Below are 138,123 nucleotides of genomic sequence, written 5' to 3'. Positions count from 1 at the left end.
GACAGTGGAACACGATGGAACAAGGTATTTGATGCTTAAGGGAATTAGCCGTACTGGAGATAATCTTTTCAGAGGATGAAAGATTCCCTAAAAGTCTAGATGGTGTCCAGTGCACATCCCAGATGTGGTTAAAATTTGCACGACTTGGGCCAGAAATGTATTCTCACTACCTTGCAACATTGCAGTGGAGAGAGGGAGAGTACAAGGTGGGCGCACTGGTCAGTAAACTCAGGATTTATGAAGACACTGTCACTGCTCCATTACGAGCCCACATCTCAGCTGTGGAAACAAAACTGGCTGAACTGGAAGAGAAGATTAAGGAAGGACTCTTCCATATCTCTCCAGAACAAACAAGAGTCTCCGCCATCAGAAGCAGGCGTCTTCCAGCTAAGGAGAAAGGGTACACTCCACGTGGCAATCTGTGGTTTTACCTCCATGAACATGGAGAAGATATGAGGAAGTGGGATGGGAAACCCACCTCTTCCTTAGCAGCTCGGGTACGTGAATTGCAAAGAGGCACAACTAACACAGGGAATTCTTCAAGGTTGAAGGCTGCTCCGGTCTCTCATAGGCAAGGCTCCAGACAGTATAGGAGTGATGATGTCATGCCCAATCCTCTTGAAGGAACCTCCCAGTCATATTCACAGGGAGAGTGCAGTGAATACCATGACCAGAACTAGGGGGACCCTGCCTCTAGCCAGGTAGAGGAGAGGGACAATCGGGTTTATTGGACTGTGTGGATTCGGTGGCCTGGCTCATCAGACCCACAGAAATACAAAGCTTTAGTGGACACTGGTGCACAATGCACGTTGATGCCATCAGGATACGTTGGGGCAGAATCCATCTCTATTTCTGGGGTGACAGGGGGATCCCAACAGCTGACTGTACTGGAAGCTGAAGTCAGCTTGACAGGGAAGGAATGGCATAGACACTCCATTGTGACTGGTCCAGAAGCCCCATGTATCCTTGGCATAGACTACCTGAGGAATGGGTATTTCAAAGACCCAAAGGGACTGCGTTGGGCCTTTGGCATAGCTGCTGTGCAGACAGAGGAAATCAGACAGCTGAGCACCTTGCCTGGCCTCTCAGAGGACCCTTCTGCTGTGGGACTGCTGAAAGTTGAAGAACAATTGGTACCGCTGGCCACAGCCACAGTGCACCGTCGGCAATACCGCACTGACCGAGACTCTGTGACCCCCATACACAAGATGATTCGTGAGCTGGAGAGCCAAGGGGTGGTCAGCAAGACTCACTCTCCCTTTAATAGCCCCATATGGCCAGTACGAAAGTCCAGTGGAGAGTGGAGGCTGACGGTGGATTACCGTGGTCTCAATGAGGTCACACCCCCCCCTGAGTGCCACTGTGCCGGACATGCTGGAGCTTCAGTATGAGCTGGAGTCCAAGGCAGCCAAGTGGTATGCCACCATCGACATTGCCAATGCCTTTTTCTCCATTCCGTTGGCAGCAGAGTGCAGGCCGCAGTTCGCTTTCACCTGGAAGGGGGTGCAGTACACCTGGAATCGACTGCCCCAGGGGTGGAAACACAGTCCCACCATTTGCCATGGACTGATCCAGACTGCATTGGAAAAGGGCGAGGCTCCAGAACATCTACAGTACATCAATGACATCATTGTATGGGGGAACACAGCAGGGGAGGTTTTTGAGAAAGGAAAGGAGATAATCCAGATTCTCCTAAGAGCTGGTTTTGCCATTAAATGAAGTAAGTTCAAGGGACCTGCTCAGGAAATTCAGTTCCTAGGAGTGAAGTGGCAAGACGGGCGTCACCAGATTCCAACAGAGGAGAGCAACAAAATAGCAGCTATGTCCCCACCGACCAGCAAGAAGGAAACTCAGGCTTTCCTAGGCGCCGTGGGCTTTTGGAGGATGCATATCCCTGAGTACAGTCAGATTATAAGCCCTCTCAACCCTGTGACATGGAAGAAAAATGATTTCCAGTGGGGCCCTGAACAACAACAAGCCTTTGAGCAGATTAAACAGGAGATTACCCATGCAGTAGCCCTTGGGCCAGTCAGGACAGGACAGGATGTGAAGAATGTGTTCTATACTGCAGCCGGGGAGAACGGCCCATCCTGGAGCCTCTGGCAGAAAAAACCTGGGGAGACTCAAGGACGGCTGCTGGGATTCTGGAGTCGGGGATACAAAGGATCTGAGGCCAGCTACACCCTAACTGAGAAAGAGATCCTGGCAGCTTATGAAGGAGTTCGAGCCGCCTCAGAAGTGATTGGCACTGAGGCACAGCTCATCCTGGCACCCCGACTACCAGTGTTGGGATGGATGTTCAAAGGAAAAGCTCCTTCTACCCATCACGCCACTGATGCCACATGGAGTAAGTGGATCGCTCTGATCACGCAGCGAACCCGGATAGGGAATCCTAACCGCCCTGGGATTTTGGAAATCATCACTAACTGGCCGGAAGGTGAGAGTTTCGGATTGTCCTCTGAAGAAGAAGAGAAGGTGACACGAGCTGAGGAGGCCCCACGATATAACCAGCTACCAGAAGAGGAGAAGCAATATGCTCTCTTCACAGATGGCTCCTGCCGCATTGTAGGGACAGGTCGGAAATGGAAAGCAGCTGTATGGAGTCCTACACGTCGAGTTGCAGAAGTGACTGAAGGACAAGGTGGATCAAGTCAGGTTGCAGAGCTGAAAGCTGTTCAGCTGGCCTTGGATATCGCTGAACAAGAGAAGTGGCCAAGACTCTACCTTTACACTGACTCGTGGATGGTGGCCAATGCTCTGTGGGGATGGCTGGAGAAAGGCTGGCTGGGCAGCGCAAAGGGAAACCCATCTGGGCGGCTGAGATGTGGCAGGACATCGCTGCCCGGGTAGAGAAGCTGAGTGTGAAGGTCCGTCACGTAGATGCTCATGTACCCAAGAGCCAGGCTAATGAGGAGCATCATAACAACGAGCAGGTGGATCGAGCTGCCAGGATTGAAGTCTCTCAGGTAGATCTGGATTGGCAGCATAAAGGTGAATTGTTTCTAGCCCAACGGGCCCATGATGCCTCTGGTCATCAGGGCAGAGATGCGACATACAGATGGGCTCGTGACCGAGGGGTGGATCTAACCATGGACAGTGTCTCACAGGTTATCCATGACTGTGACACATGTGCTGCCATCAAGCAGGCCAAGCGGGTGAAGCCTCTATGGTATGGTGGACGGTGGTCAAAATACAGGTATGGGGAGGCCTGGCAAGTTGACTACATCACACTTCCCCAAACACGCCAAGGCAAGCGCTACGTGCTGACCATGGTAGAGGCAACCACTGGATGGCTGGAGACATACCCCGTATCTCACGCCACTGCCCGGAATACCATCCTGGGCCTTGAGAAACAAGTCCTGTGGAGACACGGCACCCCAGAGAGAATAGAGTCTGACAATGGCACCCACTTCAAGAACAGCCTTATAGACACCTGGGCCAGAGAGCACGGCATTGAGTGGGTGTATCATATCCCCTACCATGCTCCAGCTGCCGGGAAAGTTGAGCGATGTAATGGACTGCTGAAAACAACCTTGAAGGCGTTGGGTGGGGGAACTTTCAAACACTGGGAGCTGCATTTGGCAAAGGCCACCTGGTTGGTCAACACTCGGGGCTCCATCAATCGAGCTGGCCCTGCCCAATCAGAACTCTTGAATATTGTAGATGGAGATAAAGTCCCTGTGGTCCATATGAGAGGTATATTAGGAAAGACTGTTTGGGTGAGTCCCACCTCAAACAAAGGCAAACCCATCCGAGGGACTGTTTTTGCTCAAGGACCTGGTTGCACTTGGTGGGTAATGCAAAAAGATGTAGAAACACGTTGTGTACCACAAGGGGACCTAATTTTGAGTGAGAAGAGTTTGTAATGTTTCATTGTATATATGTATATATAGGTAAAAAGGGAATTCAATTTGGGAATGACTAGATAGTGTAGAATAAGGGGTGGATAATGTCCTAGTTGAGCAGGAGGGACCAGTTAACACTGTGTGTGGGGTGATCAAAGCTGTGTATTCTACCCCCTCTATTCATTCCCCAAGGACAATGGGCCATTAGCAGCAGCTGCCCAGGGAGCCATTATCACCTTCACACTCAGCCTGAGGGGGCGGGGCTGCTAATGGGCCATCAACAGTTCAATACCCCCTGGCTCCCAGAGTTAACCACCCACTGTGTGAGTCCCCACCCAGGGGGAGGGACTGGGGGCTCCCTGAGGGTACATAAGTGGTGGGTAAGAAGACTTTGGTAACTTCTCGTCGGATCCAGAGGAGCAGCAGGACCTTGACAGGAGGAGATCACCACTCTCGCCCAGACCACAGCCCTTGACTGCACTAACAGGTTTTTCATTTCCTTTTCCTCTGGACTTGGGGGAGCCACAGGGGTCTCAGCACAAGGGCTAACAAACCCCCTTGGGTTTGTGCCCCAGGACACTGGGTTATACTGCTGGGTTTTTGTGAGTTGAAAGCAATTTCCCTTTTGTGTCAGTGTATTTATTGTAATATTATTATTAAATTTTAGCTCTGACTTATAATCTCTCTCGTGGTGGGTTCATTTTCCCTGCTGGTTCGCCTTTAAACCAGCACACCCCATATATGGGGGTCCCTCAGTTTTGAAGGGGTCCATCAGTTTTTGGGGTCTCCCATTAATTTGGGGGTCCTCCATTTTTGGGGAGGTCCCTCGTTTTTGGGGTCCTGCATTTTTTGGGGGTCCCCCATTAATTTGGGGGATCCCTCATTTTTAGGGAGTTTCCCCCATTTCTGGGGGGTCTCCCATTTTGGGGGGTTTCCCCCATTTTTGGGGGTTGCCCCCCATTAATTTGGGGGAGTCTCAGCTCTGCAGACTTGGGGGGCTCGGAGGGGCCCCTCAATTTCTGTGGGGGGGTCTCAGGACCGTGGAGTTGAGGGGGGGGCAGGGGAGCCACGGGCTGGAACTGGGGGGCTCCGGGGGGCTGGGGGCGGGGGAGACCCCAAAGTGAGGTAGGACACCCCCCAAAGACCCCCAAATTCGTGCCCCCGAGACCCCCAAAGACCCCCTAAATTCAGTGCCCGCCAAAGACCCTCAAAGACCCCCCAAATTCAGTGGCCCCAAAGACCCTCAAAGACCCCCCCAGCTTCAGTGGCTCCCAAAGACCCCCCCAAATTCGGTACCCCCCCAAAGATCCCCCAAATTTGGTGTACCCCAAAGACCCTCCAAATTCCGTGCCCCCCCAAAGAGCCCCCAAATTTGGTTTCCCCACAAAGATCCCCAAACCCCTCTTTATTCGGTGGCCCCCATAACTCAAGGCCACCCAAAGACCCCCCAGGATCCCCCAAACTAACCCCAAATTTGATGCCCTCCATAACACAGAAGCCACCAGGACTCCCAAAGACTACGCAGGACCCCCAAACCCCCCACTTTGGGGGTCCCTCGTCCTCCAGTCAGGGTCTCTTGGTTCGGGGGCGTCTCCCCCTGACTAGGGGGGCTCAGGGAGTGGCAGGAGGTGAGGAGGAGGGACCATGGGGGGAGGCCCCCAGAGAGACCCCCAGAGACCCCTCCCCACTGCTGCAGGGTCTGCTCCAAAAATGAGAGTGTGGGGGGCACAAAGAGACCCCTAAATGGGGACACACCCAGAAACCCGCAGAGAGACCCCATGAGAGACCCCCATAGACCCCCCGAGAGACCCCCCGAGAACCCCAGGCCCCCAGAGACCCCCAAATCACCTCAAAAGCCCCCCAGAGACCCCCCCAAGGACCCCCAAGCCCCCCACTCACATGAGGGCCCTGCCAGGGGGCTGGAGCCTCGGGGAGAACTCGCTGAGCACCTCTGCTGGTTTAAAGATAAACCGACAGGAGAAATGGACCCACCACAAGAGAGATTATAAGCCAGAGTTACAATTTAATGAAAGATATTACCATAAATACACTCACACAATGAGAAATTGCTTTCAACTCACAAACCCTAGCACTATAACCCAGTGTCCTGGGGCACAAACCTAACGGGGTTTGTTGGCCCTTGTGCTGAGACCCACATCATTCCCCCAAGTCCAAAGCAAAAGGAAGTGAAAGAACCTGTTGGTGCAGGTGATGGCTGTAGTCTGGTCGAGAGTGGCGGTCTCCTCCTGTCCAGGTCCTGCTGCTCCTCTGAATTCAACAAGTGGAATCCGAGGTCTTCTTACCCACAACTTCGGTACCCTCAGGGAGCACCCAGTCCCTTCCCCAGAGCTGGGACTCACACAATGGGTGATGAACTCTGGGAGTCATGACCCTCAACTGTTGATGGCCCCTGAGCAGCCTGGCCCCCCAGGCTGGGTGTGAAGGTGTTAACGACTCCCTGGGCAGCTGCTGTTAATGGTCCATTGTCCTTGGGAAATGAATAGAGGGGTAGAATACACAGCTTTGATCACCCCCACACAGTGACAACTGGTCCCACCTGCTGAACCAGGACAGCACCTCCAGAAAGGGCAGGTTGAGGGGAGACTCCTCCCCAAACTGGGGCTGAGGGGCTCCTGGAAGGCAAACTGGATCCCCTCCCTGGGGACGGGGGTGGTCAGACCCCCACAGGGACTCCCAAACCCTCCCAGGGACCCCAAAATCCTCCTGGCACACACCCCCCCCAAAAACCCCGGACCCCCAGAGAGAGTTCAAACCTACCCCAGAGACGCCAGACCCCCCTGGACCCCCCAAACGCCCCCAGGAACCCCCAAACCCCCCAAATTCCCCCACAGAAACCCCAAACCCACTCCAAAATACTCCTGAGAACCCCAAAAACTAACCCAGAGCACCTGAAACCCCCACCCCGAAACAACCTGACACCTCCAAATCACTCCCTGCGCCACTGGAGACCCCCAAATCACCCACAGGGAACCCCAAACCCCCCAAATTCCTCCAGAGAGACCCCAAATCAGTACCAAAATACTTCTGAGAACTCCAAAAAACAACCCAGACCACCTGAACACCCCTCCCCAAACCCCCTGAGACCTCCAAATCAGTCCCTACGCCCCCTGGGACCCCCAAATCACCCACAGGGAGCCCCAAAATCCCCCTGAGACCCCCAAATCACCCCCAGACCCTGCATCTTCCTGATGCCTTGTCCCAGATGCGTGCAGAAAGATCTCCAGCTGTTTCTCCTCCTGCCAGCCCAACAGACCGGCCGGCTCAGCCCTTGCTGCAGCACCCGGGAACGGAGTTACTGCGAAAGCTGCTGTCGCTGTCGAGGCACCGCACAGCGCTCTGCCGCAGAGGGTCTCTGAAGAGATTGTACAGAAAAATACAGCGTGATCTTTTGGTGGAAAATTAGAGTGGCTATAGTAGAATCTTACTTACCTTGACAGTGGTGTTCCTTTCTCTGTTCCCGTGTGTACGGCAATCGCCTTTTGTTACTGCTGTCGGTGGGAATGAGACAGCAGAGGTCACTGCTGATGGCAGAAACCGAAAGTCGTCGCTCTGAGGTTCCCTTCTTCTGAACACTCATCTGTCTTTTCAGAAAAAGGAAATGCTGACATTTTGGAAACAAAATCAACTGGACAAGCTGACAGCCCCTGCGGTGTTCCGTGTTCAAAGATGCTTAAACGCAATTAGATGATGAACATTTGTGAAAAAAGTACTATGATATGTAGTGTTATTTTACCATTTTAGTGAGGACATTTGCATATGGCAGAGACAGGGAGGTTTGTACATAATGGTGTAGCCGAAGGGGTTTTGTTCTGATTTTCACATTTTGTAAATTTTAGGAACACAGTAGTTGTAGATTTTTAGAGGGTTAATATTTCTAACAGTTTAAGTTTAATGCCTTTCTATCACTACCCCTGTCCCAGAACAGGGAGCTCAAATTCCTTTAGTTAATTAATCTTGTTTAGACTCCTTTCCAAGGTAGAGCTGAAGGATATCAGAAGGCCTACAGAATGAAACATAAACACAGGTCAGAGTGACCCAGAAGCCAGAACTGGATGAACTCCAAGAGACCTTTGTGTGCCTGAAGAAGAAGAGCTGATGAAGACAGAGGGTCTTGATGACCCCAGACCCAATTCCAGGGGTTGGACCAGGGGTGGAACTGAGGCCGGACTGAGAAATGTGTAAAGCAATGATTGGAGGGATCTTATTATAAAAGCCATGGAAACAAGAACTGAGACACATGCATGTCATCCTGTATTCCTGTGGGCTGTAGACCCTGTGTTATTAAAGGACCTTTACTTTTTATCTTACCCTACACTAACATGCTCAGAGTCCTGTTTTTGGGGAGGGTAATTCACAGCATCAATGGGAAGCATCACTGAAAAGATGTGGACTAGTCACTTTTGAAAGGTCATTATTCAAAGGAAATTATTTTTCTCTGTTCTTTTGCATACAATTGTTTAGTTTTCGAACTTTCCGAAGGCATTCAGATTTCAGTATGATCACAATGGTGCATTCCATTAACTATAAAAAAGATCATGAAGGACATTTCATCAGGCAAAAGGCATAGCTCGACTGGTGGCTTTCTGGATTTATTTTCAATTAGAATAAAAATGCAGCGATTCTCTGGGTTTGAGTTATGTTCTTTCACAAAGGCAGGCATTTCAGACCATGCAGGTTCTAAGAAAGTTTTAATATTAAATGAAAAATTAATCTATATGAAAAAGTAAGGAGTGTTTAAGAAAGAAATTGAAATTGATTCTGACATCACTAAAAAGATGTAGTGTATTTAAACAAACAAAGCAAACAAAAGCAAACATCTGTTTCTGTTCATTGCTACAACACTTGGCTTTTCTTTGGCAAGATGTTTGCTTCTTTATACCTTTTCTAGGTACATGTGGTATTCAAGTAGAAAAACCCGACCAACAGATACCCTTTCTTAGTGCTGCATCAGAAGATAGGCTTGGTTAAAGTCATAGCACTCTCCATATAGTCTATCGACTGCTCCTAAATTCGAGATTTGGTGAGATGTGGGCTGAGCATTACCATCTTGGCACCTTGGTCTGGATGATCTATCCTTGCAGCCCAGGGTTTCTGTCCAGCAGATGCCCGGCTGGGAAAGGATAGGAGCAGAGAGGGGAAGGAAGGCAGAGGAGACAGGTGTGCACTGAACTCTTTTCACACACCTGGTGAATCACAGCTTCCAGTTTTAGGTTATATTTTCAGAGCAGCAGTTGTTCCCTGTCTGCCCCCAAACCTCTTAGACAACCCTGGGGGTTGGGGTTCTATACGCGGTTAGGCCCAAAGGCCAGAGTCTGTTTAATAAAACTCCTGAATTTGCCTCTGCAATCTAATGTGGTGCAGCCTTGGGGAGGTGCCAGCTGCCAGCAGCAGAGGTGGAACAGGGCAGCGGGTCAGCGGAGGCGGTGAAGTGTTGGGTGTAACCAGTAACAAGGGACTATTGTTGGCGTGAACGAGGCCATCAGCCAGTGATTAAGGGCTGAGCCACAGGCTCTGCGCATGGACCCCCTACCGAAAAGTATCTAAGGGTTGTACACGCATAAATAAACGTCTGCTATGGCTAATTCCCATTGAATCTTCTCTCGCAGTCCTTATCCCGTCTCCCACACCTGGGTCCTTGGAGGATTAGCTGTGGTGGCACAAAGTTCCTTGTTGGCAACAGTTAAAACTTCCTAGATTTTTAGTCTAGAAGCAGCTATCACTGAGCAGAGACATACAAAGGGTTTGGTAATGAGATCCTGCTGGGTCCCCTCAGATTCATCTCATCCACTGTGCAGTCTTATCTCCATTCTCGGCATTCTCTTCCTTATTAAAGAGTTCAGTCAGAAGCACGATCCATTTCTTGATTAGAATAATTTGGGCTAGGTTGTTGCTCCAAGCTTTTCTGGAAGAGAAAGTACAGCCAATCAAAGATGAGAAAAATTATTCCTAAATAAATCTCAGGGAAGCAGTTGTCAAGTTGAATCTTGAGGCACAAAAGTCTCATGTCCTATGACCCACACGACAGCAATGATCCTGTACCTACTGAACATGTTTGACTCAATAGCCCCTGAAAACCATCAGTGCCACTTCAAGGGGCTCTGCTTATTGTCTTTGGCCTTGTGGACATGCAGAGAACAATGAGTGCATTCTGTGACATGGAAAGCAATGTCAGTTAGGTAATACCTGTCACTGTTCCCTAGGTTAATCTTGCAACACACTTAGGTGTTCCTTAGGACAGAATCATTCATCTGAAGTCGTCATTCTTTATCAAATTTCAAGAAATCGGCTGTGATCTATTGTATTTTGCATTCTCCCCTCTGCATGTCATCAGTAGGCTTATTCCTTAGGCAGGATTAAAAACATAGTGTATGCAATCATTTTGAAAAGATTTGTAGAGAAGTTGTTTGGTTAAAGCTACAGGTAAGAATGAATGGACTCCAAAGACCCCTGAAGAGAATTTTCCTGCCTTATGCCAGCCCTTTTGTTCTACCAGTTTGATATTTCCTCTGGTGGCACAGAGCTGGCAGGGCTGGCATGCACTGGGTGGCTCAGTGCCCTGGACTGTGCACTTTGGGACAGACTAAACAGGACAGCTCTGCTCTGTCAAGCCCGTGCTGTCAGACTATCAACACTGTCCTCTAAGGAGAGTCGTGGCCTAGGAGTGGCAATAGTACCAGCTCTTGTCTAGGTGGGAATGCGGTGGAGCTGAAAGTGTTCCACCCAGCTCCTTGCATCCCCACCTGCTCTTCCCAGACAAGAAATTATCTCAAGACACTATTCCCAGTCTGTTGTGCCCTATCTAGGAGATAGAAAGAGGAGTCATTTTACTCCTCACTAAGCCCCCTGCACTTTTTCCCCTCCCATCCACTTTGCCTGCCCTTAGACATGCCTTGTTTTCTGGTGTCACTGACTTTATGCTTCAGATCTTCTAGTCCAAGGGTAGATATGTGTAACGCAAACAAAAAGGCAGCTCAAGCATTTGTATGTTTATTTGTAAAAGTGAGGCATAAAGTGCTGTTACAGCAGCATCCAGTCTTGTGTGCAAGTGTTGAGGCACAGAGGCTTCAGTCCAGACTGAATTCATCATTTTTTCTTCTTCTCATCTTCCTTTCTTTCTTTGTCGAGTTGAACTGGAATTTGAGAATTCTTTAGGCATTCAAGTCCCTGCTTAGAATTTTGAAAATGTGGTTTATTCCTATCATAACATCGAAATTATTTCCTATCCTTGAAATACACGTTTTCTGTATTCCTAACGGTAGGACTCTTACTTAATTCCATATTGTCCTCCATCAAAATGATTCCGCTAATATTACAATTTCTAATTTTGCAATATTTTCATTTATATTTCTATAATTTTGATTTCTACTTACGTACAATTTCCAAACATTCTGAAAACCTTTCCTGCTTTTTCTTTCCCTGTTTTTTTTTCTATTAAAACAGGATGGAAGCACCATTTTTTCCCTCAAAATACCTATTCTTTTGGTGTTTTATTCAGGGATCAATTAGTTATGTTCTACACATGCACACAGACACACAAGGGGTTTAATTACTCGACCCCTTGCAGCTAGTTTGGATATTTGTGCCACATGGGTGATCCATATGGAAAAGCAGAAATGCCATATCTGTCCATATTTCATACAGACAACTGCACACACTAAAAATAAAAAGGAGGATCAAACCCATACCTCTTTTTAAAAATGCAGGAAAATATTACCAAGCACACAAGCCCATTATCTAAATTGCTATGGAAGGACTCGTCAGAATCAGCCAACAAGCACATTGATAACAGTAATCCTAGTCTAGATAAGGATCCCCGCGAGTAACTCCCCATGCCATTAGTTAACAGAAGAAGCAGCTAACTACTACCAATTCCTTCTTGATTGTTTTGGGTGGGGGAGACTGGGGAAAGATGGGGTGGGAAACGGCCTTGGGCCTCCCTCCCCCATGGTGCCGCTGCTCAGTGTTTGGTTTGCGAAGCCAACGCGGCGTCCTGCCCCGGCCACGCCCCCGACCTGCCCCGCTGGGGGTGGGAGGGGAGCCGGGAAGGGGTTTTAGAGGGCAGCGCTGGCCAGAGTGCAGAGCAGTCCGTGGCCATGGACACCTACGTGCTGCACCCGGACGAGCTGCAAGCGGCGCTTATCAAGAGCGAGCCGGGGACAGCGGCGGGCACCGACCCGGGCGAGCGGCAGAGGCCTCCCTACACCTACGTGCCTCTCATCCCCATGGCCATCCGCGACAGCCCCGAGCAGCGCCTGCCCCTGAGAGACACCTGCGCCTACATCCCTGAGCGCTTCCCCCACTACAGCGGCGAGCGGCGCGACGGGCGGCGCGGCTGGATGAACTGCGTGGGCCCCGACCTCGGCATCAACCCCTGCTTCCAGCACCTGCCCGGCGGGGGCTGCCGCTGCGGCGACTGGTGGCTGGATCCCGACTTGCTCCATTTCCTCCGGAACTCCTACCCTCGCCGCCCCCTCCCGGAGGGTCAGTCTCGCCGCCCCCTCCCGGAGGGTCAGTCTCGCCGCCGCCGCCGCCGCCGCCGCCGCCCGTCCGCTCCGCAGCCTCTGCCGGCCGCCCCGGCCCCGGCCCCGGCCCCGCAGCCCCCTGTGTGTACTCCGCCCGCCGTGACCTCGTCGCTACCGCCGCTGCTCCGGTTGCCCCCCAGATGCCCGCACGGGTCCTGGACAGTGAAAGAGCTGCCCCACTTGCTGGAAGCAGCGGGGCTGATGCCCGGCGAGCTATGCAGGGACCCCGCCTCCCTGTGAGCGCCGGGAGCTGCTGCGCCGCCCGGGCTCCCGAACAGGGGCTGGAACCGGCCGAGAAACACCGGGGAAGGGCGGCGTGGAAAGTGCCTGCTGGCTGCCACAGAGATGCGACCCTCAAAGGACACGTGCTACTCCTTGGTTGACGCATCGACATTACTTTTTCGAGTGTCCTTGATTTATTTGGAAGCTTTTCTTCCGAGGTTTATGGAAAAGCCATATATGTATTGGGTTTGGGGGTGGGTTTTTTTTGGTGGTGGGCAATACCTCAAACCAACAACCCCCAAAGATATTTGGATTAATACTGAAAATCTTGAGGGTTTGTATTTGAAGTGAATTTCTATGGGATTTCTCATGCAGGTTTTGTATTGTTGCAGGTTATGTATGTTCGCACACGTTCATCGTTAACATGCTTTTTGTGAACGATGCTGTAGTTACTGTGTAACAACGTTTTCCCTTTGGATTTCAGAGGGAGTAGTATTTTTGCTTTTCTCTCAAAATAAGGATTCGGAGACAAAATATGCTTCCAGTTGTCTTGGTTTGAGATAAGCAACTGCCAACCCCCCCCCCCCAAGCACAGAGAGAAAAACCTCCCTCCTAACACCAGGGAGAGGAAAAGAGAGGGGAAAGGAAAAAAACACTTCAAACCACGTTTATACTAAAACTACATATATTTTTACAGAAAGGAAGAGACAATTAGAAGAGAGTACAAATATACACTCACACAAGTCTGCAACACACAACAAATTCCCCACTTCTTAACGAACACACAAATTCTACTGTCTTAACTACACATTACTTAAGAAAAGACTTATTCCCCAGGGAGACAAACTCAAGCAGGAAGGAGAGACCCAGAACAACACAATTTACTTTCCTGAGATACCCTGTGAGCCAGTGGTGGGCCTGGTCCTCTCCATCCCCCTTGGGACAGCATCGTGCGTCCTCCCAAGAGGAGGGCTGAGAAGCGACTGCCTTAACCACTCCCACACTGGTTCCTACTTTCCTGGAGATGATGTCATAATGTGGTATGGAATACAAAATTACTGGCTAGAAGAGGTCAGCTGTTAGCTCAGCCCAGCTCAAGTCAGCTGACAGCTTCAGCCTAGGCCAGACTTCAGAGCCCAAATTTAAGCCCACATAGGGGAACCCATAACACCAGTAAGAACCATGTTTAAGGGAGAGAAGAGTTCAAACGTTGGTATGTGAGGAGCAGCACTGGTTGTATGTTATCCTAATAAATAGCCTTTTCTGCCATGTTTTTTTTTCATCTCATTTTTCATGTAGTTCCTGATATCTTTAAACACCGAATCACTTGCTGTTCTTTGAGGAACTGTATTTGGACTCTGGTGTAGAATCAGATAGTTCAGTGCTCAAAGGGGAATGCAGGTACCATGAGGATTGTGTTTTGAAGCCTGTAGGTAACTGAAACACATTCTTCTGATATTTTTGTTTTAAATAATGTACGGTTGTGTTCTGCTTGGCAAAGTTGTTAAGTCCCTGCTGCAGTTCAGAGCACATGTGAACAATTCGTATATGTGAAACTACAGCGGCTGAATTTGGGGTAGGAAGTTTGACCTCTGCACTCCCACTAATGCCACAGTGCACAAAATTAGGGAAATAAGAAGAGTTTTTAAAGTCTGACTATCTTTGTGTGAGGGGAAGAGGAACCGGGACAGGAGCTGGGCCGGTGAGAGGGAGAGGGTCTCCTTCCCTCACAGCCGCCCGGGAGGGTCTCCCGCCCCCGCAGCCGCCCGGGAGGGTCTCCTTCCCTCACAGCCGCCCGGGAGGGTCTCCTGCCCCCGACCCGCCCTTCCCTAAGCCCGAGGTCCCTGGCAGGGCTGGCACCCCTGTGCGCCTGCCCAGCACTGTCCCGGGGTGAGGCTGCCGTGACTCAGCCTTCCCGGCAGGGACGCAGCCGGGTAAGGGGTGCCCATTTCTTCCCCCCGTCGTGGCTGGTTTGGGCACTCGCTGCTCTCACGGTGAGTGCGTGAGGGGAGCTCTGCTGTCCAGGGGGCCTCCAATGCAGAGGCAAAGCTGCTTCTGTGCTCCCCTTAAGCCAAGCTCAGCCCTGCCGTGATTATTCCTCTGGAAAAGAGCAGAGGCTGAGGCGAATGTTGGTTTGGAGGCTGACCTGCCCCTGGGGGGCACACCGAGGGGTTCGTTGCCCTGATGTGTCTGTGTGTGGGGGCAGAGGCGCTGCAGGGCGTGGCCCAGGCAGGTGCGCAAAATAAAACCACAAAGCCCTTCTTGGGGATCTGCGGCTTCTGAGAGCAACTAAAGCAGTTCCATCTTGTCTGGATCGTGTGATCCTGCGGGGAGCGAGACAGAGACACTTCAGGCTCTGAGTGGACTTTATTGTTGGGGGGTTGTGGCCTTTTTTTCCCCCTCTTGCTGGTACTTCTTGTTTTAACCTTTAGATGACCTTGGCCTTGGTGTTCGGGACGTCCAGTCTCACACAGGCATGGTGAGCCCAGTGCCAACCATTGACTACGTCTGGGCCAAGGTGTTCCAAACTGAATTTAGGTCCTCAGCCCAGCCATCCTCTGTGCCCTGTCCCTGCCCTGGCACAGCTCCAGCCATTCCCTGGGTACTGTCCCTGCCCTGGCAGGGGGAGATGCCCCACGCCCCACAGCCCATGCACAGGCAGCTCGGACAGCTGCACTCTTGAGGGCTGGACATTGTCGGCTGGAATTTGCGAAAAAAAGGCAGCGCTAAGCCCACGCCGCACCTGAGCGCATCAAGAACTTGCTCGGGGTTCCCTTGTGTCTGACGACGCAGCACGGAGGCATTGAAACTAATGCTCCTTCCCAAAAGACAGACATTGGGATGTTGCATCCGTGGCATTGGCGTGCCCAGCTGCGAGGAGCCGGTGGCGGCCGTCGGGGCGCATCCCCGCGTTGTGGGGGCGGCGGCGCTGGGGGCTCGGCAGGGCGGTGGCGTCACAAAGCGCTCTCCGGGGCTGGGCTATAAATGCGGGTCGGGCAGGCGGCCCCGCATCCAGCCGGCCATGGCGCGGGCCCGGCGGCGCTCCCGCAGGAGCCGCTCCCGCAGGAGCCGCTCCCGCCGCCGAGGCGTGCGGAGGAGCCGCCGCAGCTCCCGCAGGCGCGGGTACCGCCGCCGCCGCCGCAGAGCCGGGAGACGCCGACGGCGCTGCTGAGCCGCTGCCGCTGAGCCGCTCCCGGGCCCGCACGGCTCCGCAATAAAGCATTTGCAGCAAAGCTCAGCCCGCTCTGGGTGTGTCTCTGCCTGCTCCGCCGCGTCTCTCGCCGCCCCCTCTGCCCCGGGGTGCCCCGCGCATCGCGCCGCTCGGGAACCGCGCCCGCATCCCGCCAGAGCGCGGCCAACGCGCCCCGCCGGGCTCAGCGGCTCCGTGGGCCGCGGCAGCGCTGCCCAGCTCGGCCCTCCTGTCCTTCTGGGCCTTGCTCTGGCCACAGCTCAATCGGGAAGGAATGCCAATTGGAGACCTTTCAGGGCTGTCTACCCGCTATTCCTGCTCTGGAGGAAGAGATTTGCCTTGATTCAGCAAATTTTTATTTCCATCAGTTCTTCCACGGATGAGTGTATTTCCATAAGTTATGCCTTATATACAGAAATTCCTCCAGTGAGGAGTTTCTTACATGAATGATGCCCTATTTATTTTCATTCATCCAATGATGAGTTTGTTGCATAAACAATGGCTTATTTACAGAAAGTCATCCAGTGAAGATTTTATGACATAAATTCTGCCTGATGCACATAAATTCACCCAGTGCTGTCCACAGGAAGAAATGCTGAGGGAATACACCCAATACACAGAGGCAAATACTGCAGGACACAGCCCAGCCCAGCCCAGGGTGTGCACGTCCCTGATGTCCCTGCACACTCGGGACACACTCACATTTCTCCACATTCTCAGAAAGCTGCACAGGGAGAGCCTCCCATGCCCCTGAGAGCCCCAAGCTGGAGGGCTCCCCCATGGATTGTGCCCCTCACAGACAGGCCCATATCCCCCCAGTGCGTGGCTTTGATGCCCAGGCCCATCAGGAGGTTTCTCTGGCCTCACTGCACGTGTGGCAGGAGGGACACACAAGCCATGCTTGTGCCAGTTCAGTGTGTGTGGGGCTGTGCAGCCAGTGCTGCTCCTGCCCAAAGCCTTCTGGAGGCAAAAATGGGGCTGGGGGTTGTGGTGAGGGGATGTCAGTAAGTGGGAGCTTGCCCTGAAGTGCCTTCAAGTCCCCAAGTGTCTCCTGTTGAGGTGGTGGGGACCTGAATCCCCAAGTGAAGAGAACAGAGAATCCCAGTCTCACTGAGGTATAAAAAGAGGTGTCAGGTCTTCAATCCAACCATTACTCTGTGACTGCAGCCCCTTGTGGCAGGACAGGGCAGACATTCAGGGAGTTTCTAACCCAGAGTCAGAGTCGAGACTGTCAGGGCAGGGCACGGTACAGCCCTTGGGCTGGGGCAGAGGGCTCAGGCCTCTCAGTGGTGACACGTGCCCAGAGAGCCTTTGGGGACATGCTGGTGCCCCCACTGCCCTGCTCTGTCCCAGCTGCACCTGCTGAGCCCCCTTTCCTCCCACCAGGCCATGTCTTTGCCACGTGTGTTCTCCCTGGCTCTGCTGGCCGTGCAGCCCAGGCTGCAGCACCATCACCACACCCACGTGGACACGGACATACAGATGCATTGAGTCCATTGCAGGAGTGACTCAGGCTCAGCTAATTCAGCCTTGGATTGTGGCATCCACTGAAGGAGCAGGACAAAACTCAGCTTGCACCTTCTCTTATCTTCAAATGCACTTCTCTGCTCATTGGGTCCTGTGTAAGGCTTGGATTAATTTCTTTGGAACTAAATCAGTGATTCCATAGACACATCCATTACATACATGTGCTACTTGGCTGTTCTACATGAGTCTTAAAGAAAAAGGAAAAGAAGGTATAGAAGGCAGGATTTGGTTTTGTGTCTTCCATAGAGCTGGTTACACTGAAATGCTGAGCTGCTGCTTGTGTAAGTGTAACTCAGTCATTTCTTCCACAGAAATCTCCTATTACTGATGAAAGTAAGACACTGTCAGGTGTCTCCTGTTTCAGGAGAAACTGTGTGTTTGATCAGTGCAGAAATAGGAAAGACGGTGTTATTGCACGGAGATGCAGTGCTGCAGCTGGGAAGGAGTGGGCAATGACAGATTCCAAGTGGGACTGAGAGTCAGGAACACCCAGCACTTGAGGGGGCTCAGAGACAGTGAGAGCAGCAGAGTTGTCAGCAGAGATGTTTTCTGCTTTGGAGGAAGCGGTCTGGAAATGGATGTTGATGTGTTAAAGCAGAGAGCCTGTTATGCTGCGGGTGCTCAGCTGCTCCCAGGCTCCAGGCCTCTGCATCACTTGCCTTGGCTTCTTCTTCTCTTCCACGTGTCTCACAAGAACCTAAAGGATGCTGCCTGAGGAGCTGACATTGCTGCTTCCCTCTGTTAGCTGTGTGCTTGGAAAATGCAGCTCCATGGCCACAGAAATGAAGGGGAATCCTGGCTGGCAGCAATCCCTTCATGTTCTTGTGCAACACCAGCACACAGAGCAGGGCTGACCCAGAAGTGCCCTCCAGCTCCAAAGTTACACCTTGTTGCATGAGTTCCTATTCAGGGAAGTCTTAAATAAATCCATGGCTGAAATTCCATGTGCAGAGATTGTTCCTCTGCTGCACTAAACCCAGGAGCTTTTGGAAGAGCCCCATGGCCATGGACACAGCATGCAGAGCCACACCAAAATCTGTAAGTTGAGAACAAGAAATGGTACTTTTCCTCCTGTCACTCTGCACCTGCAGCGGGGAACAACCCACTATGACATCACTGGATGGTGACATCCCAAGAGGCAGATCCATCACCAGCAATGGATTGTGACACCATGTCCCTCACTGCACAGTGGGATGTGGGTTCCGCTCTGCCCAGTTGCCACCAGTTCTGCCAGGGCTGCATCCTGCAGTGGACAAGGAGAGCTGCAGCGTGCCCACTCTGCAGCAGGAACTGTCAGGTTGGCTGGCCATGGAGAACATGATTCTGTGGAGATGGTGATCCCAAGCCCTGAGGAATCACCGGACACCAACAGCTCAGCAGGGAGAACTCCCACCCACCCACCTGAAAACAGCCCCTGTCACCCTGTGGTTTCCCCTCCTCCTCCTCCCCAGAGAACACTGTCCCCATCTGAGCAGGGGGCTGCAAGGCCAGAGCCCGTGGGTGGCATCCTGCCCGAGGTGTGGGCAGGACTGTTCTATCAGCAGCCCCATCTCCTTGATCCTGTGCAGCCCTGCCTATGCCAGAGGCTGGAGGGAATATGCTGAGATGACTGGTGGGTAGGTAGAGTGCTTAGAGAACCTCATCCTCGTTGGCATCTATGGCTATGGGCCAAATGCAGGAGTCTTGAGGGAGGTGCTGCAGCCGATGCTCAATGAGCACACAGCACCGCTGATCCACAGCATCATCAGTGCCATTGTGAGCTGCTGCAGTGGGAGGGCCCAGAGACTGCTGGACTTCCATCAGCCCAGAGACCAGGACATCAGGCCTGTGGGCAGCAACAGCTCCAGCAGCACCACCAGCTTCAGGTCCAGCAGCTCCAGGTCCACCTCCAGCAGTGCCAGATCCAGATCCAGAAGCTCCAGCAGGTCCAGTATCTTCAGCAGCATTGGCAGCTCCAGCTCCAGCTCCAGCAGAAGAAGCAGCTTCAGCAGCACTGGAAGCTCCAGATCCAACTCCAGCAGCTCCAGCAGCTCTCAGCAAGGCACTCCCACAGCAGCCCTGCAGTCTCCAGGGTGGAGGAGGAAGCTGGTACATCACAGACTGGCCTCCAAGGCCAGTCCCAGCTGTTCTCAGCCAGTGCCCAACCCTGCAGAGCAGGAGCAGCCCCAGAAGGAGCCGGAACAGCCCCGGGAGGAGCCGGAGCAGCCGGTGGGGGCAGGTCCCTTTGCCCAGGGCAGCAGCTGCAGCCCCTCGGCTCCCGCACGGGGCAAGAACTGCTCACCTGGAGGGTCTCAGCATCCCCCAAAGAGGAGGGTCTCCAGTCCCCAGGACTCTCCTCCACCCAGCAAGAGGCTGCCTCACCAGCAGCCCTTGCACAGCTGCAGAAGCTCTTCAGTCAGGAAATAAAAGAAGGAAACAGAAGGTTTCTTTCCTCACACTGTCTCTGGCTTCTCTCTCTGCTGCTGCCCTTGTCCTTCCCCTCGTACTCCATTGTGGGAGGCACCCACATGCTGGGGGGCACAGCCTTAGGCCCTGGGACCCCCAGGAAATCACTGGTGACAGACTGGAGCTTTGCCAGCTGTGAAGGTGGCCCAAGGGGAATGGGGCTGGGGGCCAGCTAATGAGAATTATCACTGTTGGCAGATGTGGTACCAGGTGGAAAAAGGACAGCAAAAGATCTGACAAAAATGAGAACAGGAACCACCACCCTGCTCCATCCCAAGCTCTGATGCCCCAGATAAACGTCAGAGCTTGCTGGAAAAATAGCCAGCAAAGCCCTTTCAGGTTAAAATGCCACATGATGCATTTCAGAAGCATTTTACTTGAGTAAGAGGAGAGTGGGAGAGGCAGAAAAGTTCTTGCAAGGGCAAGGGAGTCCAAAGAATATTTTTCTGTGAAGAGTATTTAATTATGCAAAGTAAAAATTCCTTTTATATTTTCAGTATAAAACAGACCTTCTGATAAGATTTGTTGGCTAGACAGGATTGAAGCTGGGGCAGGGCACTCCAGAGAGCCCCACAGTGATATTTCAGATCATGAGAGTGGGAAAAGTTACCCACAGGCCTGTGCTTTTCTCTTGGTTGCTGTGCACAGGGAAGCACAAAGCCCATGGTGTGATGGACAGGCCCTTCAGCCTTCCTGGAGGGCTGTGGAGAGAAGAGGACATGCTTCCACTGCACCATGGAAAGCCCATGGATATGAGTGGCAAAATCAGCTGTGTGGGACAGAATGTGTGTGGGCAGGAGCCATTACAGTGATGCTGTTTCTGTGCTTCTATTCCATGCTGCTTTCCTTCTGGCATTTCTTCCTGTCCAATTCTGGCATTGTTTTCTTCTCTGATTTCATATTTCTGTATTTCTATCATAGAATCAGTTGGGTTGGAAGAGATCTCTGAGATCGTCAAGTCGAACCTTTGATCCAACCCCACTTTGATTACAGATCATGGCACTCAGTGCCACATCCAGTCTCACCTTGAAAACCTCCAGGGTTGAGGAATCCACCACCTCCCTGGGTAGGCCATTCCAATGCCTGAGCACTCTCTCTGGAAAGAACTTCTTCCTGATATCTGTCTTGGGTTGAGCTGGGAAAACGCCAACTGTCCAGGACAGAGTGAAAGGGTTCCTCGTCTCCCCAACCAGCCAAGGGGAAAAGAAGAGGGAGAGGAAAGAAAAACCCTCAAAACCAGGTTTATGCTGAAACTAACTACATGTGTTTATACAGAAAAGAGAAAATTAAGAGGATACTACAATATAACACACACTTACACAAGTTATGTATAACAAGAAATAACTTCCCACTTCCCAGTAAAAACAAATTCTATCATTTTAACTACAAAGCATTCTAGAGAAGTCAATTCTTCAGAGACAAACTTAAGCAGAAAGAAAAGCTAAGAACAAACACTTTACTTCCCTCAGATAACATGATGTTAAGCCGGTGCTCTGGGCTTGGGCCTCCCCATCCCTCCTGGGACAGCAGAGTGTCTTGCTGGCACCACAGCTGTGAAGCAACAGACAAAGTCACACCCACACACCAGCTCCTACCCCTTTTGAGATGATGCAATATGGTATGGAATACAATATTATTGGCTAGAAGATGTCAGGTGTTAGCTAGCTCAGCCCAGCTCAAGCCAGCCGCCAACCCCAGGCCTGATCTGAACTTTAAAGCCTGACTTCTTGGCCTACTTGGCTAAACCCATAACATATTCCACCCCTCATTCCATACCATATTACCTCATGCATATCTTAAATCTATCTATTCCCACGCTTAAACAGTCTTTGTTCTTTCCAGGGCTGTCTTCCACCCCTCCATATTGTAGGCAATAGTCCATTAGGATGGGGTAGGTACTTCAGGCAGGAAAAAACAGTTCATCATTGGACACCAACACCAGTTCAGCTCAGGTCTTCTTCATCTGATGGTTTATGTCCTACAACACAGAACTGAAAATGCAAGTTACCTTTTTCCCCAAGGTTAAATGTCCTTGAGGCACACATTGGGATCATCCCATTCCCTTCTCAGGGGTCACCATACCCTCATTAGGGTCACCATCCCCACACTGGGGTTACTGGCCCCACACTGGGGTCTCCATCCCCTTCTCAGGGGTTTCACAATAGTGGATAACCTGGGAAATAATGTCCATGGTTAAATCCACCCCTCGGCCTCATCCACCTGCAGGAGGCCTGAGGTATCCTGGGCCCATTGAGCCAGGAACAACTCTCCCTTATGCCAGTCCAGGTGTGCTGTTCCTTATTAGCTCAGCCTTTGGGCACGTGAGCATCCACATGATGAATCTCTACAGATTCTACTCAAGCAGCAGTGTCCTGCCACACACCAACAGCCCACACGGGCCTCTCTGTGCTTCAATTGATCTTCTTCCATCGGTCCAGCCACCCTCAGAGGGGCACAGGCTGTCATCTACAAGTCAGTGTAGAGGTACAGTCTTGGCTAGTTTTCTGGTTCAGCAATGTCCAGTAGACTTCGTCGTTCTCCTCCTCCTCTCAGCTGGAGGCAGGGCGGCTTAATTGATGCTCTTGGCTCTGTTCTGGGATCTCTGCTTCAACATGTGGACAGCTTCTTTACCAGCTTTCTTACGTTTTGATTTCCATACCTGAACTTCAAGCACAGAAGTAGATGCACTGTCCCACCTCCTCATGCCTTTCACCTGGTCACACAGTAAGGATGACAGTTCACCATGTGACTCACGCTTGGGGTTTGCTCTCTGTTGAGGTGAGGCAGGAGAGAAAGACAGCTTGCTTTGACTGTAAGGCTTCTCCTTGCAGTGGCTGCATTCACAGCAGGTACGAGTTGAACTGTCTGAACTCACAAAAACAGTCAGTACAAGGAATAAAATGAGTATCCAGTAGCAAGAAGATATTTTTATCTTATTTGGTCTAGATGTACCATAACAAAGCAACCTAACCCTCCCCTGGCAGAGCTTAAGCCCCTGCCCTCTTGTCCTACTGTTGGTTGCCTGAGAGAAGAGACCAACCCCCAGCTGGCTACAACATCCTTTCAGGTTCTGTGCATCTCTGCTTGTTCTCTTCCTGGCTCCAGGTGCTGCTGTGCAGGGTCCCTGTGCCCAGGGGCTGCAATGTTGTCCAGCTGCAGTGGCAGGCAGTGCCAGGGGCAGGGAGAGGAGGAGCAGCACGAGGCTCTGCCACTGTGCCTTGCTCCCTGTGCCACAGGGCTCATGTCCTGGGCTCTCTGGAGCCACGAGCCAGGGGCTTGTGGCCCTTGCCCCCTGCTCTTCAGGGACTGGAGCACAAGTGCTGTGGGGAGAGGCTGAGGGAGCTGGGGGTGTTCAGCCTGGAGAAGAGGAGGCTCAGAGTTTACCTCATCACTGTCTTGAACTCCCTGAAGGGAAGTTCTGGCCAGGTGGGGGTTGGTCTCTTCTCCCAGGCACTCAGCAATAGGACAAGGGGGCACGATGGGCTCAAGCTCTGCCAGGGGAAATTGAAGTTGGAGATCAGAAAAAAAATCTATCTAGAGAGAGTAATCAGGCATTGGAATGGGCTGCCCAGATTGGGGGTGGATTCCCCATCCCTGAAGGTTTTTAAACTGAGCTTGGCCGTGGCACTGAGTGCCATGATCTGGTAAAGGGACTGGAGTTGGACCCAGGGTTGGACTTGATGATCTCGGAGGCCTTTTCCAACCCAATCCATTCTATGATTCTATGACAGCAGCTCCCCTTGGCAACAGCAGCTTCCAGAAAGTGTTGGGGAGGTTCCCATGGGAGCAGCCCCCCAGTGCCAGGCTCTGAGGAAATGTCTGAGTGCCTCAGGAACACAAGGGCCTTTGGAACTTCAGTGCCACATACAGTCTGGAAAATTGTGAGAGGCAAGTCTGGAGCAAGAGCCAAAGGAATGTGTGGAGAAAACAGGGCTCTAATCCAGTTGTTGGTTCTGACAACTGGAATTATTAAATAGAAATAGCACAGACTGTGTGTGCTGGGACAGAATCCACATGAAATAATCTAGTCCTCTATTGTATTAGGAAGGAGGAACAATGTCTTATCATCTCTATATGTGACATCTGTCTCCTTTTGTCCTCAGACCAAAGATTGAATGAAATAGTGAATATGAACAAATTCACTCCCCTTGATCTGTCAGGGTAAGTGTAAACCAGGACCACATCCAGATAGCAAGGGATGAATTTTGCTTCCACTGAGGAAATGTCTTTCAGCTTGGGTACTGCAGAGAGACTTGAAGGAGCAGGTAAAGCAAGTTCCATGCTGGAACTCTCTAAGGATCTGTCAGTCTCAATCAGTGTGAGGATTTTATACCAGGTTTCCATCCCTGCTGGCAGCAGACCTGTTTGCACAGCTGATGTCCTGAAAATGTATCCACTAGAACAAACAGATCCCCATGTCATCCACATTTAGGTAACTCAGAGAAATGCATTTGCCAGGATTCCCCTGGAGTTCCTCCCCTTTTGACTTCTCCCTTAGGGAGCTTTGTTTGGATTTTAGGATTATTTACAGAGTGGATTGGGATATCGAAAATCTTTGGTTTCACTCTGCAGACTTACTGGAACTGGGAGATCTGCTGGGCATACCTGGGTGTTTTCCCCCAGGTCTCCTCACTCATTCCCCAAATCCTCCGGCATCGCAACATTGTAACTGTGCAGTGAGGGACATGGTGTCACAATCCATTGCTGGTGATGGATCTGCCTCTTGGGATGTCACCATCCAGTGATGTCATAGTGGGTTGTTCCCCTCTGTAGGTGCAGAGTGACAGGAGAAAAAGTACCATTTCTTGTTCTCAACTTACAGATTTTGGTGTGGCTCTGCATGCTGTGTCCATGGCCATGGGACTCTTCCTGCTCCTGATGCCATGCCAAGGTCTCCTGCGAGCCAGAGGCTGGTGGGACCAGTCAGCATGGACTGCCTGCAGCTGGGTATCCCCTCCTCCCCTCTCTGCCTTTCCCTGTGCAGTGCTGGGATTTGGAGCCCTTGGGGGTTGTGGCCAGTGCTGGGGGAGAGTCTCCCATCCCTCTGGGTCTTGCCCCTGTTCCCTCTCCAAAGGACTTCTCTTTCTCTGGGGATGGCCACCCCATCCAGGCATTCCAGGTCAGATTGCATAAGTCTTCACTCTTGCCTTGAAAGTCAGAGTTTGTTTTCTCTTCATCTGCTTGTGCTTTTACAGAGTTCTTACTGCCATTTTCCTTTCTCCTGTTTCAGGTTCTAACATAGCTTATTTTGATACTAAGAATTACCAGAACAGAGTTTATTACAACAATGAAGCATCATTGTTCATCTGCAGTATGGTCTCTTTCCTCACCTTTTTCCATGTGTGTTCCATATTCCAGAGAGAAAAGTATACCAAGAAAGATGGCAGGGAGATGGGTTGACACAGGTATAAATTAATCACTTCTGTGCCATTCACTGAGTCACTGTTTAAACTGTGAAGGTCTATTCCTGATTCTTCTTTCTAAAGTCCCTTCCTTTCCTTTCTCTCTATCTGGAGTAGCAACTCCATGTAGGGATATTTATCATCACTCATAAGGCATTTACAGTCACTGGAGTTCAAGGACTGCTGTTGATTTTAATGTTTGAAAGGTCTTCTGACCTTAAAACACATGCCAGTTCCCTGTTTCTTCTTTAGTTTTTTCCTCCCCTGAACAACACCAGTAGCACAAACCTTGCAGCTTGGGGCATGTTCAGGGCAAACAAAAACCCTGGGCATGTTAAAGAGATATACATTTCTCATCTACCCAAAACTCCTGGGTTTAGTGCAGCAGAGGAACAATCTCTGCACATGGAATTTCATCCATGCATTCTTTTAGAACTTCCCTGAATAGGAACTCATGCAACAAGGTGTACTTTGGAGCTGGAGGGCACTTCTGGGTCAGCCCTGCTCTGTGTGCTGGTGTTGCACAAGAACATGAAGGGATTGCTGCCAGCCAGGATTCCCCTTCATTTCTGTGGCTATGGAGCTGCATTTTCCAAGCACACAGCTAACAGGGGGAAGCAGCAATGTCAGCTCCTCAGGCAGCATCCTTTAGGTTCTTGTGAGACACGTGGAAGAGAAGGAGAAGCCAAGGCAAGTGATGCAGGGGCCTGGAGCCTGGGAGCACCTGAGCACCCAGAGCATAACGGGCTCTCTGCTTTAACACATCAACATTCATTTCCAGACCGCTTCCTCCAAAGCAGAAAACATCTCTGCTGACAACTCTGCTGCTCTCACTGTCTCTGAGCACCCTCAAGTGCTGGGTGTTCCTGACTCTCAGTCCCACTTGGAATCTGTCATTGCCCACTCCTTCCCAGCTGCAGCACTGCATCTCCATGCAATAACACCTTCTTTCCTATTTCTGCACTGATCAAATACACAGTTTCTCCTGAAACTTAAAGACAACTATTGCAAACCTGCGCTAGAGGAGACTGCACACACCAATGTGATGTTCAAGCAAATTCCAAGTTTATTCAAAAACACAGGTATATATGACCTCAAGTGACCCCCCAGGTGCGGTGGTCTGACTCCAATTGGTTGAGGCTGGGAACATGTCCTTTTAAGGTGAAAACGAAACTTGTGAGGTGGTCGTCCAGACCCACCTGAATCAAGGGCTGCAACAACAACTGACAGCGGTCTTCCCTTCATCGCACCTGAATCAAGGGCTGCAACAACAACTGACAGCGTCTTCCCTTCATCGGTAATAGGAGATCTCTGTGTAAGAAATGACTGAGTTACACTTACACAAGCAGCAGCTCAGCATTTCAGTGTAACCAGCCCTATATAAAACACACGACAAAATCAAATCATACCATCTTTGCTTTCTTTTCCCTTATTTTTTCCTTTTAAGACTCATGTAGAACAGCCAAGTAGCACATGTATGTAATGGATGTGTCTACGGAATAACTGATTTAGTTCCAAAGAAATTAATCCAAGCCCCACTCAGGACCCAATGAGCAGAGAAGTGCATTTGAAGACAAGAGGAGGTGCAAGCTGAGTTTTGTCCTGCTCCTTCAGTGGATGCCACAATCCAAGGCTGAATTAGCTGAGCCTGAGTCACTCCTGCAATGGACTCAGTGCATCTGTGTGTCCGTGGCCCCGTGGGTCTGGTGATGGTGCTGCAGCCTGGGCTGCATGGCCAGCAGAGCCAGGGAGAACACACGTGGCAAAGACATGGCCTGGTGGGAGGAAAGGGGGCTCAGCAGGTGCAGCTGGGACAGAGCAGGGCACTGGGTGCACCAGCATGTCCCCAAAGCCTCTCTGGGCACGTGTCACCACTGAGAGCCTTGAGCCCTCTGCCCCAGCCCAAGGGCTGGACGATGCCCTGACATGACCGACCTGGCTCTCACTTTTGCATCATTTATGCAATAAACACATCACTGAATGAATGAAACAGGGCATAATTCATGTAAGAAACCCCTAAATGGATGAATTTCTGTAAATAAGGCATAACTTATGGAAATAAACTCATCCGTGGAAGAACTGGTGTAAATAAAAAGTTGCTGAATTTAGGCAAATCCCTTCCTCCAGAGCAGGAATACCGGGTAGACAACCCTGAAAGGTCTCCAATTGGCATTCCTTCCCGATTGAGCTGTGGCCAGAGCAAGGCCCAGAAGGACAGGAGGGCCGAGCCGGGCAGCGCTGCCGCGGCCCACGGAACGCTGAGCCCGGCGGGGCGCGTTGGCCCCGCACTGGCGGGATGCGGGCGCGGTTCCCGAGCGGCGCGATGCGCGGGGCACCCCGGGGCAGAGGGGGCGGCGAGAGACGCGGCGGAGCAGGCAGAGGCACACCCAGGGCGGGCTGAGCTTTGCTGCAAGTGCTTTATTGCGGAGCCGTGCGGGCCCGGGAGCGGCTCAGCGGCAGCGGCTCAGCGGCGCCGGCGGCGTCTCCCGGCTCGGCGGCGGCGGCGGCGGTACCCGCGCCTGCGGGAGCTACGGCGGCTCCTCCGCACGCCTCGGCGGCGGGAGCGGCTGCTGCGGGAGCGGCTCCTGCGGGAGCGCCGCCGGGCCCGCGCCATGGCCGGCTGGGTGCGGGGCCGCCTGCCCGACCCGCATTTATAGCCCAGCCCCGGAGAGCGCTCTGTGACGCCACCGCCCTGCCGAGCCCCCAGCGCCGCCGCCCCCACAACGCGGGGATGCGCCCCGACGGCCGCCACCGGCTCCTCGCAGCTGGGCACGCCAATGCCACGGATGCAACATCCCAATGTCTGTCTTTTGGGAAGGAGCATTAGTTTCAATGCCCCCGTGCTGCGCCGTCAGACACAAGGGAACCCTGAGCAAGTGCCGGATGCGCTCAGGTGCGGCGCGGGCTTGGCGCTGCCTTTATTTTTTTTCGGAAATTTCACCCGATAATGTTGTCCAGCCCTCCTCGTGCACCTGTCTGTGGTGCCTGTGCATGCACCGGCAGCGTGGGGCGCGTCCCAGGGGAGTCTGGAGCATCTACTCCTGCTGCCCGTTGACAGATCTCGGGGGAGAGCAGTGTAGGAAAATTTTCCTTCTCTTAAATTTAGGAGACGGCAATAACCTATGAAAGAAAGGCAGTATAACAAAGAGGAAAGTTTTATTTCCAGCACGCTCTGGATGCCTCAAACCACAGGGAGTCTGGAAGCAAACCTTCCATTCAAACTTTGCACTTTTTGTGGTTTTACCAAGTCCTGCCCGTTTGCATCAGATAATGCGTATTCATCGGCTTGCTGGTCTTGCTGTAAGAGGCGTCTTCTCCAAAGGGAGAGGCGTGTGGCATCTTCTCCTTTATGGGTTGTGCAGGATCCCCCCACATTAGATGAAGGGTCTCCTTTGTTCAGAGACACCACCACGTGGTCTTTGCGCACAGGGGTCTCTGCATGTTTATTTTAAGTTCTTGGTGTTTCCCTCCCCATCGTAAAAGGCCCTCGGTGCCAGGTCCCGACAATCTTACAATCTTCCTACAATCTTCGAGGTACGCCTAAAATTTCCTATAGAATCACAGCAATATAAAAAGAAACCCTAAATAAAGAGATCTTATTCCAGTTCAACTGATCTTGCTTGTAATAAGACCGTGTGATTTCTTTTCTCACTCGGGTGGGGTTTGTTTTTGCAAAGCAAGGAGAGGGTGTCTGACTGGGAAGAAAACACCATCAATCAAAGGGAGGGTGATTTTAGTGTTGTACATAAGTTTTCATTTTCTGGTATTAATGAAATATTCTCCCTCCTGACTTCACGGGTTGTCTTTTTCCTTGAAGGTTGTTTTTTAAAAAGTCTTCCCAGAATTAGTCTCTTCATCTCAGACAGCTTGTTGGGCACATGCTGGCAGCTGTCCTTCACTTCAGAGTGGCTGCAGCTTAGAGTATGAAAGAAAAAGAAAATTTGGGCATACAAACACTTGCGGTTTATCTTCTGATACTCTGCTAAGACTTCTTAAAGAACCGTGTTCAAGAAACAACAACCCGCGTAGTCAAAAAGAACATTGCACTAACACAAGAGAGGTGAGGCTTGCTATATTGTAACTTGTTTAGAGCCATTTAGAAGAGAGTTTCTGTAAGGCACTGGCCTGAATGTGGTGAAATCACAAATGTTTTCTCTTTGTCTTCTGTCAGAGACAAGCAGGAAACAAGGGGGTGGACAAGGAACGGTAAAACCAGAAAAGCGAAATTTACCTAACCATGCAAAGCTTTAAAGAAAACCTTGAAGAAGACTAGACCTGCAGCTCTAAGAAATAAATCGAAAGACCGATTTATCCCAGACACTCGAATCGGTAAACATTGTCGAGTTAGAAAAGAAATATATAGCCAAAAGATAAGTAGTCTTTTAATCACTTGTCTAAGCCCTAAAAACGTATTTCTTAGGTAATTTACAAGATGTTTGTCAAAGCTTAGAAGGCTGTGTGATGATTGATATGCAGAAATTAACCACGGAATGCACTTAGCGAAATTCACTTCATAAGCTGGCCGAAATTTTACTTCTGTGTGATTAGTGGAGAAAAGGTCGATGAGGTTCTAGAGAGTCACATTCACTGAAGGTCCGGGTGCAGGGGGATTGGCTCCTCCAAAAACATGCACACCTGGTCGAGTTAACAACTTGTTTATGTGCGAGTAAGTTCTACATATTCCTTATTTCTTCATGCAGAAACATTATTTTCCTAGAAAGTGCAGGGTTATTAGAATGAGTTCTAAGAACTGATTTCCATCTTCTCTGCCCCGTGCACCTCCTCCTTCAGCCTGCGCCTTCCCCTCTGGGAACTGGGGGCGAGGGTCTCTGGTGGCCTTTGGGGATGACGTTTGTGGTCTTCCTCTTGTGAACTTTCTACCTTTGGGTCAAAATTGCTCCAAATCGCATCTGTTGGCAACTGTAACTGGTTGAATTGGCGAATTCCTCTCATTCTCCTGTTCTTTTGACATATTTTCTGATTTATCTTTGTTTCCTATGGTGTCCAGTCTATTTTACTCAGCATAAGAAGTCCCTAAGGCCCCTCCGTACAGAAGCTTCAAGGACAGGTCCTACACACCTGGACCTTACGACTTTTGCCATATGCTGAGCTACTTTCTCTAAAGCGATTTTTATAATAACTATTTAACAAATCCAGGGAGTTGTTTCCATGCAGTAGTGTCACCAGCCGGGCCATGAACCCCCAGTATTTTTCCCACCTTTCGCAGAGTTCATGTGGAGGGCAGGGTAAGCTCGGCTCTTCCTGCCTCTTCAGGGCCTGACACCTTCAGCACTGGAGGGAGGGGAGGGCCCCAACTGCCCATCAGACGTCTAATGAAAAAGTCAAAATTCTTCTAGAATGCAGAAATCATTACCCGTTTCAGTCTCCAACAGATGTGTCAATTAATACCATTATCCATCAATAAGGATAAGTCCCTCCAATCATGTGGAGTTGCGATTTGTAAAGCGCAGACCCTGCAGTGCCCACCAGTGTCAATGAGGGTCCTCTGGCTTACAGTCCGGCTGTGGAGCGGTCCTTTTGGATCATCAGAAAATGCAAACTTACCAAGAACACTAAAAATATCCTCCGTTTGACTCAAGGTCCTTTGTTCTCAGTGAGCCACCTCTTTCCTGCTTTGCAAAAATAAACGCCGCTCCTCACCCGTCTCCCCCGAGATCTGTCACCGGGCGACAACATGAGTAGATACTCCAGACTCCCCTGAGACATGCCCCACAGTCCATGCACAGGCAGCTCGGACAGGTGCGCTCGGAGGGCTGGACAACGTTGCCGGCTGGCATTTCCGAAAAAAAAAAGGCAGCGCCAAGCCCGCGCCGCACCTGAGCGCATCGGGCACTTGCTCGGGGTTTCCTTGTGTCTGACGGCGCAGCACGGGGGCATTGAAACTAATGCTCCTTCCCAAAAGACAGACATTGGGATGTTGCATCCGTGGCATTGGCGTGCCCAGCTGCGAGGAGCCGGTGGCGGCCGTCGGGGCGCATCCCCGCGTTGTGGGGGCGGCGGCGCTGGGGGCTCGGCAGGGCGGTGGCGTCACAGAGCGCTCTCCGGGGCTGGGCTATAAATGCGGGTCGGGCAGGCGGCCCCGCATCCAGCCGGCCATGGCGCGGGCCCGGCGGCGCTCCCGCAGGAGCCGCTCCCGCAGCAGCCGCTCCCGCCGCCGAGGCGTGCGGAGGAGCCGCCGTAGCTCCCGCAGGCGCGGGTACCGCCGCCGCCGCCGCCGAGCCGGGAGACGCCGCCGGCGCCGCTGAGCCGCTGCCGCTGAGCCGCTCCCGGGCCCGCACGGCGCCGCAATAAAGCACTTGCAGCAAAGCTCAGCCCGCCCTGGGTGTGCCTCTGCCTGCTCCGCCGCGTCTCTCGCCGCCCCCTCTGCCCCGGGGTGCCCCGCGCATCGCGCCGCTCGGGAACCGCGCCCGCATCCCGCCAGTGCGGGGCCAACGCGTCCCGCCGGGCTCAGCGGCTCCGTGGGCCGCGGCAGCGCTGCCCAGCTCGGCCCTCCTGTCCTTCTGGGCCTTGCTCTGGCCACAGCTCAATCGGGAAGGAATGCCAATTGGAGACCTTTCAGGGTTGTCTACCCGGTATTCCTGCTCTGGAGGAAGGGATTTGCCTTAGTTCAGCAACTTTTTATTTCCACCAGTTCTTCCACGGATGAGTTTATTTCCATAAGTTATGCCTTATTTACAGAAATTCATCCAGTGAGGAGTTTCTTACATGAATGATGCCCTATTTATTTTCATTCATCCAATGATGAGTTTGTTGCATAAACAATGGCTTATTTACAGAAAGTCATCCAGTGAAGATTTTATGACATAAATTCTGCCTGATGCACATAAATTCACCCAGTGCTGTCCACAGGAAGAAATGCTGAGGGAATACACCCAATACACAGAGGCAAATACTGCAGGACACAGCCCAGCCCAGCCCAGGGTGTGCACGTCCCTGATGTCCCTGCACACTCGGGACACACCCACATTTCTCCACATTCCCAGAAAGCTGCACAGGGAGAGCCTCCCATGCTCCTGAGAGCCCCAAGCTGGAGGGCTCCCCCATGGATTGTGCCCCTCACAGACAGGCCCATATCCCCCCAGTGCGTGGCTTTGATGCCCAGGCCCATCAGGAGGTTTCTCTGGCCTCACTGCACGTGTGGCAGGAGGGACACACAGGCCATGCTTGTGCCAGTTCAGTGTGTGTGGGGCTGTGCAGCCAGTGCTGCTCCTGCCCAAAGCCTTCTGGAGGCAGAAAGGGGCCTGGGGGTTGAGGTGAGGGGATGTCAGTAAGTGGGAGCTTGCCCTGAAGTGCCTTGAGGTCCCCAAGTGTCTCCTGTTGAGGTGGTGGGGACCTGAATCCCCAAATGAAGAGAACAGAGATTTCCAGAGTCTCTGAGATATAAAAAGAGGTGTCAGGTCTTCAATCCAACCATTACTCTGTGACTGCAGCCCCTTGTGGCAGGACAGGGCAGACACTCAGGGGGTTTCTAACCCAGAGTCAGAGCCAGGACTGTCAGGGCAGGGCACGGTACAGCCCTTGGGCTGGGGCAGAGGGCTCAGGCCTCTCAGTGGTGACACGTGCCCAGAGAGGCTTTGGGGACATGCTGGATGTCCCCAGTGCCCTGCTCTGTCCCAGCTGCACCTGCTGAGCCCCCTTTCCTCCCACCAGGCCATGTCTTTGCCACGTGTGTTCTCCCTGGCTCTGCTGGCCATGCAGCCCAGGCTGCAGCACCATCACCACACCCACGGGGCCACGGACACACAGATGCATTGAGTCCATTGCAGGAGTGACTCAGGCTCAGCTAATTCAGCCTTGGATTGTGGCATCCACTGAAGGAGCAGGACAAAACTCAGCTTGCTCCTCCTCTTGTCTTCAAATGCACTTCTCTGCTCATTGGGTCCTGAGTGGGGCTTGGATTAATTTCTTTGGAACTAAATCAGTGATTCCATAGACACATCCATTACATACATGTGCTACTTGGCTGTTCTACATGAGTCTTAAAAGGAAAAAATAAGGGAAAAGAAAGCAAAGATGGTATGATTTGATTTTGTCATGTGTTTTATATAGGGCTGGTTACACTGAAATGCTGAGCTGCTGCTTGTGTTTATTACACAGAGATCTCCTGTTACTGCTGAACTAAAGACACTGTCAGGTGTCTTCTGTTTCAGGAGAAACTGTGTATTTGATCAGTGCAGAAATAGGAAAGAAGGTGTTATTGCATGGAGATGCAGTGCTGCAGCTGGGAAGGAGTGGGCAATGACAGATTCCAAGTGGGACTGAGAGTCAGGAACACCCAGCACTTGAGGGGGCTCAGAGACAGTGAGAGCAGCAGAGTTGTCAGCAGAGATGTTTTCTGCTTTGGAGGAAGCGGTCTGGAAATGGATGTTGATGTGTTAAAGCAGAGAGCCCGTTATGCTCTGGGTGCTCAGGTGCTCCCAGGCTCCAGGCCTCTGCATCACTTGCCTTGGCTTCTTCTTCTCTTCCACGTGTCTCACAAGAACCTAAAGGATGCTGCCTGAGGAGCTGACATTGCTGCTTCCCCCTGTTAGCTGTGTGCTTGGAAAATGCAGCTCCATGGCCACAGAAATGAAGGGGAATCCTGGCTGGCAGCAATCCCTTCATGTTCTTGTGCAACACCAGCACACAGAGCAGGGCTGACCCAGAAGTGCCCTCCAGCTCCAAAGTTACACCTTGTTGCACGAGTTCCTATTCAGGGAAGTCTTAAATAAATCCATGGCTGAAATTCCATGTGCAGAGATTGTTCCTCTGCTGCACTAAACCCAGGAGCTTTTGGAAGAGCCCCATGGCCATGGACACAGCATGCAGAGCCACACCAAAATCTGTAAGTTGGGAACAAGAAATGGTACTTTTCCTCCTGTCACTCTGCACCTGCAGAGGGGAACAACCCACTATGACATCACTGGATGGTGACATCCCAAGAGGCAGATCCATCACCAGCAATGGATTGTGACACCATGTCCCTCACTGCACAGTGGGATGTGGGTTCCGCTCTGCCCAGTTGCCACCAGTTCTGCCAGGGCTGCATCCTGCAGTGGACAAGGAGAGCTGCAGCATGCCCACTCTGCAGCAAGGACTGTCAGGCTGGCTGGCCATGGAGAACATGATTCTGTGGAGATGGTGATCCCAAGCCCTGAGGAATCACCGGACACCAACAGCTCAGCAGGGAGAGCTCCCACCCACCCACCTGAAAACAGCCCCTGTCACCCTGTGGTGTCCCCTCCTCCTCCTCCCCAGGGAACACTGTCCCCATCTGAGCAGCGGGCTGCAAGGCCAGACCCCGTGGGTGGCATCCTGCCCGAGGTGTGGGCAGGACTGTTCCGTCAGCACCCCCAACTCCTGGATCCTGTGCAGCCCTGCCTGCACCAGAGGCTGGAAGGAATATACTGGGACCAGTGGTGGGTGGTGTACAGTGTAGAGAGTCTCATTCTGTACTGCCTGTGCCTTTATGGGCCTAATGCAGAAGTCTTGAGGGAGGTGCTGCAGCCGATGCTCAATGAGCACACAGCACTGCTGATCCACAGCATCATCAGTGCCCTTGTGAGCTGGTGCAGTGGGAATGCCCAGAGACTGCTGGGTTTCCATCAGCCCAGAGACAAGGACATCAGGCCTGTGGGCAGCAACACCTTCAGCAGCTCCAGCAGCTCCAGGTCCAGCTCTGGATCCAGCTCCAGAATCTCCAGAAGCTCCAGCTCCAGCAGTACGAAAAGCTCCAGTAGCTGTAGCAGCTTCAGATCCAGCTCCAGCAGGAGAAGCAGCTCCAGCACCTCCAGCAGCACCAGAAGCTCCAGATCCAGTTTCAGCTCTGGATCCAGCAGCACCAGGCACTCCAGCAGCTCCTGCAGGTCCAGATCCACCTGCAGCAGTACCAGATCCAGATCCAGGACCTCCAGCAGGTCCAGTGGCTCCACCAGCTCCTGCAGCTCCAGATCCAGCTCCAGCAGGAGAAGCAGCTCCAACACCTCCAGCAGCACCAGAAGTTCCAGATCCAACTCCAGCAGCTCCAGCAGCTCTCAGCAAGGCACTCCCACAGCAGCCCTGCAGTCTCCAAGGTGGAGGAGGAAGCTGGTACATCACAGACTGGCCTCCAAGTCCAGTCCCAGCTGTTCCCAGCCAGTGCCCAACCCTGCAGAGCAGGAGAACCCCCAGAAGGAGCCAAAACAGCCCCAGGAGGAGCCGGAGCAGCTGGTGGGGGCAGGTCCCTTTGCCCAGGGCAGCAGCTGCAGCCCCTTGGCTCCCGCACGGGGCAGGAACTGCTCATCGGGAGGGTCTCAGCATCCCCCAAAGAGGAGGGTCTCCAGTCCCCAGGACTCTCCTCCACCCAGCAAGAGGCTGCCTTGCCAGCAGCCCTTGCACAGCTGCAGAAGCTCTTCAGTCAGGAAATCAAAGAAGGAAACAGAAGGCTTCTTTCCTCACACAGCCTCTGGCTTCTCTCTCTGCTGCTGCCTTTGTCCTTCCCCCTGGTGTCCCATCTTTGCTTTCTTGTCCCTTATTTTTTCCTTTTATGACTCATGTAGAACAGCCAAGTAGCACATGTATGTAATGGATGTGTCTATGGAATCACTGATTTAGTTCCAAAGAAATTAATCCAAGCCTCACTCAGGACCCAATGAGCAGAGAAGTGCATTTGGAGACAAGAGGAGGTGCAAGCTGAGTTTTGTCCTGCTCCTTCAGTGGATGCCACAATCCAAGGCTGAATTAGCTGAGCCTGAGTCACTCCTGCAATGGACTCAATGCATCTGTGTGTCCGTGGCCCCGTGGGTGTGGTGATGGTGCTGCAGCCTGGGCTGCATGGCCAGCAGAGCCAGGGAGAACACACGTGGCAAAGACATGGCCTGGTGGGAGGAAAGGGGGCTCAGCAGGTGCAGCTGGGACAGAGCAGGGCACTGGGGACATCCAGCATGTCCCCAAAGCCTCTCTGGGCATGTGTCACCACTGAGAGGCCTGAGCCCTCTGCCCCAGCCCAAGGGCTGTACCGTGCTCTGCCCTGACAGTCCCGGCTCTGACTCTGGGTTAGAAACCCCCTGAGTGTCTGCCCTGTCCTGCCACAAGGGGCTGCAGTCACAGAGTAATGGTTGGATTGAAGACCTGACACCTCTTTTTATACCTCTGAGACTGGGATTCTCTGTTCTCTTCACTTGGGGATTCAGGTCCCCACCACCTCAACAAGAGACACTTGGGGACCTCAAGGCACTTCAGGGCAAGCTCCCACTTACTGACATCCCCTCACCACAACCTCCAGCCCCATTTTTGCCTCCAGAAGGCTTTGGGCAAGAGCAGCACTGGCTGCACAGCCCCACACACACTGAACTGGCACAAGCATGGCCTGTGTGTCCCTCCTGCCACACGTGCAGTGAGGCCAGAGAAACCTCCTGATGGGCCTGGGCATCAAAGCCACGCACTGGGGGGATATGGGCCTGTCTGTGAGGGGCACAATCCATGGGGGAGCCCTCCAGCTCGGGGCTCTCAGGGGCATGGGAGGCTCTCCCTGTGCAGCTTTCTGAGAATGTGGAGAAATGTGAGTGTGTCCCGAGTGTGCAGGGACATCAGGGACGTGCACACCCTGGGCTGGGCTGGGCTGTGTCCTGCAGTATTTGCCTCTGTGTATTGGGTGTATTCCCTCAGCATTTCTTCCTGTGGACAGCACTGGGTGAATTTATGTGCATCAGGCAGAATTTATGTCATAAAATCTTCACTGGATGACTTTCTGTAAATAAGCCATTGTTTATGCAACAAACTCATCATTGGATGAATGAAAATAAATAGGGCATCATTCATGTAAGAAACTCCTCACTGGATGAATTTCTGTAAATAAGGCATAACTTATGGAAATAAACTCATCCGTGGAAGAACTGGTGGAAATAAAAAGTTGCTGAATTAAGGCAAATCTCTTCCTCCAGAGCAGGAATACCGGGTAGACAACCCTGAAAGGTCTCCAATTGGCATTCCTTCCCGATTGAGCTGTGGCCAGAGCAAGGCCCAGAAGGACAGGAGGGCCGAGCCGGGCAGCGCTGCCGCGGCCCACGGAGCCGCTGAGCCCGGCGGGACGCGTTGGCCCCGCACTGGCGGGATGCGGGCGCGGTTCCCGAGCGGCGCGATGCGCGGGGCACCCCGGGGCAGAGGGGGCGGCGAGAGACGCGGCGGAGCAGGCAGAGGCACACCCAGGGCAGGCTGAGCTTTGCTGCAAGTGCTTTATTGCGGAGCCGTGCGGGCCCGGGAGCGGCTCAGCGGGAGCGGCTCAGCGGCGCCGGCGGCGTCTCCCGGCTCGGCGGCGGCGGCGGCGGTACCCGCGCCTGCGGGAGCTGCGGCGGCTCCTCCGCACGCCTCGGCGGCGGGAGCGGCTCCTGCGGGAGCGGCTGCTGCGAGAACGGCTCCTGCGGGAGCGCCGCCGGGCCCGCGCCATGGCCGGCTGGGTGCGGGACCCCTGCCCGACCCGCATTTATAGCCCAGCCCCGGAGAGCGCTCTGTGACGCCACCGCCCTGCCGAGCCCCCAGCGCCGCCGCCCCCACAACGCGGGGATGCGCCCCGACGGCCGCCACCGGCTCCTCGCAGCTGGGCACGCCAATGCCACGGATGCAACATCCCAATGTCTGTCTTTTGGGAAGGAGCATTAGTTTCAATGCCCCCGTGCTGCGCCGTCAGACACAAGGGAACCCCGAGCAAGTGCCGGATGCGCTCAGGTGCGGCGCGGGCTTGGCGCTGCCTTTATTTTTTTTCGGAAATTTCACCCGATAATGTTGTCCAGCCCTCCTCGTGCACCTGTCTGTGGTGCCTGTGCATGCACCGGCAGCGTGGGGCGCGTCCCAGGGGAGTCTGGAGCATCTACTCCTGCTGCCCGTTGACAGATCTCAGGGGAGAGCAGCGTAGGAAAATTTTTCTTCTCTTAAATTTAGGAGACGGCAATAACCTATGAAAGAAAGGCAGTATAACAAAGAGGAAAGTTTTATTTCCAGCACGCTCTGGATGCCTCAAACCACAGGGAGTCTGGAAGCAAACCTTCCATTCAAACTTTGCACTTTTTGTTGTTTTACCAAGTCCTGCCTGTTTTCATCAGATAATGCGTATTCATCGGCTTGCTGGTCTTGCTGTAAGAGGCGTCTTCTCCAAAGGGAGAGGCGTGTGGCATCTTCTCCTTTATGGGTTGTGCAGGATCCCCCCACATTAGATGAAGGGTCTCCTTTGTTCAGAGACACCACCACGTGGTCTTTGCGCACAGGGGTCTCTGCATGTTTATTTTAAGTTCTTGGTGTTTCCCTCCCCATCGTAAAAGGCCCTCGGTGCCAGGTCCCGACAATCTTACAATCTTCCCACAATCTTCGAGGTACGCCTAAAAATTTCCTATGGAATCACAGCAATATAAAAAGAAACCCTAAATAAAGAGATCTTATTCCAGTTCAACTGATCTTGCTTGTAATAAGACCGTGTGATTTCTTTTCTCACTCGGATGGGGTTTTTTTTTGCAAAGCAAGGAGAGCGTGTCTGACTGGGAAGAAAACACCATCAATCAAAGGGAGGGTGATTTTAGTGTTGTACATAAGTTTTCATTTTCTGGTATTAGTGAAATATTCTCCCTCCTGACTTCACGGGTTGTCTTTTTCCTTGAAGGTTGTTTTTTAAAAAGTCTTCCCAGAATTAGTCTCTTCATCTCAGACAGCTTGTTGGGCACATGCTGGCAGCTGTCCTTCACTTCAGAGTGGCTGCAGCTTAGAGTATGAAAGAAAAAGAAAATTTGGGCATACAAACACTTGCGGTTTATCTTCTGATACTCTGCTAAGACTTCTTAAAGAACCGTGTTCAAGAAACAACAACCCGCGTAGTCAAAAAGAACATTGCACTAACACAAGAGAGGTGAGGCTTGCTATATTGTAACTTGTTTAGAGCCATTTAGAAGAGAGTTTCTGTAAGGCACTGGCCTGAATGTGGTGAAATCACAAATGTTTTCTCTTTGTCTTCTGTCAGAGATAAGCAGGAAACAAGGGGGTGGACAAGGAGCGGTAAAGCCAGAAAAGCGAAATTTACCTAACCATGCAAAGCTTTAAAGAAAACCTTGAAGAAGACTAGACCTGCAGCTCTAAGAAATAAATCGAAAGACCGATTTATCCCAGACACTCGAATCGGTAAACATTGTCGAGTTAGAAAAGAAATATATAGCCAAAAGATAAGTAGTCTTTTAATCACTTGTCTAAGCCCTAAAAACGTATTTCTTAGGTAATTTACAAGATGTTTGTCAAAGCTTAGAAGGCTGTGTGATGATTGATATGCAGAAATTAACCACGGAATGCACTTAGCGAAATTCACTTCATAAGCTGGCCGAAATTTTACTTCTGTGTGATTAGTGGAGAAAAGGTCGATGAGGTTCTAGAGAGGCACATTCACTGAAGGTCCGGGTGCAGGGGGATTGGCTCCTCCAAAAACATGCACACCTGGTCGAGTTAACAACTTGTTTATGTGCGAGTAAGTTCTACATATTCCTTATTTCTTCATGCAGAAACATTATTTTCCTAGAAAGTGCAGGGTTATTAGAATGATTCTAAGAACTGATTTCCATCTTCTCTGCCCCGTGCACCTCCTCCTTCAGCCTGCGCCTTCCCCTCTGGGAACTGGGGGCGAGGGTCTCTGGTGGCCTTTGGGGATGACGTTTGTGGTCTTCCTCTTGTGAACTTTCTACCTTTGGGTCAAAATTGCTCCAAATCGCATCTGTTGGCAACTGTAACTGGTTGAATTGGCGAATTCCTCTCATTCTCCTGTTCTTTTGACATATTTTCTGATTTATCTTTGTTTCCTATGGTGTCCAGTCTATTTTACTCAGCATAAGAAGTCCCTAAGGCCCCTCCGTACAGAAGCTTCAAGGACAGGTCCTACACACCTGGACCTTACGACTTTTGCCATATGCTGAGCTACTTTCTCTAAAGCGATTTTTATAATAACTATTTAACAAATCCAGGGAGTTGTTTCCATGCAGTAGTGTCACCAGCCGGGCCATGAACCCCCAGTATTTTTCCCACCTTTCGCAGAGTTCATGTGGAGGGCAGGGTAAGCTCGGCTCTTCCTGCCTCTTCAGGGCCTGACACCTTCAGCACTGGAGGGAGGGGAGGGCCCCAACTGCCCATCAGACGTCTAATGAAAAAGTCAAAATTCTTCTAGAATGCAGAAATCATTACCCGTTTCAGTCTCCAACAGATGTGTCAATTAATACCATTATCCATCAATAAGGATAAGTCCCTCCAATCATGTGGAGTTGCGATTTGTAAAGCGCAGACCCTGCAGTGCCCACCAGTGTCAATGAGGGTCCTCTGGCTTACAGTCCGGCTGTGGAGCGGTCCTTTTGGATCATCAGAAAATGCAAACTTACCAAGAACACTAAAAATATCCTCCGTTTGACTCAAGGTCCTTTGTTCTCAGTGAGCCACCTCTTTCCTGCTTTGCAAAAATAAACGCCGCTCCTCACCCGTCTCCCCCGAGATCTGTCACCGGGCGACAACATGAGTAGATACTCCAGACTCCCCTGAGACATGCCCCACAGTCCATGCACAGGCAGCTCGGACAGGTGCGCTCGGAGGGCTGGACAACGTTGCCGGCTGGCATTTCCGAAAAAAAAAAGGCAGCGCCAAGCCCGCGCCGCACCTGAGCGCATCGGGCACTTGCTCGGGGTTTCCTTGTGTCTGACGGCGCAGCACGGGGGCATTGAAACTAATGCTCCTTCCCAAAAGACAGACATTGGGATGTTGCATCCGTGGCATTGGCGTGCCCAGCTGCGAGGAGCCGGTGGCGGCCGTCGGGGCGCATCCCCGCGTTGTGGGGGCGGCGGCGCTGGGGGCTCGGCAGGGCGGTGGCGTCACAGAGCGCTCTCCGGGGCTGGGCTATAAATGCGGGTCGGGCAGGCGGCCCCGCATCCAGCCGGCCATGGCGCGGGCCCGGCGGCGCTCCCGCAGGAGCCGCTCCCGCAGGAGCCGCTCCCGCAGCAGCCGCTCCCGCCGCCGAGGCGTGCGGAGGAGCCGCCGCAGCTCCCGCAGGCGCGGGTACCGCCGCCGCCGCCGCCGAGCCGGGAGACGCCGCCGGCGCCGCTGAGCCGCTGCCGCTGAGCCGCTCCCGGGCCCGCACGGCGCCGCAATAAAGCACTTGCAGCAAAGCTCAGCCCGCCCTGGGTGTGCCTCTGCCTGCTCCGCCGCGTCTCTCGCCGCCCCCTCTGCCCCGGGGTGCCCCGCGCATCGCGCCGCTCGGGAACCGCGCCGCATCCCGCCAGAGCGCGGCCAACGCGCCCCGCCGGGCTCAGCGGCTCCGTGGGCCGCGGCAGCGCTGCCCGGCTCGGCCCTCCTGTCCTTCTGGGCCTTGCTCTGGCCACAGCTCAATCGGGAAGGAATGCCAATTGGAGACCTTTCAGGGCTGTCTACCCGGTATTCCTGCTCTGGAGGAAGAGATTTGCCTTAATTCAGCAACTTTTTATTTCCACCAGTTCTTCCACGGATGAGTTTATTTCCATAAGTTATGCCTTATTTACAGAAATTCATCCAGTGAGGAGTTTCTTACATGAATGATGCCCTATTTATTTTCATTCATCCAATGATGAGTTTGTTGCATAAACAATGGCTTATTTACAGAAAGTCATCCAGTGAAGATTTTATGACATAAATTCTGCCTGATGCACATAAATTCACCCAGTGCTGTCCACAGGAAGAAATGCTGAGGGAATACACCCCATACACAGAGGCAAATACTGCAGGACACAGCCCAGCCCAGCCCAGGGTGTGCACGTCCCTGATGTCCCTGCACACTCGGGACACACTCACATTTCTCCACATTCTCAGAAAGCTGCACAGGGAGAGCCTCCCATGCCCCTGAGAGCCCCAAGCTGGAGGGCTCCCCCATGGATTGTGCCCCTCACAGACAGGCCCATATCCCCCCAGTGCGTGGCTTTGATGCCCAGGCCCATCAGGAGGTTTCTCTGGCCTCACTGCACGTGTGGCAGGAACCACACACAGGCCGTGCTTGTGCCAGTTCAGTGTGTGTGGGGCTGTGCAGCCAGTGCTGCTCCTGCCCAAAGCCTTCTGGAGGCAAAAATGGGGCTGGAGGTTGTGGTGAGGGGATGTCAGTAAGTGGGAGCTTGCCCTGAAGTGCCTTGAGGTCCCCAAGTGTCTCCTGTTGAGGTGGTGGGGACCTGAATACCCAAATGAAGAGAACAGAGATTTCCAGAGTCTCTGAGATATAAAAAGAGGTGTCAGGTCTTCAATCCAACCATTACTCTGTGACTGCAGCCCCTTGTGGCAGGACAGGGCAGACACTCAGGGGGTTTCTAACCCAGAGTCAGAGCCGGGACTGTCAGGGCAGGGCACGGTACAGCCCTTGGGCTGGGGCAGAGGGCTCAGGCCTCTCAGTGGTGACACGTGCCCAGAGAGCCTTTGGGGACATGCTGGTGCCCCCAGTGCCCTGCTCTGTCCCAGCTGCACCTGCTGAGCCCCCTTTCCTCCCACCAGGCCATGTCTTTGCCACGTGTGTTCTCCCTGACTCTGCTGGCCATGCAGCCCAGGCTGCAGCACCATCACCACACCCACGTGGACACGGACACACAGATGCATTGAGTCCATTGCAGGAGTGACTCAGGCTCAGCTAATTCAGCCTTGGATTGTGGCATCCACTGAAGGAGCAGGACAAAACTCAGCTTGCTCCTCCTCTTGTCTTCAAATGCACTTCTCTGCTCATTGGGTCCTGAGTGAGGCTTGGATTAATTTCTTTGGAACTAAATCAGTGATTCCATAGACACATCCATTACATACATGTGCTACTTGGCTGTTCTACATGAGTCTTAAAAGGAAAATAAAGGAAAAAAAGATAAAATAGGCAGGATTTGGTTTTGTGTCTTCCATAGAGCTGGTTACACTGAAATGCTGAGCTGCTGCTTCTGTAAGTGTAACTCAGTCATTTCTTCCACAGAAATCTCCTATTACTGATGAAAGTAAGACACTGTCAGGTGTCTCCTGTTTCAGGAGAAACTGTGTGTTTGATCAGTGCAGAAATAGGTAAGACGGTGTTATTGCACGGAGATGCAGTGCTGCAGCTGGGAAGGAGTGGGCAATGACAGATTCCAAGTGGGACTGAGAGTGAGGAACACCCAGCACTTGAGGGGGCTCAGAGACAGTGAGAGCAGCAGAGTTGTCAGCAGAGATGTTTTCTGCTTTGGAGGAAGCGGTCTGGAAATGGATGTTGATGTGTTAAAGCAGAGAGCCTGTTATGCTCTTGGTGCTCAGCTGCTCCCAGGCTCCAGGCCTCTGCATCACTTGCCTTGGCTTCTTCTTCTCTTCCACGTGTCTCACAAGAACCTAAAGGATGCTGCCTGAGGAGCTGACATTGCTGCTTCCCTCTGTTAGCTGTGTGCTTCGAAAATGCAACTCCATGGCCACAGAAATGAAGGGGAATCCTGGCTGGCAGCAATCCCTTCATGTTCTTGTGCAACACCAGCATACAGAGCAGGGCTGACCCAGAAGTGCCCTCCAGCTCCAAAGTACACCTTGTTGCACGAGTTCCTATTCAGGAAAGTTCTAAATAAATCCATGGCTGAAATTCCATGTGCAGAGGTTGTTCCTCTGCTGCACTAAAGCCAGGAGCTTTTGGAAGAGCCCCATGGCCATGGACACAGCATGCAGAGCCACACCAAAATCTGTAAGTTGAGAACAAGAAATGGTACCTTTCCTCCTGTCACTCTGCACCTGCAGAGGGGAACAACCCACTATGACATCACTGGATGGTGACATCCCAAGAGGCAGATCCATCACCAGCAATGGATTGTGACACCATGTCCCTCACTGCACAGTGGGATGTGGGTTCCGCTCTGCCCAGTTGCCACCAGTTCTGCCAGGGCTGCATCCTGCAGTGGACAAGGAGAGCTGCAGCGTGCCCACTCTGCAGCAGGGACTGTCAGGTTGGCTGGCCATGGAGAACATGATTCTGTTGAGATGGTGATCCCAAGCCCTGAGGAGTCACCAGACACCACCAACTCAGGAGGGAGAGCTCCCACCCACCCACCTGAAAACAGCCCCTGTCACCCTGTGGTGTCCTCTCCTCCTCCTCCCCAGGGAACACTGTCCCCATCTGAGCAGCGGGCTGCAAGGCCAGAGCCCGTGGGTGGCATCCTGCCCGAGGTGTGGGCAGGACTGTTCCATCAGCAGCCCCATCTCAGGCACAGCAGGAAGGGCTGGCACCGTCAGGGGCACAGGGATGCACAATCCATGGGCACAGCAGGAAGGGAAGGGTTGACACCCCCACGGGCACAGGGATGCACATTCCATGGGCACAGCAGGAAGGGAAGGACTGGCACCCCCAGGGGCACAGGGATGCACAATTCCTGCCCCACAGGCACATCTGCCACAACCCCAAGGGCAGGAAGGAACCCATGAAGGCACCTCAGGAGCGGGGCTGGATCAGCTCCCACTGGGACAGGAATTCTGGCAGGGGCAGGGCGTGACCATCAACCCAGGAAACCCTAACCCAATAGAGGGAAAGACTGAGATGGGAACCAGTAGCATGGGATAAGGGAATCATTAACTCACAGAATATAAAATATATATATATATAAATAAAGTGTGACTGGGCATTGGCAGGGGCTGCCCAGGAAGGTTATGGAGTCCCTGGAGGTGTTTAAGGATGGACTATATGTGGCCTCAGGGCCATGCTGTGGTGGTGTTGGGTCAAAGGCTGGACTCGAGGATCTCTGAGGTCTCTTCCAGAGCAGGTGATTCTGTGAAGGGAACCCTGTGACTTGCAGCCAATGAACATTACTGTCCCTGTTTGCTAAAGTGTATCAACAGTGAAAGCTCTGCATGGTCAGTGTGCTGGATCTATGGAAACATCCACCTTACACCCTGTGCAGAATAAACAATGTCTCCTTTCCAAACCTGACTGTGTGTTTAGAGCCCCTAAAAATGTCACTCTATCTCAGTCTGCCCTGCTGCTGCTTGTGACATCACATCCCCATCCCCCTGATGTTACATCCCATGACATCACATTCCCTCTGCACAGCTGAGGATGAAGTCTGGGCTGTGGGCAGCTTGGATTTCAGCCTTGAGTGGGTTTAACTATGCCATGGGAAAGCAGAAAGGAGGAAGAATACCTGCAAAATAACAAGATATGTTTTGAGAATTGCCAAGTACAAAGCTTGACAACTGCCAGCACAGAGAGAGGCATCAGCCAACTATCAGGGCTCGAGTCAAGACATGTGAGCAAAGGCTTTCAGCCAATTAACAGTGATATTTGTGCACATGGACACAAAGACTATAAAGAGTTAAGCCTTCTGTTATGGGGGCTGCTTGGGCTGCTGAGGCTTCTGGAGCTCCTCCTGGGCCTCTGGGTTTGCTGCTGCTTGTAGTTATTAGCTGTTAATAAAGTAGTATTTGCTGGCAGTTGGAGTGTGCCTTGTAATACAGACCCCACACACAGTGACGTCACATCCCTGCCACACAGTGACGTCACATCCCCACAGCTCACAGTGATGTCACATCCCCGCCACACACAATGACATCACATCTCTGCCACACAGTGACATCACATCTCCACTGCACACAGTGACGTCACATCCCCGCCGCACAGAGTGACGTCACATCCCTGCCACACAGTGACATCACATCCCTGCCAGTGATGTCACATCCCCGCTGCACACAGTGACGTCACATCCCTGCCACACAGTGACGTCACATCCCTGCCACACAGTGATGTCACGTCCCCGCCACACAGTGACGTCACATCCCTGCCACACAGTGACGTCACATCCCCACTGCACACAGTGACATCACATTCCCACCGCATACAGTGATGTAACATCCCTGCCACACAGTGACATCACATTCCCACCGCACAGAGTGACGTCACATCCTCAGGCCACAGTGATGTCACATCCCCACCACAGTGACATCAATCTTGCTCTGTCACTGGTAATGGGGCAGGGCAGGGACAAAGGGCAGGGACAAAAGGCAGGGGCAGGGAGAGGGGAGGGAGAAGGAGGGGGGGAAGGGGAAGTGGAAGGGGAAGGGGAAAGGAGAGGGGGAGGGGGAGGGGAGAGGGAAGGGGAGGGGGAAGGGCAGAGCCCATGGACACTCCATCCCATCTGGGATCACTAGGACAGTGCCTGGCCCTGTCCTGCTGGCACAGCAGTGGCCGTGGGGCCATCCTGGCAGTGGTTGTGGCGGCCCTGCAGTGACAACCATGGGCCAGGACAGCTTCTGGCACTTCCACAATGTGTTTATATTGCACAAACCCAACCTGCTCCTGCGTGGCTACAGAGGGCCCTTCCCCACTCCCCCTGAACAGTCCGAGGGCCAAGACTGAGACTTTCGTAGAGGTTTTCCCAGATTTCCAGCAGTTTCTGTGCTGGGAACTGAGGAGACGTCGCTCCGGGCAGGGGGGCTGTGGCAGCAGCTGTGAGTGGGGACCGACAGCCCCTTCCCTTCATCCCGTCCCAGTACATTCTCCTTTGCCTCCAAGGCATGGGCCAACATGTAGCTGACCCTCCTCTGGTGTGCCAGGACCTCCTCCTTGTCGTTCACCTGGAGGGGACCAAAGCAGAAGGACAGAGAGATGTTGGCCAGCTGAGATAGGGCACACAGGGCTGTGAGTGAGGCACAGCCTGGGCTGCACGTCCTCTGATGCAGCTGAATGAGACACTGACCAGATCCACCAACACCTTCAGGATCTCATGGGGACTGTCCAGTTCCTCCACCCTCCTGCAGTCCCCTCCTGCTGACAGCAGCCTGGACAGCCTCTGCCCCAGGGTGTTCCTGTTCCCCTGCAGCTTGACCTGCTCTGCAGAAAACAAAAGTATGTGAACTGTGAAATTCAGGTGATTAGTTTTTCAACAGTAAGTAGCTTGAAAAAAACAAATATTCTCTGATACTAAAACAGGGATAAAAAAAATATAGCATAAAAGTATTTAACTATGTTCACTGTGACTTCACAAAAAGTAACTGTTTGCCAGCAGGCAAAGTAAAAGGGTCTTGGGCAGTTTTGCTTACAGGGTTCAGGAAGCCAGGACCAGTTTATCCCTGTGTGGGTGTGACCAAAGCTGTGTATTCTAAACCCTCTGGGCCATTGCCCAGCAACTGGTACCAATGGCCCATTGGCAGCAGCTGCCCAGGGCACAGCTGAGCCCTCAGGCTGGGAACTGGCTGGGAAAGAAGCCTGGCAGAGGAGCTGGGAGAACTGCCCTCCAGGGACTCCTTGGCACCTCCACACCCACCTGAGGGCTCAGCTCTGCTCATGGGCCAGCAACCATTCCAAAATCCTCCCTGACTGCCAGAGTCACATCCCCCGGTGTGGAACTCCCTGCTCTGGGGAAGGCACTGGGGGCTCCCACCCAAACCTGAGGGGAGAGAATCTTGGGGTTTGAGGACTTGGGGAACCACTCATGGGATCCAGAGGAGGAGCAGACCCTGGACAGGAGAAGCCCACCACTCTCCACCAGACTGTGCCATCATCTGCACCAACAGGTTTGTCCCTTCCTTTTCCTTTGGACTCAGAGGAACCACGTGGGGCTCAGCACAGGGGACACCAAACCCCACTGTGTTTGTGCCCCAGGGGGCTGGGTTACACTGCTGGGGTTTGGGGGGCAAAACCAACTTCTCTTTGTGCCATTGCATTTATTGTAATATTGTTATTAAATTGTAAGTGTGACTTATAATCTCTCTTGTGTTGGGTTCATTTCTCCTACCCGTTTACCTTTCAACCAGCAGAGGGGGAATTTAGGGCTTGCTTGAAAAAAGGCTGATAAGGGAAGTGCTTTCAGCACGTCCTCAGCACAGCTGGAGGGTGGAAACCTGGGTGGTGAGGGGTGGAGAGGGGTAGGTTTGGAATGATATTGTGTTGTGTAACATCCTCATAGTAGAAAAAATAGGGAATAAGCAACAGAATGTATACTCAATTAACATAAATCCAAAAAGTGTCTATGATAGATAATATTCAAAGCTAACTGTATAAAAATTGCTGAATTTTTTGTGTTCAGTGAACACACAGTCTCAGGACATGAGCCCCTGTGTGGTCCCAGCCATAATAAAAGTGTGTGTTAGAGACTGAACAAGGATTCCTTTGACTCAATACAGGCCATTTGTACAGTTTCTAAAAATACTAAAATGCATTATAATTACAGGACATGTGCCCCAGGTCGCAGAGCCTGACAGCAATGATGGGTATGGGCAAGTCAGGCTGTTTGCTGCTGTAGCACCACATCCCAGGAGCGCTCCAGGACCTGGGAGAGCCACCCAACTCCTCATCCTGGTAGCTCCAGGTCAGTCACCCACACAAATATATCCTCATGTGCCACTCCTAAATTCTGCAATGGTTTTGACCAGGACATAAGAACCCAAATACTTCTCTTTATCCCTTTTTTTAAAGAATAAAAAGACTTAGAATTCTTTCTATTTTACAGATGCAAATTCATCCTCTGCTATTACAAAGAGGGCTTTGTAACTCTGTAACACATTAAGAACAATAATAAAAAGCAAAATAAAAAGTTAAAAATGTTTTAAAGAAAACCCCAAACCCAGAAACTTTAAAGTTCATCCAGTCCCACCCCCTGCCATGGGCAGGGACACCTTCCACTACACCACACTGCTCAATGCCCCACCCAGGCCAAAAAATCTCAGTGTATTTATATATAGTTTTGCATTTCCCCTCCTTCCCTAACTCTTATGTAGAACCCCTACAAAAAACCAGCACATAAGTTGCTGATGGCATTTAATGTGGCCAGATCTTGGCTGTTCTCTGCTGTTGTTGCAGCAAACATCTTTAATGCCCAGAACATTCCTGTCATCCTATGTAACAGCTCATTTATCCCAGTGCCAGCCCCACAGACCCCACCCTGCCCCAGTACCTGTGCCCCTCAGGCGCCTCCAACTGCCAAATTTGGTTTCCTTCTTCATCTTCATCCCTTCTGCAAGTCTCAGGGCCTGGTCCTTCCTCTGCATCAGCTGCTGCTCAAAGGCAATTCTGAAGGCATCTGCCATGAGAAATGCTTCATCCCTGCTCTTCTTCAGGCTCTCACTCTGGTTTTAAGTCAGGAAAAATTTAAAGTATAGTAAGCAACTCAGAAGCAAAAGCACATTTGAGATGTGTATCAAGACACAGACAGCTTGTAAATAAATATAATCAAGGAATTGGTAGGAAACAAGTGAAGAGTTTTCCTGACATGTTTGGAAAATATATTTTGACCTGTGTATTAAGTCCTTACTCCACATATGCACAAACCATCAGACATCTACATGGTCAACCACCTCTGTGTGTTTATCTCTGTTTATCTCTGCACATGCAGAAGAGATTGAGGGCAGCAATAATGTCCAGTGCAGGAGCAACAGGAGCAAAGACAGTGGAATCTGTGTCAGGGAGAACAACTTTGGTACAAAAGGGACAGGTAGTACTTATTCTCAAAACTAGTAAGTCAGGTGGAACTTCTGCAGCAGGACCACAAGAATGGTTTCCACAGTTCCAGAGTCAAATACAAAGGATAAAAGAATTGAACAAAACAGAAGAAAAATTCTAATTCCACAGAATTTCACTAAATTAGAAAAAAAAGTACAGAGCTTGAAAGTCATGTTATTGATTTATGCCTGATGTAAATATGTATTTTCCAGCAGGATCAGCTCCCTGACCTGGCTGAGGGTGCTGAAATCACCCAAGGAAGGGGTGGAATCCACTGCCAGGAAGGAAGGAAAAGGGTCAGTGTCAGTCCACACCCTCAGTGTGTACATTTGTGGAGTGCATACACTCAGGGTGTGTTTCTCTTGTATAAAAAACAAGGCAGGAGGGAAGAAGAATGCAAACTATAATTTCGGGGGGGTTGGGGTGCTTTTCACCAGTGAAGCTGAGTGGATTGTTTGGTTTGAGCACACTCCCATCGCTGCTCCCGCCCTGCCCAGCCCTCACCTGTTCCCTGAGGTGCAGGAGCTGCTTCCGAGCGAGCGCTGCTGCCCGGGCGCAGGGGCAGGGCTGTCCCTCGGGGTGGCTGCAGCTGCAGGCGCCCAGAACCGACAGCTGCAAACCCAAAATGACAGGGCAAGATGTCACGACACCTGAACTCCACTGACAAGGTTCTCAATTGAGCTTTTAAGGGGCTTTCAGGGGCTTCAACCCACATGGTCAAATAAAACACTTGACTGCATCTCATTTTATGGGGGTTTCTGGTAGTTTATTTCTGGGTCCCCTTTGTCATGGGTTACAGGAGTTGTGGAGAGAAGGGAAGAGGAGAAAGGGAACAAGGGGAAAGGCATAAGGGATAAGGTTGCCCCTATGTTTACAAACTTGCACAAGAACATTCAAGTTTCAGGAGGGACCATATTCAGAGCTACTTTTTCACACAGTTACACACAATCTTCAAACTTACACACACCATGCAAACTATCCAACATCACACACCTATAGCTAATTATCAAGTAATACATATTTCCCCAAAATTGCTAGATCTAAACAGTCTCAATACAACTTATTTTAAATTTATAAAAGAGCTCTATTGCTGTCACTCTGCAAAGTCTCTGCAGCTTCATTTCTTGCTTCTGCCACAGCTCAAGGTTTCGAGACAAACTCCATTCTTATCTTAGCAGCACCTGCAAACTTGTCTTTGGTTGGCCAGCCTGAAAATGTGTGAATCCTCTAACAGTGAGACACCCCTGCACTGATGCACAGAAAGGGCACAGCCAGGGGCAAACACCTGGGGGTCTGCCTGGGACACACAGACACCCCTGCACTGACCCACAGTCCTTCCCAGGCACACAGTGACAGCCTGGCTCTGCACAGAGTGTCCTGATGGCCAGGAAAGCAACAGCAGAGCCAAGAAACAACAGCATTCACAGCCAGCAGCAAGTCTTTACTCCAGGTGTCCCAGTTCAGCAGGTGGGACCAGTTTATCACTGTGGGTGTGACCAGAGTTGTCCATTCTAAACCTTCTGGGCCATTGCCCAGGAACTGTTCCCAGTGGCCCATTGGCAGCAGCTGCCCAGGGCACAGCTGAGCCCTCAGGCTGGGAACTGGCTGGGAAAGAAGCCTGGCAGAGGAGCTGGGAGAACTGCCCTCCAGGGACTCCTTGGCACCTCCACATCCACCTGAGGGCTCAGCTCTGCTCATGGGCCAGCAACCATTCCAAAATCCCCCCTGACTGCCAGAGTCACATCCCCCAGTGTGGAACTCCCTGCTCTGGGGGAGGCACTGGGGGCTCCCACCCAAACCTGAGGGGAGAGAATCTTGGGGTTTGGGGACTTGGGGAACCACTCATGGGATCCAGAGGAGGAGCAGAAACTGGACAGGAGGAGCCCACCACTCTCCACCAGACTGTGCCATCATCTGCACCAACAGGTTTGTCCCTTCCTTTTCCTTTGGACTCAGAGGAACCACGTGGGGCTCAGCACAGGGGACACCAAACCCCACTGTGTTTGTGCCCCAGGGGGCTGGGTTACACTGCTGGGGTTTGTGGGTTAAACCCAATTTCTCTTTGTGCCATTGCATTTATTTAATACTGTTATTAAATTTTAAGTGTGACTTAGAATCTCTTTTGGGTTGGGTTTATTTCTCCTGCAGGTTTACCTTTAAACCAGCACACCAGGAGAGTAAACCCTCCTTCTGGGTTACAGCTTTCTCTTTACATCTTTAATACAACACTAGGCCTATTCACTGATGCCTCAGTGGGTTTAGATTTTTCTTTTTTTATAGATTTCAGATGTACTTGTAACTGTAGTGAAAGGCAAATTCAGTGTGTTAATATTTCTGGCAGTTAAAGTTCAATGTTTATCTATTGTAACCTCTACCACACAGCAATAGCTCAAGTTCTTTTAGCTATTCAGACTTCTCTTTGAGGTAGAAGGCTGAAGAATATCAGAAGGCCTGCAGAATGAGACATAAACAGGGGCAGAGTGACCTCCAACAAAGACCACTGGAAAAGCTCTAAGGCCCCTGTGTGTGCTGAGGAAGACAAAATGATTGAGACCTCAGACTCAAATCCTGATGGGGTGTGCCCAGGGGCAGGATAGGGATGGACTGAGAGATGTCTGACCTGGGGATTGGGTGGACAGCATTATAAAACCATGGGTATCAGTGTTCGGGAGGCATCATCATGTTCTCCTGAAAGCCCTAAGTCTAAACATTAAAGAATCTTCCTTTTTATCTTATCCCACACTAACTTGGCTCAGAGTTCTGTTTTTTGGGGTCTCTCATGGTATCACCACAATAGTTTGTTCAGTTCTCTCTAACATAGGTACAAACACACCAGAAGGCTGCAGGGTCTGCACATCCTGCTGGTGCTGCACATCCTGTTTGCTGTGGATGCACCTTCCAACTGCCCCATCTGCTGCTTTGCCTGCAGGTCTTTCCCTGTTTCAAGGGTAGACTTAAAAATCCTCAAGACTGATTAATTCAGGAGTCAGGGGGTCAGCAGCCCCACTGCCAACCCCATGATCCCGACAGCTGTGCTGCTCCCCATGGGCCCCACGGGAACATTTCTGTGCTCAGCAAAGCAAAGCACGAGGAGTTGGGGCTTAAGTGTCAGGAAGAAGCAAAACAAGCACCATGGGCTGTGAAAAACTGCTTGATGCTCCTTCTGTCTCCTCTTTTTTTGCAAGGCAGACCACAAAGTAAAAGACTGATTAACAGACATGCAAAGGCAAGGTCTAATTAGCTAAAAAAAGCTCCAAAGAAAGAGATACTTAATGAGTAAGTAGATTTTCTGTATGTATTTTGAAAGCAAACACATCTCTGAGTCAGACAATTTGAAAAACACATAAACCACACTTACTTCAAGAGCTGTAAAATCAGTAATGTCACTTTTATTCAGTGACATGTTCTCCTGAACAACCTTCTGTTGTTCCACATTGAGCATTGCAAGGAATTCCAAGCACTGCTGATTCAGGACTATGAAATAAACCAAAGAAAGAGATTACAAAGAGTTGCTGCACTGATTTTCTAATTTCTGAGTTTGACTGCTCCCAAAGGAAGCCATTCTGTAGTTCAAGCATCAGTTTGGGAACATGATGAGAAAAAGACAATGTAGAAAATCATATTCCAGTTGTATTTCCGTGTTTTCCAGAAGCAACGACCCCCTTGGACATCACTCCATGTACTGCTGAGCCTCAGGTCTGAGTGTTCATCTCTTTGTACTCTCACAAGTCAGCCTGTTGCTCTTTTAGAACACTGGGGAAATAGTGATATGAATCAGCTATTTTAAAGCTTTTTGGGAGGCAAAAACAAGGGATAGGGACTTGAGCTCTCTGACCCAGTGGCTGCTGTTCTCTCCTTTCCAGCTTAAATATCCACTGACCTCAGTGCCAGTAAAAACTCACTTATCCCCATAAGAAGCTTCCTTCACATCTAAATCTGAATTATTCCTGACAAACAGTATATCCAGAGGAATTGATGTTGGTGGCTTACTTGCATTTTCAGCTTTAAGCGTTTTCACTTCTTCTGTCCTCAGTTTCAATGCTTCCTTAAAGGCTGCATTTTCACAGTATATCCTGCAGATGTTAGAAAAAAAGATAAAAAACGTTTTAAATGGGCACTGAAATAATGAAAGCAACCTAGTCCGGTATAACATTCTGTCTAATATTTCTGCAAATTCAAATTAGGATTACTGAAAAGATGGAAGAAAAAAATCAGAATTGAAAGGGGTTGAGTATTTGGTTTGACAAGTTTTTATCTGTGGAAAATGGCACAGGCAGTTTTCTCACTTGTAGTATTTTTCAGGGGAAAATGGTGATATTTTCCCTTAAGAGTATCTGTACCAATAATCTGTGGTGTGTTGTTGGAAGCAAATCTGGTGGCCAGAAGCCAGAAAGGACCCTGTCAGCCCTCCTGAGCCAGGCTGGTCACACCAGGCTGGTCTGTGCTCACCCTCCTTACCCAGGGGCAGGGAGGGAGCAACACCAGGATCCTCCACACTCACACTGTTCAAACAGGCTCACCCTGTTCCTGAAACCACACCCTCACACTGCCAACCTAATCCAAGTGTGTTCAAGTGAATGTTGAGAAAAAAAATCATTCCTGTGTGAGCAGAGGGTGCCAAGAGCTTCAGAATATAACAAGAGATGAGTTCAGTGCCCTATTCCTGCTGGAAACTCAGAAAAATCAGTAATTATGGGCCTCTGAAACACCTGCTAGGAATCTCCTACTTCCTTGAAAGCACCTGAGTGGCACTGGACAAGTGACAGCTCAGCTCTGGTCTCAATTTCCTGCAGCCTGAACCCTGTTTGCAGTTTGTGCCCTCGGGACACACAACCTGAGAGTCACAGCACTCACTGATAACACATTTTTCCTTGAAGTATTTCAGTATTTCCCTCTTGGACAGAGCAGAGGCAACCTGAAGACCTAAATGTCAAAGCAATACAATTTATGTGGTGCATCTCCTCACCTGTCAGTAAATGCAGCCCACTTTAAGTGCATGCTTTTGTTCAACACTAAAGTCTGAACTATTTCACTTGAAAAAACAAAGGGAAATGCACATCATTCTCCTCCTGCTGTCTCAGGCATCAGAAAACCATTTTCAAAGCAGGCTGAGACCCTGGTTTCAGTTTTCTGAAGTTCTGTCTCTGACTTGCAACAGTTTTGTTGTTCCAAACTGCAGCCACAATTCCAACCTTCTCAGTCAGGAAAAAGCTTTTTCAAGAGGCACCCCTTGACAAGTCTAACCAAGTCAGCAAAGGAAAAGTTTGTAAATTTGTGGCTTATTCTTGGATTCAAAGCTGCAATATTTTAAATAATAATACATGCTGAGTAACATTGGCAATAATGATAAAAAATAATTACAATAATAATTGTCATGGTGAGACTTCTACATTTAAATAAGTGATCTGCTGGTCACACTTTTCAAGGTGTGTTATATATTACTAGTTCAGTGCCTCTGGCACAGCCTTGCCCAACCACACCTGGTGTTCACCCAGAGTGACTCTACTCAAACACTGAACCAGTTGATCAGCTCTCTCAAAACCCTTCCATTTCACCTGTACTTATGCTCAGACCTACAGTGCAGGAATATAAAGCAATGATTAACCAGGAAATGGCACTTCCACATGCACACTCACACCATTATTTTCTATGCTTATTTACATTTAAGGTAAATAAGGATAATCTGTCTCCAGTTGGCTGATGCAAAGGATGAAAATGAAGGATCAGCCCAGCAAAGTCACAGACACACCAAAGGATCCAGACAACAATTTCAGTAGTTTCAACTGAAAAGTACAAATGTGACCAGCAGGAAAATAAAGTAAATCTTCCAGAAATTGGAAGAGAAGTAGGAAAACACAAACCCAATAAAGCAAATTTGGAACACCAAAGAAGATGACACACAGCAGTCATGCAACTAAAAACAAAACCAAACAAAGAGACCCAAAGACACAAAGTGGAAGTGAAATACCTGTCATATTTTTCTGTCCACGTGTCTTCTATGGTTTTAAATCTATCCTGATCAAACTCAATTTCCCATTGCAAAATACTTATTTCCTGTGGAAAGAAACAACCCTGCAGTGACCAGTGACAACACAATCTGTGATACTGTTGATAACAAAACTGGTGGCAGGCACTGAAGTTTCTGACCTATGGATCCCAGACTGTGCTACAGGAGGTCTCTGTTAATGCTGTAACAAAAACATTTTCCTGTCACATTTCCCTGTCACCTTCCTGACCTGTGGAAAGGCCACACAGGAAGGACAAAGCATAAAACTCATTTAACAAAGTAGCCCAATGCCACCTTTTCCTCCTCCCCATCTCCCCTGTACTAAAAGCTGGGCACCCCTTTCCCAGGCCCCTGGGGAGGTCTCAGTTTAATCCCTGAGGAACTGAGCAACTCCCTGAGAACCACTGAAACCCACAACAAACCCCACCTGCAAGTACAGGAAGGACTCTGGGAATTTTCAGGTATTATCTGTACACTCAGTGGCATGAAAAGGTCCAGATGAAAACAGTGACACACCAACATTCTCCCTGACCACTAAAAAGGAGTAAGAACACTTTCATAAAAACTCTGGAATTAATGGCAGGTTTGCACTGATTTAAATGAACAGTCTGATAATCCCTTTTAATAGTCCTGGGATTCCATGTGTGAAGGAAACACATCCTCACCTTCTCCAAAGTCCTCTTCTCCTCCTCAGTTTTTTGGAGCATTGCTTTTGTATGACTAGTGGCTTTATCAAATACTGCCTGCAAAAGAAAAAAAGGCAAGAAAGAAAAAGAAAAAAACTGCGCAATTCTGCCAAATAATGTAATTAACTTCACCTAATTTGGCTTTAGATACATTTCCAGTCCTACACACACAAGTTCCCCCTGTGAGTTAAGCAGGATGTGCAGGATTACAGGCATTACAAGTTGCCTGCAAGCCCTGGTGGGCTCTGAGCTCCACTTCACTGCATTGCACAACAAACTTGTGTTCACATCCAGAAACTGTTTTGCTGGAAAAAGGAGCAGCGCTTAACATGAGACCTGTTCTTGTGCAGGGCTTGTGCAGAAATCACATCCCAGAACACTCAGCTACAGCAGAGCTGAGCCTTTGGTCCAGGGGTAACTTCCTATGAGTGTCTGAGAGCAGAAACTGCTCAACTGTAAAGGGGTTATGCAAGGAGGAAAAAAACCAGGAACTGACTTCTCAGAGCTCATTAATACAGTGAATAAAAATATTACAAACTGTGAGCAACAGTGTGACCTGATATTTAACCCACAGTGTCCTCTAAGACCACAGATAGAATACCTGTGATGGGCCCCAGGGCTCCAAGCACTGCCAAAATCTGTGATCTAAGGGACTGGGAAGAGTGTTTTTGTGCTTAATAGATAAATCCTGAGGGATCCTCAAAGATGAAACTATGATAATCACTACAACAGCAAAGTCTTCTGCAATAACCAGTAAATTGTAGAAGCCAAGTCTGCAGCACCTTCAGTGCTTTGAACTGCCTTAAACCTGAGACAACCCAAGGTCTTTGAGTTTTGATGAGGACCAGAGGAGGTTTCTCTGTTCTCCCCCCGTTACCAGTAAGTATGAAACAACATCTGAGCATCTCCCACCATGCTCTGCAGGATTCTCAGGGCTTCATCCTTTCCTTCCAGCTGCCTCTGACAGGCTTCCAGCTCCACTCTCAACATTTCAGCTTCCTGAGGCAAAACAAATGAGGGACACTGAGCACAGGTCAGGGCAATCCTGTTAAGGCTGGACTGAAACAGCAAAATTAATTTGGCCTCCTCTGTTTTACTTCTATGACCTCCTCACCTGAGGCCAGAGAACACAGTGCAGGTGAACTGAGTATTTTTACAGCCGGTTGTGATGCCAACACCTCAACTCATTTAAACACAGTAAAACCAACACATAGCAGTTAACCACCTTTATAAAAATTCAGTTTGAAAAGCCAAACATCGTGTACACTGCAGGTTTTCAGGCTCCTAAGCTTAACAAAGAACTAACACCTGCTAAAAATGTACAACACTTTAAATATTCTCTTCCTCTTTAAAAATACTTCCCCCACTCCCTCAAAAAAACACCCAAGACAACAAAACCCCAGAGTATAAACTGCACCTCACACTGTGACCTCCTGCTGTAAAATCTAACGGAACTTCCAACTACCACTCTAATTTCAAGAACCTGGATCCATCCGAGCCTCAGGACATGCCAAGATCTTTCTGCCACACTAAAGGGAAATGCAGATTTGGTGAGCACCACCCTTGGCACCGTTACCAACCTCCAGAGCTTCCCGGAGCTGCTGCTTCAGTTCTTCGTCTGACACTTCAGTGTTGGATTCTGCAGAAGCAACAGCAGATACTCAATTATGAGATATTATCACATCTAGCAAAAAAATAAAGAGAATTTGCTTTAACCCAAAAACAGGTAAAATGCAGCGGTGAATTTTCATCTTTGTATTTTGGTTTTTTGTTTGTTTTTTTTCCCTTCTGGAGCTAATAAACAGATTTAAGAAATACATAAATTCTAACTTCAAACACATTTCTTCACAGTTAAAGAGATGAAATGGGGGGAAAAGGTCAGCTGTAAGGAGAGAAAATAAGGACAAATATTTTATATATTTTATACTTTAAAAAAAAGAAAAATCCATCCAACAGATTTAATTTTTTTGACTATTTTGAGATTGTAACTTTTCAAAACAACAATCAACAGAGCAATGAAAGGGACTGTTTAGAAGGAGGGACAATTTGAAGACAGTTCAGATTACTGGGGAGTGTGGATAGTGGGGAATTGCTCTAAAGGAGAGAAATAAGCAAGTTATACAGAAATACCTCAGTCAAAACACTAGAAATGTGCAGGAAAGCAGCTGAGTCGCAGTGAACAGCACTGCCCACACCAAAATAAAGATTAATGCCAACCAAAATCACCTTCTTAACCCAAAAGAAAGCTAATTCACAAACTCAATTTGAATTTTTGAATATCTGGCCACGAGCTTTGGATACAACAGGTAAGAATTAAAGTTCCCTACACAAACCAGGAGCCGGAGCAATTCCATTCATTGCACAGATGAAGTTACAGACGCACCCACCGCACGATGCTCTTTGCTCAGTGTCACTTCCAACAGCAAAACCAAACGCTTTAAAACCGGGCATTTTACCCCAAAAAGGCCAGACCCTCGATCGCTCAAGGAAATTGTGGTGTGGCTGTTCTGGGGGCAGGCGGAGGGTCCCAGCAGGCACCAGACGCACCGGCACCCACTGGAACCGTCGGGATTTTGGGAAAAGGTTCCAATCCAACTCGACGACACTTCGTAAAGCAGCTGAACGCGGCTCGGTTTTCCTAACAGAGGTTTTATGGTGAATAATTAACTTCCCGATTGCTCTTACCGCAGCTGTTCTGTCGTGCGGAACTTCCAGCAGGTTTTTTGAGTGATCCATCATGAAAACTGCTCCGTTTGGCACCAGGAGGAGACGCAGCGTCACTTTCTTCCGCTCCCTTTGCCGACAAGAGGGAATTCCAAGCCTTTCCGGATCCTTTCCTAAATCCAATTGAATTGGAATGTTGTACGTTTCCCCCTTCATAAACACCTCCAGGTCTTCTCCCAAGGCCGTTTCCCAAGTCTCCACATGTCATGTCATCCTCTTCTGCTTCCTCCATCTTCTCATCCTGCTCTTGCCTTTGTTTTTAATTTCCTTCTTTTTTCCCTTTCCTGATTGAGGGCGTTTCACCTCCGCCAACGCAAACAGCGCCTCCCGAAACTGAGTGTTTTATCTGGACGAAAAGGAACAGCATTTATTTAAAGCAGCAGGACACGCTGAAGGCAGAAACACGGAGCGCGGCCGCTCCCCGACGGGACGGGGCTGCCAAAAACCATCGCCGCGACCCGGCGGCACCGTCGGACCGGGGCTGGGGCGCACCGAGAGTATCCCGACACCGCCGCCCTCCCGGAACCCCCGACCCACCTGCGCGGCGGTGCCGGTCCCGCCCCGGGGCGGGATGGACGAGATGGGATGGACGGGGCGGCCTCGGAGCGGCCCCGGGGCGGGATGAACGGGGCGGAATGGACGGGGCGGCTCCGGGAGGGGGATGGCCGGCGTGGGATGGATGGGGCGGAATGGACGGGGCGGCTCCGAGGCGGGATGGACGGGGTGGCTCCGGGAGCAGGATGGACGGGGAGGAATGGACGGGGTGGGATGAACGAGGAGGCTCCGGGAGCGGGATGAACGGGGTGGGATGAACGGGATGGGATGGACGGGGCGGCCTCGGAGCGGCCGGGGCGGAATGGACGGGATGGGATGGACGGGGCGGCTCCGGGAGCAGGATGGACGGGGTGGGATGGACGGGGCGGCTCCGAGGCGGGATGGACGGGGTGGGATGGACGGGGAGGAAGGGATGGGGTGGGATGGACGGGGAGGAATGGGCGGGGTGGGATGAACGAGGAGGCTCCGGGAGCGGGATAAACGGGGTGGGATGGACGGGATGGGATGGAGGGGCAGGAAGGAGGGGGCGGCCCCGAAAGGGGTGGACGGGGAGGCCCCAGACCGGCTCCGGGGTTGGGATGGACGGGGCGGCCCCGGGAAGCGGCTGCAGAACATGAGGTTTGGTTCCTTTAACAGAGGTCCGTATTTCTTTCCCTGCGGCCCCCTCGGCACCTCAGCACGGAGGGGTCGGGCAGCTTTGGGAACACGTCCCACCCGAGGTGCCCTGACACGGTCACTCCCAGCGTCCTCCAGGATCGGGGCTGTCCTCACAATCCCACAGACCACCTTCCACGTGTTCCCCACTGCAGTCCAAGAGCAAAACGCCTCTGCCTGTGATTCCTCAACACTTGTTTCTCGAGTCTGCCAAGAACCCAAATTTATCACCATTTTGGTTTGCAAGATCATCACGTTGCTGGTGCAGCTCCCCCACAGGTGCCACCAAACACAAATCTGTACCAAATCTGCAATAATCCTAAATACCTAACAATAATACTGTTAACAACAGACACTTTAAAAGACAGTCATTTTACTGTATCATGTATATAAAGAGTTTATTAACAAGCACTTCCTACAGACTCTCTCCCAGAAGGCTTTCCTGTGGGGAAGGTTTTACCTGCTGGCACAGCCCCCCCAGACCCAGGCCCTGCAGCAACAGAACCGATGGTTGGCAGTGGGTGGGTCTCCCCAGCCTCACCCTGCCCCGGGATGTGCTTCCTGGGAACACCTGCAGTGTCGTGCGTGTTCCAAACTGGGGTAGGAATACACACAGAAAAAAAGAAAAAGAAAGGTGATTGTTCCTTAATTGTTGAATATTCCACACCAATGCAGACACAGCCCATGTCTCCTTACCCATGAAGGAACTCCCCAAGTTCTGTGCAATCATCTTAAATAACTCTGTTGTTACCACCTCACTTCTCCCTCCAGAACAAGCACCTCCCTTGCCCTGAACCAACACCCAGCTCTGCATGAGCCTCACACACTCCAGGACACTTGTTACTGAAGTTTAAAGTCTCTCCCTGCACAACAGTGGAATAGCATCTCCAATATCAAAACTTCCCCTTGTGGGGAAAAAAAAATCAGTCCTGGTGTAATTTATTGATTTCTTTAGTTCAGGAAAATAAATTCAACTTTTGCCAAAGGCAGAAAGTAGAGCGAACAGTTCTAAAATATTCAACATATAACCAGCTTGGCTTTTCAGCTACAATTCCTGCTCTTGTGGCAATTTCCTTCCAAGCAGCAAAGTATAGTTTCCCTTCATCCAGGCTCTCAGACACAGCAGGTGTCACCACTCAGCACCAGTTTAACTCCTTTCCAGGACACTGTTGCACGCTCTGAAAATCCAAACTGCCTCAACTGCCACCAGTTGTCAGCATTTTACAGTTTTCTCAGGTGAGTTCATGGTTTGGTTTCAATTGTGAGGTCCAAAGAATTCCCAATATTGAACTCGGCTTCTCTACCGAGAGCAAAGGTGTCATTTTCATCCTGGCATTCACTTGTGGGTTCTCCTGTGTGTGTCTCCCAGGGTGCTCCAGAGGCTGATCCAAACCCTCACAAACTTGGCAGTTCTGAACCTTCTTCTATCCCCAGCCATATCCAATTACAGTAAAATTCACGTTAACTTCTTGTACAAAAACTATGAATGTCATTTATTGAACCCTCCCCGAAGAGCTCTGGCAGTGCCTGTTTCTCCAGGACTCAGTTGTTGTCCTTCATCCATTGCTCAATCCATTGCATAATCTGATCCAAATTTCTCTCCAGGTCCTCTGGAGTGTTGCTGGGCAACTGGTGCACGATTTCCTTTCTGTAGGACAGCACAGCTTCCTCATACAGGGTCTGGAAGATCTCACACTGGATGTTGTCTTCCAGCTTTTTCCCCGTGTAGCCCCTAGGAAAGAACACCAGAGGCAGCATGAGCTGGGCACAAACTGAGGAATTCTGGGGCTCTGGGATTGAGTTCCAATCTGCAAATTGTGGAATGGAAAACAAATGACCAGAAAAATCAACCTCAGGCAAGGAATCATCAACCTGTCAGAAAATAATCAGTGAAGCCAGAGAAAATAAGTGGATTTTTATAATATCTGTCTCATCTTGCACTTGAAGTGCCATTGCACAAGTTTCCACCTGCTGTAAAAAAACTGGGGAAGGGGAAACAAAGAGCTCCCAAACAGGAGGTGGGAAAGGAACTGACCCCTCTCAGGAGTTTTGTGGGTGCTTTCCAGCATTTGGTGAGGATTCTGTGGAGAATGCCCCACACCTGGCCCCCAGCAGCTCCCAGAGCAGCCCCTGCCCCTGCTGTGCTGCCCCACAGCAGCCCCCACAGCTACCCCAGTGCTGCCCCACAGTGCAGCCCCCAGTGCTGCCCCACAGCAGCCCCAGTGCTGCCCCACAGCTGCCCCCAGTGCTACCCCAGTGCTGCCCCACACCTGCCCCACAGCAGCCCCACAGCTGCCCCCAGTGCTACCCCAGTGCAGCCCTCAGCAGCCCCTCCCCTGCCATGCTGCCCCACGCCTGCCCCACACCTGCTCTGCAGCCCCCCAGCAGCCCCTCCCTGCCATGCTGCCCCCCAGCAGCCCCTCCCTGCCGTGCTGCCCCTCCCTGCCGGGCTGCCCCACGCCTGCTCTGCAGCCCCCCAGCAGCCCCTCCCTGCCATGCTGCCCCCCCGCAGCCCCTCCCTGCCATGCTGCCCCACACCTGCTCTGCAGCCCCCCAGCAGCCCCTCCCTGCCGGGCTGCCCCACGCCTGCCCCACACCTGCTCTGCAGCCGGTCGTACAGGAAGGAGTTCTCGGTGCGCAGCACAAACACAATGTGGAACCAGCGCTCGGGGAAGAAGTCGCAGCCATGGTAGTCCACGATCACCCCTCCCTCGCTCATCCTGCCCTCCAGCTCGTCCACCACCTGCAGGGCACACACAGACAGTGCCCTGGCTCTGCAGGGCCGGGAGGGGAGGGCTGGGCTGGGCTTACCCTGTCCTCGTCCAGGATGGGGCAGTCGTACTTGTCGTCGAAGCCCTCGAACAGCTGCCCTGCGGCACAGACAGGCAGGGAGTTTGGGGGCACAGTCACACAGTGCCCTCAGGGCTGTGCGCATGGCAGGAGGGGCACACACAGACAGAGCTCAGGGCAGGAGCACGTGCATTACACATCCATGTAAGGGCAATTTTGTTATTTATTACTTAACACCAAGGGTGCTGCTGCATGAATTCCTCTTAAAGCAAATTCATTGCCTTTTTATTTATATGTAGAATCCTGGAGTGATTTGAGTTGGGAGGGACCTTAAAGCCCATCCAGTGCCACCCCTGCCATGGGCAGGGACATCTCCCACCAGCCCAGGCTGCTCCAAGCCCTGTCCAGCCTGGCCTGGGACACTCCCAGGGATGGGGCAGCCACAGCTGCTCTGGGAAATCCATTGCAGTCCCTCCCCACCCTTACAGACAGGAATTCCTTCCCACTATCCCATCTAACCCTCCTCTCTTTCAGTTTGAAGCCATTCCCTGTGTCCTGTCCCTCCATGCCTTGTCCCCAGTCCCTCTCCAGCTCTCCTGGAGCCCCTTTGGGCACTGGAAGGGGCTCTCAGGTGTCCCTGGAGCCTTCCCTGCTCCAGGTGACCCCCCCGTGACACCACAGGGAGCTGCACAGAGCAAAGTGTCCTCAGAGCTCTGGTAGACCCTCCTGTCTTCCAGCACCTTCCTTTGCCAGGTCCCCCACGTTGATGTAGTTCAGCCCCGCTCTGGATGCCAGTTCCTTTCCCAGCGTGGTTTTCCCGACACCTGGAGTGCCTGGAGATCAAACCCACAGGGCAGGGTAAGGGAGGAGCTGGGGGCGCTTCCAGACACTCTCCCAGCAGGGCCTGGAGCCAACACAGGCTGGAGGGTTTGTGTGAGGGAAAAGGGGCAAAAACTGCACCACAGAGAGGGACAGAGCTGGGACAGCAGGGACAGAACCCCCCTGTGAGCAGGAGTGGCACTGAGGGAGGGAGCAAAGGAAACCTCAGCCCCACAAACACCCAGGGGTGGGGTGGGGTGGGGTGGGATGGGATGGGACAGGGTGGGGTGGGATTGGGATGGGGTGGGATGGAGTGGGGTGGGGTGGGGTGGGGTGGGAGCCTCCCGAGTTCTCAGGCAGGTGGGATGGGCCGACATTACCGCGGGCCAGGACCCCGCACCACAAACCACCCCGGGCTGGAACAAGGCGGGACCCCAGAGCCCAAATGACCCTGAGCTGGGACAGGGCTGAGCCCCCCCACCATGCAGCCCCCCGTCCGTGCCCCACGTGTCCCCACAGGTCCCACCGGTGATCAGCACGTTCGGCCTCCTCATGGCGCCGCCGGTCTCCCTGGAGACACGTGCGCAGGGGCCTTCGCCGCCGCCGGCGCGACCCGATGGCGTCACCGCCCCGCTCGGCGCGCCGCGGACAGCTAAGCGCGGGAGGAGGGGAAGGACCCCGCGGGTCCCCGTGTGAGGGGACAGGCCCGGCCGGGACCGGAGAGACACCGGGAGAGAGACCGGGACGGAGACAGTGGGACCGACACCGGGACAGAGACAGAGACACCGGGATCGACACCGGGACAGACACACCGGGAGAAAGACAGGGACACCTGGAGAGAGACACCGGGATCGACACCGGGCAGGACCACCAGGACCGACAGCCGGACCGACACGGACAGAGAGACACCGGGACAGCAAGAGAGAGACCCTTGAGCACCGACAGCCCCCCGGGAGGCCCCGGTCCGGTGTGCCGGGCGGAGCGGCCCCCCGGGGCAGCATGTCCGGCGGCGCCGCGGGAGGGTCGGAGGTGGGTCCGGGCATGGAGGTCCGTCGGGCTCGGCCGCTCCTGCTCTGTTGTTTCTCACCGGGGGAAGTCGGGGTTTGGGGTCTGTGAGTGCGGGAGGGACCCCCGGGAGGGACCCCCTCGCTCGGGGCACCGCGGTGAGTGTGGGAGTTCCGCCCGGAACGGCTCCGGCGGCAGGAGCGGGTGCTGGGGGTCCGGGAGCTCGGGGGTCCCGGGTATTGGGGGGTCCCAAGTGCTGTGCCCCGTGTTCACTGGGGTCCCGGGTGCTGGGGGGCTCAGGGTGCAGTGCTTTGGGTGCCGGGGGGCTCAGGGTGCCGGGGGGCTCAGGGTGCCGGGGGCTCAGGGTGCTGGGGGGCTCAGGGTGCTGTGCCCCGGGTGCCGGGGGGCTCAGGGTGCCGGGGGGCTCAGGGTGCTGTGCTTTGGGTGCCGGGGGGCTCAGGGTGCTGTGCTTTGGGTGCCGGGGGGCTCAGGGTGCTGTGCCCCGGGTGCTGGGGGGCTCAGGGTGCCAGGGGGCTCAGGGTGCTGTGCTTTGGGTGCCGGGGGCCTCAAGGTGCTGTGCCCTGGGTGCTGGGGGGCTCAAGGTGCTGGGGGGCTCAGGGTGCTGTACCCTGGGTGCCGGGGGGCTCAGGATACTGGGGGGCTCAGGGTGCTGTGCTCTGGGTGCCGGGGGGCTCAGGATACTGGGGGGCTCAGGGTGCTGTGCTCTGGGTGCCGGGGGGCTCAGGGTGCCGGGGGGCTCAGGGTGCTGTGCCCCGGGTGCTGGGGGGCTCAGGGTGCCGGGGGGCTCAGGGTGCTGTGCTTTGGGTGCCGGGGGGCTCAGGGTGCTGTGCCTGGGGTGCCGGGGGGCTCAGGGTGCTGTGCCCCGGGTGCTGTGCCCCTGGCCCTGCTGAGCCCCAGCGTTTCCCAGAGGAGCCCCCAGGCCCCGGGACCCCCCCGGTGCTCTGAACTGCGCCAGGGCACCGATCCAGCCCCAGCCCTGTTGGGTGTTCAAAGGGCTGTGCAGAGAGACTGAACCTTTGTACAGGTTTGTCCTGCAGGGCTCAGGGCAGCAAACAAACATTTTCCAATATATTTACATAAATGTGGTCAGACAAAGGTGTTAGTCAGAAGTGCAGGAGCTGGAAACGATTAATTACAACAGTTTAAATGCAAATATGTAAATACATAAATAGATGAAATGTCAGCATGAAGCAAAGGCTGGCTCGGTGATCTTGGAGCTCTTTTCCAATCTTAGTGATTCTGAATATTGAAGCAATTCTGCTAAAACAAGCCCAGTTATTGAGCAGAGATTGATGTCCCTCACCCAGCCCAACAACCGTGGCCAAACTCTTTGGCTGGGGCTCCAGGAGTGACCCCAGGGGTGTCCCCACCCCAGGCAGGGACATGTCAGGAGACCCTGCCCTGAAATCTGCTTCAGTCACTGCATTTCTCTTCTATTTGGTATATATTTTAATACTGGAGGGAAGAGAGGGTGAGGACACAACTCTTTCCAAGCAGAACTGATCCTCCTTTGAGGGCAGACGAGCCCCACACAGCCCTCAAATCCGAACAGCCAGAAGCTCTGGTGAGCTGGGGAAGCTGCACAGTCTCACAGGTTGTAAAACGAGGATAAACAACAAATTACAACTTCGTGGCTCTGGGGGGTTCTCAGGAGTGCTTGGGGGTGTCACTTGTTTCCTCCTTTCCCCAGGGATTCCCCAGCTCTGCCACACCTTCCCCTCCCTCCCAGGATGTTGGGGATTGATGGCTCAGCTGTCCCAGCTTTGTGCAGCCCCAAAGCAGGGCGGCCCTTCTCCATTTCCCACTGGGGCTGTGCAAACAGGGCCCTGTTGGGGTTGTTTCCCCACTCCAGTGATGCTGTGAGAGAACCCAAAAACAGGACTCTGAGGCAAGTTAATGTGGGATAAGATAAAAAGGTGCATTCTTTAATGTCCAGGCTTAGGGCTTTTAGGAATACATGATGACATCTTTGTGCACACACCAACACTGGTTTCCATGGCTTTTATAATATTGCCCACTCAATCATTACACATTTCTCAGTCCAGCCCCACTCCCACCCCTGTTCGACCCCCAGGATTTGGGGCTGGGGTTGTTGAGACCCTCTGTCTTCATCAGCTCCTCCTCCTCCTCGGGCTTTTGGAGTTCTTCCAGTGTTCTTAGATTCAAGGTTGTTGGTTTATGTTTGGTCTTGTTCTGCAGACCTTTCTGATAGTCTTCAGCTTTTCTGCCTTGCAGAGAGCCTAAACAGCTAAAAGAATTTGAGCTACTAATCTGTGGGAGGGGTTAGGATATATAAACAATGAACTCAGCCTGCCAGTATTAACTTACTAAAAATCTACTTTGCTACAGCTACAAATACTTCTGAAATCTATAAAAATGAAAAATCAGAAACCCCTTCAGCATCACCAGGCAGAATGTGCTGGTACACCTGGCTCTTGGCCAGTCTGCAGTGCCTGCAGAGACAGAGAATCAACCATGTCTTGATCCAATCCCACTGTGATCACCAGCCCAGGGCACGGAGTGGGGTTGGATCAAGGGTTGTACTTGCTGATCTCACAGGTCTCTTCCAACCCAATCCATTCCATGATTAACCCCACGGTGTTGGTGTCTCTCCAGGTGACAGACTGGCTGGCACATCCCTTTGATGACTTCCTTGGAGGCCCAGCTGTTCCCCCTCGTGCTGCTCCTGTGAAGCCCCTGGGAGGCAGCTCTGGGAGAGCCCAGTGGCAGCAGCAGCAGAAGGACCCGAGTTCAGTGCCAGAAGGCAGCAAGAGCAGAGCTACCTCCAGGAAGAGAGCAAAGCCCTCAGGGGTGGATGTGCCTCCTCCTGCCAAGGCCAGGCAGAGCTGCAGCCAAGCCCAGGAGGAGCTGCCATGGGTGGAGAGACACAGACCTGCCACTCAGGTGTGGGGCTGAGTGAGTGCTGAAGGGACTGTGACACTGTGGTGATGTGCTGTGACATTGTGGGTGTGACATTGTGGGTGTGACATTGTGGGTGTGACATTGTGGGTGTGACATTGTGTGTGACATTGACATTGTGTGTGACAGTGTGTGTGACATTGTGACAGTGTGTGTGTGACAGTGTGTGTGTGACATTGTGTGTGTGACAGTGTGTGTGTGACAGTGTGTGTGTGACAGTGTGGTGATGTACTGTGACATTGTGTGTGACATTGTGTGTGTGACAGTGTGTGTGTGACAGTGTGGTGATGTACTGTGACATTGTGTGTGTGACATTGTGTGTGTGACATTGTGTGTGTGACATTGTGTGTGTGACAGGGTGTGTGTGACAGGGTGTGTGACATTGGGTGTGTGACATTGGGTGTGTGACATTGGGTGTGTGACATTGGGTGTGTGACATTGGGTGTGACAGGGTGTGTGACAGTGTGTGTGACATTGTGAGTGACAGGGTGTGTAACATTGTGACAGTGTGTGTGACAGTGTGTGTGACATTGTGAGTGACAGGGTGAGTGACAGGGTGTGTAACATTGTGACAGTGTGTGTGACAGTGTGTGTGACATTGTGAGTGACAGGGTGTGTGACAGGGTGTGTAACATTGTGACAGTGTGTGTGACAGTGTGTGTGACATTGTGAGTGACAGGGTGTGTGACAGGGTGTGTGACATTGTGACAGTGTGTGTGACAGGATGTGTGACAGGGTGTGTGACATTGTGAGTGACAGGGTGTGTGACAGGGTGTGTGACATTGTGAGTGACAGGGTGTGTGACAGGGTGTGTGACATTGTGGCAGTGTGTGTGACAGGGTGTGTGACAGGATGTGTGACATTGTGAGTGACAGGGTGTGTGACATTGTGGCAGTGTGTGTGACAGGGTGTGTGACAGGGTGTGTGACATTGTGAGTGACAGGGTGTGTGACAGGGTGTGTGACATTGTGACAGTGTGTGTGACAGTGTGTGTGACATTGTGAGTGACAGGGTGTGTGACAGGGTGTGTGACATTGTGACAGTGTGTGTGACAGTGTGTGTGACATTGTGTGTGTGTGACATTGTGTGTGTGTGACGTTGTGTGTGTGACGTTGTGTGTGTGACGTTGTGTGTGTGACGTTGTGTGTGTGACGTTGTGTGTGTGACGTTGTGTGTGTGACGTTGTGTGTGTGACAGTGTGTGTGACGTTGTGTGTGTGACAGTGTGTGTGACGTTGTGTGTGTGACAGTGTGTGTGACTGTGTGTGACGTGTGTGTGACCTGTGTGTGACCTGTGTGTGACAGTGTGTGTGACGTTGTGTGTGTGACAGTGTGTGTGACTGTGTGTGACGTGTGTGTGACCTGTGTGTGACCTGTGTGTGACATTGTGTGTGACGTTGTGTGTGTGACGTGTGTGTGACAGTGTGTGTGACGTGTGTGTGACATTGTGTGTGACGGTGTGTGTGTGACGTGTGTGTGACGTTGTGTGTGTGACAGTGTGTGTGACGTTGTGTGTGTGACGTGTGTGTGACAGTGTGTGTGACGTGTGTGTGACAGTGTGTGTGACGGTGTGTGTGTGACATTGTGTGTGACGTTGTGTGTGTGACGTGTGTGTGACAGTGTGTGTGACGTGTGTGTGACATTGTGTGTGACGGTGTGTGTGACGTTGTGTGTGTGACAGTGTGTGTGACAGTGTGTGACGTTGTGTGTGTGACAGTGTGTGTGACAGTGTGTGACGTTGTGTGTGTGACAGTGTGTGTGACAGTGTGTGACGTTGTGTGACATTGTGTGTGTGACGTTGTGTGTGTGACGTTGTGTGTGTGACAGTGTGACATTGTGTGTGACAGTGTGTGCGTGACAGTGTCTGTGACATTGTGGGTGACATTGTGTGTGTGTGACTATGTGTGACATTGTGACAGTGTGTGTGTGACATTGTATGTGACAGTGTGGGTGACATTTTATGTGACAGTGTGTGTGACATTGTGACATTGTGTGCGACTGTGTGTGTGCGACAGTGTGTGCGACAGTGTGTGCGACAGTGTGTGTGTGTGACTGTGTGTGTGACTGTGTGTGTGTGACATTGTGACATTGTGTGCGACTGTGTGTGACAGTGTGTGCGACAGTGTGTGTGTGTGACAGTGTGTGTGACAGTGTGTGCGACAGTGTGTGTGTGTGACTGTGTGTGCGACAGTGTGTGCGACAGTGTGTGTGTGTGACTGTGTGTGTGACAGTGTGTGTGACTGTGTGTGTGACATTGTGACATTGTGTGCGACTGTGTGTGACATTGTGTGTGACAGTGTGTGTGTGTGACAGTGTGTGTGACAGTGTGTGTGTGTGACAGTGTGACATTGTGTGTGACAGTGTGTGTGTGACAGTGTCTGTGACATTGTGTGTGGGTGACATTGTGTGTGTGTGACTGTGTGTGACATTGTGACAGTGTGTGTGACATTGTATGTGACAGTGTGGGTGACATTGTATGTGACAGTGTGTGTGACATTGTGACATTGTGTGCGACAGTGTGTGTGTGTGACAGTCTGTGTGTGTGACATTGTATGTGACAGTGTGTGTGACATTGTGACATTGTGTGCGACTGTGTGTGACAGTGTGTGTGACAGTGTGTGTGTGTGACAGTGTGTGTGACAGTGTGTGTGTGTGACAGTGTGTGTGTGTGACAGTGTGTGTGTGACACTATGTGTGTGACAGTGGGTGTGTGACAGTGGGTGCGTGACATTGTGCGTGACAGTGTGCGTGACAGTGTGCGTGACAGTGTGCGTGGCAGTGTGCGTGGCAGTGTGTGTGTGACATTGTGTGACACTGTGTGTGACACTGTGTGTGACAGTGTGTGTGACAGTGTGTGTGGGTGACAGTGTGTGTGGGTGACAGTGTGTGTGTGACAGTGTGTGTGTGACATTGTGTGTGTGACAGTGTGAGTGTGAAAGTGTGTGACATTGTGTGTGTGACATTGTGTGTGTGACAGTGGGTGTGTGACAGTGGGTGTGTGACACAGTGTGCGTGACAGTGTGACAGTGGGTGTGTGACAGTGGGTGTGTGACACAGTGTGCGTGACAGTGTGACAGTGTGTGTGACAGTGTATGTTTGACAGTGGGTGTGTGACACTGTGTGACATTGTGCGTGACATTGTGCGTGACTGTGTGCATGACTGTGTGCGTGACAGTGTGACATTGTGCGTGACAGTGTGCGTGGCAGTGTGACAGTGTGTGTGACAGTGTGTGTGGCAGTATGTGTGACATTGTGTGTGTGACATTGTGTGACATTGTGTGTGACATTGTGTGTGTGTGTGACAGTGTGTGTGACATTGTGACAGTGTCTGTGTGACATTGTGTGTGACAGGGTGTGTGACATTGTGTGTGTATGACATTGTGACAATGTGTGTGTGACATTGTGTGTGACATTGCGTGTGTGACAGTCTGTGTGACAGTGTGTGACGTTGCGTGCGTGACGTTGCGTGCGTGACGTTGCGTGCGTGACGTTGCGTGCGTGACGTTGCGTGCGTGACAGTGCGTGCGTGACAGTGCGTGCGTGACAGTGCGTGCGTGACAGTGTGTGCGTGACAGTGTGTGCGTGACAGTTTGTGTGTTGCAGTTTGTGCGTGACAGTGTGTGCGTGACAGTGTGTGCATGGCAGTGTGTGCGTGACAGTGTGTGCGTGACAGTGTGTGCGTGACAGTGTGTGCGTGACTGTGTGCGACAGTGTGTGCGTGACAGTGTGTGTGTGACAGTGTGCGTGACGTTGTGTGCGTGACGTTGTGTGCGTGACGTTGTGTGCGTGACGTTGTGTGCGTGACAGTGTGCGTGACAGTGTGCGTGACAGTGTGCGTGACGTTGTGTGCGTGACGTTGTGTGCGTGACGTTGTGTGCGTGACGTTGTGTGCGTGACAGTGTGTGCGTGACAGTGTGTGCGTGACAGTGTGTGCGTGACAGTGTGTGCGTGACAGTGTGTGCGACGTAGTGTGTGCGACGTAGTGTGTGCGACGTAGTGTGTGCGACGTAGTGTGTGTGACGTTGTGTGTGTGACGTAGTGTGTGACATTGTGTGTGACAGTGTGTATGACGTTGCGTGTGTGACGTTGCGTGTGTGACGTTGCGTGTGTGACGTTGCGTGTGTGACAGTGTGTGTGACAGTGTGTGTGTGTGACAGTGTGTGTGACAGTGTGTGTGTGACAGTGTGTGTGTGTGACAGTGTGTGTGTGTGTGACAGTGTGTGTGTGTGACAGTGTGTGTGACAGTGTGTGTGACAGTGTGTGTGTGACAGTGTGTGTGTGACAGTGTGTGTGTGACAGTGTGTGTGACGTTGTGTGTGTGTGACGTTGTGTGTGTGTGACGTTGTGTGTGTGACATCGTGTGTGACAGTGTGTGTGTGACAGTGTGTGTGTGACATTGTGACACTGTGTGTGTGACAGTGTGTGTGTGACAGTGTGTGTGTGACAGTGTGTGTGTGACTGTGTGTGTGTGTGACATTGTGTGTGACATTGTGTGTGACATTGTGTGTGTGACATTGTGTGACATTGTGACACTGTGTGTGTGACACTGTGTGTGTGACACTGTGTGTGTGACATTGTGTGACATTGTGACACTGTGTGTGTGACACTGTGTGTGTGACACTGTGTGACATTGTGTGTGTGACATTGTGTGTGTGACATTGTGTGACATTGTGACACTGTGTGTGTGACACTGTGTGTGTGACACTGTGTGTGTGACATTGTGTGACATTGTGACACTGTGTGTGTGACACTGTGTGTGTGACACTGTGTGACATTGTGTGTGTGACATTGTGTGTGTGACATTGTGTGTGTGACAATGTGTGTGACTGTGTGACGTTGTGTGTGTGACAGTGTGTGTGACAGTGTGTGTGACAGTGTGTGTGACAGTGTGTGTGACAGTGTGTGTGTGTGACAGTGTGTGTGACAGTGTGTGTGACAGTGTGCGTGTGTGACAGTGTGTGTGACAGTGTGTGTGACAGTGTGTGTGACAGTGTGTGTGTGTGACAGAGTGTGTGTGACAGTGTGTGTGTGTGACAGTGTGTGTGACAGTGTGTGTGACAGTGTGCGTGTGTGACAGTGTGTGTGACAGTGTGTGTGACAGTGTGTGTGTGTGACAGTGTGTGTGTGACAGTGTGTGTGTGACAGTGTGTGTGTGAAAATGTGCGTGACATTGTGTGACAGTGTGTGTGACAGTGTGACATTGTGTATGACAGTGTGTGCGTGACGTAGTGTGTGTGTGACGTAGTGTGTGTGACGTAGTGTGTGTGACGTAGTGTGTGTGACAGTGTGTGTGTGACTGTGTGTGGCGTTGCGTGTGTGACGTTGCGTGTGTGACGTTGTGTGTGTGACAGTGTATGTGACAGTGTGTGTGACATTGTGACACTGTGTGTGTGACACTGTGACTGTGTGACAATGTCACTGTGTGACAGTGTGTGGGACAGTGTGTGTGGGACAGTGTGTGTGACGTAGTGTGTGTGACGTAGTGTGTGTGACGTAGTGTGTGTGACGTAGTGTGTGTGACAGTGTGTGTGTGACTGTGTGTGGCGTTGCGTGTGTGACGTTGCGTGTGTGACGTTGTGTGTGTGACAGTGTATGTGACAGTGTGTGTGACATTGTGACACTGTGTGTGTGACACTGTGACTGTGTGACAATGTGTGTGACAGTGTGTGTGACAGTGTGTGTGACAGTGTGTGGGACAGTGTGTGTGGGACAGTGTGTGTGGGACAGTGTGTGTGGGACAGTGTGTGTGACGTTGTGTGTGTGACGTTGTGTGTGTGACAGTGTGTGTGTGACAGTGTGACAGTGTGTGTGACGTTGTGTGTGTGACGTTGTGTGTGTGACGTTGTGTGTGTGACGTTGTGTGTGTGACAGTGTGTGTGACAGTGTGACAGTGTGTGTGACGTGTGTGTGACGTTGTGTGTGACGTTGTGTGTGTGACGTTGTGTGTGTGACGTTGTGTGTGTGACAGTGTGACATTGTGTGTGTGACATTGTGTGTGTGACAGTGTGTGTGGGACAGTGTGTGTGAGTGTGTGTGACAGTGTGTGGGACAGTGTGTGTGACGTTGTGTGTGTGACGTTGTGTGTGTGACGTTGTGTGTGTGACGTGTGTGACGTTGTGTGTGTGACAGTGTGTGTGTGACAGTGTGACAGTGTGTGTGACGTTGTGTGTGTGACAGTGTGTGTGACGTTGTGTGTGTGACAATGTGTGTGTGAGTGTGACAGTGTGTGTGACGTTGTGTGTGTGACAGTGTGTGTGTGTGTGTGACAGTGTGTGTGACGTTGTGTGTGTGACAGTGTGTGTGTGACAGTGTGACATTGTGTGACAGTGTGTGTGACGTTGTGTGTGTGACAGTGTGTGTGACGTTGTGTGTGTGACACTGTGTGTGTGACAGTGTGTGTGACGTTGTGTGTGTGACAGTGTGTGTGACACTGTGTGTGACAGTGTGACAGTGTGCGTGACAGTGTGTGTGACAGTGTGACACTGTGTGACAGGGTGACACTGTGTGTGACAGTGTGACAGTGTGTGTGACACTGTGTGTGACAGTGTGTGTGACAGCGTGGCACTGTGTGTGACACTGTGACAGTGTGTGTGACAGGGTGACACTGGTGACGTGCTGTGCCCTGTCCATGTAGAATGCCTCGCAGACTGGCGGGGTCTGTGTAGAACTGGTTGGGGATGTCCTGCCCCAAGCAGAGGTGCTGTCACTGCATCCAGAGGTGAACATTTCCTCCCACGGGCTGAATGTCCTGGCACACTGCAGCGCTACACGACTTTAGTTCCTGGTTACCACTCCCAGGACACCCTGGTCTGTCACAGCAGGAAGGTGCTGCTCTGGTTGGTTCACTGTCAGCAGTGAATGAATCCAGACCTCAAGGGGCTCTTGGTCTGCAGGACACACATTTAATTCCCCCCAGGCTTCCTGAGGAAGCTCCTGGTGAGATGTTTCCTGTCCCTCTTGTAAACTTTGGACCCTGCAACTGAATTCCCACATCCACCTGCTCCAAGTACTGGGAAAGCCCAGCTGTGTGGGATTGGCAAAAGCTACAAAAACCTTTGCAGCATTACAGTAAAAACAGTAAAAGGTAACAGCAATAACAGTGAAGCAAAATGGCACCAGCAGGCAAGACTGTAGTGTTATTATTTCAGAATAATAAACAGCTCCTTATTTCCCAATGGAAATGGTGGAAAAAAGGTTGAGATTTTAATCTTCACCTGTGGCACTTTCCTCTGCAGAGCACAAATGTAACTGGAACACACACCAGCATGTCTCTTGCTCTTCCACTCAGCATATATTTTGTTCCTGAATCTCACTGTTAGAATTCCAGAGGTGAATGTAGGAATTTCACATGTTTTAACCTTGTTTCAGAATGACCTTGCTGTGCAAAAGAAGAAGGTTGAGGAAGTTGAAACCTGGTTGAAAAGGCACATATTTCAGAGGCAACCCAAGCAGGTAAACTTGCTAAATGAGCAGCTGGAGGTATCAGACCGTGCAAATGACTGGATGCATTTTAAATTCAGAGAAAAACCTCATCTGAGAGGTGATGATTGTGTGTTTTCTGCCTTGTGAGGAATCCGTTCAGAGCACATAGGAGAGCTTGTGCTTTTGCTGGGGGCCTGTGCTGGTAAGGGGTGGGCTCTGGTTTGGATCAGAGAGAGTATTTTCTGGCATCCAGTCACAAATCACAACTCTCCAGTGTGTGCTTGAAACTGCAGGTTGATTTGTGGGGCTCTTGGCAGATCTGCAGTGTCACTGAGCTGGTGTGCCAGGATGTTTTCAGTTCTCACAGAGGAAAGGCATAACCTGCCAGTCTGGCCCCACTGAGGCTGCAGGACCAGAACAGGGCCCTCAGTCCTGGCCAGGCCCTCCCTGGCTGAACCACAGAATGTGTAACGTGGGTTTCCCTGGGGAAGAGATGATCCCCAGAGGAACTGCAGCAGGTGCAGCAGGGTTCCTCTCAGGAAGCTGTCCCTGTTCCCTGAGCATATTTGGGACTCTGTTCTGCCCTCTGTGCAGGCTGGCTCTGTCCTGCTGCTGACTGGCCCTCCTGGCTGCGGGAAAACTGCCACGCTGCAAGTCCTGGCCAAAGATCTGGGCCTGCAGGTGCAGGAATGGACCAATCCACTCTCTTTAGACTTCACAAAGGAAGACTTAAGAAATATGTTTGGCCATGGTAAGTATAAAGGGGTTTTTATTTTATTTTTTTAGTGTTCCAGTTATTTTGTGGTTTTCATACCCTGTGTTTTTGCTTCTTTTGTGTCTGTCGCGTGTGAAATCAGATCCACATCTGTGTAAGTCCATTACTTAGTGCTTAATAAGAATCTTTCTGTTGCTTTAATGTGGAAAGGGATTTAGGGGATTTTTTACAGTGTTTACTCCAAAATAATTGACAATTCAGTATAGAGAGCTCTGTAATAGCCTGGATATCGTTTGAAACAATTGAATAAAAACAAAATGTCTTTGTTTGGGCCCTCACTTGAATTGTACCCTTTAAAAATTCTCTTGTGTTTGTCACATGTTTGCCAAAGGGCTTCTCTTCAGTGCTGCAGTCAGAGAACAGCATTGGGTGGGTATTAGTTCTTGTGGGTATTTTATTCTACTTTGTAAAATACAGAACACAATTTTTGATTTGTTTCCTCTTTCAGACTCCAGTTTCCATGCATTTCCAACCCAGGCCCAAGCAGCTCTCTTCCAAGATTTCCTGCTAAGAGCAAATAAGTATAACAAACTTCAGATGCTTGGGGAGTCCTCAGAAAATGATAAAAAGCTTATTCTCATTGAAGTAAGTAAAACCTCATGAGATCCTGTGTTGAAAACAACACCTCATGTTGTCATAAGGACATGCTAACGAGCTCAGCTGGTGGATTGGTGCTCTCAAAGTTATCAGCTTTCCCTGAGTTCTTCATTACTTTTGGAGTCTCTGCTGCAGTTGAGTGTCACAATCCACCAACAGATAAACTGTCAGGAATTGAAGTCTGGTTTGATTACCCACATAAGTAACAGAGTATCAGAAGTAGATCAAAAATTAAATACTGAATATTGAAATCGTTCCTGTGTTCCAGTAGCTCTCTGGAAAATATGTGTGTGTGAACAGGAAGGGTGGAAAAATCCCCACTAGTCCTGTTCCTTAAGGATACAGGAGGGTGGAGGAGACACATGAGGGTGAACACAATCAGAAATATCTGAAATTCAGCCCTCAGTCCCTGTTCTCACCAGGGAAGGCTGTTAAGGACAGAGATGTGGGCTAAGGTGTTCTGGCCATGCACAGGACAAAAATTTATTTGTACTTGCTCAGGAATGTGTTTCAAAAGCAATCTTTATGAGCCTTTTTTTTTTCTGAGAGGACTTTTAGAACTTGATAGTCAAGTTGTCTGAACACTTTCAAGACAAAAATGACAAAGATTCTAGTTGGGTAATGCAACGTGCTGCAGATTTCAGGAGTTTTGTGGGACTTGTGTTCATAAAGTCGCCTCCTTGTGCAGGTACTGTCACAGCCCATGGGGTTGTTATGCCCTCCTGCCCAGCAGAGCTGCCTGGAGTGTTTATCCCTGGGGGAATCCCTGTCTGGCAGGCTGTCTCAGGTTGGCCCAGCTTTTTTACCAACCCTGGACTGCCTCCTCCCTCCCCCCCAGAGTCTTCCCAGCAAAGGAAAAAAAAATGAAAAGAAAAGAAGTCAAAAGAAACTGAACTGAATTTAAAAGAAATAATATTTTCTAACATTTGCAACCACGTAGGCAATTTGTACACACTATATGGGACCCCACCCCCAGGGGAAAAGGGAAAAAAAGGACTGGTTAACCAGAAATAGGGAGAAACCAAACCAAACCAAACGAAACAGAGAAATCCCGGGCTAGGAAAACCAACAGCAACAGAACAGACCGTCCAGGCTTCTCCTGCTCCCCCCAGCCTTGCTGGAACCAGGAAGACTAAACTCCCTCCTATCTCCCCTCCTCCTCTGTTATGTGGAACACAGGTGTGGAATACTTTGTAATGTCCACTTCCTTAGTTACACCTAGTTACTGAGGAAGCCATGGATGAACCCCTCACACAGGCACTGTGGTCACCCAGGGCTGCTGCTTGGGAATCACAGACAGAAAGGGAACAATTCTTCCCAGGTAATTGTTTTCTCTAATGAAAGAAAGACATACTGTGCTTTGGGTTTGGGTTTTCCCCCACTCTGGCTATTTTCAGTGTTGGCTGCATTCACATTTGGTTGAAAAGAAGCTTATCAGAACTAAAAGAGTGTAGCATTGTGTTGTGCCACAACACTCAGCCCATGGGAGGGAATGTTCACATCTGAATGCAGTGACAGCAGCTCTTTGTTTTGAGCAGGACATTCCCAACCAGTTCTACAGAGACCCCTCCAGTCTGCATGGCATTCTCAGGTCAGCAGAAAATAAGTTTTTAATTATTTTCTTTAGCACTGGCAGCAAACTGGGGGTGGTTCTGACAGCACTTGCTTGTTTCTCACCTCAGAAGGTTTGTTGGAACAAGCAGGTGCCCCCTGGTATTTATCATCTCTGACAACTTTAGCAGAGACAACAACCAGAGGTTACTGTTCCCACCAGAAATTCTGGAGGAGTTGTGCATATCCACCATTAGGTAAGGCCTTTTCCCTCATTAAAAGTGGTTGAAATAAGTGAGAAGTCAGAAACTAATTAATTCTTTTTCAATGACATTCAACAGTTTCAAGCCTGTTGCACCCACAAACATGATGAAAGTTCTCAGTCGAATATCTGCAGCAGAAGCTGGGATGGTGAGTTCTCAAACCTGGGGACTTTGGTGCAGGGCTGGGACCAAAACATTCCACACTTTGATATCTGAAATATGTTAGTTTTGTTACTGTGTGTGTTTGATCTTTGATAGAGCCCCACAGCCCCCAGAAAACCCTCCCCATTCACCCCAACAGGAAACAAGGAACAAGCTGGAAGGGCGCCTTGTTTTTAAGATTAGTTTCACTTGATCCTTGATCTGAGTCTACAAAGCCACCTCTGCAAATTTACTACAGCACCTATACATATTAAACAAGTAATAGCTATAGCAGTAATTTTTGTTTTATCTAGCAGTGCCAGAAGAGGTCTTGAACTTAAACCCTGTATTATTCCTGAACTGTATTGTATCAAGTATTGTATTGAGTGACACCTTGCAAAGAGTTATGTGCCTTTTTCTCTTTAATATGGTTATGTAACAATTGATCAAAAGTTTTAAATGAGCAGCATTGCATGGTTTGAGCACATGGTGAATGCTCATGTGTCTGTGGTGTCAAATACTCCTTTTCCTGCCTTTTTAATTGTTTTGAATGTTGCATTTCCTTGTAGAACAGGGGGAAGAACCATGCCCTTGACAGAGCTGCTCTGGAGCTGCTTTGCAGGGGTTGTTCAGGTGACATAAGGAGTGCAATAAACAGCCTTCAGTTTTCCTCCAGGAGAGGTAAAAACATTTGGTTTTGTTAACTCAGTGATGTTTTGACACGTTCTGTTCAATGCTGCAGCACAGCTGGTTGCCATGCACATTTCTGGCACACTCCTGGAGCAGGAACAGACACAGGGTGTGTGGGGAGTGAGCTGAGTTGAGTTGGGCGAGTTGAGTTGGGCGAGTTGAGTTGGGCGAGTTGAGTTGGGCGAATTGAGTTGGGCGAGTTGAGTTGGGCGAGTTGAGTTGGGCGAGTTGAGTTGGGCGAGTGAGTTGAGCAAGTGAGTTGGGCGAGTTGAGTTGAGCGAGTGAGTTGGGCGAGTTGAGTTGAGCGAGTGAGTTGGGCGAGTGCGTTGGGCGAGTGCGTTGGGCGAGTTCAGTTGGGCGAGTGAGTTGGGTGGGTTGAGTTGGGCGAGTTGAGTTGAGTGAGTGAGTTGGGCAAGTTGAGTTGGGCGAGTGAGTTGGGCGAGTTGAGTTGGGCGAGTGAGTTGGACGAGTTGAGTTGGGCGAGTTGAGTTGGACGAGTTGAGTTGAGCGAGTGAGTTGGGCGAGTTGAGTTGGGCGAGTGAGTTGGGCGAGTGAGTTGGGCGAGTTGAGTTGGACGAGTTGAGTTGGACGAGTTGAGTTGGGCGAGTTGAGTTGGGCGAGTGAGTTGGGCGAGTTGAGTTGGGCGAGTTGGGCGAGTGAGTTGGGCGAGTTGAGTTGGGCGAGTGAGTTGGGCGAGTGAGTTGGGCGAGTGAGTTGGGCGAGTTGAGTTGGACGAGTTGAGTTGGGCGAGTTGGGCTAGTGAGTTGGGCGAGTTGAGTTGGGCGAGTTGAGTTGAGCGAGTGAGTTGGGCGAGTTGAGTTGGGCGAGTGAGTTGGGCGAGTTGAGTTGGGCAAGTTGAGTTGGGCGAGTTGAGTTGGGCGAGTTGAGTTGAGCGAGTGAGTTGGGCGAGTTGAGTTGGGCGAGTTGAGTTGAGGGAGTTGAGTTGGGCGAGTGAGTTGAGCGAGTGAGTTGAGCAAGTGAGTTGAGCGAGTTGAGTTGAGTGAGTGAGTTGGGCGAGTTGAGTTGAGCGAGTGAGTTGGGCGAGTTGAGTTGAGCGAGTGAGTTGGGCGAGTTGAGTTGAGCGAGTGAGTTGGGCGAGTTGAGTTGAGCGAGTGAGTTGGGCGGGTTGAGTTGGGCGAGTTGAGTTGGGCGAGTGAGTTGGGCGAGTTGAGTTGGGCGAGTTGGGCGAGTTGGGCGAGTTGAGTTGGGCGAGTTGAGTTGAGCGAGTGAGTTGGGCGAGTTGAGTTGGGCGAGTGAGTTGGGCGAGTTGAGTTGGGCGAGTTGAGTTGAGGGAGTTGAGTTGGACGAGTTGAGTTGGGCGAGTGAGTTGGGCGAGTGAGTTGGGTGAGGTGAGTTGGGTGAGTGAGTTGGGCGAGTTGAGTTGGGCGAGTGAGTTGAGCGAGTTGAGTTGGGCGAGTGAGTTGTGCCAGTGAGTTGGGCGAGTGAGTTGGGTGAGTTGAGTTGGGCAAGTTGAGTTGAGCGGGTGAGTTGGGGGAGTTGAGTTGAGGGAGCTGAGTTGGGCGAGTGAGTTGGGTGAGTTGAGTTGGGCGAGTAAGTTGGGTGAGTGAGTTGGGCGAGTGAGTTGGGTGAGTTGAGTTGGGCGAGTGAGTTGGGCGAGTTGAGTTGGGCGAGTGAGTTGGGTGAGTTGAGCGAGTTGAGTTGTGCGTGTTGGGTTGGGCGAGTTGGGTTGGGCGAGTTGGGTTGGGCGAGTTGAGTTGGGCAGGTTTAGTGAGTTGAGTTGAGTGAGGCTGAATCACTGCCTGGGGCTCAGCTGTGGCAGCTGTGCATGTGCTGACCTAATTTACAGAAATAGCCTCCTTTGTGCTACCTTTGCTATTTCTGTTTGCTACTCAAAGTTTTTATGATGCAAAGTTAATTTAAAAAGAGTTATTTTCATTGCCTGGTTCCTGCATTTCTTACACTGCTTATTTAAGGTAAGCATTTTGAGAGTCAGTCGTTGTTAGGAAACTGATGTGTGTGAGTTAGATGTTTGCAAGCCATGCTCTGGCATGTGTGGTGTGTTCTCAGAGCTGTGAAATGGTGCCAGCATTTGTATTCAACCTGGAAACAGGGCAGTGGGCTCACAGGTGTCTCCTGCTGTAGGTGGCAGAGGTAGCAGTGACCTTGTTCTTTCACACATTTCCTTCTCCCAACCACTTTGCAAATGGAAAATGTGCTCATGGAATGCAAGATGAAATGTATTTTCAAGTCCCTTTTGTAAGGAGTGTTGTACTCTGAGTTTTAGAGTATATTGAAATTAACTGAGCAGTGTTTGTTAAATTACATGGAACAGAGAGTAAAGTTTGTACATTTAACTTGCACACATGCACAGTCAATTATGCTGCAGGTATAACAAGTGTGGATTATTCTGTGTTAGCAGAAATGATAAATTCCCCTTAGAATGATGATAGTCCCATTAATATTAAGTAATAGTTAATAGGTTGGTGCTACCTAAGAAAAGCTTGCTATATCTCACTACTGCACACTAAGGAGCTTACACAGCCTCCAAAAAATATAAATAGTCTTAAAATAACCAGTTTGTGTAATTTGTAATAAATTACCTTGGAAATGTAAGACCATGAGGATTAGAACTTGGGAGAAATCAAAGGCATGTGGCTCCTTGTGTGTGAAATACTGAAGGCACAATGCACAGAACACTGTTCTTATATTGTCTCTGACACTGAGAGGTTTTTCAGCAGAGTATTTTTAGTTGTCCAGGGGTTTGTTGGGTGATTGATTGACAGCCAGTGATCTCTGCAAGTATGGGAGACTCCTCACCTCCTGCTGACCTCCTGAGCATGCAGAGTTCATCCTCATGTACATACAATTTAATTCCTCATGTAAAATGTCAACACAATTAATATATTCACTTTGTACCGCTGTTAATGTGTAAAACAGATCCTTGGTATTTGTGGGAGGAAAGAAAAACAAATACTTGAAGGATAATTTCTCTCAGCTCACTCAGCACCATTCACCAGCCCTAAATCAAATTGTGGGTGATAGTTTCCAAGTTTATTAAGTTAGAGTAGAATAAGGGGTTTATTTCTTGAATCTCAAAACATTGTGTAGGTTGTAAAACATAAGTAGGCCATTGGAAGAATCATGTAAATTAAAGATATTCTTTGCCATCTTATATTTCAGAAAGGGAATTGTACAGATAAAGCAAATATAAGACAATTAATAAGTGAACAAGATGTAACTGAAATATACTTTACATGTATCTGTACTTATGCTTTGTGAAGGTGAAATTCTAATAAAAGCCAAGTGGGGAACATCAGAACTAGAAGAAAGGAGCATGAATGCTTTTCTTAAAAGACAGTTCTATATTATTCAAAAGAAGTACTTGGTACCTCAACTGTGACTTCAGGGGCAGAAGTGGAATGGAGCTGATGAATGGTGCTAGTTTAGGTGTCTGAGTTGTCTTCCCAATAAATGAGTTTTCTCTTATGCTCATTTTTATATAACCTTTTCTGTTCTTTTTCTTATTACTATTTCATCATATAGGGCATTAGCAGTACTGATAGAACAGAAACTTCTGCAGATTCATGCACTATATCTTGATTTTATTTATGTTTAATTGATAGGCTGCCCACTGGAGAAGGGGTTTTGGTCAAGGAAGAAAAGGAGCTCTACAATGAAATGTGAGGAAGGAGCAGTATCTAAAGTACAAAAGAAAAGTAAACATGATACCTCAGAAGAGCATGAGATACAAGCCATTGGTGGGAAAGATGCATCCATTTTTCTCTTCCATGCCCTGGGGAAAATAATTTATTGCAAAAGTAAGAAAACTTTGACTTATCCTCCCTTTCAATGGGCAAAGCACGTCAGCTGCTGACACTGGATTTGCTGAAGAAAGGCTTGGGGTGGCCTCTGATGGGGATGTTTGGTCAATAATTATGATATAAAATCAGCCAGACTGGGATCCCTGATTGGTACTAATTCACAATATTTGTTCCAAATGCCACTGTGGGAGGTAGTGAGGTGAGGGAATATGAAAATAATCAGATTTTGTTACATGGAACGTAATGGAACCAATTGTGCGTCGATGACTCTGTAACACTGACTACAGAGTGCCTGTGTCAGGATCTTTCTGGGGGCTGAAAATGTTGAAGTTTAGGTGCTGGTAGAACTGACAGCTGCTGACAACATTTCTCATGCCAGAAGACTAAAGATTGTGAAACCCTTTGTAGGAGAGCCAGTGTCAGAGGCAGAGTCCCCTCAGCTTCCTGCCCACCTGTCCGAGTTCCATCGGGACACGCTGCTCATCCAGCCTGAGGTACTTCTGCAGTGACTCTGTGGGTTCAGTGGGTTGGAAACACCTGAGCAAACCCCCAGTCACAGTGTTTGGTCTCAGTGTGTGTATTCAGCCCACATTACACAATAATTCATCTCAGGGTAGCACCTCCCCCTGCCCTGGGGCAAACCAGCTCCCTGTTGTGTCTGAGCATCCCTGCACAGGCCTCGTGTCCCAGCCCCCTGACCATCCACACACATCACAGCTTCTGTAGGCTGCTTTTCCTAACCCACCTGTGAAACCTGCACTCTGCTTCTTCCTGACAGGATGTTGTGGAAAAGTCACATATGTCAGGAGCTATGTTTAATTTATACCTCCACCAGAACTATGTGGACTTCTTTTCTGATATAGACGATGTGGTGAGAGCCAGTGAATACCTGAGTGCTGCTGATGTCCTTTGCAGTAATTGGAGTGTAAGTGTCACCTCTCCATGGGCCCACAGTTGTTTTAAATACTTGGGGCTTCTGGACTCCTCACTGTGTTTATGAATGTTTGCTGCACACTGTGTGGGTTGCAATTGTTCATGAATGCTGAAATGCTTTGGCTGCAGGAGAGATGCAGGTCCAACCTGCTTCTGTCAGGATTTTATTATTGTGGGTAATAGTGTTTGTAGAGTATTCTATGAGGTATTTTTAAGCAGACCATACTCATGCTGAAAATGTGTGAGTGTCTGTGCTGGTTTAAAGGTAAACCAGCAGGAGAAATAAACCCAACCCAAAAGAGATTGTAAGTCAGAGTTACAATTTAATAACAATATTACAATAAATGCAATGGCACAAAGAGAAATTGGGTTTAACCCCCAAACCCCAGCAGTGTAACCCAGCCCCCTGGGGCACAAACACAGTGGGGTTTGGTGGCCCCTGTGCTGAGCCCCCGCGTGGTTCCACCGAGTCCAAAGGAAAAGGAGGGGACAAACCTGTTGCTGCAGATGATGGCACAGTCTGGTGGAGAGTGGTGGGCTCCTCCTGTCCAGGGTCTGCTCCTCCTCTGGATCCCATGAGTGGTTCCCCAAGTTCCCAGACCCCCAGATTCTCTCCCCTCAGGTTTGGGTGGGAGCCCCCAGTGCCTCCCCCAGGGCAGGGAGTTCCACACTGGGGGATCTGACTCTGGGAGTCAGGGGGGATTTTGGAATTGTTGCTGGCCCTTGAGCAGAGCTGAGCCCTCAGGTGGGTGTGGAGGTGCCAAGGAGTCCCTGGAGAGCAGTTCTCCCAGCTCCTCTGCCAGGCTTCTTTCCCAGCCAGCTCCCAGCCTGAGGGCTCAGCTGTGCCCTGGGCAGCTGCTGCCAATGGGCCATTGGGAACAGTTCCTGGGCAATGGCCCAGAGGGTTTAGAATACACAGCTTTGGTCACACCCACACAGGGACAAACTGGTCCCACCTGCTGAACTGGGACCGTGTCCTTTGCCCTGAAGGAATTGAACCAGCTCCTTTGTTCAGCTGCATTGAGTAAAATCTCCACAGTAATCCAAACTGTAAAGTTCTGGACATGTCGTGTCACTGCACTCAGTGAGTGTGTTCCAGGTCAGATGGGGCTCCTTCAGTTCACATCATGTCCATGTTCTCTCTCAGACTCGTCCTGTGATGGAGAACTACAGTGCCTCTGTGGCTACCCGGGGGGTGATCCATTCCAACACCTCCAGGGCCTTTGCCCACCAGCAGGGAGGGATGGGATTCCGACCCCTGCATAAACCCCAGTGGTTTTTTATCCATAAAAAGGTAAATGCTTGATTTTTATTCTTTTTTTCCTCTTAAGGTATGACTATTGAGTAGTCTAGATGAGATTTGCTCACAGTGCTAAACTTACTAAATATCCTATTTTGATATAATCTGCTTACAAAAATCACTTGCTTGAAGAGCAATTTGTGTCACTCCTTTAATGTAAAAACAGATTGGAGGCCTATGACAAAGCATGGTTGCTGCTGGGAGAGTCTCAGTCCTGAATTAATGGAGGCACAATCAGCATTCACATAGTAAAAAGTATTCCTAGAACTGAGTTTCAGCTTTCACACAGCTTAAAGCACACTGAGCTGTTGTGTAAGTTTAACAGATTGCTGCTGTTACAGTCTGTGTGTTTGTCAGAAGTAGCTTGTTCGGGATATCCCAAAGGTCTTGGCATTTTTTTAACATTTGAACTAATGCTTTTCTTGATGTATCAGGCAAAAAGTATTGGCCTGGATGGGCAGGGAGTTCTGTAATCAAAGTAGATGTTCTGGAAATGTTAATACCCAACAAAAAGCACAGTTGAAGAGTTTTACCACTTTTCTGATGGGTGTATGTTCACTCTAACTCCTTATCCTTTCTCTGGTCTCATTTCTGAGTACCTTGTGTGTAGGAAGGAGGGAAGTCTGTGTTCTGCGGTACAGAATAGGTACAATAACCATATTCTACCAGGTTTTTTTACCTGTGTTTCTTCTCTCCCTCCCCAACTCCTACAGTATCAGGAAAATTGCCTTGCTGCCAAGTCTCTGTTTTCAAGCTTCTGTTTGCCACCCGAGTGCCTGCAGACAGAGCTGCTGCCTCACCTCGCTATGTTGGCAAACCCCATGAGAAACCAGGGTAAGATGGGCACAACTCCTGCCTTGGGCTCTTTATTGTCCACTGGAGACATGCTGAAAAACCTGGTAAGCCAGAGTGTCCATACTGTCTGTGCTTTTGCCTCAGTAACCAAACAACTCTTATGGTAAGTGCAGGTGTGTGATCCCCAAGGTGCTTCTGGTAACAGCCAAAGCTAAAGCTGTTCTGGCAGGATTACCAAACTTTACTAATTGTTGCTCTCCAGGCTTAAGGGCCGCTTTTACATCTGCTGGAGGATTTGATAGAAAGAGTTTTGGAAGTTCAGTAGGCAAAATTAACTAGATCTTCATTGCTTACTGATACCTTTCCAGTAATGTCAACAGACTTAAAAGGCTTTAAAAAGCCTTTTTCAGACAAACAAATTCAAGTTTGCAATGCACAAAAAAATGTAAAATCTGAGGCAATCCAACAGCAGACAGTTCATGGAGAAAAGTTTGCTTTGAGTGGTACATAATTTAAAAATTACTGTTTAGACAGCTGGGTCTTGTGCTGTGTTAATTGTTTCTAATAAAGAGCTTCGTGCCCTCACTAAGGCCTTGTCATCAGGATGAGTTAATTTTGTGGCTGTGGAATAATAACTCTGCATCATAAATAGGCAGTGGATTAATGTCAGGGGATTTTGGGGTCTTGTGTGTGGCAGTCTGTCAATATTGTGGTAAACTGTAACAGTTTGGGGGAAAAGCTACACATGTACATGTGCAGTGTTTTGGTATCTAAAATATTTCACATACATGCAGGAGTACTTGACTAACACGTGAATTGTTTGTTTTGCAGTAGTTTAATTGTGTGTTCATTATCACTGGTGGTTCTTTGTTCTTAGCTCAGATCGCCTTTATCCAAGATGTGGGGAGGCTGCCACTGAAAAGACATTTTGGGAGGTAAGATGAACTTCTCTCTATACTTAAATTGAGACTTTATTAATAATTCCTTTATTATATTAAAGGGGAAAATGCTTTTGTAGAGAACTCTTTTATCACAAGTCTGTGATTTACTGAAATCCTGCTTTTAATCCTTGTTTAACTTTCTTTTCTATGGTATCAAACATGAGCTCTCTCCTGGACACTATTTCTCCAGTGCATGATCCAAACAAAGTAATTCCTTTACTATCCAAACCATTTATGTGAGAATAAAAGTGGATTGATGCAAAGAGCTCAGTGCATCTTGCCTGTTTGCTGTGACACAAAGCAATGATCCGGAAGTTGGGTCCAACATTCTGTGTTCATCTGCACGTTGGAGGTGCAAGAAAGTACAACAGGGAGTTGTTCCAACCTCCTTTGAAGCAGTTGTATCCCAAAATACTTTAATGAGTTTCTTTATTTAATAATGTGCCCCCCTTGCAGGTTGTGTGGGGCTCATGGGGGGATGTGGCAGGAGATGTTGTGACTCTCCTGAGCCCTCTGAATCACAGACAATCACTTCCAGTAGTGCAACCTCAGCTGGGGCTCTGTAGCTGTGGTACCTCTGAAATGTAAGGGCTCTAATTGGGCTGTTTCTGGTGAGGAATCCAGATCACAGCTGGAATGGGGCAAACTGTCATCTCCTACCAGGACAGGGTTAGTTCAGGCATCTCACAAGGCATCTCCTGCTTTCACTGCTGTTGCTGCCGAGTTCAGCCATGGCTTTCCAAGCTGTATTTCCAAGAACCACCCTCCTCCCTGACAACTGTATAAAAAGCCATTTTAGGTGCTAGTCAGGGAGGAAGGAGAGTGTTCCTAAGGGGTGTATTTCTTAGTAATCTCCCTCACCTGAGCGACAGTGTCACTTCCCAAATTAATTGTAACTTCCTTGTGCCATTCAGTTTCTGTTAATGCACTGCACCTTTGGGTGCTGATGAGAGTTTGCATTAGTAATTTGGGGTCACAAAGTCTGATCTGAGGGGTAACTTCCTGCTGGAAAGGCTTTTCCATGTGTCCAGTGTGCTGGAAGGGGAGTACAGAGCAATGCAGGTGTTTCCTTCCTTCATGAACGCTAATTGAAACTAATTTGATTTGTGTTACTAAGCAGCCCTTGACATCACCCAGCGCTTTGCAGCTGTTTCCGGGGAAGTCGGGTGTCACCTGAGGACAGTCAGTCCTCCCTGTCCCCGCTCCCACGGAGGGCAGGTGTGTGTCCCTGGTCATGCCGACCTGCCCTGCTGCCTCCACAGGTTGAAGCTGGAAGCGCTCAGTGACCAGGATCCCGGGATCCCAGCGCTGCTCCAAGGGGACGGGGATGGGGATGGAGCGGAGCCACCGGGGAGCAGTGGCACAGGTGACAGTGACCCCAGCGACCCCGAGGGCCCCCTGCTGCCCTTCAGCCAGGGCAGTGGCAGTGGCAGTGACCTGGCTGGCAGCCAGTCCCAGCCCGTGGCAGCACAGGCCATCCTGCAGGAGGAGGAGCTGGCAATAGAGGAGTTCGACAGTGACTGAGCCCAGCGCCCACCTGGGCCCTGCCCGACCGAGGTGCTGAGAGGGCCTTGGCCAGGAGAGCGTGGGGTGCCCCAAAGGGCTGCCCAGGCCACGAGCAGGGCCGGCAGCCAGGCCAGGACTGCTGGGGGAGCGTCCTCAGAGCTGGGATCAGTGTGCTCAGCACCCTCAGCTCTGATCAGTGTGCTTAGGTGTGCTCAGCACCCTCAGCTCTGATCCATGTGCTCAGCACCCTCAGCTCTGATCAGTGTGCTCAGGTGTGCTCAGCACCCTCAGCTCTGATCCATGTGCTCAGCACCCTCAGCTCTGATCAGTGTGCTCAGGTGTGCTCAGCACCCTCAGCTCTGATCCATGTGCTCAGCACCCTCAGCTCTGATCAGTGTGCTCAGGTGTGCTCAGCATCCTCAGCTCTGATCAGTGTGCTCAGGTGTGCTCAGCATCCTCAGCTCTGATCAGTGTGCTCAGGTGTGCTCAGCATCCTCAGCTCTGATCAGTGTGCTCAGGTGTGCTCAACATCCTCAGCTCTGATCAGTGTGCTCAGGTGTGCTCAGCATCCTCAGCTCTGATCAGTGTGCTCGGCATCCTCAGCTCTGATCAGTGTGCTCAGCATCCTCAGCTCTGATCAGTGTGCTCAGCACCCTCAGCTCTGATCAGTGTGCTCAGGTGTGCTCAGCATCCTCAGCTCTGATCAGTGTGCTTAGGTGTGCTCAGCATCCTCAGCTCTGATCAGTGTGCTCAGGTGTGCTCAGCATCCTCAGCTCTGATCAGTGTGCTCAGCACCCTCAGCTCTGATCAGTGTGCTCAGCATCCTCAGCTCTGATCAGTGTGCTCAGGTGTGCTCAGCACCCTCAGCTCTGATCAGCACCCTCACAGCTCTGCTCAGCACCCTCCTCACTGTGCAGGACCAGCCCTGAGCAGAACACTGAGCACAACCTCCTTCCTGCCTCTCCTGAGCCATGACACCCTCTATGAAGAGAGAGCAATGAATGACTGAAGTCAGTGTGGAAGAGACTGTAGGTCAGCACTGTCGGTGTTATTTTTATTTTTACATGTTTTAGTTTACTTTGCATTTGTTCAGTGTGTTTCCTGAGTACATGTGCCATAATTGTCAGCATTTGTACCTTCAGAAGAACCTGCTGTTTGGAAGTTTGGCCCTTCATGAAAGAAGAGGCTGAAATGCACACATAGAAAGCTTTTTTGTGCCATTCTGATGCTGTAAAGAAAAATCCAGCTGTATCAATACTGTTTAGTACTCTGCCTCAGATTTTTATGTCTTTATAAGTTAAAGTTTATATGTTGTACCATAGATTATTTTGGATTCCTTGCTGAAAGATATTTTAACTTATGAAGGGGATAAATGCAACAATCAAGCAGAAGTTGTATTCTGTAGGAAGTTAAAAGTTTGTAATGTGCAGTTTTTCTCCCTAAGTTGCACTTGTGCTGGGGCAAAGACTGACTTTGTGTTGGGTCACTGACATATGGTGCAGTGCTGGGGTTGGTGATGGCACAGGGGTGAGGGAAAAACGTGTCACCAAGTGCCTTAGACTGGGTGCTGCATGTTTGCATTTCTGTATTGCTCCCAGAGTTCAGCAAGAGAAAACCTGTGCTTGTCCACCCAGGCCTTGGGGATATGCTAATAAAGGGTCTGGATTTGTCCTCTCTCAAGGGACTGGTGTAGTGTTTCCATCCACTGCTGTTCAGTTTCAAAGAGGGAAGCTTCCCTCCTAGTTCTGACAAACTGTTACAGCTCCTGACAGCACAGCCCAGATGAGTTTGGTTGTTGATGCCCATCAGTCCTTCCCCTCCTCTCCGGGAAGCTTTGCAAGGGCTGTTCCTGGGGTGCCTCCAGGGCAAGTGACAGGCACAGAATGTGCCCTCACCTGGCAAATGACACCTGCAGAAGCACAGGGAGTGTCAGCATGAGCTGCAGGTCATGGTGGTGATGTGGAACCTGCCTCGTGTGGAGACACAGACACACAGAGCAGGGATTGCTCTCCTTGAAGCAACACGGGCAGGGCTGGAGGGCCCGGGGGGGCAGAGGGCAGTGCCCAGGGGAGGCAGAGGGCAGGGCTGGAGGGCCCGGGGGGGGCAGAGGGAAGGGCTGGAGGGCCCAGGGGGGGCAGAGGGCAGTGCCCAGGTGGTCAGACAACCTGAGCAGCTGTGGCGGCCCCTGGGCAGCGCCGTGGCTGTGCTGGAGCCACCCCGGGGTCTGTCCCACTGTGGCTGTGGCGGGTTTGGCACAAACATGGGGTGGGTGATCTGCTGCTGTCGGTAGTCTCTGTACCCCTGGGAATCACCCTGGCATGGCCTGTACTGTCCCTGTGTCCCTGTTCCCTCCCCTGTCCCGTCTCTGTCCCATTCCCGTCTCCCTGTCCCTGTGTCCCTGTCCTGTCCCATCCCTGTCCCTCTTCCTGTGTCATTCCCATGTCCCTGTCCTGCTCCTGTGTCTCTGTCTCCATCTCTGTCCCTGTCCCATTCCCATGTCCCTGCCCCTGTCCCTGCGTTGCTGTCCCCATCCCCGTCCCTGTGCCGCTGTCCCTGTCCCCATCCCTGTCCCTATCCTGTCCCCATCCCCGTCCCTGTGCCCCTGTCCCTATCCTGTCCCTGTCCCTGTTCCCGCCTCCATGGGGACAGGAAGTGCCTCGCGACTCTACGGGGCGGGGCCAGGCGGCTCGGCGGGCGCTGATTGGTCGCTGCCGCGCGTCCCGGAAGCGGAAGCGGTGGCGGAAGAGGAGGCGAGGCGGGAGATGATGGAGCACGGTCCCGGTCCCGGTGCTGGTCCCGTGCGGGCGGCGGGGCCGGTGCAGGGCGGGCAGTGCCGCCTGCGACCCTTGTCCTGCGAGCAGGGGCTGCTCTCGCGACCCGACGGCTCGGTCGTCTTCCTGCAGGGTCTGTGCGCTGAGCCCGCGGATCTCCCGGTTCCTTTCCCGGGGCTCCCTTGCCCGGGGCTCCCTGTTCCCCTTGCCCGGGGCTCCCTTTCCCCCTTTCCTGGGCCTCCCTTTCTCGGGGCCGTCCTTTCCGCGCGGTCGGGGGGCTCCTCCGCCATTCTCCCGTTCCCGATTCCCCCCTGCCCTGCCCCTGCCGTTCTTCCGTTCCCGTTCTCCCCGGTCCCTGCCCATCCCGTGGCCGCCCCTGTCCCATTCCCGGTTCCCCCGTGGCCGCCCCTGTCCCGGTCCGTGCCGCCCCGGTGACGCCGCCCTGCCCGCCCGCAGGGGACACGTCGGTGCTGGCCGGACTGTACGGCCCCGCCGAGGCGAAGCTCAGCAAGGAGCTGCCGGACCGGGCGGCGCTGGAGGTGCTGCTGCGCCCCAAGGTGGGGCTGCCAGGTGGGACCCCCGCGCTGTCCCCTCGGGGGGAGCTGGAGCCATTTACGGGTCTTTGTTGTCTCCGTGTGAGGGGTGGGGAATGCTCAAATCCGGCCGGACCCACACCGGAACTCTTACTATTCAGACACTTCAGCGAACAGAGGCGTTAATGTGCCTTGGCTGCAACTTACACAGCTCGCTTGTTAATTAGTTCAGTGTCCATGAATGGTTCTCTGTCTCCCCGTGCTACTGGTTCCCATCTCAGTCTTTCCCTCTATTGGGCTGGGGTTTCCTGGGTTGATGGTCACGCCCTGCCCCTGCCAGAATTCCTGTCCCAGTGGGAGCTGATCCAGCCCGGCTCCTGAGGTGCCTTCATTGGTTCCTTCCTGCCCTTGGGGTTGTGGCAGATGTGCCTGTGGGGCAGGAATTGTGCATCCCTGTGCCCCTGGGGGTGTCAACCCTTCCCTTCCTGCTGTGCCCATGGATTGTGCATCCCTGTGCCCCTGGGGGTGCCAACCCTTCCTGCTGTGCCCATGGAATGTGCATCCCTGTGCTTCTGGGGGTGTCAACCCTTCCCTTCCTGCTGTGCCCATGGATTGTGCATCCCTGTGCCCCTGGGGGTGCCAACCCTTCCTGCTGTGTCCATGGAATGTGCATCCCTGTGCCCTGGGGGTGCCAACCCTTCCTGCTGTGCCCATGGAATGTGCATCCCTGTGCCCCTGGGGGTGCCAACCCTTCCCTTCCTGCTGTGCCCATGGAATGTGCACCCCTGTGCCCCTGGGGGTGCCAACCCTTCCCTTCCTGCTGTGCCCATGGAATGTGCATCCCTGTGCCCCTGGGGGTGCTAACCCTTCCTGCTGTGCCCATGGAATGTGCATCCCTGTGCCCCTGGGGGTGCCAACCCTTCCCTTCCTGCTGTGCCCATGGAATGTGCATCCCTGTGCCCCTGGGGGTGCCAACCCTTCCCTTCCTGCTGTGCCCATGAAATGCGCATCCTTGTGCCCCTGGGGGTCCCACCCCTTTCTCCTGGGCTGTGTTCCCTCCCTCCCCAGGGCAGAGGCCCCTGAATTGTGTCCAGCCTGGAGCCTGCACAAGGCAATTCCACCAAGCAGGAATTGGTGACTCCATGTCCTGGACATTTCCAACTCCCCGGAGCTGTCTGGCTGCTCTCTTGAGTGATGAAATCTCCTCTCTGGGGGCCTGCAGTTGGCGAGGCTCAGGCATTCAGAGCCGGTTCCTCAGGGCTGTGGTGCTGTGTGTGTTCCAGGGGTGCTGGAGCGCAGCCGGGAGCAGCAGCTGCGCCAGACCTGCGAGGCGGTGCTGCTGGGGGCGCTGCACCCCCGCACGGCCGTCACCCTCGTGCTGCAGGTGCTGAGTGATGCTGGGTCTGTATCCTTGGACTGGGGGGAGCACCTGAGGAGTCTGGGATGGGGGAATTGGAGTCAGGGGCAGTGGGGACAGAGGGATTGGGGTCAGGGGGATTGGGGACTGGGACCCTGCGCCCCCACACCCTTGTGCTGCAGGTGCTGAGTGATGCTGAGTCTGAATCCTTGGACTGGGGCAGCTCTGGGGGTCTGGGGATGGGGGATTGGGGACAGAGGGATTGGGGAGTGGGGCGCTGCACCCCCACACAGCCATCACCCTCGTGCTGCGGGTGCTGAGTGATGCTGGGTCTGTATCCTTGGACTGGGGGGAGCGCCTGAGGGGTCTGGGGATGGGGGAACTGGGGTCAGGGGGATTGGGGACAGAGGGATTGGGTACTGGGGCCCTGCACCCCCACACAGCCATCACCCTCGAGCTGCAGGTGCTGAGTGATGCTGGGTCTGTATCCTTGGACTGGGGGCATATCTGGGGGTCTGGGATGGGGGAATTGGGGTCAGGGGAGTTTGGGGACTGGGGCCCTGCACCCCCACACCCTCGTGCTGCAGGTGCTGAGTGATGCTGGGTCTGTATCCTTGGACTGGGGGGAGCACCTGAGGGGTCTAGGGATGGGGGAAGTGGGGTCAGGGGAGTTTGGGGATGGGGGATTGGGGTCAGGGGAGTTTGGGGACTGGGGCCCTGCACCCCCACACCCTCGTGCTGCAGGTGCTGAGTGATGCTGGGTCTGTATCCTTGGATTGGGGGGAGCACCTGAGGGGTCTAGGGATGGGGGAAGTGGGGTCAGGGGAGTTTGGGGATGGGGGATTGGGGACTGGGGCCCTGCACCCCCGCACAGCCATCACCCTTGTGCTGCAGGTGCTGAGTGATGCTGGGTCTGTATCCTTGGATTGGGGGAGCTCTGGGGGTCTGGGATGGGGGAGATTGGGGTCAGGGGAGTTTGGGGATGGGGGATTGGGGAGTGGGGCCCTGCGCCCCCAACACCCTCGTGCTGTAGGTGCTCAGCAATGCTGGGTCTGTATCCTTGGACTGGGGGCAGTTCTGGGGGTCTGGGATGGGGGATTGGGGTCAGGGGAGTTTGGGAATGGGGGATTGGGGACTGGGGCCCTGCACCTCCGCACAGCCATCACCCTCGTGCTGCAGGTGCTGAGTGATGCTGGGTCTGTATCCTTGGACTGGGGGGAGCACCTGAGGGGTCTGGGGATGGGGGAACTGGGGACAGAGGGATTGGGGACTGGGACCCTGCGCCCCCACACCCTCGTGCTGCAGGTGCTGAGTGATGCTGGGTCTGTATCCTTGGACTGGGGGCAGCTCTGGGGGTCTGGAATGGGGGAATTGGGGATAGGAGAGTTTGTGGATGGGGGATTGGGGACAGGGGGATTGGAGCTGGGGTGGCTTGGGGGCCAGGGGTTGAGCACTGGGGGATTGGGGATGGGGGGCTTTGGGGACTGGGAGAGTTTGGGGAATGGGGGCTGTGGGGATAGGGGGATTTGGGGAGGGGGAGGTTGGAATCCCGTGGGGGGTTTGGGGCTGGATCTGCACTGTGCCCCTTGACCCCCCCACAGCTGCTGTCATGCTGCCTGAACACAGCCTGCATGGGGCATTGGGGCTGGAGGGGTTTGGGGACTGGGGGCTTTGGGGATAGGGGGGTTTAGGGACATGGGGAATTGGGGCCAGGGGGAATTGGGGCTGGGGGTTGGAGCTGTGCCCCTTGACCCCCCCCCCAGCTGCTGTCGTGCTGTCTGAACATGGCCTGCATGGGGCTGGGGACTGACTGGGGCTGGGGGACTGGGGGGAAAAGGGGCTGGGTGTATTTGGGGCTGGGGGAATTGGGTCAGGGGTCGGAGCTGTGCCGTGTCCCTTGACCCCCCCCCAGCTGCTGTCGTGCTGCCTGAACGCGGCCTGCATGGGGCTGCTGGACGCGGGGCTGCCCCTCCGCTCCCTCTTCTGCGGCGTCACCTGCGCCCTCGGCCCCGACGGCGCCATCACGCTCGACCCCACGGCCCGGCAGGAGCAGGTGAGGGCGTGGGGCCTGGAGCGGTGTCTGTGCCCCCCAGCCCTGTCTGTGTCTGTGCCCCCCAGCCCTGTGTGTGTCTGTGCCCTCCAGCCCTGTCTGTGCCCCCAGCCCTGTCTGTGCCCCCCATATCTGTGCCCCCCAGCCCTGTCTGTGCCCCCCATCCCATGTCCTCCCATCCCTATCTGTGCCCCCCATCCCGTGCCCCCCATCCCTGTCTGTGCCCCCCATCCCATGTCCTCCCATCCCTATCTGTGCCCCCCATCCCGTGCCCCCCAGCCCTGTCTGTGCCCCCCATCCCGTGCCCCCCAGCCCTGTCTGTGCCCCCCATCCCGTGCCCCCCAGCCCTGACCCAGCTGTCCCGCAGGAGGCCCGTGCTGTTCTCACGTTCGCCATCGACAGCTGCGACAGGAAGGTGCTCATGGCCACCACCAGGGGCAGCTGCTCCGTGAAGGAGGTGAGGGGCTGGTGTGGGGCAGGGCAGCCCCCCTGGGGGGGGGCAGGTGTGGGGCAGGGCAGCCCCCCTGGGGGGCAGGTGTGGGGCAGGGCAGGCCCTTCTGGGGCAGGTGTGGGGCAGGGCAGGCCCTTCTGGGGCAGGTGTGGGGCAGGGCAGGCCCTTGGGGGGGCAGGTGTGGGGCAGAGCAGCCCCTTGGGGGGGCAGGTGTGGGGCAGTTCAGCCCCATGGGGGGCAGGTGTGGGGCAGAACAGCCCCATGGGGGGCAGGTGTGGGGCAGAATAACCCAAGGGGGGGCAGGTGTGGGGCAGTTCAGCCCCATGGGGGGCAGGTGTGGGGCAGAACAGCCCCATGGGGGGCAGAACAGTCCCATGGGGGGCAGGTGTGGGTCAGTTCAGCGCCTTGGGGGGGCAGGTGGGGGGCAGAGCAGCCCCATGGGGGGGCAGGTGTGGGGCAGAACAGCTCTCCGTCCCGACCCTGACCCCGCGGTGTCCCCACCCCACAGATCCATCAATGCATGGTCGTGGCCCAGAACGCCTCAGACACCATCTTCAGGTTCTATCGCGACTCCCTGCGCCGGCGATACTCCAAGTGCTGACCACCCCACCCCCAGTAAAGGACTGTTTTCGTTCCCTCCTGCCTGTCCTGTCCGTGCCGCGTCCCGAGGGGACAATGTGGGGACACCAAGCGTGGCGGCGCCGCCATGATTGGGGGAGGGGGGGGGTGGTCAGTGCACGCCCTAAAGTGCGGCCGCCATGATGGGAAGGTCAATGTGCGCGCCCCGGAAAAGCGGCGCCGACCTTCCCATCACGGCGGCTTTCCTTCCTGGGCGGGGCTTGCAGTGTTGCGGCCAATAGGATGGTGGTGTTGAGGATCACGTGTTCGGGATGGACCAAACGGGGGGGCGGGGAGGGGGCGCCGGAGCGTTTCACTGCGCGGGGGGCGGGGGTGGGATGGGGGCAATAAGGGGGGAATGGAGGGGGATTTGGAGAAGGAGGGGGTGGAATTGGGGGGCAACAAGGGGGGAATTGAGGGGGATTTGGAGAAGGAGGGGGTGGAATTGGGGGGCAATAAGGGGGAAATTGAGGGGGATGCCGGTGCCGGCCCACGTGACCCTATGGCGCCCCACGTGACCGCGCCGTCCCACGTGACCGGAGCCATGGCGGCCGCGCTGAGGGGACGGCGCTTCAGGTGGTCGCTGGATCTGGGGGCGGCACCGGGGGCACGGTGAGACCGGGGGGGACAGACCGGGGCGGGATAAAAGGGGGGACACCGAGGCACGCTGACACTGGGGGCACACCGGGTGGCACGGTGAGAGTGGGGGACACTATGGCGGCTCCGGGGGGGACACCCGCGGGGACACTGGCGGTCTCAGAGGAAACGGGACACACAGGGGAGCTCCAGGGGTACCGGGGAGGACACCGGGGAGACACGCGGGCGGCTCGGGGGTGACACCGGGGACACACGCGGGTGCCCCGGCCCCCCGCTCAGACCCCCCGCCCCGCAGGCCCCGCGGCACCGCCGAGGGTCGCGGCCCGCTCGGGTTCGCCGACCGGCAGCTCGGGGAGGGCGGAGTGCACGAGAGCGACAAGATCCTCATGGAGAAGGTACGGGGGGACACCCGGACCGGACCCGACCCGGGGGGGGGTCCCGGTGTGCCCTTGGCCCGCGGGGACGGCCCTGCCCCATACCCCCCAGATTGGGGTCCCCGTGGGGGTGATCCCTGCCCCAGGACCCACATTTGGGTCCCCGTAGGGGTGCTCTGGCTCTGTCTCGTTCTCTGTCTGCCTTTCTCTCTCTCTCTCTCTCTCTCTCTCTCTCTCTGGACCCCTCACTCCGGCCCTCCACGGGGGTGGTTCCCTCGGGCCCCCAAACCCCTTGTCCGCTATGGGGGGTGGTCTGGCAGAGCTGACCCTCTGGTCCCCACCCACCTCAGACAGGGCTGGGCCCACCTGTCCCTGTCCCTGTCCCCGGGCTGTCCCTCGTGTCCCCACCCACCCCAGGGCTGTCCCCTCGTGACCCCACCCGCTCTTGCCCCAGGACTGTCCCCACCCGCCCCGGCCCCAGGGCTGTCCCCCCGGGTCCCCACCCACCCCAGGGCTGTCCCCCCGGGTCCCCACCCACCCCAGGGCTGTCCCCTCGTGTCCCCACCTGCTCCTGTCCCAGGGCTGTCCCCAGGGGTCCCACTCCACCCCAGGGCACTGTCCTCTCGTGTCCCCACCTACCCCAGGGCTGTCCCTCGTGTCCCCACCCGCCCCTGCCCCAGGACTGTCCCCACCCGCCCCTGTCCCCGGGCTGTCCCCGGGCTGTCCCCGCGGTCCCCACCGCCCCGCCCTGTTGTTGCAGCGCTGCTGGGACGTGGCCCTGGCGCCGCTGAAGCAAATCCCCATGAACCTGTTCATCATGTACATGGCCGGGAACACCATCTCCATCTTCCCCGCCATGATGGTCTGCATGATGGGCTGGCGGCCGCTGCAGGCACTGATGTCTCTGTCTGCCAGTGAGTACGGGCGGGGGCACTGCGGGGGACACACGGACACTGCGGGGGACACACGGACACTGCGGGGGGCACTGCGGGGGGACACACGGACACTGCGGGGGGCACTGCGGGGACACACACGGACACTGCGGGGGGCACTGCGGGGAACACGGACACTGCGAGGGACACATGGGCACTGCGGGGGGCACTGCGGGGAACACGGACACTGCGGGGGAACACACTGACACTGCGGGACACACGGACACTGCGGGGGACACACGGACACTGCGGGGGACACTGCGGGACACACGGACACTGCGGGGGACACCATGGGGGACACACGGACACTGCGGGGGACACTGTAGGGGACACACGGACACTGCGGGACACACGGACACTGCGGGACACACGGACACTGCGGGGAACACCATGGGGGACACACAGACACTGCGGGGGACACACGGACACTGCGGGACACACAGACACTGCGGGGGACACATGGACACTGCGGGGGACACACGGACACTGCGGGGGACACATGGACACTGCGGGGGACACTGCGGGGCACAGGGACACTGGGGGTGGCACTGCGGGTGACACACGGACACTGCGGGGGGCACAGGGACAGTGCGAGGGACACGGACACTGCAGGGGAAACAGGGACACTGCGGGGGACACTGCGGGGGACACACGGACACTGCGGGGGACACACGGATACTGCGGGACACATGGACACTGCGGGACACACGGACACTGCGGGGGACACTGCGGGACACACGGACACTGCGGGGGACACCATGGGGGACACACGGACACTGCGGGGGACTCTGCAGGGGACACACGGACACTGCGGGACACACAGACACTGCGGGGGACACATGGACACTGCGGGGGACACACAGACAATGTGGAGCACATTGACACTGCAGGGGACACACGGACACTGGGGGATCCCCTGGGGACACACAGACACTGCGGGGGACACTGCGGGACACACGGACACTGCGGGGGACACCATGGGGGACACACAGACACTGCGGGGGACACACAGACACTGCGGGGGACACTGTGGGGCACAGGGACACTGGGGGTGGCACTGCGGGGGACACACGGACACTGCGGGGGGCACAGGGACACCATGGGGGACACGGACACTGCAGGGGAAACAGGGACACTGCGGGGGACACACAGACACTGCAGGGGACACACAGACAATGTGGAGCACATTGACACTGCGGGGGACACACGGACACTGCGGGATCCCCTGGGGACACACGGACACTGCAGGGGACACACGGACACTGGGGGATCCCCTGGGGACACACAGACACTGCAGGGGACAGACGGACAATGTGGGTCACAGGGACACTGCGGGGGACACACGGACACTGCAGGGGACACACGGACACTGGGGGATCCCCTGGGGACACACAGACACTGCAGGGGACAGACGGACAATGTGGGGCACAGGGACACTGCGGGGGACACACGGACACTGCGGGGGAAACTGAGGGGGACACAGGGACACTGTGGGGGACACACGGACACTGCGGCAGACACACGGACACTGGGGGACACTGCGGGACACACGGACACTGCGGGGGACACACGGACGCTGTGGGACACACAGACACTGCGGGGGACACTGTGGGGCACAGGGACACTGGGGGTGACACTGCGGGGGACACACGGACACTGCGGGGGGCACAGGGACAGTGCGAGGGACACGGACACTGCAGGGGAAACAGGGACACTGCGGGGGACACACGGACACTGCAGGGGACACACAGACAATGTGGAGCACATTGACACTGCGGGGGACACACGGACACTGCGGGATCCCCTGGGGACACACAGACACTGCAGGGGACACACGGACACTGGGAGATCCCCTGGGGACACACGGATACTGTGGGATCCCCTGGGGACACACGGACACTGTGGGACACACGGACACTGCGGGGGACACACGGATACTGGGGGATCCCCGGGGGACATGGGGACACTGTGGGACACAGGGGGATCCCTGGGGGACACGCGGACAACCCTGACCCTGGGGGTACCACACAGACACCCACAAGTGTCTGCACAGCCCTCCACACCTTGGATGTTCCCCCAACCCCCTGGAGGTCCCCACAGGTGCCTCCCACAGCTCCCCTGACCCCTTGGTGTCCCTCTGAGTGTCCTCCAAAGCCCCCCAGCAGTCCCACCCCCCCCATGAGCCCCCATGCCAGGTCAGCAGTCTGGAGGTGACGGCCAGACCCCCCTGACCCTCTGTGTCCCCCCAGCCCTGAAGGCCCTGGAGAGCTCAAGCCGGCGGGCGTTGCAGGGGCTCGTGTTCCTGGTGGGCAACGGGCTGGGGCTGGCACTGGCCCTCTACAAGTGCCAGGCCATGGGGCTGCTGCCCACGCGCCCCTCCGACTGGCTGGCCTTTGTCACCCCTCCACAGGTGGGCATGGGGCACCACGGGGCTGGGGGTCCCCACGGGGCTGGGGCTCCCCATGGCAGAGCAGAGGCCCTGGCACTGACTCACAGGGCTGGGGGTCCCCACAGGGGCTGGGGGTCCCTGTGGGGCTGGGGGTCCCCACAGAAGGGCAGAGTCGTGGCACTGCCTCACAGGGGCTGGGGGTCCCTACAGGAGCTGGGAGGTCCTCACAGGGCTGGGGGTCCCCATGGGAGGGGAGGGGTCGTGGCACTGCCTCACAGGGGCTGGAGGTCCCCGTGGGAGGGCCGACATCCTGGCACTGCCCTGGTCCCAGGGGTGCCCCCACTCACCCCCCACCTCTGTCCCTTCTCTCGGCAGCGAATGGAGTTCACTGGAGGGGGCCTGATCCTGTGACCCCCAGCTCACCCACCAATAAAGGTGACCACAGGATGGTGGTGTCGGTTTTGGGGGGAATTTGGAGGGTTTGAGGTGCCCAAGGAGGCACCGAGATGGGGCAAAGCACAAAGTGTGTGTGAGGCTGTTACTGGGAGTGCTGGGGACCATACTGGGAGCTCCATGAGTGCACTGGAGCAGAGCCAAAGTCTCTGCTGGGAGTGCACTGGGAACCTTGAGGCCTGTACTGGGAGTGCACTGGAGCTGTGCTCAGAGCCTCAGGACACGTTTGGGGATATACTGGGAGGGTACTGGACGTACTGGGGCCCGTATTGGTATCATACTGGGGGAACTGCAGCCCCAAGGCTGGCTCTGTACTGGGAACACTGGAGATCATATCAGGATGTAAATGTAGATCATGCTGGTGTTGTACTGGGAGTGCTGGGCCCAACACTGGGAGTGCAGAGGCCATATTGGGATCCTCCTTGAAAAGCTGTGGCTCAGACTGGTATACTGGAAGGACTGGGCCCGTACTGGGAGGGTGGTTGGTGACCCAGGGCAGCACACTGCTCGTTTCTGCCCCATTTCACCACATTATGCTGGTTTTTCCCTGATAATTCTTCCTGCTTCTTACCCATTTGTGCCAATTTTCCCCCCTTTCCCTTTTTTCTTCATGCATTTTCCCCTTTTTTGCCATAATTTCTTGCACTGTTTCTCTCAGTAGAGCCCAGACCTCTGCCCTCCAGTGTGGCCCAGTGTCCCGTCCCAGTATATCCCCCTGCCTCCCAGACCACCCCAGTGACACCACAGCCATGCTGTGGGCCTGGGCTGGGGTGAGGGGCCCTTTCCCTATGGCCACACCTTCCCACAGAATCATTTGGGTGGGAAAGAGCCCCAAGAACGAGCCCACCCTGTGCCCAATGCCCACCTTGGCAAAGCCCTGCCAGCCCATGGAGCCCACCCTGTGCCCAATGCCCACCTTGGCAAAGCCCTGCCAGCTCCTGGAGCCCACCCTGTGCTCGATGCCCACCTTGGCAAAGCCCTCCCAGCCCCTGGAGCCCACCCTGTGCCCGATGCCCACCTTGTCCCCCAGCCCAGAGCACTGAGTGCCACGGCCAGTCCTGCCTTGGACACCTCCAGGGCTGGGCACTCCAAACCTCCCTGGGCAGCCCCCCCCTGGCTCCCCCCTCCTGGCAGGGATTGCAGAGCCAGAAGGTGCCCCCTGAGCCTCCTTTTCTCCAGCTGAGCCCCCCCAGCTCCCTCAGCTGCTGCTCCAGCCCCTGTCCCTGGAGACCCCAGAGCTGTTCCCAGGACTCGAGGGGTGGCCTCAGCCGTGCCCAGCACAGGGTCAGTGCCTGCCCTGGGGCTGTGACACCCCATGGCTGGCACAGCCCAGGGGCCATTGGCCTCCTGCCCACCTGGGCATCTGTGGGCACTCCTGAGCACACCTGGGCACCCCTGATCACACACCTGGGCACCCCTGGGCTCACCTGGACACACTCCTGGACACACCTGAGCTCACATCTGGTGTTTTCTGGAGCTTTCCTTGCCTTTCCAGCTGCACAGGCTGCTCAGCCCGGCCACATCTCCATCAGGGCACTGCACACTGACAGCAGTTAAGGGGGTCTCCTTCATTCCCCTGTGCATTCCCCAGTCCATGAAGTTTTGGGAAGGCCCAAACCCTCCCCTTGGAGCACGAAGAGTGTTGAGCATCCTGGCACAGGAGTGGGGGAGTCACAGAGACCCCTGTTAGCAAAACCAGTGCCCTGCTAGAGGAGGAGACCCAAACTTGAGGTGAAAGTGTGAAGAATTACTGAAGAGATGGCTGGTTAGTGCTGGGAACACAGGAAATGATGTAAGAGCATTTCAGGAAATTCCAGGGCATGGAAAGGGCTGCTCTGAGGTGCCTGGAGATCCCACATGGGTTTGTCCACGTGCTAGGTGGGAACATCTTTGGTTTGTCTTTTCCCTGGGTCAGCCTGGAATGGCCTCATGCCAAGTCCACCACAGTCTGACAGAGTCAGGACTGTCCCCAACACCGTCCCCTGCACCGGGACATGGACCTGGGCCGTGGGATGGAGGACTCTGAGGCAGAGCAGACAGAAAATTTCACTGAAGAGCCAAGAGGAGGAAAAGCCTCCTGTATCCAGCACCCATCAGGTCACACCAGAGTAGGTCTGTACAGCACAACCCAAGTGCAGGAACACCTGATTTCATTTCCCTCTGGAAAGCAGAGCCACACTGGCTCCAGGTAGGAGGTCTGCAGTGACTTCACTCCTCTCCCACATCCCCACCCGTGTGGCAGCCCTGACTGCCCTCCCAGCCCCCCGACCCGGGGGTGGCACTCGGGACTGTCACTCGGTGGCAGAGCAGGAGGTTCTGTGTCCTGGGGGAGCAGCACGGGCTGGGCTGCCCTTCCCCTTGTGCTGCTCTGCCCCACCCGCAGCCACCTGGTAAACATCCTCCCCTGGGAAACACCCCCCGGCGCTGTGGCTGCCCCTCTGCCCTCCCTCCGGCCCCAAGGCGCGGTGTGAGCGGCAGCCTCGGCCACAGCCCCGCACCCGCTGCCAATCGCGCACCAGCTGGGCCCGCAGACACGCGTTTATTTCCACTCGAACAGCTCCGGGCCGGCCCGGCGGGGCCCGGGTGTGACACGGGGCAGGTGCGGGGGGCTCAGCACGGCCGGGCACGGGCCGGACCGGGCCGGGCTGTGCTGGTGCAGCGCGGGGATGTCGGGCACGAGGCGCTGCCTGCGCCGGCAGGGAGAGCGGCAGCTCCGCATTCCCGGCCCGTTCCCGGCCGCACGGCGCGGTCTGGGCGCTCCGCGCTGCCCGCCCGCCTCCGTCCCAGCTGCTCCTCGGGTCCCGCGGCTCAGATACTGTCCAGCTTTTTCAGGACGAAGGGCGCTGCGGAGGGAACAGGGGGCCGAGCCCGGTGAGAGGCGGGGCCGGCCCGGAGGGGCCAGGCCCGGGCAGGAGGGGCCAGGCCCGGCACAGCGAGCCGGCCCCGCGCCCCCCGCACTTACTGATGCGCAGCAGCGCCACGTAGATGAGGAAGTTGCGCACGGAGGTGAGCACGTCGCGGCGCATCTTTCGCCGCAGCTCCTCCGGGTCCATCTTGGGCCCGAGCCCCTCGATGCGGAACATCCCGCCCGTGCGGCCCGACCGCGCGCCGGAAGCACGTGACCGCCGGCAGCGGCCGCGCCTGCGCACGGCGCGCCGTGACGCCGCTTCCGTCCTGAAGAGGGGCCGGGCCCCAGAAGTGCGCCTGCGCAGTGTGCGCCGTGACGCCGCTTCCGCCGGACAGCGGGGCCGGACAGCGGGGCCGGACAGCGGGGCCGGACAGCGGGGCCGGACAGCGGGGCCGGACAGCGGGGCCGGACAGCGGGGCCGGACAGCGGGGCCGGACAGCGGGGCCGGACAGGGACAGCGGAGCGGAGGCCTCGTCTCCGAGGCTGGGCCTGGGCTTGGGCCTGGCGCTCCTTTGGGACCCTCACACCTCCCGGGAGGCCACAGGGCCGTGCCCAGGGGGGCTGCAATGTCCCCAACAGGGACACTGCACACCCTCCCTGGGCAGCTGGGCCAGGCTCTGCCACCCCCATGCAAAGCAGTTCTGCTTCATGCTGGGGGCACTGGTTGTACTGGAGTTCATGGCCATTGCTCCTCGTGCTGTCCCTGCCCCGCTGAGCAGAGTGTGGGACCATCCTGTGCCACCCCTGGAGATGTTTGTGTGCAGTGATGGGTCCCCTCTCAGTCTGCTTCTCTCCAGGCTGACCAGGCCCAGCTCCCGCAGGCTCCGCTCTCCATGACCCAATGCTGATGTTAATTGTGGTGATTATTAATGAGATGTTAATTGTGCCCCTGTTTAGGGGCAGGGCCAGGCCAGAAGCTCCCCCAGTGCTGTCCTCAGGAGCGGGTTTGTTGCCTGCAGTGCAAGGCAATGGTGACTCGCTCGAGAGCGACACCGAGTGTTTATTTCAGCTCTGGGCACGCCCTGGGTGTGCTCAGTGTGTGCCACAAACCCGCCACACCGGCTGGCAAAGCTTTGTGCTATTTACACATTCTGGCAAACATTCATTGGCTGCTGGTACACAGTGCTCTTAATCTGGTGATTCTCTCTCCCCTCATGCTAATCCTTCCTCTGGCCTTGCTCGGAGCTCCAGCAGTGCTGGCCGAGGAGGACACGGGCATCGGGGGTGCCTGGGAAGGGGCAGGGACCAGGCACAGCCTCGTGGCTCCCCCTCCCACCCCACCACACGCTTGGGCTCCGCAGCTCTCCAGGTAACAAAACAAAAGGGGTTATTTCTCGCAGCTGAGGTGCCCGTGGCCTGAGGCAAAGGCAGTTTCAGAGCAACTGCTCCCTCCTGCGGTGCTTGTGGGGCTCACTGAGCTTCCCTGGCTCAGACCCGGTGGATGAGGAGGAGCGTTCCCAAACCTCCCACACCGACACATTGACGGGGTGTTCAATGTCCCAGCCTCTCCTGCTCACAGAAGGCGTGGGAGTGCCCTCCTGGGAGCTTTCCAGGGAATTCCCAGGACAAAATCTGCCCAGATTCCCTGCTGACACAAACCCCTAACCCTGCCCGGCCCACCAAACACCATCACTCACTCGAGGTTTCAATCTGAAGGGTGGATCCCTCTGGACTTTGCTGGCAAGAACAGACTGAGGTGTCAAAAAAACAAGGGGTCTCTTCCTGCATTTCATGGTTGTTGGTCCTCCTGGCTCTGCCAAGGCAGGAGCAAGGCTGTTTTCCAGGCATTGCTCTGGAGCAGATGAAGGAATGTGGGCACATCTGGGCAAAGCCAAGTCAAACATGACAAAATTCTGGGAAGAGACTGGAGCAAGGGGAAGACACCAGGCTAAGGAGCAGCACAGGTGAGGGCTCTGCCAGGACAGGGACTGTGAAGTTGTTGCCACAAATTGTTTCTGTGGAGCCACCCCATTCTCCTTGGCCCTGCTGGAGGTGAGGGGATGACAGACACTTCCTGTGGGAGATATCCCTGTTGAGAGGCCAAAGAGTTCAGGTGGGGAGTGGCTGACTGGGGAGGGACAGAAGGCCTTGGCTTTGGGTTTTGACAATGTACTGAGCTGTCCTTGCAATGTTTGTGGCAGTTTTCCAGAATTCCCTCAAACCTCCGAAGTTCGAAGCTCAGACAGTTCATACCAGATCTTCAGGTGCATTCAATGCCATAATTACAGGGCAATTTCACCTTCCATTCCCTGAAGGTACAGGCTACTGGCCAGGCACTTCCTTGAGGTCTCTGTGCAGAGCCTGGCACGAGGGTGTGTGTGGAACACCTGTGTGTGGTGTGTAACAGCATGAACAGCTGACAAAAAGGGCAGAGGTGCCTCAAGGAACAGCTCTCAGAAATCAAAACTGCCCTCAGGCAGGCCTCTAAGGGAAAGAAACTCACCACAGTGCATTCCCTTTCCTTGATAACAACGTTCTATGCAGGGGTCCTTCACACCCTGCTCTGGGGTGTTTCTCCAGGGCTGCTCCCATGCTGGAGCAGGCTCATCCTCTGGCTGGACAGACAATGGCTTCCCCTGGGAAAGGCAGTGTCAGTCTGGCCTGGCCCCCTCTGCACCCACAGTGAGGTCTGGAGGAGCACCAGGAGCCTTCCCCCTGGAACTGGGTCAGCAGGTTTCCCATGGATGCAGAGCCGAGGCAGTGCAGGGCCCTGGGAAAGCCCTGCAGAAACACAGTGAGAGGGGAAGCAGGTAGTGCTGGAGCCCTGGTGGTGCTGCCACACTGGCCCTTGCACCCACCCAGGAATCAATACTGATGTGGCACTAATGGCAGCAGCGCTGGGCTTTGTGCCCACGGAACGGCTTTCTCAGAGTCTGCCCGAGGAATTCCAGCCCATCCTGCTGCATTCCCCATGGGCTGCATGGAGCCAGCCGGGCTGTGCTGGGGTCTGTGCCCCTCACACGGCCCCAGGAGGGGGTTCCTGCCCGGCCACTGTTACCTCCCACGTGCCCCACAGTGCTGGGGTGGTGGGGCTGCTCAGGGGCACAGCACGGCCCTGGGCATGGCCCTCCTTGCTGTTGGGCTCTGGTGCCCAGGGCTGCTCTGGGCTCCCCAAACCCGTGTGTGGGCAGAGCAGTGAGAGCTGAGCCAGGGCTGACACCTGCCCTGTGGGCAGTGCTGCACAACTCCCAGAGCATGTACAGGTGTCTAACTGGGCTTGGCCAGGGTGCCTGAGCAAGCCTGGCTCAGGCTGGTGCCTGTGGTGTCCCTCCTGAAGGAGGATGCCCCAGCAGACACTTCCCAACAGGAGCCCTGGCAGCACTGCCCATGTCCTGCTGTGCCAGCCCACAGGTCAGCCTTGGCCAGTGCATGGCATTTCCCCTCTGGACATGGGGCAGGTCCTCACAGGACCCACCACTGTAGCCCCCAGGACCAAAACTGGGCTGTGCAAACCCCGTAGAAGCACCCAGGTACACATTCGTGTGTGTGTAGCCACACATCAGCACAGGCACCCTGAGCACTCAATCAGACACCAGCAGCACTTCTGTCTCTGCCTGCTCCCCTTTCTGGCCCAGAACCAGCACAGAAACACATTGCAGAGAGCCCTGCCTCAGAACAGGGCTGGAAGGGGGGCTGGAGGAGGGACAGGACAGACAGCACTGCCCCAGTGCTGGGCACCGATGGATGAACATCCCACCAGGAATGCTGACCCTGTGCCCCAGCCCTTCCACCCCTTGGTCTCCCCATGGTTGCTCTCCCCAAAGCCCATCAATGTCTACATTTCCCAGATGCAGTTCTTCCCTGGGCATCCTGCAATAAACCTTTTACAATCCCCACATGACCTTCCCCTGTGCCCTGCAATGTGTCCTGTACCCCTGGCTGTGACCCCACATCTGTCCAGGAGAGGGTGGGCATCCCCTGTCCCTGGGGAACTGAGGCCCTCTGGGACTGGGAGGTGCTGGGCAGGGGTTTGTGGCTCTGGGAGTGTCCTTGGTGTTCCTCTGTGGCTCAGGTCTCTGTTGGAATGTGCAGACAAGCTTTCCCTCCCCAAAGTCAGCATTCCTGGTCCGTGATCTCCCATCTCTGAGAGGGCTGGGACTGAAAGCTGTGTCACTGGACCAGCCCCACTGGACTCTGCCCCAGCCACCTCCTGAAGCCCGGCAGTTTGAAGTCACCCATCAGTTCTCAGTTCAGGCATTCCAGGGATGTCCCCAGCACTCCAGGGCAGCTTTCCCATCCCTCAACCAGTCCTGTCCTGCTATGGACAGGGACGTTGGGACTGCGCCCCTCCAAGGGTGAGAGCACCCTGGCACTCCTGGCACTCCAAGGGAAGTTTCTCTTCCTGCTGTTCCCTCTTCACCTTGGGGAAGTCAAATGTGGCCCTTCTGCTTGTGGAGCTGCACCCACTGTGCCAACCCCCCGCACTGCCCTGGATGTTCAGGGGGAGAAACCAGCCCCAAAAGCTTCAGTTGAAGTGAAAAAAAATACTGGAAAGTGACATCAGAGTCTCAAGGCAAATATTTTACACTTGGCACCCATTTATCCGTGATCTGGGACAGGGAGAGCCCACAAAAACAGTGACCAGTAACCAGAGCACCTTCTGCCCTTTCCCCAGGTGGTTGGACACAACCTCTGGTCTTCAGCAGATTCAACGTGCTGACCTTTATGGTGAAGGGGACCAGAACCATTTGTCTGTGGCAAATTAAGAAGCACAATTACAGCATGTAGCAGAGTGCAGGAGGGTGAAGGTCTTAACGCTGTGGAAGGGCAGGCAAAATGCCTGGGAACTGGAGTTGTTCCTGCACAGCTCCTGCAACCAAACCACTTCAGCACAGAGGCACTTGGGTATGTCCAGCAGCCCTGACACCTCTGGATGAGGAGCTCAGAGAGGGGCTGACTGACACTCTGGGTTTAGTTTTTCTGCTGGGAAATGTGAAGGGGTTGCCTCCTTTGCGAGATCTTAACCATATTTCTTCAGAGCTTTTGTGTGTCCTTAATCCCAGCCATCCCAGAGCCATTACCTGGACCACAGATGATGTGATCGGTGGGTTCACAGGCTGAGCTCACATCTGGGCTGTGCTCACAGGTGTTTCATCCATCGCAGACACAGCTTGACATGCAAACAGCCACAAACTGGGAGCTTCCACATAGTTCAGAAATGTTTCCTGGGACAGGAGGCTTCCACAACTCAGCTGTGACATGATCCAAATTTGAGCAATGACAAAGAGAGTCCAGAGACAAAATGTCCTGCAGCTTTCTAGAGAATTGTTTCCCAGGCTTCTGGAACTGAGAATAACCAACGATAAGAAAACCATGTGCTCAGTTCCACCCCACTCAGGCCCAAATCTCATATGTAGCAATGTGAAGCTCTGATGTGTCTTGTTAGTGGGTATCAAACTTAATCCCCAGGGAAGAGAACCAGGGCTTTATTTCTTTTTTAATTAAGCTTCTGCTTCCTGTGTGGATTGCTTTGAAAACATCATCCAGGAGCACTGGGGGAAGGGAGATGCAATGCAAGTTGCCCAGGGAAGCTGCATGAATCAGCAGCTGATGCAAAATCTTTTTCTGGGCAGTGTTTATTGTTATATTAATTTCAGATGTCAGACCTCAACCTAATTTTTTGTCAACTTCAGTGGCCACAGTGTAGAACTGAACAGTGCCAGCAAAACGTTACTCCTACATCAACAGCAAAGAAAAATACCCCTATTTTCTGTGGGTGAGCTGTTCTGGGGAGAGGAGCAGCCCTGGTCGAGGGGCAGAGGGCAGCCCGGGCAGTGCAGAACCCGCAGTGCAGAAATGCTGCGAGGCCCCGGAGAGGCCAAGCACAGACCGGAGCAGATCGATGCCTTTCCGCGGGCGGGTCCGCGTGTCCGGCCGGCCCTGCGCTAAAAGCGGCGCTGCGGCGGGAGCGGAGCGGGCCGGACACGGGCAGGGCACCTTCGGCAAGGGCAGGGGCAGGGGGAGGAGGGGACGCCGAGGATGTGGGTTCCCTTGCCCCCACCGACGGCCCCGCAGTGCCGCGCAGTGTCCCGGGTGTCCTTGGCGCCGCCGGGCCCGGGATGGTGGTGGAAGCAGCTCTGCTCACGTGGGGCCACGGAGGGGCAGACCCGGTAACACCCTGTCCTGTCCGCTCCCACCAGCCCGTCCCAGACAGCTCCCGGGCACAGGAGCGCCCCGGGGCACAGAGACAGCCGGGAGCACAGACTGGGGGCTCAGGGGAAGGGACATCCCGTCCAGGGCTGTCCCAGCAGAGACACGGCCCCGTAATCCAGGTGTGACACCTGCCGAAAAGCGTCGGCACCTGCGCACCTTTGGGAGCATCACGCGACACGCTGCAGGGCAAGCTCATTTCGGGATTGTACAAGGCTTATTGCAGGATGCCCGGGGAGGAACCGAGTGCGGGGAAACGTGGGCATGGACGGGTTCTGGGGGAGAGCAAACGTGGGGAGACCGAGGGGTGAGACGGTGAAAGGGCTGAGGCACAGGGTCAGCATTCCGGCAGTGCCCGGCGCTGGGTCGGTGCTGTCTGTCCTGCCCCACTTCCATCCCTGTCCCCCGCCAGGATGGTCTCTGTCCGGCGAGCTCGTGTGTGCCCGTGGGGCAGCACCCGCACCGCTCCCGGTGCTGCTCCAGCCACACGATCCAGACGCTCCGGGGCGATGGGGGTGCCGGTCTCCAGGGGAGGGTGCAGGGTCCCGGGGGCGGGTCCGGGGCGGGCCCCGGGGCGGGCTCTGGGGGCTGTGGCCGGTGAGATGCCGCTTCTGCCCCGCCGCCGCCGGCCGCGCTGCGCTCCGGGCAGCAGGTAACGGGACCGCTCGGGGGCATTGCGGGTGTCCCCCCTCCTCCGAGCAGCGGGGTGGTCGCGGGGCTTCCCGGGGAGGGTCGGGTGCCGCTGGTGCCGCCGGTGCGGGAGCGTGGTCGGGCCGGTTCGGTCCGCGCCGTCGGTCCCGGTGCGGGAGGTGTCCCCACCCGCGTCTCTGCCGCGGGTCTGTCGCCTCTCCTCGCGCCGGGGTCATGGCTTAGTGGTTTGTGCCCGATCCTGCTCCAGGCGCCGTGGGATGGTTTCCTTCGTGGTGCGAGGAAGCCACAGGCGTGTGCCCCGCTCCCCACAACAGCCAAACAAGCGAGCGACAAACCCCCAGAGCTCTCAGCTGTGGAATTCACAGCCAGGGATTTTGGCCTCTTAACGTTAACGGCGAAAATATTGTGAGAGAAATTTCACCCAAACTGGAGGGATCGGGAGGCAGAGCCACTTTAATGGGCGGGTGTCAGGCTGTGTCACCACTGCGAGCATCGCCGTCCCCAAGTGCGACGGTCCCCGCGGGGCACCGGGAGGGCTCCGAAGGACGGCAGCAGGGCAGGGCAGCAGTGCATGCTCCCCTCCTGGTGGATAGAGGCTCGTACCGCTTCCCACAGCGACCACGTCTGCTCCGTTTGTGTGTGCTCGCGTGGCTCCCCAAACACCGCAAACACACCTGGCAGCTCCTGCCCAGGTAACCTGTCCTGGCTGCGACTGCTGATCTCCACCTGCCGAGCACCCGAGTGTCTTGCTGACACTCACAGCCTGTCTGTGGCTCCGCGTTGCAGGGATTTTGCCACAGTCGTGGGAAGCTGCCTGAAGTTTCTCCTTGCAAGCAGATTTGTATGAGACTTAACCTGCCGGTGGGATGAGTGAGATAACGCTGAGTGGTCTAAAGGGGCTGTAAGACGGGAAATGTGAGGAACCCCATTAGTTGTGGAGGTCTTGTCCTGGAGGGGCAGACTTACTGTCCCAGGAGAATCTGCAGAATTACAGATGGAAATGATGGTAATATTGGATAGAAAGCTCAGTGAACCACTTTATCCCTTTCTGTGGTGCTGTTTCCATTCCTATAGAGGGTTCTGTGCAGCAAAGCAGAGACAGACAGATATTCAGAGAGCTGTTGTACAACCTGAGAAAAATCTAAGCTGGAAAGGAAAAGAATTCTGGAAGTCTGCAGGAAGCATTGGATTCTCCCTGAATAAGTTCTAGCTGATATTGGCACCTCATCTAGAGGTGCCTCACCTAGAGAGGCACCTCACCCTTACCCCATTCATTCCCCTGTCTGTGAATTGGTTCATGCAGCTCTGGCAGGACTGATGAGAAACCTCTGGGACCAGACTGGGTGGGAAGGCCAAGGCAAAGGTATGTATGAGTGATGGCAGGACATGACAAACCAAAGCCCTGTGGCCTCTCTGCCTCCCTGATTCAGCTGTCAGGGGCAGTCAAATGGCAGATTTCCACATGTGCTGCTATCCTGGGTTTTATTGGTCCTCAGTTTCACTCCTGTAAGGTTTCTTGCTGAGCAGGGTGCTGGCAAACAGTGTCCTGATGCTGTTCAGTGCTGTGGGCTCTGTCCTTGTCGAAAGGCAGGTGTTTCTAAAGCTGGAGGGAACCTCTGGGTCTCTTGTGAAATGGCTCTGTATGTGGCACAACATTCCTGGACCAGTATTTTTGGAGTGCATATATTTTAGTTTGTGTTTTATTCTTCCTTTCTTGACATTTGCCAAAAGGCCAACCACAGTTGTTTCCCAGTCCTCATGCTCAGTAAAATCCAAGACACACAGAGATCACCTTTAGTGACAGGTGTGGAGGAACCTGTTGTGGTGCCAGCCCTGATCTTGAGTTTTCTGCTGTGCAAACAGTCCAGGGAAGCACTGGCGACACTCCAGAGTGCTGAACTCCACAGGCATGTTCATGGTTCCAGACTTTAACAGATATCAGGGAAATGTGTGAATGTCTGCACAGAATCATTTTTATTTGTTTGCCCCTGCTGTGCAGTTTGCCAGTGGCACAAAGGTGTTTCTCAGAGGGGGAGCCGCTTGATTCTGTGGTGTTGTGCAGATGGGCTGGGGAGGAGGATCCAGCTCAGACTCTTCACGATGAAAAGGAGTTGCAAGTCAGGAAAGCGGAGGGAAACATTCCTTCTGTGCCAGCATTTTTTGTCCAGGGAGATGGAGCTGAAGGGAGGAAAGTCTTCCTGCACTACCACAGGAGTCTATTTTTAGGAGTGAAAGCTATTCAGGAGGGAAGTATTGATTTTCCTCCTTTCCACCTTGAATGTTCTGTTTATCATTTCCTTTGGTTTGTGTGTGTAATGCACCACACACAAAGCTATTCTTGCTTCTCCCCTTGTGCTCTGAACCAGTTGAGGATGTGTGGCCTTTGCCGAAACCATTTTTATTTGGCACCCAAAGTTTTTGCATGCTCTGCCCAGAACTTTGTATTTTAAGACTAATTCTGCTCTTTTGGAGCCAGACTCTGTCTGTGTAAGACCTCACCATTGCCAGGGAGGAAGGTGGGGATGTACAGGTACAGAACAGAATCCCTCTTGTCTTCCCTGGGCTGTCAAGTGCTAAATTCACCTGCAGGTTATCTTTGACTTACAGCAGCTGGGAAATGTTTTGATTGTTCAGGTTTTTTGGTTTGGTTGGGGTCTTTTATTTTTGTTTTAATGTTCTTTTCTTTTCTTTTCTTTTCTTTTCTTTTCTTTTCTTTTCTTTTCTTTTCTTTTCTTTTCTTTTCTTTTCTTTTCTTTTCTTTTCTTTTCTTTTTTCTTTTCTTTTCTTTTTTCCTTTTTTTCATTCTACTTTTTTATTGTCTTTCTTTTTTCTTTTTTATTTTCCTGACAGTATCTGTCTGTTGGTGCAAACCTAGGTTTCCGAAAGTATTAAAAAAGAACAGTGATGATGATGATGATGATGATGATGATGATGATGATGATGATGATGATGATGACGATGATTTTCCTGAGGTGTAGCGGGTGGTTACTCTTTGCCTGGTGTCACACAGAACTGCTGAACACGAGGGGTTTCTGGCTCAGCACAGGTTCTGTTTCTGACCCAGGGAAGGTCAGAGGACCAGCTCAGAGGGCCTCCGTGCTGAGATGGTTCCACCTGTGGCCCTGGGGTTGATCAGAGGGCAGCTGACATGAGAGCCTGGGGGATAAACCGGGCTGCACAGACCTCAATCCCATTAGTGACGTCTGGTAGTGTCACACAGTGTCACTCAGTGCTGTGGGGGTGTCTGTGGGCAAGGGACTGGCCCCATGGCACACAGGGATGTTTGTGACCATGGGGAGGGTCCTCTCCAGACCCTCCCTGGGCTGCAGGATGCTCCTACAGCAGTGTGTGTGTGACAGCATGGGCTGGCCTTTGCTCTGGGCCACCCCCTGACTGTGGCTCCTCTCCTCAAAAACCAGCCAAACATCCCAGGCTTGTGAGACAGCATGGCCATCCTGGGGTTTTTTGCATTTTCTTTTTTTAATTTTCTGTTTGCAAGGATTGTGTTATTTGTATGTGAACAGGCAATATGGTGGGAGGGCAGAGTGTCACAGGAGTGTTAACCCTGGGGCTCGGGCTCTGCTGCCTCCCTGCCTGTGTCTCCAAGAACATTTTTAGGAGGTGCTGTGTGGAAAATGGGTGAGCTACTGTTCTGTCCTCATGTCTTGTCAGAGCTGGCTGACCTTCAAAGCCTTTGCTGCAGAGATGCCCAGTCATGCCAGAAGTGTCTCCTGGTGCAACTCAGAGCCAGGAGTGTGGTTTCCTTCTGCCTTCCTGGGGATCCAGGGACATGCTCAGCCTCTGGTGGTGCCTGGGCTGGAGCAGCAGCTGGAGGAGCAAACACCATCCCTTGCACTCTCACCTCTCTGCCCTGTGCTGGGCTGTGTGAGAACCTGCTGTTCTCCTGAACCTGCACCTGCCTGGCCCCAGCAGCTCCACACCTAGCTTTGCTGCTGAGAGGGAAGGCTCATTCCTCAGATCAGGCTCCACAGGCAGGTCTCATCCTAGAGTGGACCAGGCTTCTCTCTCTTCGGTGAGAACATGGGCTGCATCTCTCTGTCGCTGTCCCTGTGGTCTCTGGAATCAGGTGGGGAAATAACGTGGCTTTCTGACTGCAGAGAGGCTGAGAATGAGCTAAAAGTCTTTCCTGATGTTCTCCAAAGCAAGATCAGCCTCATGGTGGAAGGGAACACAGTGCTGCAGTTCCTGCTTTTGGGAGCTCCTGTGGGCAGGTGGCTCCAGGGACAGCCATACCTGGTGAACTCAGGTGGGCTGGGAAGGGACCAGCCCTGCTTCATCTCTGAGCTGAACAGTGTGAGGATGTGTCACCAGATGCACAAGAGGTACAGTCATAGAACCTCAACATAGTCTGAGCTGGAAGGAACCTTTAAAGCTCATCTAATCCAACCCCACACCAGGGACACCTCCCACCAGCCCAGGGTGCTCCAAGCCCTGTCCAACCTGGCCTGGGACACTTCCAGGGATGGGGCAGCCACAGCTTCTCTGGGCACCTGTGCCAGGACCTCACTACTCTCATTGTGAAGTTTTTTGCTTATATCCAGTCTGAATACGCCCTCTTTTAATTTAAAATTTAAAGCCAGCATCCCTTGTATCACTGCAGCCCATGCTAAAATATCTGTCCCTATCTTTCTTATGAGCCCATTTTGGCACTGGAAGGGGTCTAAGGTCTGCCTGGTGCGCTCTCTTCTTCAGGCTCCACAGTTCTGACTCTCTCAGCCTTCCCTTGTAGCAGAAGTGCTGCAGCTCTGTGGTTATTTCTGTGACCCTCCTTGGGACCTGCTTCTGCAGCTCTTTGCTGTTCTGATGTTGAGCCCCAGGGCTGGGGCAGCTCTGCAGGTGGGGTCTCACCTGTGGGGCAGAGGGGCAGAATCCCCCTGTCCTGCCCTGCTGCCCATGCTGTGGGACCAGCCCAGGGCACGGGGGGTTCTGGGGGACAGGGCTTGTCCAGCCTCCCCCACCAGCACCCCCAGGTCCTGCCCCCAGGGCTGCTCTCAGTCACTTCACTGAACTTGCTGCTGACAGACATCCATCACACGAAGTGCTTGGAAAGATCCTTCCAAGAATCAGGTGAGTAAAGCTGTGGGTAAACAGTGTCCAGAGTTCTACAGAAGTTTGTGGCAACCTCTTACCACACAGTTCTCTGTCAGCAGGTGCGGGAGACCTGCTGGTTCCCTCTGCTGCCACGTTCTGGTGGTGCCCAACACTGTCAAACAAAGGTGTGATGTCCAAAGTACCACTAAAACTTGTCTCCCTCAGAAAATTTCAGTTCAATGAATTAATACTTTTCCTTAAGCAGCTGAAGGATTCTCCTCAGCCGTGGGTTTGGTTTTCCCTGCTGGCCAGGTCTGTGCCGTGCACATCCTGACACTGCTGCTGGTTGTGCTGCCCCATGTCTGCACACCCCGAGGGGTCCCTGAGCTTCAGGTCTGTGCTGCTTCTGAAGAGCCTCCAGCTTGGGTCTCCCCTCAGACAGAGTCCTGGCCGTGCAGAAGGGTCACCTGCTCGTGCCAATCCCTGCCCAGCCGCAGTTGAGGGATCTCTGTTTATTTATCAGGATCCCAGCCCAAGCTGCTTAGTGACGTGCTCCAGACCTGGCTCAGAAATAGCTGCACAAGGGCAGGGGGAGCAGGGCCTGGGCTGGAGCTGCTGTGGGACATCCTGGGCTGGGGAGAAGTGCCAGCTGTGTGTGGGGGTCCCTGAGCAAGCTGGTGGCCCTGCCCCGAGGACACTATAGGGATGAGGCTGCTCCTGGTATTGTGCACTGACCTGCCCAAACTGCCCCTTCCAAGACACCAATGTTGTTTGGATCAAACATTCCAGTTTACTGAAAGGACAATGTGGGTTTTTTTTCTTTGAATCTCATCAGAGTTTTTTAGTCATTTGTTTGTCTTTCAGACTTTTCTTCCTTGTTCTTCAAATTCAGAGGCTTTCTCTGGAAATTCTATTTTGTGAAGCCCAGATGGAAAAGTCTGTCCTTTCTGCAGAGCATCAAAGGAAGAGGGGAGGGGGTGGGAGGTGGAGCTGGAGATAGAAATGGTGAGGAGCAGCAGAGAACCACTGATCTCTCAATCAGTGCATCAGCAGTTGAAGTGTGAGGCTTCCAGGCACCCTCCGGGGAGGAAGGAGCTGCTGCAGGCACGACCTTCTCTGTGGCTCAGAGAATGATCAAGTGTCTGGGGGGAGTGGGAAAGCCAGAGGAGCACTTTGTGCTGCTGAGGAGAGGGATTCCAGCCAGCAGCTGCTGCAGCCACTGCTGCAGAGCTGTCAGGGATGGTGACAGACCCTGACTGAGAGGGGACACACCAAGCTGGGACCATATCTGCTCAGGACCAGCTGGACAAACCCTCTCTGTGTGTTCCAGGCTGCAGAACTGCTGTGCTTCTGCTCTTTCTGCGATTGCTTCCCAGTCATTCTCAGGAAAGGGGTCAGATTTCCCACCCCACAAGCTCTAACTCCCTCTCAAAGCACTGCTGGATCATGAGGCTCTGCATTTTTAGTTTGAAGATGCTTCTTAGGAGCAGATACAGGAGCAGTGCGGCTGAAGAAGCAGTTTGAATTTTGTTGTGTAAGGAAGAAAGAAAGCGCAGCGCAAGAACTGCTGAAGGGCTGAATTTCTGCCCTGTTTTGTGCCCATGGCTGCACTGGCAGGGAGCAAAACGGGCTGGAGTGGCTCCCTGGGAGGGAGAGCAAGTTGGCAAATGTGGGTCCTGCCCTCCCTTCCTGTGACCTCGGGGAGTGCTGTGCCCTGGGAGGGTGCTCAGGGAACAGGTCCAGCCTTCGTTGAGACAAAATGTTTTGTGCCTCCTTTCTCTGAGCCTCCAGCTATCTCTGCTCTTCAGAAATTAACTTACTGGTATTTCTGCTACAGCAGAGCCTCTGCCATAGACTAGCAGCCTGCTGTCCCACTGTGACAGAGCATGTCCCCAAGGAGCAGAACTTCCAGTCCCAGCAGAAGACACAAGGGAGGAGCTCAGGACACACAGATCTCTTAGGCTGACCAGAGGGCACAGTGTGAAAGGTGGATACAACAAAGAAATACAAAGAGCTGATAATCTTCATGGCTTTCAAGGGATGCAGACATGTTTTGTTTCATTTTGTGTTTGGTTCACTTGAAGCCCGTGGTTCTCCCCAGGGTTTAGCTCAGAGTAACAACAATGGGATGTGTCTCAGAGGCTTCCTGTGCCTTGGAGGGCCATGTTGGAGTGTGCAATTACCACTGAAGTTTGCAATTACAAATATCAAACCAATTACCTGATTTGACAGAAGACTCAAGGTCTGATGGGTTCAGCTTGGGGGCTGGAAGCTGACTTAGCCTTTGCATCTCCCAAAGAAGATCCTGGATCCATGAAATCCTTGGAAAAGGAATACAGAGGTTGCTGGGTCACTGTCTGCCACAGGAGGGTGACTCACTATGAGCTCCCACACAGAGAACCCAAAGCACCAGGCAGGGGAGGGTGGGTGGGCAGGGGGGTCACAGCGAGTGTCCCAAGACGTGTCATCCCCTGATAAAGCTGTTGGTCTTCCAAGGTTGTGTATCACAAAAGAGTTTGTGAATTGGTGTTGGCAACTCTGAACTGGTGCCCAGAAGATTCCCTCAGTCTTTTCGTCATTCTGTTTTCCTGTGATTTCTGTCACTTTCAGGTAAATGGAGGATTTAGAGACTAACCTAATCCAGACACGAAAAGCATGTAGAATAGAGCAAATGGTGGCAAAATGGCTTCACCGCTCTCGGGACAGCGCACCCAGGTGAGTGTGTAGTTTGTGAGAGGAGTGTCTGGTCCCCTTTGATCAGGGACAGCACAGGTCTGTTCCCAATGAACACGGGCTGGTACAGGCTGCAGATCTTACTCAGCCTTTCCATTATTTGTGGGAAATATGCCTACAGTAGTCTCTAGAGAAAGGAAAATGACAGAGTTTTTAAGCAACCATTGGTTTCCAGGGACAGATGCTCCTGCTTTCCTTCACTGTGGTTTTGTGAGGGTGAATCACAGCACCACTCCATGCAAAACTTCCTCTTCTTGGAGGTGGGGTCCTGCTTGTCTTTGTCTCTTACCAAGGGCCCGTGTTTTTGGTCACGACTGGCTTGCATTTCCCAGGGATGGATCCCCATCCATGGCTGCTTTCCTTCCCTTTCCCATTACTCTGATGCCAGCAGAAGCTCATGGATTTTCACTCACTGCCCTGCTGGGTGAGGTGCTGCTGTTGCCTGTGAATAGATTCCCCTGTGTGACCCATGGGCTGGGATGACTGAAAAGCTGTGGTTACAGCCACTCAGATGTCCTCGGGTTTTTCTGGGTCCTGGGGAGATGCTGTTGCTGCAGAGGGCAGAGCTGGGGGCACAGGGAGTGGATCCTCGCCGTGCAGCATCACGGCCCGTGGAGAGCAGGGATGAGTGTGGGTCCAGGTGCCTTCAGCAGGATGTCCCTGGATGTATCACATTCCATTGCAGCTCCTGGCCCCGCAGGGGCAGTGTGTCTGCCATGGACAGCGCTGGGGACAGCAGTGTCCCCTCCTCCAGTCGCGTCAAACTCACTGTCACCGTGTACAAGGACCTGGTGCTGCAGCACTTCGGCTTTGAGATCTGCCCAAACCTACCCCTGACCATCGCTTCTGTCACTGCAGGTGAGCACTGGGGCCTCCTCCCTGCAGTGTGGGCTCGGGACAAACTCCTGCCAGGTGTGTGTGCTCCCTGAGGTTCCTGTGTGACCCTTGGGCACCGAAGGCAGGACTGGGGTGCCCGTGGCACACACTGAGCTCAGACATGTCCCAGTTCTGGCGTCCCCAAGGGTCCTTCTCCTGCCTGTGCTCGCTGCTGAAGAAGAATTCAATGTAATCTCAGAGAATTTAATGTTACTCCGCTGTGGCCACAGTGACCTGTTGCTGAGCAGACTCTGGACTTGCAGCTCTGTGACAGGGACAGTTTCCCTGCTGGTGCAGGCACTGCTGAAGTCGTGCAGATCTGCTCCCCCAGCTGCAGAAGGCAGGGATCTAACTCTGCTTTTAGGGGGTTGGGGGGGTTGACTCAAAAACTGTGAATCTATTTTTTATTTACCTTTTATTTTTTTAATGGGCACACAAAAACACTGAGGTTTTACCTGTTGGTGTGAGTGTGGCAGCCAGAGAGACACTGTGCCCACTGCCTGGGGTGTGGCTGGGGCTCTTCTGCTGGCCACCAGTGTGGGCTGGGGGATGTCCCCTCTGTTACCTCCTGCTTCTCTTCCCATGTGAAACATGGCAAAATTGTCTCAGAGTCTTGGGGTGTAGTGGGGAAGGAGTTGGGGTTTTTTGTGTGTGTTGTGCTGTTCTTTTTTCCTAATCAGTAGGAACAAACATTTTACTAAAACTGAGGCACAGAGAAACCTTCCCTCCCTGTTGGGAGCCAAGGCCTGTGTTTGGGTGGGTTGTGTGAGGGCTGTGACAAGGGGACAGACAGCGACAGGAGTGGTTTTCTGTGGGGTAGGGGGAAGCCTGGGTGGGGGGCACAGACACAGGCAGAGGCACACAGGCTGGCAGCAGCACCTGGTGTCCTTCAGCCCCTTTTATTTTGCCACACAGAGGCAGTTGCTGAGGGAAGCAGGTGCTGGGAGGGAAGGGGAGCTCACAATGGGCTTCCATGGGCATCCCTAGTGTGGATGTGGCAGGTGGGGACGTGCTCAGCGGTGGACCTGGCAGTGCTGAGTTAACAGTTGGACTCAATGATCTTAGAGGACATTTCCAGCCTCAGTGACCCTGTGATTCCTGGTGGGAGGGCTCCTGACTAACACTGAGGGTTGCCCACAGGCAGCACGGCCGAGGGGAAGCTGCAGCCGGGTGACCAGCTCCTCCTGATCAACTCCAGGCCAGTGGATGAGGTGTCCGTGGAACGAGCAGCCAGCATCATCAGGTGTGGTCCCACCCCTGCCCAGATGGGCCAGAGGGGCTGTGGGGCCACACTGGCTGACCAGGTGTCTGTTCCAGGGACGCTGGCGATGAGCTGCTCCTGACTGTCCTGCGCTGCACGTCGGTGAGTGGCCTTTCCTCGGCACCCTGGCACCCCTTGGCACAGCCCTGGGTGTGGGGCAGCTGGGATGGCACCCCACTGAGGGGCTCCTGACTCTCCTTTAGGGGATGCAGGCAGGTCCTGTTGGGTTGGGAAGCTGTGCCCAGCCCACTTAGGGGTTCCTGACTCTCCTTTAGGGGATGCAGACAGGTCCTGTTGGGATGGGAAGCTGTGGCCACCCTTCTGAGGAGTGCCTGACCCCACTCTGGGGGATGCAGGCAGGTCCTGTTGGGATGGGAATCTGTGCCCAGCCTACTAGGGGCTCCTGACCCCACTCTGGGGGATGCAGATAGGTCCTGTTGGGATGGGAAGCTGTGCCCAGCCCACTTAGGAGTGCCTGGAGCAGTCCTGTGTGCTGGGGCTCTCTGGGCCATGGGGACCCCTGGATGTGATGGCAGGTGCTGTGGCAGTGGGCTCAGCATCCCCCCTTGGTGCTCTGTGGAAACTCATGAACTTTTCCTTCTGAGTGCTGGAAAAACTCATCCCGTCTTCTCCAGGCTCTGCCTAGTTAAAGGATGGGGTCTGGGTGCAGACTGTGCTTTGGGAGCACAAGCAAAGTTGTGCTGTGAAGTTTTGGTCCTGATTGCCTATCTCTGCAGCACAGAATTCCTGAAGGAGGCACTTGGTGCCGGCAGGATGTGTTGTTATCCACGTGGATTTCAATGTGTGTAAAGGCTGAGTTGCAAAGTAAAGGCAGAATCTGATTTGTGTGCTGCTTGTGAGGTGTGACAGTGGCCCAAGTAGTGGGATTCCACACAGATCACCCCCCTCTCCCTCTGCTCCTCTGAAAGCATTTCTGGAGTGCTTGTCATTTGTTTGGAAGTAATTTTTGGTTTGATTTATTCTTAAAACAAGAGTGATGTTTCTGTCAGAAGTTACAGGAGCTCTCAGGTTTGAGGTTTCTTGGCTTTTAAGGAAAGGTACATGAAAGAGAAAATCTCAAATATATTTGTCCTGCACAAAACTTCCCAGGTACAGGCATTCAACAGATACCCACAGCCAAAGTCACCAGAAAAACTTTAGGCAAAACCACTTAACAGTGGCTTCCCCCTCCATTAATCTCATCTCCCTTGCCCAGCACATTGGCTGTCGGTCTGGCCAGCCCTGAGCTGACTGTGGAGATCAAGGGAAAAATTAGAGCTGGTTTTGCAAGACCTGAAAACCTCCCCAAAGCAGAGAAATGCAATGCCTTTTCAGAGAGAAAAGGGTCTGGGAAACCCTTCACGGGACTTGGAGTTCCCCTCACAGGCCCTCAGGGCTTTGTTGAGAAGGAAGTGGGGCACAAGCCCATTTCTGTGTATTCGTTCTCAGGTCACTGTGAGGACATCTCCAAACGCGGCCATGGCTGGTGCAGGATTTGGGGGTGACTCTTGCCCTGCTCTGAAGGCAGCTCAGAGCTGAGAGGTGACACCTCCCACCCCCAGGTACCCCCTCTGTGGGTCTGGGCTGTGACCCCTCGGGGCAGTGCAGGACATTGTGCTCTGCACACCCTGGTGGACTCTGTGAGGTCTGGACATGCACAGGGGCCCCTCCTGACTCCCTTCCTCCGTCCATGCCATGTGTCCTCAGAGCTGTGGCACTCTGGGAGGCACCAGCACCCCTGGCAGTGTGGGACTGGCTCTGCCTGGAAGCCACTCAGGAGAATGCTGAGGGATTCTGCCTCTGCTCTCAGGGAACATCGAGCTGTACAGAGGCAGGACATTTGCACACAGGGACTCAGTGGTTCCTCAACTCACGCAGTGTCTTGTGAGCTTGGTAGGAAGGACCCTGTCACAGTGAGGGCAAGGCTGTGTGACAACAGTGCAACAAAGCTGGCTTTGTGTCTTTGGGCAGGTTTCTGAGTGGTTTGCAGTGTGACAGTGCACTCTGGGAAGCCCAGTGGAGCTGGGACACACTGGGAGGGGACTGCTCCTCACTGCCAGGCTCTCTACAGGTGTTGGCTCAGGTGTGGCCCCACTGCAAACCAGCTCGTGTCGGATCCACAGTCATTCTGGGAGGCTGTGGCTGCACTGCAGGAGAGGGGATACCCTGAGCACAGCAGCTGGTTCCTGTGCAGTGACACTGGGAGTGTGTGTGGCACGTGTCCCCTTGCTGGGCAGCCAGGGTTGGGCTCAGCACCTGCCCAGGCAGGTCCAAAGGGGCTGGGGCAGGGCTGGAAGCTGAGAGGGTCCCCAGAATGTGTCTCCGTGTGGACAGGAGGCAGCGCTGGGAGGGTCCCAGAGCGCTGGGGGACCCTGTGCCCTGCCCACGCCAGGGGCTCTACTCCTGCCGGGGCTGCTGCCCTGACCCACTGCCTCTGTCGCTCCAGGGAGGGCCCAAGTCATCATTTCTCACAGAGGAGAAGAGAGCGAGGCTGAAGACAAACCCTGTGAAGGTGCGGTTTGCAGAGGAGGTGCTGCTGAACGGGAACGCGCAGGTGAGGGGTCAAGAGGGACAGGGGGCACAGCAGGGACAGGGGGGCTCTGCCACGGGTTGTGTAGCTGGGACTCACTCTGCTGCTCTGCCCTGCACGGGGTCCTGCTCACAGCCACTGCCTGAGTGATCAGAGGGAAGCACTGGCACCTCTGGAGGGTTTTGTCTGTGACGTGTTCACGTGGACTCATATAAAATACCTTCATGCACTACTTCTGTCCTGTTCCACCATCATCTCACAGCTGCAGGAGGCGGTTGTCATGTCTGGAGGTGCTAATCCATCTGTGGTGAACCCACACTGAAGTTTGGGCACGACAAAACTTGCCCCTAAAGCTGACAGTGTGTACCAGGTGTATGTGCTGCTGGACTTGCTGGGGTGTCCCCTGCTGGGGTGACCCCTCCCAAGGACAGGTCACACCATTGTCAGAGGGTCTACTGCTGGTGACTTTGCTCTGCTGTTAAGTGTGACGTGTCCTTGAGCTGACAGGGTGGTTGTCTTACTCCTGAAGAGGTTTCCATAGGGCACCCACAGCTCCTTTTGTGCCTGACCCTCTGTAAGGTGAGCCAGGGCACAGCTGCCTGGAGGGTGCTGCAAACCCATCAGGGCGTTCCTAGTGCTGGTAGGAGACCAGCTGTGTTGGTGTGGGTCTGCCTGTAGCAGAAGAGAGAGTGCTTGTATCTTCCCCAAAGTGTGAACCGTTCCTGAATGTTTCCTTATTCTTCTGTGTAACTTACTGAGCTCAGTGGGGTGGACTGGGCTCAGCTGCGAGTCATCAACTCTCTTGAGTTTTGGTTTTTTTGCCTCCAGAATGAAAAAAATCAGTGGTCAAAATTCCCCACTCACAACCCTGCTTTTTGGTGCTGTTCAGTCATCCAGGCCTGACCTAACTTTGCTTCCTTGCAGTGATGACAAACCACCTGCTGTGCTCTATTCCTCCTCCCTTCCCTTCCTACCACGCTGCTGCCAGGTGGGCTGGCCCTGCTGCCAGGCTTGTCCCTGCCAGTGCAAGGGCTGTGTTCTCATCCCTCAGGGGTTGATGACATGTCACTCTGGGGTCGTGCCAAACACAGAGTCCAGGTGCCAGACCCTGCTGTGGCTGGGAGGTGTGACAGAGGCCACTGAGGTCAGCAGGCAGGAATGGGGAAGGGGAGGACGTGCCATGGGAGTGGTCCTAGGCAGAGATGACTGAGCGGTGCTGGGCAGGACTGGCTGGGGCATACAGGCAGACCTGAAACAGCCAGCAGTTCCTGCTCTTCTTATAGCTGGGAGTTCCCACCAGTGTCTCCTGGAGCTTATGTGGAGCTGTGTCAGCCAGAGCCTGGGCACTGGTGTCCCAGATCCCTGCCAGTCACTTTCTGATCAAAAGGTGGGTCTCAAGGGGCCTGGAGAAAGGTCTTCAGAGATCTAAAAAAGGTGGTTCTGGAGGGGATGCTGCACTTCATGCCCCCCACTCCAAGCCTCTGTCAGTATCTGCTAAGCTAATCATTCCTCTGCAGATGCAGAACAGGGACTCAATCAATGCACAGTTTGTTGTTTATTTAATGAGAACGTAAAGGCAGCAGAAATTAACTCGGGTGCTGGGGTTTCACTGGCTTTCCTTTTCACCAGCTGGATATGTACCCTGTTTTGAGTTGTAAAGTATTAGCACAGAGGAAGAGTAAATACATTTGTTGCATATTTATGACTTCTTTCTGGAAAAGCACTATCTGCTGCAGCCCTGAGTGCTTTTGGGCTCCTCTGCCTTTCCCTGATGCACTAAGGCAGCCAAAATGGGTATTATGGCCCTGAAAAACTGCACAGCCTCCTGTTTCAGTAATTCTGCTACTCTTGTCGTCCTAATGGAGCATGGCTAAGTGATCCTTGTGGCGACGGGAAGGATCCCAGCACTGCCTTCTGAAGCTGAAACCTGAAACTCTGGGTGGGGAACATAAATTGTTGATGAGCCTCAGTGCCGTCCTGCCTCCGCTTTCCATGGGCTGGTGATGCAGTTCCATATCACTGAGCGAAAAGCAAGGGCCAGGTCCCTCAGGACCCTCGGCTCAGCACCAGGCAGTGTGTTATTGGCAGCCGTAACTCAGGGTGAATCAGCCTTGCTCTGCACAGAAGAGCGTGGGCACAACTGCTGAGGCTTTCAGGGTTAATTCATCGTAGCCTCTGACAGACTGAACCAAAGGAGAGAAACCCTGCCTGGGTGTCCTGGCTGCATAATTGGGTCTGACCCAGAGAGTGCTGATCATTTGTATATGAATCTCTGTGTAGATGTTATGTTTTGCTGTGTGCTGGCTGTGCAAGGCCCCTCTCAGGTGATAACTGTGGCTGTGGGAGCACCCAGAGGAAAATTGCAGCTGGAGTAAAATGGCATTAGTATCCTGGAACTGATGGAGGACCCAAAGCCTGTCAAGGATATGATGTGTTTGTACAGTTTAGCACGGAGGAGTTAGACCTTGGGGTCAGGAATACCAGCAGTGTCCTCTCTTTTTGCTCAGTGGTGACTGTAGGCAGCTCAAACCCCACAAAATGGGGAGTGGAGAACAGGGAAGAGATTCACAAGTGGTTTATGTTTGCCCTGGCAGCACATCCAGAGTGTGTGAGCTCTGTATCGGCAGGGACAGAGGCTGTGATATTTGTAACATGTAGCACAGCAAATGAAAGAGGAGATTGTCTTAGAAACACCACTCTTCACCTTGACATTGTTACAAGTAGATGAAGCTTTGAGACTGGAGGAACATGCTGGCCCAAGGATGTGAGAAGGACGTGCTGAATAGGAAGTCCAAGGGCAGAGGAGTAAAACTGCTCAGCATTGAACAACCAGAGGAACAATGCTGGAAATGGGAAGAAAGGGGCAGATGACCTTTACTAAAGTGGTGAGGTGGAGGGCTGGAAGGTGGAGCTCCAGGCAGCCCCAGGCGGAGAAGGGCCAAGTCCCCAGGTCCTTCCTGGGGCACCCAGCTGAGCTGCTCTTGTTCTGGTGTCCTCACATTTTCCATGCATTTGGAACCTACCTCAGAATATTTTGGTGATATCACCTGCTGTTTAGGAAGTCCCAGGGCACAGATGTCAGGGGGACACTCAGTGACAGTGCCACTATGTGTTTGTCTGAGTCCCACAGCATTCCCATGGTCATGGGGGAGTGGGGGGCGTGGGCAGTGCCTGGGGTGAGCTGTGGCTGCTGCCAGTGGGATGGAGTCAGTGTGGGGGTCTGTGCCGCCTGTGCTGGGGGATTGGAAGCTGCCTTTTCTGTCAGGCACTGCTGCTTTTCAGTACTGAGCATGGAAGATGCCTGTCCATTGTCAGTGTCTGTTGGATCCTCCTGTTCTGTGCAGGAACCACAGGGCACACCTGGCCATGCTGTGGCACGGGCTGGCGTGTTACAGTAAAGGCTCTCTTTCCCTTTTTCTGTGCCAGAAGGGTAATCAGGGGAGTAAAGGCTGGTGCCATGGAAGAGTGTTGCCAAGGCAGAGAAGGATTGGCCTGGATGCCAGGATTTGTTGTGCCAGGCAGAGCAGGTGGTGTCCGAGGGTGCAGCTGCTGCTCTTGTTCTGCAGGGGAGCTCCCTCCTGTGCATGCCCAACATCCTCAAGGTGTACCTGGAGAATGGACAGACAAAAGCATTCAGGTTCGACAGGAGCACCACTGTGAAGGTAACAATGCTTGGCTGGCTGCTCCCACCACCCCAACCCAATCCATCAGCAAAGGAGGATGCAGGAGACTTGCAGTGTCCTGGTTGCACTGACCAGCTGGAGGGAAGGCAATTCCCTGGTGCTGGGTATGCTGGATTTTCCATAGTCCAGCCGTGTTCCTGCCCTGCTGACCATAGTTCCTTGTGGAGACATGGACACTGATCAAACCCTTCAGGTGGTAGAGTGGCACCTGAGGGAATGACCCTCCTGGAAGAAGAGGGATCTTCCGTCGGCTCACTTCTGCTCGGGGACATCACGGACACGTTGCCATCATTCCCCTCAGAACGTGGTGCTGCTCCCAGAGCCATCGATCCAGCCCTTTCCATAACTGCTGTGCTTACACACAGGCTCACACACTTCCAGTTCTTCTAGCCTGATCTTCAGCACTGCTCAGTGTTTGTGTTGGACTTGTCCAGGTCTGCCCATGCCCAGTGGTGGAGGATACCCAAAGTCCCACAGCAGTGCAAGTGCTGTGGGACAGACACACGATGGGCGGATGTTCTGGGGCCAACAGGCAGACAGAACAGTAAGGGAAAAGACAAAGAGCTTTTACATACCATGCAGAAAAGCTTTCCTCAAAAAGGAGGAAATGGACGTCTAGTTCATCCAAGCTTCACAAAACCATCATGGCCTCTCAGGTATTTAAGTGTCTACTTACAGGGCAGAGAAAAAGAAAATGGTGAAATAAAGCAAGGAGGTGGTAAGGAAAGGGGAGGTGAGTTGTGAAGTGAGATCTGAATGCCCATCCACAAGGGTTTAATTTTTAAATCATGGATTAGCTCTTCATCTTTGACTTGAGCTTCTCAGCTCAGATCTGAAACTTTTTCCAGTTTTTCAGTGCATCCCACCAGAAACACCCAAATGGGTAAAAAGCTTCCCAGGTTAGGTGTTTCCAAATGTTCCTCTGCTGCTTGAAAGATCCTGTTTTAAAACTGAGGTGAGACAAACATTTATGTTGCCTCAAGAGACTTGAGTGAGTCCAAGGGCTTCTGTTCCAAGTTGTGCTCAATCAAGCCTTATGTGATTTTTATCGTTTGCCAAAAATAAACATCATTATTTCCATAACACTTAGTATACTGACAGAATTCTCTATTACAACAGAAACCCCAGTTTCTGTCAGATTTGGCAAGATTATTACAATTATGCTGTCAAATTCTTGTTTATTGGAGGGAAGAAGTATTTTTCACCAGTTCCTTGTAGTTTTTCCACAAATTGTAGAATCCCAGAATGGTTTGTGTTGGGAGGAACCTTAAAGACCATCCAGTTTCAGCCCACTACCATGGGCAGGGACACCTTCCACTAAACCAGGTTGCTCCAAGCCCTGTCCAGCCTGGCCCTGTGCACCTCCAGGGTTGCAGCATCCATGTCCAAAGCATTGTAGAGTTCTAGAAAGCTTGAATAGTAAACAGCAAACATTTGGATCAAGGGCAACAAAAATGCTCAACAACATCCAACTGAAAACTGTAGAACTTTGAGTGCAAGGCAGCTCAGGGCAGGCAGCTCCAGAAAACAGATGTGATGCCTGTGGCACCTTGGAGTTTGCATGTTGCTGGACTCTTCCCATGCCAAGGCGCAGCCTCCCTGCACTGTCCCCCTGACCTGCTGGGATGTCTGTGCTCTGTTTGTCCGTGCTTCCCTGCTCCTCTGCAGTCCTGTCACCCACAGTGACAGCCTCATGATGTGCGTGTGGTGCCCAGCAGTGCCCCTGAGCTGTGTGTGCCCCTGTGCCCCTGCCCAGGACATCGTGCTGACGCTGCAGGAGAAGCTCTCCATCCGCAGCATCGCCCATTTCGCCCTTATGCTGGAGGAGCAGTACAGCCTGGCCAAGATCCACCTGCTGCACGAGGAGGAGCTCATTGCACAGGTGAGCAGAGCTCCCCACATGCCCCATGGCCCTGCAGAGGGGCTCTGCCACCCAGAAGCAGAGGCCAGAGAGTGAGAGCCCAAAGCTGTGGGTGTCACCAGAGGCGTGAACCCATCCCCAGCCCTACCATCCCCTTCTGCCATGGCCTTCACCCATTCCCCTGGAGAATCAGTGCTTTGAGGAGTGTCCTGCCCTGGCTGGAGAGCCCACAGAGCAGTATCCATGGCCTGGTGTTGCTTGGACTGTGCAGAACAGTCATAGATCACATCCTTTGTGCCACCTGTCACATTGGCCCATCTACACAGGAGTGTTTGAGCCTCAGAACAGCCTGAAAACAGCTCTGCCCCACCTCACTATTTACAGTTCCCCAAATAGTCAGAGAATTCACCCAGCAAGGGGCCACATTGATTAAATTCTAACTCAGTAGTTTGTGTCCTGTCAACAGGAGGTGAGTTCCTGTAATTCTGCTGCCCTGGCAGTAATACTGGGCTAATCCAACTTGTGAGGAAGTGCCTGCTCAGGTGTCTCAGTTGTGCTGGTGGGTGTGTTGGTTGATGACCCACTGTGCTGCCGAGGGGTTCATGGAATCATATACAGAATATCCTGAGTTGGAAAGCGCCCACAAGGAGTGCTGAGTTCAAGTCCCTCCATGCTGACACTGTCAGACCACTGAGCACACATGCCTGAGGATTTCCGCTGTGCAGGATTTGCCCAGAATAAAATATGCTGATTTATTACTTGGAGTCTTAGCATTACAGTGATGATTCAAGGTCTGTTTAGGGCTGCTGTGCCTTGTGACTGAGCTCCAAAGCAGAGCAGTGTGCCCCTTCCTCTGCTGCTATCACATGGCCCCAAAGCCTCTGTCCTGGTCACACTGCAAGCGTATGGGATCAGTGGGTATTTAATGAAGTGTTGCTCTCAAAGAGCTTCCAAGCTACTGCAGGGAGAAGCAAAAACCAGATGAAGAATCAGAGATAAAATTACAAGCAGTAGCAAAGTCTCCCTGTGTTTGCTAAGGAGACTCCACTATCCCCTTGCCAGCGGCTTTAAGGAATTCTTCTGGATTTGCTCACTGTGCAATGAGGGAGGGAGGGGTGTGGTGTGATCCCTGTCTCTGTTCCAGGTGGTCCAGAAAAGAGAATCTCATGACTACCGGTGCCTCTTCAGAGTATGCTTTGTCCCCAAGGACCCCTTGGACCTCCTGCAGGAAGATCCAGTGGCCTTTGAATACCTGTACCTGCAGGTGACACCAGGGTCTTCCATGCTTCAGAACCTCTTCCCACCCCATTCTCGTTTCTGCTTTAAACCACAGTGTGCCTGACTCGCTCAGCTGTACAAATGTGAAATGCAGAGCACTTAAAATCAGAGCATTTCAATTTAAGTTGCCTTAAATTCCTGAATCAGCTTGTATGGTTGGTGACACCCTTAATTGGATGCATGGTGTCACATCAGTGGTCTCGTCCTGAGTCCGTCCTGAGCTGACTCTGCTCTGTTTGCCCCAGAGCTGCAGCGATGTGCTCCAGGAGAGGTTTGCTGTGGAGATGAAGTGCAGTTTGGCATTACGTCTGGCTGCCCTGCACATACAGGAGAGGATCTATGCCTGTGCTCAGCCACAGAAGGTGTCCTTGAAGTACATCGAGTAAGTTTGCAGAGTTCTGTGTTCTGTTGTGACTAAGCCTGGAAAAAGGAGCCACCTAAAAGTGGCATCAGCTTGGTGTCTGCCTGGCATTTGGCTCTGAATAGGAAACTGTCTGTGCCCCAAAGGGACTGCAGCCTCTTGGTTGTGCTGGTTGTTTAGGGCAGTGTGGCCTCACTAGTCTCCCTTTCCTTAATCTGCTGAACTACCTGAATAGCACAGGCAGTGAACACCTGAGGGAGGTTCTGATCTGTCACTGGGGCAGGGACTTGAAATTGCAGATCTCTCACACAGTGATGGTCACACAAACTGCTCCTGCCAGTGTTGATTGCAGTAGCGGGAGAGAGGGGGGATAATCACCAGCTTTGAACAGCCTGCACATCTCTTCATCCACCAGAACCAGGACAGAACTACCACATTTGGGCAAAAGTGATAGATCCTGTGACATAAAGGAATCTGGGGGACATGACAAAAAGTGCTTTCACAAGCTGCAGGTGTGCTGTGCTGCAGCTATTGGGCTGCACCTGCCCTAGCGAACCCTCAGCTTTAGGAACTGGCGACGAGCCAGTTATTAATCAGAGACATTGGTGTGGCGTCTGACTGTGCTGCCAGATGTGCCCAGCTGTGTGCAGGGAGCAGGGGGCAGGGGTGAGAGGCAGCTGCAGTGCTTTCATCTCCCACGTATTTAATGCTTGGGCTGAATAAACCCCTCAGCACAGCTGGCCCATGTGTTTGGATCCAGGAAGCTGAAATGTCACAACCTTGTCACACAAATAAGGCAGATGCAAGGACAATATTCATCCTCTGGGTGGTAAGGGGAGATTGACACCATCTTGCTGACAAAGCTTGTGAATAACCTCCTGTAAAACCATGTGAAAATGGGTACTCTGCATGAAAATGCATGTTCAGCCCCTCTCCTGACCCGGGGGAGGTGCAGGTGGCAGAGAATTTGAGCAGTGAGGCCTCCAGGTGTGTTACAGCCCCACAAGGCTGTGTGGTGCCTTTGCCCTCCTCTGCTCTGTCCTGTCCTGTGATGCTGGGGGACGGCTTGGTCGCTGTCCCCTGTGCTTCCTTCCCCTCTTCCTGGCAGGAGGGACTGGGGAATTGAAAACTTCATCTCGCCCACGCTGCTTCGGAACATGAGAGGGAAGGACATCAAGAAAGCCATCAGCTACCACATGAAGCGGAACCAGGTGCTGCTGGACCCTCGGCAGAAGGTAGAGTGTGACCCCCGGGTCATGGTGCTGCCAGGGTGGCAGCAGTGTCTCTGGGGGCCAAAGGGGGAGCCTCCCTCCTGCACAGGTTTCCTCCTCCTTGTCGGGAAGGCTTTTCTCCTGCCTTTCCCTCCCCTATGCCCACTCTCCCCCATTTCCCTGTGTTGTGTGTCCCACTGCAGTTTGCTCTGGGCTGGCCAGTGGGCCATGTGGGGTGGTCCTGAACACCCCTGGGCCTGTCCAGCCTGAGCTGGATGTGTTGGTCAGATCCCCAGTCCTGCATGGATGTGTTCGAGCCTGCAGTGCCTGTTTCTAACTGGTGTTTCCTCTCTTGCTCAACAAAGCACACACTCACAGCAACCCAGGTGCGCCTGAGCTACCTGCAGATCCTGGGAGAGCTGAAGACGTACAGTGGGAAGATCTTCAATGCCACCCTGATGGTATGAGCTGTTAATTTCTATCATTGGCTTTGGTGTGCTGTCCTACAGGTCACGCTGCTTCTCCTTGTCCTGAGATACCATGGCAAATGTTGGTAAGGGGCTCTGCTGGGGTAGCTCAGCACAGTCCCACTGAAGTGGGTAACAGACCAGCCTACATGATAGTAAAATTTCTAAGTGAAAGCTGTGACTCTTGCTCTTCAGATGAGCCCTGTCTATATTTGTGTGTTGTAAAGTACTCAAGAAATCAGGGAAGACTTCAAAAACTCTTGAAAAAATACTGGAAACACTTAAACCTCACGGTAAAAAAAAAGCTCTTCTCTCTTCACAAGACGTTTCTTTAACCTGTGCCCCTGCAGCTGCAGGACAGAGAGTCGTACGTGGCGCTGCTGGTGGGTGCCAAGCACGGGGTGAGCCAGATCATCAACAGCAAGCTCAACATTGTCACGAGCCTGGCCGAGTTCCCCAGCATCAGCAGGGTGGAGCTCAGCGAGGAGTCTGAGAGAGTGAGCACCGTCAAGATCTACCTGCAGGACCTGAAGGTCAGTGGCACTGCCAGGGCAGGACAGAGAGTACGGGGAGAGAGTCTCTCACACCATCAGCTCTTCTCAAAATCTGACATTGGGCTGAGTGTGTGACCACAACAAAGGGCTTAGGACAGACTTGGGAGGGAAAGCTCATGGAAAGGGAAAAAAAGCTTACTGGAGAAAAGCAATTCTTCTTGCTCTCCTCCATCAAATGCACAAAAGCCAAGAGAAACAAATTTATCTTCCCTGTGCCTCCTGAAAAAACAGACTGAAGAGGGTTTGGGAGAGAGTTGGTGCCTTGTCACTATGCAGCAGGTTCCTGCAGACTGTGGTACAAACTGTATTTGTCTATTCTAACATTTTCTCTTTTCTCCTCTCCCCACCCCCAAAACAAATAAACAGGTGTTGACTCTGCTGCTGGAATCAAACACTGCAAAGGATCTCGTCTGCCTCATCGTCGGCTACTACAGACTCTTTGTGGATGCAAACGCCTCCATATTTACCTGGGGAGATAAAAACCAGCAGCTGCACCGTGTGTCAGCTGAAGAAGGTTTAAAGAACGCAGCCTTTTTTTCCCACAAGAAGGGGAGGGAGCGGGTGGGTCCTCCAGCACCAGAGGTGTTATTCCCTCCTGGGAGCAGCGTCGTGAGGGTGCAGTACCCCAGAGCTGTTCGGTGGCATCTGCGTTTGGTTAAGCCTGGAATTGATGAGGGCTTTTCCAGCCTTCGTGATACCGTGATTCTGTGATACGGGGGCCGCAAACCGAGGCTTGGGGCAAGGGGTCAGCTGGGGTCTGTTCTGCAGCTCCCCGGGGTCCTGCTCTGGGAAACCCCCCCGCCCCCGGTCCGGCTGCGCCTCCCCTTGGCTGCTGAGCTGGGGAGGGCTGAGCCCCCTGGGCTCGGGGTCCCCGGGGCGGTGTCTGGCTGAGTCCGCACGCACGGGCCGGGCTGACAGGTGTGTTTAAATCCCAGGGTACGAATCTCGGCCCTGCAGCGACTCGGAAGACTCCTGGGAGCTGGAGTCCTCGGAGCGTCGCAGGGACGCCCCGTCGGGCAGCGCGGAGGGGCAGGGGACGGCACAGTCAGGGGACGGCACAGCCCCGCGGAACGGAGGGGACACTGCCACGGACAGCGCGTCCGAGGCGTCCGACTCGGCCAACTCCGAGAGCCGGGGGGTGAAGACAAGCGGCTCCAGCGACTCCATGGACGCGCTGGAGGAAGATGAGTTGGAAGCGTGTTCTTCCTCCAGGCCGGAGCTGTTCCAGTTCTACACCCCGACCATGCAGGAGATGAGCAGCCTCGACGGGAGCTTCGTGCCGGTGTGTGCCACGGGCAGCCCCGGCGGGGCCGGACCCCGCGACTACCTCTGCTTCCGGCAGGTGCCGCCGGGCGAGGGAGCGAAGCCCGCGGGCAGCCCCTCCGAGCAGGGCGCGGGAGGCACCGCGCTGGAGGCCAGGCTGTCCGAGATGGACACTATGGGCTACTACAGCCTGTGCTACGGCACGGCCCCCGCGGGCGGGCAGGGCAGCGCCGGGGCCGCGGACCTCGTCCTGGAGCCGCCCCCGGGATTCGGAGACTCCAGCTCCGACGAGGAGTTCTACGACGCCGCCGACAGGCTCAGCCCTCCGAACATGCTGGCAGGTAAACCCACACCTGCGTGCTGCAGGTCCCCTTCCTCCCGCCTGAGCTGGGGTGCTGCCTGCTGTGCCATCGGGCTTCCTGGGGGATCACCTTCCAGCCGTTTGTAGCTTGCCCAGGATTTTTGAAGGACCACAAGTCACTCCTCAGGCGGGGGGGGGGGGGGGGGGGGGGCGGGATTTGCTATCCCATCCAAGCACTGAATTTCAGGAAAAGTCAGTTTTCAGATGAGTACAGCATTCTGGAATCTCAGCTCTCTTCCTCTGAACTGAGGAGAGCTCAAACCTGTAAAACATTGGTCCTCAGGATCAATAGTCATGTTCCCATCAGGGATGTGTTAGGTAGCTGGATCAAGGATTCCTGAGGCTGAGCAGCTCCTGGGTCATTGTATTTCCTCACAAAGGAGAGGATTCTTGTTTTTGGAGGAATCATCTCTGTCAGTATAACTGAACCTCTTCAGAATTTGTTTTGTGCCATTAAGCAATTTTGACTTTTGCGTTAGTGCATGGTCACTGTACCATGTTCAGACAAAAAATGTCATCTCTGGAAGTTTTTATCATCCAAATATCCAGATAGGGATTTCTGACCATGTTTCTATTCGGTGATAAGCCCACAGCTGTGGGCAGTGCTCCTGTGGCTGCTGCTGCTGTCACCAGATTTAACTGGGGAGTTAGAGCTGCACCTGTTGTCAGGTGCAGTGACTCCATCGCTCCTGAGAGGGCGCTCTCCAGAGCCCTCACAACTAACCCTGGCCTTGGCTCCTTGTGCCCACAGACCCAGGCTTTGTGTTTCTCTTTACATCTCTGACACCAAGGAGGTGCTTGATCACGAGGGCTCTGGTGTTGCTGCCAGACATTTGTGTCTGTGATTCCAAGTCCTGTGCTGAGAGGTTTTTAGGCCTGCTGCAGAAACATGTGGATATTCTGCTGCCTGGGGCTATTTACTGATTTCCATGTCTTTTTATTGCCATCAGGCCACAATATGACATCCCAGGAGGGTATAGGGAACTCCTCCTGCATCCCCAGGAGATCGAGGTGCTACAGCTTGGGGGAGGACCTGTCGATGGGGCAGACAGCGAGGGAGAAGCACAGCGGGGAGAAAGAGCTGTCATATGCCAAGAGCCTGAGGAAGAGAAGATCTTTCCTGAAAACTGATTACACCTCTCAGGTCAGTTTCCCCTCAGCTCTCCCGGGCTCTCCACAGAGCTGCTGCTCCTGGCTGCCCACTCACCCTTCCTTGGAGGATGTGGGGAAGGACATGGACACGAGGCTTCCTCTGGCCAGCTGGACCCAGAGGGACAAAGCTGTCACAAAGCCCTGCCGTGATCCAATGGAGATGGAGCCTGACACCATGGAGACAAAGTCAGTGATGGAATGGGTGGCTTCATCCATTTCAGCTGTTCGCAGTCCTGGTGACCCTTGTGGGGAGGACGATGGCAGCATCCTGTGGGTACAGCCCCCCGTGCTGTCCCTGGAGGAAGCCGAGCCCCCTCCTGAAGGACAGAGTGGAGCTGCCCAGGAAAGCTCCCCCCTGGAAACAGATCCCAGGGGGCTGAGCCAGGGGAGCTGCATGCCCACTGGGGGCTGCCTGGCCCCAGGGGCGCTGCAGGCGGGGGTAGAGGGAGCAGCCACCCAGCACAGGGATGGAGCTGTGCCCCAGTGCTGTGGCCAGGAGGGGACCTGCCTCGCTGATGAACCTGCACTGCCACCAGCAGCTCCTGGACCCAGCGTGGCCCTTGCTCAGGAGGGGTCCGAGGGCCAGGGGCTGCTCCCGGCTCCCTGTCAGGAGAGCAGAGCTGGTGGTGACTGCCGTGCCGAGGGCAGTGGTGGTGGCCCCGTGTCCCGGGCGAGGAGCCCACAGGTGGTGAATGGGGATGCCCTGCGCAAAGTGCACGAGGGCCACGTGGGGTTTCCAGAGGCAGCTCAGCTCCTGGCAGACTACAGTGCCTCGGGGGTCCTCAGCCGCCTCTCCTGGCTCTCCTTCGGGGTGAGCACAGACCTGGCGTCCCTCAGCCTGGCACAGGACAGGGTGGATGTCCCAACGGTGCTCTCGGGCTCTCAGAGAACCAGTGGGTGCACAGGGGCTGATGCTGTCGGGAGGGAGATGCCGGTGTCCCCGGCGGGAGCAGGCTTTGGGCAGGAGCTGGTGAGCAGCCGTGGGCTGGGTGAGGGGAAGCCCGGAGGAGACACAGGGAACGTGGCTCAGCAGCAGCCACAGCCTGCACAGGTGTCTCTTCCCAGAGAACAGGCGGCGGAGGTGGGCAGGGACTCCTGCCTGGCTCCATCTCCAGGGCTGTCCAGCTGTTCTGGACCAGTTTCCCTGAGGAAAGGGTCTGGAGACAACGGGGCTGTGAGACACTCCTTCCTCTGCTTTAGCCACGAGGAGGGCGAGCAGAGCCCTGCCCGCCCCGTCCCGGCGCAGCCCCGGGGCTGTTCCCCGGCACGGAGCGCTCTGTCCCCGCGGGGCAGTGACAGCTGCAGCTGCCGCCTGCCCTACCTCGGCTGCTTCCACCAGCCCGACCGAGGGGAGCGCGACCCCAGCCCCGCCCCGTCCCTGGGGCCCCTCACCACACCCCCACCCAGCAGCCTGCCCGGGACCCCCGTGGGCGGGTTCCCGGTGTCCCTGCCTGGGGGCGCGGCAGGATGGGACCCCCATGTGCGGGCACTGGGGCAGCTGAAGGACCAGGCGTGGATGAGCCCTGCCGACTTCTCCCGCTTCCTCGCGTACACTGCGGAGCTGCAGGAGGTTGTGGGGAAGCTCTCTGGGAGCCAGGCGACCCACCTGCAGGACCAGTGCTCAGAGCAGGGCGCGGACAGCAAGGGCGCCCTGGGCTGGGCGTCGCGGGCGCTGCTGTGCAGCTGCCAGGCGCTGCTGAGCACGGAGCAGCCGCTCTCCGACGTGCAGCGCGCGCTCAGGTCCACCTTCGACCGCCTGGTGCACCTGGCAGTCACCTGCTTCCAGGTGACACACTGCTGGCGCTGCAGGCAGAGGCAGCGGGAGCTGGCAGCCGCGCTGGCTGATGTGGTGGGCTCCTACCAGGGGCTGGTGCAGGCTGTGCACCAGCAGCTCCACGGGCAGGGCTGCCCCGAGTTGGGGGCCAAGCTCCTCGCCCGGCAGCACATGGCACTCTCAGCTGCCGTCTTCTGCCTCCTGCAGCAGTTCAGGGCACCCCCGTGGCTGTGACAGCCTCGGGGGTGACACTCCAGGGCACTGGAGGGGACAGAGCCCTGCCCTGTGCCCTCTGTCCACCTCAGGCTCTCCCCCGCGGTGACACTGAGCCCCAGCACAGCCACGGGGGGACACATCCTGCCCAAGAGGTGCTGTGCCCAGGTGTGCTCATGGAGCACTTCAGGGTGTGTGTCTTACCTGAGGCTTGTCCCTCTCCTCCCAGAGGGTGTGCAGGTGTCCTGTCTCCGATGCCTCCTGTCACCTGCGGGAAGGACAGGACCCTTCTGGCCTGCCTTCCACCAGCCCCTGGCTCCCCTGGCAGGCTCTGGAGCAGAGGGACATCAAACCCACCCTGGCCTAATGTGAAGTACCCCAGGTGGCTTTGCCCACCTTCCATGGCCAAGTGAATGCAGCAAATCCACTTTCTGTGCGGGCAGGAAGGGTCATCCCAGGCCAGGGAGGCAGCCCTGTCTCTCCTGCTGCTCCACGGTGGTTCTTGTGTCAGCAGCTCCTCTATTCCTGTTTGCTGATGTGTGAGACAGTCCCTGACTGACCTCCCACCCAGTGCTACTCACAGCTCTGGGTCTGCTAGAAGGAACCAGCAAGCCCCAACACCAAAATGCCACTGTCACAGCTGTGCAGTGACCCTTCCATGGGCAAGGACCACGTCTTGTCCTCTCTCCCACCAGGTGTGGCTCACCCTGTGAGCTGTGAAGGTGATCTGGCTTTGCATCCCCTGAGAGGCAGCACTGCAGTGCCCTTGGACTCAGAGGGTCACCTCCACCTGCA

The 138,123-nt window shown here is 53.6% G+C and overlaps 7 protein-coding genes across 9 annotated transcripts; 4 read left to right on the top strand and 3 right to left on the bottom strand.

Annotated features, from left to right (window-relative positions):
* Positions 1-46,294: 46,294 nt before the first annotated feature.
* Positions 46,295-59,645, bottom strand: CCDC125 (coiled-coil domain containing 125). The gene is made up of 12 exons (XM_071580341.1): positions 59,544-59,645; positions 58,968-59,352; positions 57,863-57,921; positions 57,195-57,281; positions 56,262-56,339; positions 55,558-55,643; positions 53,580-53,662; positions 52,948-53,063; positions 50,094-50,201; positions 49,045-49,216; positions 46,849-46,982; positions 46,295-46,726 (listed from the first exon to the last, which is right to left on the bottom strand). Exons 2-12 carry the CDS (start codon positions 59,236-59,238, stop codon positions 46,457-46,459), a joined length of 1,464 nt encoding a protein of 487 aa, XP_071436442.1. The 5' UTR covers positions 59,239-59,352; positions 59,544-59,645; the 3' UTR covers positions 46,295-46,456.
* A 951-nt stretch (positions 59,646-60,596) lies between these two features.
* AK6 (adenylate kinase 6) lies at positions 60,597-64,425 on the bottom strand. Its single transcript, XM_071580361.1, has 5 exons — positions 64,351-64,425; positions 63,746-63,838; positions 63,027-63,085; positions 62,813-62,958; positions 60,597-61,947 (listed from the first exon to the last, which is right to left on the bottom strand). The coding sequence occupies exons 1-5, from the start codon at positions 64,376-64,378 to the stop codon at positions 61,758-61,760; spliced, it is 516 nt and encodes a 171-aa protein (XP_071436462.1). The 5' UTR covers positions 64,379-64,425; the 3' UTR covers positions 60,597-61,757.
* A 66-nt stretch (positions 64,426-64,491) lies between these two features.
* RAD17 (RAD17 checkpoint clamp loader component) lies at positions 64,492-90,132 on the top strand. 2 transcript variants are annotated; one of them, XM_071581162.1, is made up of 16 exons: positions 64,492-64,853; positions 67,467-67,754; positions 75,137-75,220; positions 75,785-75,941; positions 76,414-76,550; positions 78,101-78,153; positions 78,245-78,370; positions 78,455-78,524; positions 79,087-79,198; positions 82,792-82,986; positions 83,398-83,483; positions 83,768-83,914; positions 85,070-85,216; positions 85,936-86,056; positions 86,895-86,952; positions 88,221-90,132. In XM_071581162.1, the coding sequence occupies exons 1-16, from the start codon at positions 64,824-64,826 to the stop codon at positions 88,480-88,482; spliced, it is 2,073 nt and encodes a 690-aa protein (XP_071437263.1). In that variant the 5' UTR covers positions 64,492-64,823; the 3' UTR covers positions 88,483-90,132. The 2 variants fall into 2 exon arrangements, with proteins under 2 accessions (XP_071437263.1, XP_071437264.1); XM_071581163.1 differs by having other exon boundaries at positions 85,936-86,121; positions 88,221-88,309.
* Positions 90,133-91,197: 1,065 nt separating this feature from the next.
* On the top strand, positions 91,198-96,266 carry EXOSC5 (exosome component 5). Its single transcript, XM_071580640.1, has 6 exons — positions 91,198-91,368; positions 91,692-91,805; positions 93,052-93,173; positions 95,038-95,178; positions 95,543-95,632; positions 96,135-96,266. The coding sequence occupies exons 1-6, from the start codon at positions 91,227-91,229 to the stop codon at positions 96,225-96,227; spliced, it is 702 nt and encodes a 233-aa protein (XP_071436741.1). The 5' UTR covers positions 91,198-91,226; the 3' UTR covers positions 96,228-96,266.
* A 457-nt stretch (positions 96,267-96,723) lies between these two features.
* EMC4 (ER membrane protein complex subunit 4) lies at positions 96,724-100,983 on the top strand. 2 transcript variants are annotated; one of them, XM_071580692.1, is made up of 5 exons: positions 96,724-96,820; positions 97,137-97,236; positions 97,976-98,129; positions 100,397-100,557; positions 100,912-100,983. In XM_071580692.1, the coding sequence occupies exons 1-5, from the start codon at positions 96,747-96,749 to the stop codon at positions 100,945-100,947; spliced, it is 525 nt and encodes a 174-aa protein (XP_071436793.1). In that variant the 5' UTR covers positions 96,724-96,746; the 3' UTR covers positions 100,948-100,983. The 2 variants fall into 2 exon arrangements, with proteins under 2 accessions (XP_071436793.1, XP_071436792.1); XM_071580691.1 differs by having other exon boundaries at positions 96,724-96,856.
* A 2,526-nt stretch (positions 100,984-103,509) lies between these two features.
* TOMM5 (translocase of outer mitochondrial membrane 5) lies at positions 103,510-104,134 on the bottom strand. The gene is made up of 2 exons (XM_071580768.1): positions 103,952-104,134; positions 103,510-103,832 (listed from the first exon to the last, which is right to left on the bottom strand). The coding sequence occupies exons 1-2, from the start codon at positions 104,070-104,072 to the stop codon at positions 103,798-103,800; spliced, it is 156 nt and encodes a 51-aa protein (XP_071436869.1). The 5' UTR covers positions 104,073-104,134; the 3' UTR covers positions 103,510-103,797.
* A 14,230-nt stretch (positions 104,135-118,364) lies between these two features.
* Positions 118,365-137,349, top strand: FRMPD1 (FERM and PDZ domain containing 1). Its single transcript, XM_071581556.1, has 15 exons — positions 118,365-118,465; positions 119,184-119,341; positions 120,500-120,602; positions 120,677-120,722; positions 123,067-123,174; positions 126,717-126,812; positions 128,590-128,715; positions 129,839-129,958; positions 130,218-130,354; positions 131,442-131,568; positions 131,910-132,005; positions 132,362-132,544; positions 132,932-133,079; positions 133,501-134,169; positions 135,140-137,349. Exons 1-15 carry the CDS (start codon positions 118,365-118,367, stop codon positions 137,347-137,349), a joined length of 4,428 nt encoding a protein of 1,475 aa, XP_071437657.1.
* The last annotated feature ends 774 nt before the right edge of the window (positions 137,350-138,123 follow it).

This window comes from Pithys albifrons, chromosome Z (assembly GCF_047495875.1).
Source record: "Pithys albifrons albifrons isolate INPA30051 chromosome Z, PitAlb_v1, whole genome shotgun sequence".
NCBI lineage: Eukaryota > Metazoa > Chordata > Aves > Passeriformes > Thamnophilidae > Pithys > Pithys albifrons.
This window is presented reverse-complemented; position numbering and strand designations above follow the sequence as displayed.

Excerpts from the sequence above, each read along its gene's own strand:
- CCDC125 (XM_071580341.1), bottom strand. The coding sequence starts at position 59,238 with ATGGAGGAAGCAGAAGAGGATGACATGACATGTGGAGACTTGGGAAAC. Across the intron at positions 53,064-53,579 it reads GCTTAAAGCTGAAAATGCAA|TCCTGAATCAGCAGTGCTTG; the intron begins GTAAGCCACCAA and ends TTTATTTCATAG. Across the intron at positions 46,983-49,044 it reads GAGGCGCCTGAGGGGCACAG|AGCAGGTCAAGCTGCAGGGG; the intron begins GTACTGGGGCAG and ends TGTTTTCTGCAG.
- AK6 (XM_071580361.1), bottom strand. The coding sequence starts at position 64,378 with ATGAGGAGGCCGAACGTGCTGATCACCG. Across the intron at positions 63,839-64,350 it reads GCCGAACGTGCTGATCACCG|GCACTCCAGGTGTCGGGAAA; the intron begins GTGGGACCTGTG and ends TTTGATCTCCAG. Across the intron at positions 63,086-63,745 it reads GGGGGACCTGGCAAAGGAAG|GGCAGCTGTTCGAGGGCTTC; the intron begins GTGCTGGAAGAC and ends TCTGTGCCGCAG.
- RAD17 (XM_071581162.1), top strand. The coding sequence starts at position 64,824 with ATGTCCGGCGGCGCCGCGGGAGGGTCGGAG. Across the intron at positions 64,854-67,466 it reads GCGCCGCGGGAGGGTCGGAG|GTGACAGACTGGCTGGCACA; the intron begins GTGGGTCCGGGC and ends GTGTCTCTCCAG. Across the intron at positions 86,953-88,220 it reads CTGAAAAGACATTTTGGGAG|GTTGAAGCTGGAAGCGCTCA; the intron begins GTAAGATGAACT and ends CTGCCTCCACAG.
- EXOSC5 (XM_071580640.1), top strand. The coding sequence starts at position 91,227 with ATGATGGAGCACGGTCCCGGTCCCGGTGCTGGTCCCGTGCGGGCGGCG. Across the intron at positions 91,806-93,051 it reads CCCCAAGGTGGGGCTGCCAG|GGGTGCTGGAGCGCAGCCGG; the intron begins GTGGGACCCCCG and ends TGTGTGTTCCAG. Across the intron at positions 93,174-95,037 it reads TGCTGAGTGATGCTGGGTCT|CTGCTGTCGTGCTGCCTGAA; the intron begins GTATCCTTGGAC and ends ACCCCCCCCCAG.
- EMC4 (XM_071580691.1), top strand. The coding sequence starts at position 96,747 with ATGGCGCCCCACGTGACCGCGCCGTCCCACGTGACCGGAGCCATGGCG. Across the intron at positions 96,857-97,136 it reads GGGGCGGCACCGGGGGCACG|GCCCCGCGGCACCGCCGAGG; the intron begins GTGAGACCGGGG and ends CCCGCCCCGCAG. Across the intron at positions 97,237-97,975 it reads ACAAGATCCTCATGGAGAAG|CGCTGCTGGGACGTGGCCCT; the intron begins GTACGGGGGGAC and ends CTGTTGTTGCAG.
- TOMM5 (XM_071580768.1), bottom strand. The coding sequence starts at position 104,072 with ATGTTCCGCATCGAGGGGCTCGGGCCCAAGATGGACCCGGAGGAGCTG. Across the intron at positions 103,833-103,951 it reads CGTGGCGCTGCTGCGCATCA|CGCCCTTCGTCCTGAAAAAG; the intron begins GTAAGTGCGGGG and ends TTCCCTCCGCAG.
- FRMPD1 (XM_071581556.1), top strand. The coding sequence starts at position 118,365 with ATGGAGGATTTAGAGACTAACCTAATCCAGACACGAAAAGCATGTAGA. Across the intron at positions 126,813-128,589 it reads ACAGGAGCACCACTGTGAAG|GACATCGTGCTGACGCTGCA; the intron begins GTAACAATGCTT and ends GCCCCTGCCCAG. Across the intron at positions 128,716-129,838 it reads AGGAGGAGCTCATTGCACAG|GTGGTCCAGAAAAGAGAATC; the intron begins GTGAGCAGAGCT and ends TCTCTGTTCCAG.